We start from the raw sequence: 144179 nt of genomic DNA, 5'->3' as shown, positions 1-144179 counted from the left end.
TAGCTTAGCTTTTGCTTGGGAGTGCCAGAAGACACATTTATTTGACAACTACTCATTAATAAATCTTAAAATACTATATACAGAATAAGGAATATAGATAACAATATCACTATAGCATCAACTTCCTAAGAAGACTATATCTTAATTACTCCCACCTGAACAAAATATCTAAATACATGGCCTTGCAGAGCTGTTATCCCCACATTGGTAACTGTATCACAATATAAGAATATATAAAATCATCATTTAGGATATTCTTAAACTGTATAGTCTATGCAAAATTTATCTTAATGTATTTAAGTATAGAATAACTTTTTGTTATTGCTCTCAGTGTAACACAGCAGTTTTCACGTAAGAGTTTGCTTACTCCTTGCTCTTTGCTCAGGGATCACTCCTGACAGTGCTTAGGGAACCATATGAAGTTTAGGGGATCGAATCTAGGTCTGCCAGATGTAAGTAAAGTACCTTACCTGCTGAACTATCTTCTCTCTGGCCCAAACACAGATTGTTAATGTGAATTTAAATATTATATAAAATTCAATGTTTGAATCTATGAACAAAGGCCGAAAAGTTCTACAGTGCTACTTAGAACTACTGTAACAAAGTTTTCATGTTTTTTAATTAAAACTAACGCTGTGTAAAGATTGTACTCATCTGTGGAATATAAAATATCAGGGTAAAAGAGTAATCCCCAAGAATAGTAGTATACAATACCAGGAGGTTAACTCCATAGCTTGGAACTTGGCCTAACATGCTGGGGGAAAGTCATACCAAATGGAGAAGAGAACACCAAGTAAATTGTGAGTGGAGATCCCACATGGTAAGGGAAATGCGCGCTGAAAGTAGACTAGTGTCCGAAACTGTAGGCCACTCAATACCCCTATTGCAGACCACAACACCCAAAAGGAGAGAGAGAGAACAAATTGAAATTCCCTGCCACAGAGGCGGGGTGGGATAGGGGGGATGGGATTGGTGGGTGGGAGGGATACTGGGTTCATTGGTCATGGAGAATGGACACTGGTGGAGGGATGGGCTCCCAAACACTGCATGAGGGAAAATCAAGCACGAAATGTTTGAATCTGTAACTGTACCCTCACTGTGACTCACTAATTAAAAAATTAAAAAATTTTAAATTTTTTTAAAAAAACTAATACTGTGTGCACTAGTGTGCACTAGTATGCATGCACAGATTCTTGGAAAATGGCATAGATTTACAAGCTCCATGAAAGCCCTTTCACCTGCCATCATCCAGAGACTCAGAAATAAATCTCAAAAGGGATCTACAAGTGGCAGAATTTCTCCCACATCCCTCACAAGGCTGAGTCGACCCAGGGAAACCAGGAAGGGGGGCAATGAGTGAGTCCCCCGAACCCATCCAAATAGAGCACCAGCAGCTGAAAACCTCCACATTCCACAACTGCCACTGTGCTCCCAGCTAGACTCTGCTTTGGTTTGGTGGTATAGTAGTGAGCATAGCTGCCTTCCAGCCAGATTCCGCTGCTCTGATGAGCCTCATCCAGAAATGTCAGCACCTGACATCTCAAACTCTATAACACTGAAAAACCAGAAGAGCACAGCAGATTAGATCGGATGCAATATAGAAGGCACCCAATCTTAATTAACAAAACTTAAACACAGAAGTCTTAATGTATAAGAACATCTTTGTAATCTTTTAGACAAGGACCCAAGGACTCCATGTTGAGATACTTACTTTTAAGGAACATTTTTTGGATCATCCTTTTAGCAAATTATGTATAGCAAGCAATGTAAAAATAATTATTGAGGACCTGCCAAGAGGACAGATCAAGAAGTGGTTCGAAATTCGAAATAATGGTGATGGGAAGTTGCAGTGGTCATAGACTAGTGCTGGAATATTGAATGTCTGTAACTAAACTAATGACTTAATAAAATTACTTTTTTTTATAAAAGGCATCGGTTTTATTTCAAAAAAGCGATGTGATAGTACATAAAGGGGTGTTGAGGCACTTCTCAAATTTTGTTGTACTTTTAATCTTTCACCTATTGATAAATGAAACACTAGCCTGGATATCAATTGACTCTATATAACTACATAATCAGTGGTTTTACAATGAAAACTACTGAATATGCCAATCTTTTTTTCTATAGCCTTAAGTATCAGGCATTCAACTTACACCTGTCACCTTCCTCATGCACCCTTGGGTACAAAAACACCAAACCCCACACTGCCCATTCACCACTGACATTGGATGGGCATTTGCACTTCTCTCTGTTCAACTCCTTACAACTCGTGCATCCATCTAAATTCTCTCTTCTGACCTCCATCAGAGTAAAGCGACTTGTCACTGATTCCTTTTCCTCATCCTGGAGGTGATCTACGTGCAGACTGAAGAGTTAAATAAGGAATAAAATTGACAAGAAGTCATGAATCTTCTGGGTCAGTTGGCCTTGCTTTCTCCAATGCCAAATACCAGTTACAAAGGTAAACCCATTTCAGTGGACTGAAAGGACAAGTAGATGTCACAAGGGAAGGCTTACTTCACTTTTAATGAATAATTGATCATTAGATCTGTTACACACAGGAGAAATCTCTGAGAGTTATGAGTAGAAAGTTAGACTGAAAGGTACAGAGACCTGAGACCTGAGTAAAGAACATTAATAACTTCAGTACACTAAAGTAAGTACCACACATGTATGTAAACATAGCCTCTGTGACTGTCATTAAAACCTTTCAAATACAGAATTCTGAAAGTAAAAGGGAGGGAAAGGTAGGAAAAACATTTATGGAACTACTGGGTAAGGTCTAAAAAAGCTAAAAAAAATCCATCACTTTGGACTGAACATCTTTGTTTAAAATTTCGTCTGGGCAAGAAATTTTACACATGGAAACACCCTAAAATATCCCAATCCCTCTGGCCTATGCAAAAGACAACAATAACAAGCATGGCCCAGAGTGATGATAGTTTTCTTTTCTGGTCAAGTAAATCCCTGGTCAAGTAATACCCAGCCTGAAAGGGTGTGGTCCCCTCCAAATTCAAAAAAGAAGCAAGGGCCAGAGTGATTAAAATTTGCGGAGCAGGAAGGGGTTGGGCCATACCTATCACAACTCAGGGACTAGCTAGGTATAAAATTCTTGCTTTGGTTGCATTTGAAAGAGTAACAGGGGACAAAGGAATAAATAGGTTACTCGTTTTGCTTTTGAGACACCAGCATCCAGGTGAGTTCAAGACTTGATGAAAGTTTCTAAGTCCTAAAGTCTGTGTCTGCTATATTGAGCACTTTCTGTTGGTAGAAAAAAAATTGCTATGAAGGCCAGGAAGACTGCATGGACTAAAACGTGCTTTGTAGGTAGTTTGGCTTGACAGCACCACATAGTCTCCAAAACATTGCTAAGAGCAGCCCCTGAGCACTAAGTTTGGATTAGCCCCTAGACATTGCCAGATGTAGCCCTAGAAAGAAAAAAATTAAAGAGGGTCTGAGATTGCTGAAAGTCATGTTAATTCGACTATGTTCTATAACTACAGAAATAGGCAAACTTTGTATGAATGTGGTTGGAGAAGGGGGATTGCCTCATTACTGGTAATCGCCAACCCCATAGGATGCTGCCAAAAGGGAAAACGACTAAAATCCTTTATGTAAAATGGCGCACCAGTTTGGAAAGGCAATTAACAGCAGATGATTAGATGTAGCTAACATATGACCCAGCGATACCATTAAGATATTTTAACAATTACATATAATCATATATGATTGTATATTAATAATATATATTCAATCCAATTACATAAGGAGGTTCCTAGATTCAAAATTGCCCAAAAAGGATCTATCAACAAAAGAACAGATGCATATATAAGGCATACCCATAAGGAGGAATGCAATATGACAATGACTTGTATCACTTGTCATCCCCTTGATCTTCGATGTGCTTGAGTGGGTGCCAGTAAGGTCTCCATTCATCCTTATCGCATACTAGTGTAGCCCAATGGTATCGGCTTGCTCCAGGAACACGAAGAGCCTCAAACTGTTCATTTAGGGTTTTGAGAAGAAATCTGACCATCTCGTAAGTGGGCGGCCACATGTCTTTTGACATCCCGTGGTATCCAGTCGGTAACAGCTCTAGTCCAGTGGAGCTGGGGATATCCTGTTTGCACTGAATCTCGTAGGTCTTGAGACCTATACCTGGAGATTCTCAAGAGTACCCTGAGATGTTGGGGGTGTTAGGCATCCACCCTAACTTCTCTCCTATCTTCTGACTCTTGTTTTATTATATTATTTATTAAGACTATTAAGATATGTTGTCCCTTTTTGCCCCCTCCTTGTAGCAAGAGCCCTTTTAGGCCCATGAGCTCTGCTTTTGTCTCTAGACTGCCTAACTGCTTTAGCTAGGGGAGAAGCCAAGGGAAAAGTCCTCTGGAGTCCAACCTCTGTTCCTCTCTCCTCCCGGCACAGAGTGGGAAGCTCAAGAGTGGCTTTTAAGTGTTTTATGGTTTCTGTTCCTCCCCAGCTTACTGCATCGAATCAGGCAGCAGCCTGAAGCACTACTCACTATTAGAACTGAGCCTGGTTGGGAAGGTATCAGAGCCTGCTGGCACCATGCCCTTGTGTGAACTTACCCTTTGTTTCCTGGGTGAACCAAGGTCTTGCTTTCTCCTGTCTGAATATGCATGTCCCCTTGGCTTAGAGATATAAACCCTACGTTTTAAAACTCAGCTTGGTCTCCTAAGTCTTTTATTTATTTATCTATTTAAAGATTTTATTATTGAATCACTCTGAGGTAGATCTTTACAAAACTGGTCATAGCCCGCTGCAGCCCCCGCCGTAGTCGCCTCGGAGCCTGGGCCACCACCTCCGAACAGAAGATGCTGTACCTCCCAAGTACGTCGATCTTGGCAAACCTGCCCGACATGTCTTCACCAAGGGCTATGGGTTTGGTTTAGTAAAGCTCGATTTGGAAACAAAATCTGAGAGCGGATTGGAATTTACAAGCTCAGGGTCCACCAGCACAGTGACCACCAAGGTGACAGGCAGCCTCGAAACCAAGTACCGATGGACCAAGTCTGGACTCACATTCACTGAGAAATGGAACACGGACAACACGCTAGGCAACGAGATCACCGTAGAAGACCAGCGCACACGTGGCCTGAAGCTGATCTTTTAGTCAGCCTTCTCTCCAAACACTGGGGAAGAAGAATGCTAAAATCCAGACAGGTTACAAACGGGAGCACATCAACCTGGGCTGTGACATGGATTACGACATCACTGGGCCTTCCATTGGGGCGCCCTCATGCTGGCCAAGGAGGGCTGGCTGGGGGGCTACCAGATGAACTTTGAGACTTCCAAGTCATGTGTGACCCAGAGCAACTTTGCGGTCGACTATAAGACTGATGAGTTCCAGTTTCACACGAACGTAAATGACGGGACAGAGTTTGGTGGCCCCATATACCAGAAGGTGAACAAGTAGTTGGAGATGGCCGTTAATCTCTCTTGGACCGCAGGCAACAGCAACACTCGCTTCGGCATAGCAGCCAAGTATAAGATCGACCCCGAGGCCTGCTTGTCGGCTAAAGTGAACAATTCAGGTCTGATAGGCTCAGGATACACTCAAACCCTAAAGCCAGGTATCAAACTGACACTGTCAGCTCTGCTGGACAGCAAGAATGTCAACGCGGGTGGTCACAAGCTTGGTCTAGGACTGGAATTTCAAGCATAAATGAATACTGTACAATCATTTAATTTTAAACCATTTTACAGCATAGCTACCTTCAGAATTTAGTGTACCTTTTAAATGTGTCTGTCTGGTATGTAACTATTGCTGAATATCATGTTAGACCTCCAGGTTCAAGATGATTCAGCTTTAAAGTGTTACCCTTTCAGAGGTACAGAAAAATCCAATTCCAAAAAAAAAAGTCCTTTTAGCTGTAGACTTGGGGGCAGGAAGGAGGAATTTGACAGCCCCTCTAGAGATGTCAGGTTCCTTTTTGTTTTAATATAGAAATGGCTGCAAGTGGGAGCTGATCATACATAGACACTGTAAATGCTCATTGACAAAATCAATGAAATTGTGATTTCCTGAGAATTAAACCTTGGTTCCCTGGCCTAATCATGGAGAGACTCAATCTGAAGTTCGATGGTGTGTACAGATTCATCTGAAAGGGACATTTTTACACAGATCTTCGTGACCGGAGTCAACCCCAGCCCATTACCTCCTTTACACCAAAGTAGTTGCAGGGTGTGGTAACTGTTTCTTCTGTGCCATTTTGGGGTGGAGAAGGTGGATGTGATGAAGCCAATAATTCAGGATTTATTTTCTTCTGACATAATGGTTTTTTTCACCCTCAAGCCAGACTATGAAACAGCTTCAGAGAGCTCCAGCTGTCTGCTGGGAAGAGCTCTGTGACCAATCACACAGGCGAATCCCGGGATTTCTATTGAACTCTTGGGTTGTATCTGACTCTTGGGTTGTATCTTCGACACTCAGTTTTGGTTTTGGGTTTTTTTTTTAGCATTTCAATGGATACATTTTAGAGTCTTCCATTTTGTGTGAAATTAGATCCTCCCTTCAAATGCTGTAATGAAAATCACTTAAAAATAAAAATTGAATAATATATTGGAAAAAAAAACTTCATAATTTGGTTTCAGTCAAACAGTGTTCCAACGCCCATGCAAATTGTTTCCCACAAATAAGTTCACTGGAAGTAAACTACTGGAAGTAAACTACTTTTCATAAATTTTATCTTGAACAAGATCTCCTATGGGTTTTATGAAACATACTGTCTACTGAAGTCCCTCCCAGGTTTAAGGTCAAAGTCCTAGGCTGCTTTCATATGGCAGCAATCATTTCAGAATATTTATAACAATGCCTTTGGGATGAATCATCACAAACATCAGTTTAAGTTTTCTTTTCCTCCTCTTCATTTTCAAGTTTCCATTTCTATTCCCACTTCCCTTTAATAAGTCAACTAACTACTCAGAAACAGATAAGAAGCAACACAGGATTCACCTTGCCACACCCACACCTTCCATCTCCTTTATATTGTGCCTTGGGCAGTAGATTCAAGCAGACTAGCAAGATTTCCTAAGAAGAAATCAGCCTGAAGCTAGTCTTCCAGAACAAGAGAAGCAATTGCCATCATGAGGTCAGTGAGACAGGAAGGTTCAGTAATCCTGATTTGGGAACACCTTGTAAACAGCTTCTGGGATGCTGTGGAATGTGTTGTCTTATTGATTGTAGAAGAAACGTTCCTTTATCAGTTTGAGTATTTTGTTTCTGTGGCTGTTTGTGATGTGCAGATTCAGGTTTCTAGATTCTTCACAGAGTGGAGCTGGGCATCATGATTTGGAATGGGGGAAGCTTCACGGGAGTAGCCCGTGGTTGCTGATATAGAGTTACATCTAAAAGTACTTTTTTTTTTTTTGCCTTTTTTTTTTTTTTGGTCACACCCAGCGATGCACAGGAGTTACACTTGGCTCTACACTCAGGAATTACTCCTGGTGGTGCTCTGGGGACCATATGGGATGCTGGGATTCGAACTCGGGTTGGCCGCATGCAAGGCAAACGCCCTACCCGCTGTGCTATCACTCCAGCCCTGAGAGTACTCTGTATGGATTTTTCTGTTGTGGTTTTTTTAAACAGACAAAAAAGATGCTTTTTAAAAATTTAAAATTATTAAAAGAAGCATTTCTTTTTATCATGTATTATCAAAGAGGGGATTGGTGCTTTAAATTTAAATCACGTTGAGGGGAGCTTTGCTCTGAAACATTGATCACTTCAAATTGGAAAACAATTTTTATATGTGGATATTTAAAAATTTTTATGTGAAAAATGATCCCATAATTTAGAATATATTTTGATTGCTATGGCAAGAGCTGGTGAGATTCAAATAATACTATATATTCCAAAAGTAATGATTGAATCTCTCTTCTAAGATGAACTGTTTAGTGTCTTGGAATGAGGAGAGTGTGCTTAGGATTGGTTAGGAAGTATACAGGAAAAGCTTTGCAGATAACACTTGGAGTCTATGGTGAGTGATAGTGGGTGATACTTGAATAAATATATTTGTCAAAACTCAGCACTTATAATAAGTGCATTTATTTGTATGTAAAATAAAGCCTTAATAAACCTCAATTTTTAGAATGCATAGAGCCTTGGGAAAAGGAGACCTGAGTGAAAATAATGCCTTACCCAACCAAACATTTCTAGAGACATGTTGAGGGACTAACTGTGTAAAGAAATGGGTCCTAGATTTTCTCTGGGCCTTAGAAAAGTAGTATCATGAATCAAATATTTTCCAGGTTCATAACTGGGAAGGGCTTGAGGGAAGAAATCTGCTGCTGTTTACCTCAGTGTGCCCTTTCCCCTGATTTAGGTTCCTGGACATGAGTGATGTTAGCTGGGTCTGTGTGAATGGGTTGATCAGAGAACAAGACCTTGCCTGTCTAAGACCTTGAAATCCAACTTACCCAAAAGTGTTTGCTGTAGCCTATGTTTTCATGTGTCTGAAGCAATTGGGAATGTCAGAAGAAGGTTTTCTTAACTATGCTGAGACCTGAAATGCATTGAAAGCCATATCAACCCCTTTTACTGGAGGATGTGTGGATAGGAGTGGTTTGAATAATGCCTCTCATGCAGTGATTTTAAAAATATGCCAAATTGAGAGAATGAGGAGGGGAAGGAAGAGGAGGAGGAGGAGGAGGAGATGGAGGAAGAGGAGGAAGAGAAGCAGAAGAAGAAGAAGAAAAAGAAGGAGGAGGAGGAGGAGGAGGAAGAGGAGGAGGAGAAGGAGAAGGAAGAGGAGGAGGAGGAGGAAGAGGAGAAGAAGAAGAAGTATATTGTTTATCTCCTAGGCATTTATTAATTAGATTCTGTTATAAATGGTACTGTTTGCTTATAAGGAAATTTTCTCTTTCTGATAGTTATTAACTCATAGAATGTAGCTTGTTATTTTACTTTAATTTTCTGCCCCACGATTTTACTAAATTTTTTTCTTAAAGCATCCTTACTGGTTTTGGTACCAGCCTGATACTGGTCCAGTAACATGAGTTTGTATGTGTTCCATCCTATACTATTATTTGGAAAAGTTTAAGAAAGAATGTTATTAATTCTTTAATACTTTATAGAGTTCACCACAAAACCTCTGGTCTAGACCTTTTTTTATAATATATGGGGTTTGGCCAATCTCTACCCTAGTAATTGATTTGTCCAGACTTCTTTTTGACTCAGTCTTAGTAGGGTGAATATTTATAACAATGTATCCACTTGTTCTAGTTTGCTCAACTTATTAGGGTATTAGTTTTGTAAAGTTATAAATAAATCTGCTCAGTGTCATTTGTTTAACTTAGCCTTAATGTTTATTTCCTCATGTTGGCTCTCTTACATATTCCTGTATACCTTTGTATAAGGTACATAGAATTACTAGGTTACACCTAGTTAGGAAATCCTAACTGAAGAGATAAAACATTAGCAATGTTGTGGTCTAGCCGAAGGACCAAGAAGAGAATAATAAGAACTTCCAAGACATAAAAAGAAGAAGGACTTAATGATAGTTCTGCTCCTCTCCCTGGCTTTAGGTTCATTCCCTTGTCTCTGAAACTGACACAAAGCATTCATTGAGGGGTGGTGGGTGGGGGCAGGGAAATCGGTTCTCAAGGGACTCAAGAGACATTTCCAGTGATACTAGGCCTACTAGCTAGAAAGTTTGATGTTTGACCTGTGGTACTTGGGATATTCCAGGTAATTCCCATCCCTGGGGGAGGAATCTACTGTTGGAGCCTCGCACATTTCCATTGTTATTATTGCAGCAGTGATAACGATGTTCTTTTCTATAGCTGTGCGCTGTCTCAGGGCTCTCAAATCCACACACTCTGTCTCAGGATCCTCCTAACAATGGCCCTCTCTGGCAGCATAGACCTTGGCAGCTCACTGCACTCTCCCTTTCTCTCTCTCTCCCCCCCCCCCCCCCCGCTCTCTTCTCACTTGCATCTCTGCTTCTAGGCTACTTTGCTCTCTGTTTCTGTTCTCTTTCAGGGGGTGGGACTCGTGGCCACCTTCTCTCTCTTCCTGGCCTCTTTAGGATCATCTTGGTGTCCATGGGGCAGCAGAATCCCTTAGCTCACTGCTTTTCTCTCCCCACTACTTTGCTCCCTCAGGGGTACCTCCTGTTATACAAGTCAGAGCAAAGAATACTTACAGATGTGTGTACGCATGGGATGGGTGCATGTATTAATACTTACAGATATGTGAAGACGAGTATATGTAGACTAGTAGAGGTAGACTTACTTACCTTGAATACTTGTGTGTGCACCTTGCCAAGGCCTAGGCATGCACACAAGCATTCAAGTTCTCACTATTTTGGTCCCATTCCCAAGTTCCCACTCTTTTGCCTAAAACTAAGCCTCTTCATTTTGCATGAGTCAGGAACTCATTCCAGTCCTGGGCTCCCAAAACAGGACATGGAGCACAAGTATGACTGTGCTTAGTGTGGAGAAAATTCTAACACTTCTACTAAAATCCCAGAAAGCCACCAGCCTCATTCATCCACAACCTCACCACCGGCCCCTCCACCCACACAGTGTGAAGGAGCTTCTCTGTGAGTTTCTGCATAGAGCTTATCTCCTGAAAGAGAAAAGAAAAGCATCTTCTCTGTGCTTTGGGAAATGTAGTAGACAGTTTCCTAGAAGAAAAGTACCAATAAGGAGATCATAACTACAATTTATGACTCAATAAGCCTATGTTACAGCACTAGGAAAATCAGAAGACTTAAGAACTGGAGCACTGTGGTTTAAGTTCCAATCTGAGCTGAGAAGAAACTATGTTTCAGCATAAGCAGTCAATAGCACTAATCCAACCTTTTTCTGCTTTTCATTCTACTCAGCCCCTCAACAAATAGCTGATTGCTGTTTTCCTTCTCCCTTTAACCCATTTGGGAACTAAGGGACTAAATTCCCTTTGGGAAAACCCTCAAGATTTTCCCAGAACAAAGGCTTGACTACATATCTGGGCATCCCATGGCCACGCAGAGTTGACACCAAATTAACCTGGAATTTCATCATATGTTGCAGTGCTTAGCAAGTGCGCATCACAGTGACATGTTTATTTTCTTCACAGTGAGGCCAACTGTTTTCTGGAACAAATCCTTCCCCAGCTGAAATGTCATTTCACGTGGAATTTATTTAAGGACAAAGATATACCAGAGGATCTGGAAGACAGAGTGCGTAATCAGATTGAAACTTCAAACTTTGAGTCCAAAGGCACAATGTACAACTTGTTGGCCTACATAAAACACTTAGACGGTCACGACGAAGATGCCCTGGAATGCTTACAGCAAGCTGAAAAGTCAATCCAGAAAGAGTACTCTGACCAGGCAGAAGTCAGGAACCTGGTGACCTGGGGAAACTATGCCTGGGTCAACTATCACCTGGGTAAACTCGATGAAGCTCAGGATTATGTTGACAAGGTGAAACAGGTGTGTGAGAAGTTTTCAAATCCTCTCAGTCTTGAGTGTCCTGAGCTGGACACTGAGGAAGGGTGGGCACGGCTGAAGTGTGGTAACAACCAACTTAAAAGGGCCATAGTGTGCTTTGAGAAGGCTCTGGAAAAACACCCACATGACCCAGAGTTTGCCAGTGGACTGGCCATTGCGAGGCACCGTGCCAGTGAACTGGCCATTGCGAGGCACTGTGACAGTGACTGTCCAGCACCTGTGAATGTCTTGAATCTTCTGCGTGAAGCCGTTGAACTGAATCCTGAGAATATGTATGTTAAATTGCTCCTGGCTCTGACACTTCAGAAGATGAATAATGCCGAAGGAGAGAAGTTAGTTGAAGAATTTTTAAAAGAAGGCCCAGATGAAGCAGGTATGCTTCAACAAGCAGCCAAGTTTTATCGAACTGGAGGAGACCTGGACAAAGCTATAGAGCTGCTTGAAAGGGCTTCAGAAATGTTGCCAAATGATACTCGCATACACTACATTATTGGGACTTGCTATAGAGAAAAAGTCCAGAAAAACATTTGGAGAAATGATAGAATGTGTCAGGAAAGTGAAAACTTATTACAGTACCAAATAGAACAAGGTATAGATCATTTTAAGAAAGCTGATACCAACAGAAATTTCTCACAGGTCAACCTCAGCCTTGCTTTCCTCCATGCAACAGCTGGTGAGTACAATGAAGCAGAACATTACTACCAACGAGAATTCAGCAAAGACCTTAGTCCTTTACAGAAGCAACTCCTCCATTTATATTATGGAAACTTTCAGTTCTTTCACATTAAGTGTGAAGAAAAGGCCATCCACCACTATATGGAGGGTGTAAAAATAAACCATGAATCAAAGGAAAAAGAAAAGATGATGAGCAAATTGTACAAAATTGCCCAAAAAAGGCGTTATGAAAATCGACAGGATTCTCAGACTTTGGAACTTTTGGAATTCCTTCAGCCATACAATGGAAAAATGCAGTTACCAATCACCAGCTCTGAGAATGTTATGGACAATGAAAGCCTTGGTCCGTTAGCATCTTTATCTGAGAAATGATGATCTGGAATGTAGGACAATTGGAAGGAAGTTTAAACTCTTCCAGTCAGTAACATTCAAGTATTTGAGTAATTTGGCAAAGAGATGAAGGAAAGACTCAGATAAAGTACTGGATTTGGATTATGGAGGCACTCTAATGGGCCAAGTATTAGCTTGGCTTTTGCTTCGGAGTGCCAGAAGACACACTTATTTGACAACTACTCATTAATAAATCTTAAAATACTATATACAGAATAAGGAATATAGATAACAATATCACGATAGCATCAACTTCCTAAGAAGACTAGATCTCAATTACTTTCACCTGAACAAAAAATCTAAATACATGCCCTTGCAGAGCTGTTATCCCCACATTGGTAACTATATCACAATATAGGATTATATAAAATCAACATTTAGGATATTCTTAAACTGTATAGTCTATGCAAAATTTATTTTAATGTATTTAAGTATAGAATAACTTTTTTGTTATTGCTCTCGGTGTTAACCCAGCAGTGTTCAGGTAAGAGTTTGCTTACTCCTTGCTCTTTGCACAGGGATCACTCCTGACAGTGCTTAGGGAACCATAGGAAGTTTAGGGGATCGAATCTAGGTCTGCCACATGTAAGTAAAGCACCTTACCTGCTGTACTATCCTCTCTGGCCCAAGCACATATTAAGTATTTGTGTGAATTTAAATATTATATAAAATTCAATGTTTCAATTGATGAACAAAGGCAGAAAAGTTCTACAGTGTTACTTAGAACTACTGTAACAAAGTTTTTATGTGTTTTTAATTAAAACTAACGCTGTTTATGCTTATGATCATCAGTATGCATGCACAGATTCTTGAAAAATGGCATAGATTTGCAAGCGCCATGTAAGCCCTTTCACCAGCCATGGTCCAGAGACTCAGAAATAAATCTCCAAAGGGATCTACAAGTGGCAGAATTTCTCCCACATCCTTCACAAGGCTGAGTCGACCCAGGGCAACCAGGAAGAGGGGCAATGTGTTAGTCCACCGAACCCATTCAAACAGAGCACCAACAGCTAAAATCTCCACCTTCCACAATTGCCACTGTGCTCCCAGCTAGACTCTGCTTTGCGTTGGTGGTTTAATAGTGAGCATAGCTGCCTTCCAGCTAGACTCCGATGCTCCGATGAGCCTCATCCAGAAATGTCGCCACGTGATCTCAAACTCTATAACACTGAAAAACAAGGAGAGCACAGCAGATTAGATGGAATGCAATATAGAAGGCACCCAATCATAATTAACAAAACATAAACACAGAAGTCTTAATGTATAAGAACATCTTTGTAATCTTTTATACAAGGGCCCAAGGGCTCCATGGTGAGATACTTTCTTCTAAGGAACCATTTTTGGATCATCCTTTTAGCAAATTATCTATGACATGCAATGTAAAAAATAATCATTGAGGGTCTGCCATGGGGACAGATCAAGAAGTGGTTGGGAAAATTGGAATAATGCTGATGGGAAGGTGCAATGGTCATAGACTAGTGCTGGAATATTGAATGTCTGTAACTAAACTAATGACAATAAAATTACTTTTTTTTATAAAAGGCATCGGCTTTATTTCAAAAAAGTGATGTGATAGTACATAAAGGGGTGTTGAGGCACTTCTCAAATTTAGTTGTACTTTTAATCTTTCACCTATTGATAAATGAAACAGTAGCCTGGATATCAATTGACTCTATATAATTACATAATCAGTGGTTTTACAATGAAAACTACTGAATATGCCAATCTTTTTTTCTATAGCCTTAAGTATCAGGCATTCAACTTACACCTGTCACCTTCCTCATGCACCCTTGGGTACAAAAACACCAAACCCCACACTGCCCATTCACCACTGACATTGGATGGGCATTTGCACTTCTCTCTGTTCAACTCCTTACAACTCGTGCGTCATCCAAATTCTCTCTTCTGACCTCCATCAGAGAAAAGGGACTTGTCACTGATTCCATTTCCTCATCCTGGAGGTGATCTACATGCAGATTGAAGAGTTAAATAAGGAGTAAAATTGATAAGAAGTCATGAATCTTCTAGATCAGTTGGCATTGCGTTCTCCAATGCCAAATACCAGTTACAAAGGTAAACCCGTTTCAGTGGACTGAAAGGACAAGTACATGTGGCAAGGAAAGGTTTACTTCACTTTGCATGAATAATTGCTCATTTGATATGGTACATACAGGAGAAATCACTGAGAGTTATGAGTAGAAGGTTAGACTGAAAGGTACAGAGACCTGAGTAAAGAACATTCATAACTTCAGTATACTAAAGTAAGCACCACACATGTATGTAAACATATCCTTCTGTGACTGTCATTAAAACCTTCCAAATACAGGATTCTGAAAGTAAAAGGGTGGGAAAGTTAGGAAAGACATTTATGGAACTACTGGGTGAGGTCCCAAAAAGCTAAAAAATATCCATCACTTTGGACTGAACATCTTTGTTTAAAATTTTGTGTGGGGGCAGAAATTTTACACATGGAAACACCGTAAAATATCCCTATCTCTCTGGCCTATGCAAAAGACAACAACAAGAAGCATGGCCCAGAGTGATGATACTTTTCTTTTCTGGTCAAGTAAATCCCTGAGCCTGACTGGGTGTGGTCCACTCTAAATTCAAATAAGAAGCAAGGGCTAGAGTGATTAAAATTTGGGAAGCAGGAAGGGGTTGGGCCATACCTATCACAACTCAGGGACTTACTAGGTGTCAAATTCTTGCTTTGGTTCTATTTGAAAGAATAACAGGGGACAAAGGAATAAATAGGGTTACTGGTTTTGCTTTTGAGACACCAGCATCCAGGTGAGTTCAAGACTTGATGAAAGTTTCTATCATAAGTCCTAAAGTCTGTGTCTGCTATATTGAGCACTATCTGTTGGTAGAAGAAAATTGCTATGAAGGCCAGGAAGACTGCATGGACTAAAACATGCTTTGTAGGTGGGTTGGCTCAACAGCACCACATAGACCCCAAAACATTGCTACGAGCAGCCCCTGAGCACTAAGTTAGGATTAGCCTCTGGACATTTCCAGATGTAGCCCTAGAAAGCAAAAAATTAAAGAGGGTCTGAGATTGCTGAAAGTCATGTTAATTCGACTATGTTCTACAACTTCAGAAAAAGGTAAACTTTGTATGAATGTGGTTGGAGAAGGGGGATTGCCTCATTACTGGTAATCTCCAACCCCATAGGACGCTGCCAAGAGGGAAAATGACTAAAATCCTTTATGTAAAACGGCGCACCTGTTTGGAAAGGCAATCAACAGCAGATGATTAAATGTAGCCAACATATGACCCAGCGATACCATTAGATATTTTAACAATTACATATAATCATATATGATTGTATGTTAATAATATATATTCAATCCAATTACATAAGGAGGTTCTTAGATTCAAAATTGCCCAAAAAGGATCTATCAACAAAAGAACAGATGCATATATAAGGCATACCCATAAGGAGGAATACAATATGACAATGACTTGTATGACTTGTCATCCTGTTGATCTTCGATGTGCTTGAGCGGGCGCCAGTAAGGTCTCCATTCATCCTTATTGCATGCTAGTGTAGCCCAATGGTATCTGCCTGCTCCAGGAACACGAGGAGCCTCAAACTGTTCATTTAGTGTTTTGAGAAGAAATCTGAACATCTCGTAAGTGGGCAGCCACATGGTCTTTTGATGTCCAGTGATATCCAGTCGGTAATAGCTCTAGTCCAGCGGAGCCGGGGATATCCTGTTAGCACTGAATCTCTTGGGCCTTGAGAACTGTACCTGGAGATTCTCAAGAGTACTCTGAGATGTTGGGGATGGTAGGCATCCACCCTAACTGCTCTCCTATCTTCTGGGTCCTGTTTTATTATGTTATTTATTGTAGGATGACAGTACTTTGTCCTCTCCCCCCTTGCCTTGAGTAGCTTGTCCCGGTTTTTCCCGGAGTTTAGGCTTACCCCAGTCTCACCCATCAAGGTGTTCCCAAATCTCTCCCAACCCTTTGTTTAGCTATAATCACTTCTCTATCTTCTCTTCCCCAAAACAGTTAATCCGAGGCTTTCCCTTAATCTGACTCTGCTAATTTGTAAGGTCAGACCTTCCTAGGATACTGAATTTATATTATATAAGTTAATATTGCCTTTCTCCTCTTCTTGTGCCTTTTGAATAATTTACTTTAAAGCAATGTCCTTTTTGTATGGACACGAGAAGACAATATTACGCTTTTGTAACTTGGGATTTAATTGGCCTCGAATATTATTCCCTCCCGGGCATCTGCTTTCTCCACTTAAGCCTCAGTTGCCCTCAGTTCCTAGCACCCCAAAAGCAGGGTCCCGACGTGGGACGGGACAGATCCAGGGCAAGTGGTGAGTTATGTGCTACCCTGGCATCAAGATGGGCCTGGCTAAAGTGCCTAACTCTTAACTATAAGTTAAGAGCTTGATCATAGACAAATGCTGTCATGATCCAAAAGTAATGATGAGACTAGGACCCTGCTAGGGATAGGAAACACTGACCTGGCCTGAGCACTGTAGTCTGAGATTGAGATGGTCCCAGGAGAGCAATTCTATAAGCTTTAATGCATCTCTTATTGTATCCATACAAAATGATTAATATTATGGATTCTTATATGTTTGCTGGCTGAGGAGAAGAGAAACACACTCATGGGACTCCGCCCTTGGGTGGATCCTCCTGCTGAAAGAGAATTAAGTCCTAGGAGAAGCATCCCCTAAGGGAAAGGACCTTGCCCTATTGATTGTGACCATACCTACGTGTACGCCCCAACCCCCTCATGCTGGGGAGATTTAACTAGGCTGTAAGAGTGGGATGGGGGGGCCAGATCCAGAGATCCAGAGAGAGACTGAGAGCCGGGAGAGAAGCAGGGAGAGAGAATGAAATAAACTGATCGAGCAACCAGTCTGGACTTCTTCCTTCCGTCGCCTACCCTTGACCAACAGCACACACAGCGGTTCCGGGGCACCGAACGCGGGAGGTGAGACAGAGCCGCCCGGAGAGCCCGCGAGTGCGTGCACCCCTCGGCGAGCCTTAGTTTTTTACAATTTATTATGGCTGTTAAGACATGTTGTCCTTTCCCCCAACCCCCTCCTTGTAGCCAGAGCCCTTTTAGGCCCATGAGCTCTGCTTTTGTCTCTAGCCTGCCAGACTGCTTTAGCTAGGGGAGAAGCCAAGGGAAAAGTCCTTTGGAGTCCAACCTCTGTTCCTCTCTCCTCCCACCACAGAGTGGGAAGCTCAAGAGTGACTTTTAAGTGTTTTGTGGTTTCTGTTACTCCCCAGATTACTGCATCGAATCAGGCAGCAGCCTGAAGCACTACTCACTATTAGAACTGAGCCTGGTTGGGAAGGCATGCTGGCACCATGCCCTTGTGTGAACTTACCCTTTATTGCCTGGGTGAACCATGGACTTGCTTTCTCCTGTCTGAATATGCATGTCCCCTTGGCTTAGAGATATAAACCCTACATTTTAAAACTCAGCTTGGTCGCCTAATTCTTTTATTTATTTATCTATTTATAGATTTTATTATTGAATCGCTCTGAGGTAGATCTTTACAAAACTGCTCATAGCCCCTGCAGCCCCCGCCGTAGTCGCGGCAGAGCCCGGGCCACCACCTCCGAGCAGAAGATGCTGTGCCTCCCACGTACGTCGATCTTGGCAAACCTGCCCGAGATATCTTCACCAAGGGCTATGGGTTTGGTTTAGTAAAGCTCCATTTGGAAACAAAATCTGAGAGCGGATTGGAATTTACAAGCTCAGGTTCCACCAGCACAGAGACCACCAAGGTGACAGGTAGCCTGAAAACCAAATACCGGTGGACCAAGTCTGGGCTCACGTTCACTGAGAAATGGAACATGGACAACACGCTAGTCACCGAGATCACCGTATAATACCAGTGCACACGTGGCCTGAAGCTGCCCTTTGAGTCATCCTTCTCTCCAAACACTGGGGAAGAAAAATGCTAAAATCCAGACAGGGTACAAACGGGAACACATCAACCTGGGCTGTGACATGGATTACGACATCACTGGGCCTTCCATCCGGGGCGCCCTCATGCTGGCCAAGGAGGGCTGGCTGGGGGGCTACCAGATGAACTTTGAGACTGCCAAGTCATGCGTGACCCAGAGCAACTTTGCGGCCTACTACAAGACTGATGAGTTCCAGTTTCACACGAACGTAAATGACGGGACAGAGTTTGGTGGCCCCATATACCAGAGGTGAACAAGAAATTGGAGATGGCCGTTAATCCCTCTTGGACCACAGGCAACAGCAACACTCACTTCAGCATAGCTGCCAAGTATAAGATCGACCCCTATGCCTGCTTGTCAGCTAAAGTGAACAATTCCAGTCTGATAGGCTCAAGATACACTCAGACCCTAAAGCCAGGTATCAAACTGACACTGTCGGCTCTGTTGGACAGCAAGAATGTCAACGCGGGTGGCCACAAGCTTGGTCTAGGACTGGAATTTCAAGCATAAATGAATACTGTACAGTCATTTAATTTTAAACTATTTTGCAACATAGCTACCTTCAGAATTTAGTGTACCTTTTAAATGTTGTCTGTCTGGGATGCAAGTATTGCTAAATATCATGTTAGACCTCCAGGTTCAAGATGATTCAGCTTAAAAGTGTTACTCTTTCAGAGGTACAGAAAAATCCAATTCCAAAAAAAGAAAAAGTCCTTTTAACTATAGACTTGGGGGCAGGGAGGAGAAAGTTGACAGCCCCTCTAGAGAGGTCAGGTTCCTTTTTTTTTAAATCTAGAAATGGCTGCAAGTGGGAGCTGAGCATACATAGACACTTGAAATGCTCATTGACTAAATGAATGAAATTGCGATTTCCTGAGAATTAAACCTTGGTTCCCTGGCCTAATCATGGAGAGGCTCAATCTGAAGTTCGATGGTGTGTACAGATTCATCTGAAAGGGACATTTTTACACAGATCTTCGTGACCCGCGTCCACCCCAGCCCATCACCTCCTTTACACCAAGGTAGTTGCAGGGTATGGTGACTGTTTCTTCTGTGCCATTTTGTTGTGGAGAAGGTGGATGTGATGAAGCCAGTAATTCAGGACTTATTTTCTTCTGACATTGTGGTTTTTTTCACCCTTGAGCCAGACTATGAAACAGCTTCAGAGAGCTCCAGCTGTCTGCTGGGAAGAGCTCTGTGACCAATCACACAGGGAGAACCCCGGGATTTCAACTGAATTCTTGGGTTGTATCTTTGACACTCGGTTTTGGTTTGGGTTTTTTTTTAGCATTTTAATGGGTACATTTTAGAGTCTTCCATTTTGTGTGGAATTAGATCCTCCCTTCAAATGCTGTAATTAACGTCACTTAAAAATAAAACTTGAATAAAATATTGAAAAAAAACTTCATAATTTGGTTTCAGTCAAACAGTGTTCCAAAGCCCATCCCTCCACCAGTGAACATTTCCCAGCACCAGTGTCCCCAGTTTCCCTCCTATCATGTCTCCTTCACCCTCAGCACCTCGTGGGATCCCTCAATTAATAATAATATAATAATAAACGAAAATAACAACAGAACATCTGTCTACTTAATGAAAATGAGTGGATTTGGTTCTTCCTTACCGTTTTCATTCTGAGTTTCATTTTAAATGTTAAAATCTCCATGACCAGGTTTCTGAGTCGAATTTTCCTCCAGGGCCCTCCTTAGTCATTGGAAATCTGCATATCCTCTGTGTGAAACAGCTATATCAAACTATGGTGGTGGGAAAAAGAAAGGAAAGGGACAAAAGACAGAAGTACAAGAGGAGAAATAGAAATTGAGAAGAGAAAACCAAGGATAACTGTACGTCTTAGAGCAAGAAAGAACACACTTTGTTGAGTTAACCTTCAATAATAGAAGGTTCAAAGAAATCTGCTTCTTTAGGAGTAAGAAATTGGTAATTCAGCATACAAAGATTTAGGTAGAAAATTAAAACATACCCCAAGGGGAGAACCCAGAGTGGTGATTCTTATGGGGGTGGGGGCGGGGAAGAAACATGAGGTACTAGAGGAAAAGGTAATGGATGAAAACAGATGGAATAAACTATAGCATGAAAGTGGTCAGTGGAGGGGTTACAAGTAGATAAAGTACAAGTAGATAAAGGTTCTTTTCCTCAATTCTTGATATAGAATGCACTCCTAATTGACTACTCCAAATATTGGAGATTTTGTTTTTGTTCTTCACTTTTTTAGTTTTTAGGTTAATCACTGTGATTTACTATACTGATGATAGAGGCTCCTTACACAACATTCCAACCCCAGACGCTCCACCAGAAAGTCTGTCTGCTTCCTTCTACCATTGTCTTAAGGGCCCTGCCAACACCCCACCCCCACTCCTGTCTCCCTGTCATGGTAAAATCAGTTCTTTTGGGGGGGCATAGAATCAGACATAGTTTAAGAGGGATCAGAAAAGAACTTAGTCTACAATGGGTTTCTCCAGACTATTTTAATTTTTGTGTTGGGGACCACACTCAGCAATGCTCTGAGGTTCCCCTGGATACTGTATTCACAAAAGATTCATGCCAGGCTCAGGGGACCAGAGAGAATGCCAGCAATTGAACCCCAGTCTGCCACTGCTATCACTTCATCCCTCTCCAGACTATTTTAACGTGACTCCAATTGTTTTTCTTTTGACATTAGAGGTGACTATCCCTGAACACAACAACAACCCCTGAACTCCAAGTGAGTCTCCCTGTTGTTGGAAAAACGACATGACTGTTTTGTTACACAGGATGCCATGACTGCTAAAGGAGTGAAGGAACCCTTTGATTTGCCTGACTAATCAGCGTTAAGATTTTTATGAGTATGATTGAGAGTTTTTGAAAACTGAAGAAAAAATCTGTCAGGGTAAATACCAACCTTTTGAAAAACAAAGCACAGACACCAGAATCTATCAGCTGGCTAGATAGTCATTAAACAACACTACTTGTTGTTCTATGTCCTATTCTAACCCTAGGAAAAATAAATGATCCTGTCAGACTTCAAAGATCTAAATGTGGTGGTTGTCTCCAGGACTTAGCTTTCTGTATTTAGTGTGGGGCAAAAATAGAATTTAAATCACTAAACAAGGAGTCCAAACCCATTCAAATGGGTAACCTTGGCAAGGGCATCTGAACACACAAACTTAGTTCCATTGTTTGGATGCAAATTGTTTCCCACAAATAAGTTCACTGGAAGTAAACTACTTTTCATAAATTTTATCTTGAACAAGATCTCCTATGGGTTTTATGAAACATACTGTTTACTGAAGTCCATCTCAGGTTTAAGGTCAAAGTCCTAGGCTGCTTTCATGTGGCAGCAATCATTTCAGAATATTTATAACAATGTCTTTGGGATGAATCATCACAAACATCAGTCTAAGTTTCCTTTTCTCTTCCTCATTTTCAACTTTCCTTTTCTATTCCCACTTCCCATTCATAAGTCAACTAACTCAGCAACAGATAAGAAGCAACACAGGATTCCCTTGCCACACCCACACCTTCCATTCCCCTTATATTGCCCCTTGGGCAGTAGATTCAAGCAGACTAGCAAGATTTCCGAAGAAGAAATCAGCCTGAAGCTAGTCTTCCAGAACAAGAGAAGCAATCCCCATCATGAGGTCAGTGAGACAGGAAGGTTCAGTAATCCTGATTTGGGAACACATTGTAAACAGCTCCTGGGGTGCAGTGAGATGTGTTGTCCTAGAGATGAAACATTTCTTTCTGAGGTTGGGCATTTTGTTTCTGTGGCTGTTTGTGGTGTGCAGATTCAGTTTTCTAGATTCTTCAGAGAGCGGAGCTGGGCACCAGGATCTGAGATGGGGGAGGCTTCACAGGAGTAGCCCGTGGGTGCTGATATACACCCAAGAGTAGTCTTTAAGGACTTTTCTGTTGTGGTCTTACTTAAACAGACAAGGAAGATGCTTTTTAAAAATTTATAATTCTTAAAGGAAACATTTCTTTATGTTTCTATAAAGCATGTATTATCAAAGATGGGATTGGTGCTCTAAATTTAATTCACGTTGAGGGGGTTATCTTCACCGTGCAATGTTTGATCACTTCAAATTGAAGAATAGCATGTATACATGGATAATTACTAGTTCTTATGTGAAAAATAAGCCTAAGTTCAGAATTTATTTTGATTGCTGTGGTAAGCTTCAGGAAAAAAAGACCTGAGTAAAAATAACGCATTACCTTGTGAACACCGCTAAAGACATGTTGAGGGACTGACATGGGTAGAGTGGGTCCTCGAAATTCTCCAGGCCTTAGGAAAGTAAGATCATGACTCAAGTATTTTGCAGGTTCATAACTGGGGAGAGCTTAAGGGAAGGAATCCATCTGCTCTTCTCCCTGGCCTTAGGTTCATTCCCTTGTCTCTGAAACGGACACAAAGCATTGAGGGGTGGTGGGTGGGGGCAGGGGAATCAGTTCTCAAGGGACATTTCCAATGATACTAGGCCTATTAGCTAGAAACTTTGATGTTTGATTTGCGGTACTTTGAATATTCCTAGGCTAGTCCCAACCCTGTGGGAATAATCTACTGTTGGAGCCTCGCACATTTTCATTATTATTATAGCAGTAATAACGATGTTCTTTCCTATAGTGGTGCACTGTCTCAGGGCTCTCTACTTCACACACTCTGTCTCAGGATCCTCCTAACAATAGCCCTCTCTGGCCAAATGGACCTTGCCGCTCACTGCACTCTCCCTTTCTCTCTCTCTCTCTCCTCCCTCTCTCTTAGTTGCGCTACTGCTCTGCTGCTTTGCTCTCTGCTCCCGCTCTCTCTCAGACGTTGGGCCCGTGGCCACCTACTCTCCCTCTCTGGCACTGGTAGCACTGATCCAACCTTTCTCTGCCTTTGATTCTACTCAACCCCTCAACAAATACCTGATAGCTGCTTTCCTTGCTCTCTTTAGTCTATGGATGAATTCTCTTCCCTTTGGAAAACCCTCTGATTTACCCAGAACAAAGGCTTGACTAGATATCTGGGCATCCCATGGCCATGCAGAGTTGACACTAACTTAACCTGGAATTTCATCATATGTTGCAAGCTTGGCAAGCACGTATCACAGTGACCATTTTTATTTTCTTCTAGTGAGGCCAACGGCTCTCTGGAACAAATCCTTCAACAGCTAAAATGTAATTTCACATGGAATTTACTTAAGGAAAAAGATATCCGAGAGGATCTGGAAGACAGAGTGTATGAGCAGATTGAATCTTCAAACTTCGAGTCCAAAGGCACAATGTACAACTTGTTGGCCTACATAAAACATTTACGTGGTCAGAACGAGGCTGCCCTGGAATGCTTACAGCAAGCTGAAGAGTCATTCCAGAAAGAGTACTCTGACCAAGCAGATGTCAGGAACCTGGTGACCTGGGGAAACTATGCCTGGGTCAATTATCACCTGGGCAAACTCGAAGAAGCTCAGGCTTATGCTGACAAGGTGAAACGGGTATGTGAGAAGTTTTCAAATCCTTTCAGTCTTGAGTGTCCTGAGCTGGACACTGAGGAAGGGTGGGCTCGGCTAAAGTGTGGCAACAGCCAGTTTGAAAGGGCCATAGTGTGCTTTGAGAAGGCTCTGGAAAGACACCCAGATGACCCGGAATTTGCCAGTGGACTGGCCATTGCGAGGCACCGTGCCAGTGACTGTCCAGCACCTGTGAATGTCTTGGATCTTCTGACCGAAGCCGTAGAACTGAATCCTAATAACAGGTATCTTAAATTGCTCCTGGCCCTGACACTTCAGAAGAAGAATAAAGCTGAAGGAGAGAACTTAGTTGAAGAATTTTTGGAGGAAGGCCCACATGAATCAGGTATGCTTCAACTAGCAGCCACATTTTATCAATATAGAGGAAAACTAGATAAAGCTATAAAGCTGTTTGAAAGAGCTTCAGAAATGTTGCCAAATAGTACTCGCCTACACAACATTATTGGGACTTGCTATAAAAATAAAGTCTTTCAAAGAGTTAAGAGAAATAATAAAATGTGTCAAGAAAGTAAAAGATCATTAAAGGACGAAGTAAAACAAGGTATATATCATTATAAGAAAGCTGATAACAACAGAAATCTCTCACATGTCAACATATGTATTGCTATGCTCCATGCAATAGCAGATGAGTACGATGAAGCAGAACATTACTTCCAACGAGAATTCAGCAAAAACCTTACTCCTTTACAGAAGCAACACCTCCATTTACGTTATGGCAACTTTCAGTCCTTTCAAATGAAGTGTGAAGAAAAGGCCATCCACCACTATATGGAGGGTGTAAAAATAAACCGTGAATCAAAGGAAAAAGAAAAGATGAAAAGCAAACTGCATAAAATTGCCCTATATCGGTGTAAGGAAAGTAGAATGGATTCTCAGACTTTGGAACTTTTGGAATTCCTTCAGCTATAGAATGGACAAATGCAGTTACCAATCACCAGCTCTGAGAATGTTATGGACAATGAAAGCCTTGGTCCATTAGCATCTTTATCTGAGAAATGATGATCTGGAATGCAGTATCTATGGGACAGTTGGAAGGAAGCTTAAACTCTTACTGTCAGTGGCATTCAAGTATTTGAGTAATTTGGCAAAGAGATGAACGAGAGACCCAGAGAAAGGAATGAAAGACTCAGATAAACTACTGGATTTGGATTATGGAGCCACTAATGGGCCAAGTATAAGCTTGGCTTTTGTTTGGGAGTGCTATAAGACACATTTTTTTGACAACTACACATTAATAAATCTTATAAAACTATATACAGATTAAGGAATATAGATAACAATATCTCTATAGCATCAACTTGTTAAGAAGACTAGATCTTAATTACTCCCACCTGTAAAAAAAAATCTAAATACATGCCCTTGCAAAGCTGTTATCACCACGTTGATAACTGTATCACAATATAGAAATATATAAAATCAACATTTAGGATATTCTTAAACTGTATAGTCTATGCAAAATTTATTTTAATGTATTTAAGTATAGGATAACTTTTTTGTTATTGCTTTCGGTGTTAACTCAGCAGTATTCAGGTAAGAGCTTGCTTATTCTTGGCTCTTTGCTCAGGGATCACTCTTTACAGTGCTTAGGGAACCATATGAAGTTTAGGGGATCAAATCTAGGTCTGCCACATATAAATAAAGCACCTTACCTGCTGTACTATCTTCTCTCTGGCCCAAGCAAAGATTAATTGTTTATGTGAATTTAAATATTATATAAAATTCAATATTAAAATCGATAAACAATGGCAGAACTTTCCTACAATGATACTTAGAACTACTGTAACAAAGTTTTCATGTTTTTTAATTAAAACTAACGCTGTGTAAAGATTGCACTCATCTGTGGAATATAAAATATCAGGGTAAAAGACTAATCCCCAAGAATAGTAGTATACAATAACAGGAGGTTGACTCCATAGCTTGGAACTTGGCCTGACATGCTGGGGGAAAGTCATACCAAAGGGAGAAGGGAACACCAAGTAAATTGTGAGTGGAGATCCCACGTGGTAAGTGAAATGCACTCTCAAAGTGGACTAGTGTCCGAACATGTAGGCCACTCACTACCCCTATTGCATACCACAACACCCAAAAGGAGAGAGAGAGAACAAATTGAAATTCCCTGCCACAGAGGCGGGGTGGGATGGGGGGATGGGAATGGTGGGTGGGAGGGATACTGGGTTCATTGGTCATGGAGAATGGACACTGGTGGAGGGATGGGCTCCCAAACACTGCATAAGGGAAAAACAAGCATGAAATGTTTGAATCTGTAACTGTACCCTCACTGTGACTCACTAATTAAAAAATTTAAAAAATTTAAAATTTTTTTTAAAAACTAACGCTGTGTGCACTTGTGATCATCAGTATGCATGCACAGATTCTTGGAAAATGGCATAGATTTGCAAGCTCCATGAAAGCCCTTTCACCTGCCATCATCCAGAGACTCAGAAATAAATCTCAAAAGGGATCTACAAGTGGCAGAATTTCTCCCACATCCCTCACAAGGCTGAGTCGACCCAGGGAAACCAGGAAGGGGGACAATGAGTGAGTCCCCCGAACCCATCCAAATAGAGCACCAGCAGCTGAAAACCTCCACATTCCACAACTGCCACTGTGCTCCCAGCTAGACTCTGCTTTGGTTTGGTGGTATAGTAGTGAGCATAGCTGCCTTCCAGCTAGATTCTGCTGCTCTGATGAGCCTCCTCCAGAAATGTCACCACGTGATCTCTCAAACTCTGTAACACAAAAAAACCAGAGAGCACAGCACATTAGATGGGATGCAATATAGAAGGCACCCAATCTTAATAAACAAAACTTAAACACAGAAGTCTTAATGTATAAGAACATCTTTGTAATCTTTTAGACAAGGACCCAAGGACTCCATGGTGAGATACTTACTTTTAAGGAACCATTTTTGGATCATCCTTTTAGCAAATTATCTATAACAAGCAATGTAAAATAATCATTGAGGGTCTGCCATGGGGACAGCTCAAGAAGTGGTTCAAAAATGGGAAATAATGGTGATGGGAAGTTGCAGTGGTCATAGACTAGTGTTGGAATATTGAATGTCTGTAACTAAACTAATGACTTAATAAAATTACTTTTTTTAAAAAAGGCATCGGTTTTATTTTAAAAAGTGATGTGATAGTACACAAAGGGGTGTTGAGGCACTTCTCAAATTTTGTTGTACTTTTAGTGTTATCAATGTTACACTTATTGATAAATGTAACATTAGCCTGGATATCAATTGACTCCATATAACTACATAGTCAGTGGTCAAACAATGCATTTCTCAAATTTTGTTGTACTTTTAGTCTTTCACTTATTGATAAATGTAACAATTGCCTGGATATCAATTGACTCCATATAACTACATAATCAGTGGTCTAACAATGAAAACTACTGAATATGCCAATCTTTTTTTCTACAGCCTTAAGCATTCAGGCATTCAACTTATACCTGTCACCTTCATCATGCACCCTTGGGTACATAAACACCAAACCCCACACTGCACATTGACAACTCACACTGGATGGGCATTTGCCCTTCTCTCTGTTCAATTCCTTACAACTTGTGCACCCATCCACATCCTGTCTTCTGACCTCCATCAGAGAAAAGGGACTTGTCACTGATTCCTTTTCCTCATCCTGGAGGTGATCTACATGCAGACTGAAGAGTTAAATAAGGAGTAACATTGACAAGAAGTCATGAATCTTCTGGGTCAGTTGGCCTTGCTTTCTCCAATGCCAACTACCAGTTACAAAGGTAAACCCGTTTCAGTGGACTGAAAGGACAAGTACATGTGGCAAGGGAAGGCTTACTTCACTTTGCATGAATAATTGATCATTAGATCTGTTACACACATGAGAAATCTCTGAGAGTTATGAGTCAAGGTTAGACTGAAAGGTACAGAGACCTGAGACCTGAGTAAAGAACATTAATAACTTCAGTACACTAAAGTAAGTACCACACATGTATGTAAATATATCCTTCTGTGGCTGTCATTAAAACCTTCCAAATACAGGAACCTGAAAGAAAAAGGGTGGGAAAGGTAGAAAACACATTTATGGAACTACTGGGTGAGGTCTCAAAAAACTAAAAAAAAAATCACTTTGGACTGAACATCTTTGTTTAAAATTTCGTCGGGGCAAGAAATTTTACACATGGAAACACCCTAAAATATCCGAATCCCTCTGGCCTATGCAAAACACAACAACAAGAAACATTGCCCAGAGTGATGATAGTTTTCTTTTCTGGTCAAGTGAATCCCTGGTCAAGTAATACCCAACCTGACTAGGTGTGGTCCCCTCCAAATTCGAAAAAGAAGGAAGGGCCAGAGTGATTAAAATTTGAGGAGCAGGAAGGAGTTGGGCCATACCTATCACAACTCAGAGACTAGCTAGTTATAAAATTCTTGCTTTGGTTGCATTTGAAAGAATAACAGGGGACAAAGGAATAAATAGGGTTACTCGTTTTGCTTTTGAGACACCAGCATCCAGGTGAGTTCAAGACTTGAAAGTTTCTATCATAAGTCCTAAAGTCTGTGTCTGCTGTATTGAGCACTATCTGTTGGTAGAACAAAAATTGCTATGAAGGCCAGGAAGACTCCATGCACTAAAAAAAGCTTTGTAGGTAGTTTGGCTCGACAGCACCACATGGTCCCCAAAACATTGCTACGAGCAGCCCCTGAGCACTAAGTTAGGATTAGCCTCTGGACATTGCAGATGTAGCCCTAGAAAGCAAAAAATTAAAGAGGGTCTGAGATTGCTGAAAGTCATGTTAATTCGACTATGTTCTACAACTTCAGAAAAAGGTAAACTTTGTATGAATGTGATTGGGAAGGGGGATTGCCTCATTACTGGTAATCTCCAACCCCATAGGACGCTGCCAAGAGGGAAAATGACTAAAATCCTTTATGTAAAACGGCGCACCTGTTTGGAAAGGCAATCAACAGCAGATGATTAAATGTAGCCAACATATGACCCAGCGATACCATTAGATATTTTAACAATTACATATAATCATATATGATTGTATGTTAATAATATATATTCAATCCAATTACATAAGGAGGTTCCTAGATTCAAAATTGCCCAAAAAGGATCTATCAACAAAAGAACAGATGCATATATAAGGCATACCCATAAGGAGGAATACAATATGACAATGACTTGTATCACTTGTCATCCCCTTGATCTTCAATGTGCTTGAGTGGGTTCCAGTAAGGTCTGCATTCATCCTTATCGCATATTAGTGTAGCCCAATGGTATCGGCTTGCTCCAGGAACACGAAGAGCCTCAAACTGTTCATTTAGTGTTTTGAGAAGAAATCTGACCATCTCATAAGTGGGCGGCCACATGTCTTTTGACATCCCGTGGTATCCAGTCGGTAACAGCTCTAGTCCAGCGGAGCTGGGGATATCCTGTTTGCACTGAATCTCGTAGGTCTTGAGACCTATACATGGAGATTCTCAAGAGTACCCTGAGATGTTGGGGGTGTTAGGCATCCACCCTAACTGCTCTCCTATCTTCTGACTCTTGTTTTATTATTTACTCTTGTTTTATTAACATAAGTTATTTATTATGACTGTTAAGAAATGTTGTCGCTTTTTGCCCCCTCCTTGTAGCAAGAGCCCTTTTAGGCCCATGAGCTCTGCTTTTTTCTCTAGACTGCCTAACTGCTTTAGCTAGGGGAGAAGCCAAGGGAAAAGTCCTCTGGAGTCCAACCTCTGTTCCTCTCTCCTCCCGCCACAGAGTGGGAAGCTCAAGAGTGACTTTTAAGTGTTTTATGGTTTCTGTTCCTCCCCAGCTTACTACATTTACTACATCGAATCAGGCAGCAGCCTGAAGCACTACTCACTATTAGAACTGAGCCTGGTTGGGAAGGTATAAGAGCCTGCTGGCACCATGCCCTTGTGTGAACTTACCCTTTGTTGCCTGGGTGAACCATGGTCTTGCTTTCTCCTGTCTGAATATGCATGTCCCCTTGGCTTAGAGATATAAACCCTACGTTTTAAAACTCAGCTTGGTCTCCTAAGTCTTTTATTTATTTATCTATTTAAAGATTTTATTATTGAACCGCTCTGAGGTAGATCTTCACAAAACTGTTCATAGCCCGCTGCAGCCCCCGCCGTAGTCGCGGCAGAGCCCGGGCCACCACCTCGGAGCAGAAGATGCTGTGCCTCCCACGTACGTCGATCTTGGCAAACCTGCCCGAGATTTCTTCACCAAGGGCTATGGGTTTGGTTTAATAAAGCTCCATTTGGAAACAAAATCTGAGAGCGGATTGGAATTTGCAAGCTCAGGTTCCACCAGCACAGAGACCACCAAGGTGACAGGCAGCCTGGAAACCAAGTACCGATGGACCAAGTCTGGGCTCACGTTCACTGAGAAATGGAACACGGACAACACGCTAGGCACCGAGATCACCGTAGAAGACCAGCGCACACGTGGCCTGAAGCTGCCCTTTGAGTCATCCTTCTCTCCAAACACTGGGGAAGAAAAATGCTAAAATCCAGACAGGGTACAAACGGGAACACATCAACCTGGGCTGTGACATGGATTATGACATCACTGGGCCTTCCATCCGGGGAGCCCTCATGCTGGCCAAGGAGGGCTGGCTGGGGGGCTACCAGATGAACTTTGAGACTGCCAAGTCATGCATGACCCAGAGCAACTTTGCGGTTGGCTACAAGACTGATGAGTTCCAGTTTCACACGAACGTAAATGACGGGACAGAGTTTGGTGGCCCCATATACCAGAAGGTGAACAAGAAGTTGGAGATGGCCGTTAATCTCGCTTGGACTGCAGGCAACAGCAACACTCACTTCAGCATAGCTGCCAAGTATAAGATCGACCCCGATGCCTGCTTGTCAGCTAAAGTGAACAATTCCAGTCTGATACGCTCAAGATACACTCAGACCCTAAAGCCAGGTATCAAACTGACACTGTCAGCTCTGCTGGACAGCAAGAATGTCAATGCGGGTGGCCACAAGCTTGGTCTAGGACTGGAATTTCAAGCATAAATGAATACTGTACAATCATTTAATTTTAAACTATTTTGCAACATAGCTACCTTCAGAATTTAGTGTACCTTTTAAATGTTGTCTGTCTGGGATGCAAGTATTGCTAAATATCATGTTAGACCTCCAGGTTCAAGATGATTCAGCTTACAAGTGTTACTCTTTCAGAGGTACAGAAAAATCCAATTCCAAAAAAAAAAAAAAAGTCCTTTTAACTGTAGACTTGGGGGCAGGGAGGAGAAAGTTGAAAGCCCCTCTAGAGATGTCAGGTTCCTTTTTTTTTAAATCTAGAAATGGCTGCAAGTGGGAGCTGAGCATACATAGACACTTGAAATGCTCATTGACTAAATGAATGAAATTGCGATTTCCTGAGAATTAAACCTTGGTTCCCTGGCCTAATCATGGAGAGGCTCAATCTGAAGTTCGATGGTGTGTACAGATTCATCTGAAAGGGACATTTTTACACAGATCTTCGTGACCCGCGTCCACCCCAGCCCATCACCTCCTTTACACCAAGGTAGTTGCAGGGTGTGGTGACTGTTTCTTCTGTGCCATTTTGGGATGGAGAAGGTAGATGTGATGAAGCCAATAATTCAGGACTTATTTTCTTCTGACATTGTGGTTTTTTTCACCCTTGAGCCAGACTATGAAACAGCTTCAGAGAGCTCCAGCTGTCTGCTGGGAAGAGCTCTGTGACCAATCACACAGGGAGAACCCCGGGATTTCAACTGAATTCTTGGGTTGTATCTTTGACACTCGGTTTTGGTTTGGGTTTTTTTTAGCATTTTAATGGGTACATTTTAGAGTCTTCCATTTTGTGTGGAATTAGATCCTCCCTTCAAATGCTGTAATTAAAATCACTTAAAAATAAAACTTGAATAAAATATTGGAAAAAAAAACTTCATAATTTGGTTTCAGTCAAACCGTGTTCCATCGCCCATGCAAATTGTTTCCCACAAATAAGTTCACTGGAAGTAAACTACTGGAAGTAAACGACTTTTCATAAATTTTATCTTGAACAAGATCTCCTATGGGTCTTATGAAACATATTGTTTGCTGAAGTCCATCCCAGGTTTAAGGTCAAAGTCCTAGGCTGCTTTCATGTGGCAGCAATCATTTCAGAATATTTATAACAATGTCTTTGGGATGAATCATCACAAATATCAGTCTAAGTTTCCTTTTCCTCCTCTTCATTTTCAAGTTTCATTTTCTATTCCTACTTCCCTTTCATAAGTGAACTAACTACTCAGAAACAGATAAGAAGCAACACTGGATTCACCTTGCCACACCCACACCTTCCATCTCCTTTATATTGCCCTTTGGGCAGTAGATTCAAGCAGACTAGCAAGATTTCCGAAGAAGAAATCAGCCTGAAACTAGTCTTCCAGAACAAGAGAAGCAATTGCCATCATGAGGTCAGTGAGACAGGAAGGTTCAGTAATCCTGATTTGGGAACACATTGTAAATAGCTTCTGGGATGCAGTGGAATGTGTTGTCTTATTGTTTGTAGAAGAAACGTTCCTTTATCAGTTCGAGTGTTTTGTTTCTGTGGCTGTTTGTGATGTGCAGATTCAGGTTTCTAGATTCTTCACAGAGTGGAGCTGGGCATCAGGATTTGAATGGGGGAAGCTTCACAGGAGTAGCCTGTGGTTGCTGATATAGAGTTACATCTAAAAGTACTCTTTTTTTGCCTTTTTTTTTTGGTCACACCCGACGATGCACAGGAGTTACACTTGGCTCTGCACTCAGGAATTACCCCTGGTGGTGCTCTGGAGACCATATGGGATGCTGGGATTCGAACTCGGGTTGGCCGCATGCAAGGCAAACGCCCTACCCGCTGTGCTATCACTCCAGCCCTGAGAGTACTCTGTATGGATTTTTCTGTTGTGGTTTTTTTTTAAACAGACAAAAAAGATGCTTTTAAAAAATTTAAAATTATTAAAAGAAGCCTTTCTTTTTAGCATGTATTATCAAACAGGGGATTGGTGCTTTAAATTTAAATCACGTTGAGGGGAGCTTTGCTCTGAAATATTGATCACTTCAAATTGGAAAACAGTTTTTATATGTGGATATTTAAAATTTTTTTATGTGAAAAATAATTGAATATATTTTGATTGCTATGGCAAGAGCTGGTGAGAATCAGATAATTCTATATATTCCAAAAGTAATGATTCAATCTCTCTTCTACGATGAACTGTCTAGTGTCTTGGAATGAGGAGAGTGTGCTTAGGATTGGTTAGGAAGTATACAGGAAAAGCTTTGCAGATAACACTTGGAGTCTATGGTGAGTGATAGTGGGTGGTACTTGAATAAATATATTTGTCAAAACTCAGCACTTATAATAAGTGCATTTATTTGTATGTAAAATAAAGCCTTAATAAACCTCAATTTTTAGAATGCATAGATACATGCTAAAAGTCAGCACCAGATAGAGCCTTGGGAAAAGGAGACCTGAGTGAAAATAATGCCTTACCCAACCAAACATTTCTAGAGACATGTTGAGGGACTAACTGTGTAAAGAAACGTGTCCTAGATTTTCTCTGGGCCTTAGAAAAGTAGTATCATGAATCAAATTTTTTCCAGGTTAATAACTGGGAAGGGCTTGAGGGAAGAAATCTGCTGCTGTTTACCTCAGGGTGCCCTTTTCCCTGATTTAGGTTCCTGGACATGAGTGATGTTAGCTGGGTCTGTGTGAATGGGTTGATCAGAGAACAAGACCTTGCCTGTCTAAGACCTTGAAATCCAACTTACCCAAAAGTGTTTGCTGTAGCCTATGTTTTCATGTGTCTGGAGCAATTGGGAATGTCAGAAGAAGGTTTTCTTAACTATGCTGAGACCTGAAATGCATTGAAAGCCATATCAACCCCTTTTACTGGAGGATGTGTGGATAGGAGTGGTTTGAATAATGCCTCTCATGCAGTGATTTTAAAAATATGCCAAATTAAGAGAGAATGAGTAGGGGAAGGAAGAGGAGGAGAAGGAGGAGTGGAGGAGGAGAAGGAGGAAGAGGAGTAGGAGGAGGAGGAAAAAAGGAGGAGAAGGAGGAGGAAGAGGAGGAGGAGGAGGAGGAGGAAAAAAGGGGGAGAAGGAGGAGGAAGAGGAGGAGGAGGAAGGGGAGGAGGAGAAGAAGGAGAAGGAGGAGGAGGAGAAGGAGAAGGAAGAGGAGGAGGAGGAGGAAGAGGAGAAGAAGAAGTATATTGTTTAACTCCTAGGCATTTATTAATTAGATTCTGTTATAAATGGTACTGTTTGCTTATAAGGAAATTTTCTCTTTCTGATACTTATTAACTCAAAGAACGTAGCTTGTTATTTTACTTTAATTCTCTGCCCCACGATTTTACTAAATTTTTTTCTTAAAGCGTCCTTACTGGTTTTGGTACCAGCCTGATACTGGCCCAGTAAAATGAGTTTGTATGTGTTCCATCCTATACTGTTATTTGGAAAACTTTAAGAAAGAATGTTATTAATTCTTTAATACTTTCTAGAGTTCACCACAAAACCTCTGGTCTAGACTTTTTTTTATAATATATGGGGTTTGGCCAATCTCTACCCTAGTAATTGATTTGTCCAGACTTCTTTTTGACTCAGTCTTAGTAGGGTGAATATTTATAACAATGTATCCACTTGTTCTAGTTTGCTCAACTTATTAGGGTATTAGTTTTGTAAAGTTATAAATAAATCTGCTCAGTGTCATTTGTTTAACTTAGCCTTAATGTTTATTTCCTCATGTTGGCTCTCTTACGTATACCTGTATACCTTTGTATAAGGTACATAGAATTACTAGGTTACACCTAGTTAGGAAATCCTAACTGAAGAGATAAAACATTAGCAATGTTGTGGTCTAGCCGAAGGACCAAGAAGAGAATAATAAGAACTTCCAAGACATAAAAAGAAGAAGGACTTAATGATAGTTCTGCTCCTCTCCCTGGCTTTAGGTTCATTCCCTTGTCTCTGAAACTGACACAAAGCATTCATTGAGGGGTGGTGGGTGGGGGCAGGGAAATCGGTTCTCAAGGGACTCAAGAGACATTTCCAGTGATACTAGGCCTACTAGCTAGAAAGTTTGATGTTTGACCTGTGGTACTTGGGATATTCCAGGTAATTCCCATCCCTGGGGGAGGAATCTACTGTTGGAGCCTCGCACATTTCCATTGTTATTATTGCAGCAATGATAACGATGTTCTTTTCTATAGCTGTGCGCTGTCTCAGGGCTCTCAAATCCACACACTCTGTCTCAGGATCCTCCTAACAAGGGCCCTCTCTGGCAGCCTAGACCTTGGCAGCTCACTGCACTCTCCCTTTCTCTCTCTCTCTCCCCCCTCTCTTTCTCACTTGCATCTCTGCTTCTCAGCTACTTTGCTTTCTGCTCCTGCTCTAGACGGTGGGACTCATGGCCACCTTCTCTCTCTTCCTGGCCTCTTTAGGATCATCTTGGTGTCCATGGGGCAGCAGAATCCCTTAGCTCACTGCTTTTCTCTCCCCACTACTTTGCTCCCTCTGGGGTACCTCCTGTTATACAAGTCAGAGCAAAGAATACTTACAGATGTGTGTACGCATGGGATGGGTGCATGTATTAATACTTACAGATATGTGAAGACGAGTATATGTAGACTAGTAGAGGTAGACTAACTTACCTTGAACACTTGTGTGTGCACCTTGCCAAGGCCTAGGCATGCACACAAGCATTCAAGTTCTCACTACTTTGGTCCCATTCCCAAGTTCCCACTATTTTGCCTAAAACGAAGCCTCTTCATTTTGCATGAGTCAGGAACTCACTCCAGTCCTGGGCTCCCCAAACAGGAAATTGAGCACAGGTATGACTGTGTTTAGTGTGGAGAAAATTCTAACACTTCTACCGAAATCCCAGAAAGCCACCAGCCTCATTCATCCACAACCTCACCACCGGCCCCTCCACCCACACAGTGTGAAGGAGCTTCTCTGTGAGTTTCTGTGCAGAGCATATCTCCTGAAAGAGAAAAGAAAAGCATCTTCTCTGTGCTTTTGGGAAATGTAGGTGAGTAGTAGGCAGTTTCCTAGAAGAAAAGTACCAATAAGGAGATCATAACTACAATTTATGACTCAATAATCCTGTGTTACAGCACTAGGAAAGTCAGAAGACTTAAGAACTGGAGCACTGTGGTTTAACTTCCAATCTGAGCTGAGAAGAAACTATGTTTCAGCATAAGCAGCCAAGTAGCACTGATCCAACCTTTCTCTGCTTTTCATTCTACTCAGCCCCTCAACAAATAGCTGATTGCTGTTTTCCTTCTCCCTTTAACCCATTTGGGAACTAAGGGACTAAATTCCCTTTGGAAAAACCCTCAAGATTTTCCCAGAACAAATGCTTGACTAGATATCTTGGCATCCCATGGCCACGCAGAGTTGACACCAAATTAACCTGGAATTTCATCATATGTTGCAGTGCTTGGCAAGCGAGCATCATAGTGACCATGTTTATTTTCTTCACAGTGAGGCCAACAGTTGTCTGGAACAAATCCTTCCCCAGCTGAAATGTCATTTCACGTGGAATTTATTTAAGGACGAAGATATACCAGAGGATCTGGAAGACAGAGTGTGTGAGCAGATTGAATCTTTAAACCCTGAGTCCAAAGGCACAATGTACAACTTGTTGGCCTACATAAAACATTTACATGGTCAGAACGAGGCTGCCCTGGAATGCTTACAGCAAGCTGAAAAGTCAATCCAGAAAGAGCACTCTGACCAGGCAGAAGTCAGGAACCTGGTGACCTGGGGAAACTATGCCTGGGTCAACTATCACCTGGGCAAACTCGATGAAGCTCAGGATTACGTTGACAAGGTGAAACAGGTGTGTGAGAAGTTTTCAAATCCTCTCAGTCTTGAGTGTCCTGAGCTGGACACTGAGGAAGGGTGGGCACGGCTGAAGTGTGGTAACAACCAACTTAAAAGGGCCATAGTGTGCTTTGAGAAGGCTCTGGAAAAACACCCACATGACCCAGAGTTTGCCAGTGGACTGGCCTTTTCGAGGCACCATGCCAGTGAACTGGCCATTGAGACGCACTGTGACAGTGACTGTCCAGCACCTGTGAATGTCTTTAATCTTCTGCGTGAAGCCGTTGAACTGAATCCTAAGAATATGTATGTTAAATTGCTCCTGGCTCTGACACTTCAGAAGATGAATAATGCCGAAGGAGAGAAGTTAGTTGAAGAAATTTTAAAAGAAGGCCCAGATGAAGCAGGTGTTCTTCAACAAGCAGCCAAGTTTTATCGAACTGGAGGAGACCTGGACAAAGCTATAAAGCTGCTTAAAAGGGCTTCAGAAATGTTGCCAAATAGTACTCGCATACACTACATTATTGGGACTTGCTATAGAGAAAAAATCCAGAAAATCTTTGGGGGACATAATAGAATGTGTCAGGAAAGTGAATACTTATTACAGCACCAAATAGAACAAGGTATAGACCATTTTAAGAAAGCTGATAACAACAGAAATCTCTCACAGGTCAATCTCAGTCTTGCTTTCCTCCATGCAATAGCTGGTGAGTACAATGAAGCAGAACATTACTACCAACGAGAATTCAGCAAAGACCTTAGTCCTTTACAGAAGCAACAACTCCATTTATATTATGGCAACTTTCAGTCCTTTCAAATGAAGTGTGAAGAAAAGGCCATCCACCACTATATGGAGGGTGTAAAAATAAACCATGCATCAAAGGAAAAAGAAAAGATGATAGGCAAATTGTACACAATTGCCAAAAAAAGGCATTTTGAAAATCGACAGGATTCTCAGACTTTGGAACTTTTGGAATTCCTTCAGCTATAGAATGGAAAAATGCAGTTACCAATCACCAGCTCTGAGAATGTTATGGACAATGAAAGCCTTGGTCCGTTAGCATCTTTATCTGAGAAATGATGATCTGGAATGTAGGACAATTGGAAGGAAGTTTAAACTCTTCCAGTCAGTAACATTCAAGTATTTGAGTAATTTGGCAAAGAGATGAAGGAAAGACTCAGATAAAGTACTGGATTTGGATTATGGAGGCACTCTAATGGGCCAAGTATTAGCTTGGCTTTTGCTTCGGAGTGCCAGAAGACACACTTATTTGACAACTACTCACTAATAAATCTTAAAATACTATATACAGAATAAGGAATATAGATAACAATATCACTATAGCATCAACTTCCTAAGAAGACTAGATCTCAATTACTTTCACCTGAACAAAAAATCTAAATACATGCCCTTGCAGAGCTGTTATCCCCACATTGGTAACTATATCACAATATAGGATTATATAAAATCAACATTTAGGATATTCTTAAACTGTATAGTCTATGCAAAATTTATTTTAATGTATTTAAGTATAGAATAACTTTTTTGTTATTGCTCTCAATGTAACACAGCAGTTTTCAGGTAAGAGTTTGCTTACTCCTGGCTCTTTGCTCAGGTAACACGCCTGACAGTGCTTAGGGAACCATATGAAGTTTAGGGGATCGAATCTAGCTCTGCCACATGTAAGTAAAGCACCTTACCTGCTGTACTATCCTCTCTGGCCCAAGCACATATTAAGTATTTGTGTGAATTTAAATATTATATAAAATTCAATGTTTCAATCGATGAACAAAGGCAGAAAAGTTCTACAGTGCTACTTAGAACTACTGTAACAAAGTTTTTATGTGTTTTTAATTAAAACTAACGCTGTTTATGCTTATGATCCTCAGTATGCATGCACAGATTCTTGAAAAATGGCATAGATTTGCAAGCGCCATGTAAGCCCTTTCACCAGCCATGGTCCAGAGACTCAGAAATAAATCCCAAAAGGGATCTACAAGTGGCAGAATTTCTCCCACATCCTTCACAAGGCTGAGTCGACCCAGGGCAACCAGGAAGAGGGGCAATGTGTCAGTCCCCCGAACCCATTCAAACAGAGCACCAGCAGCTGAAAATCTCCACCTTCCACAATTGCCACTGTGCTCCCAGCAAGACTCTGCTTTGCGTTGGTGGTTTAATAGTGAGCATAGCTGCCTTCCAGCTAGACTCTGTTGCTCCGATGAGCCTCATCTGAAAATGTCGCCACGTGATCTCAAACTCTATAACACAAAAAAACCAGAGAGCACAGCAGATTAGATGGGATGCAATATAGAAGGCACCCAATCTTAATAAACAAAACATAAACTCAGAAGTCTTAATGTATAAGAACATCTTTGTAATCTTTTATACAAGGGCCCAAGGGCTCCATGGTGAGAGACTTTCTTCTAAGGAACCATTATTGGATCATCCTTTTAGCAAATTATCTATGACATGCAATGGAAAAAATAATCATTGAGGGTCTGCCATGGGGACAGATCAAGAAGTGGTTGGGAAAATTGGAATAATGGTGATGGGAAGGTGCAATGGTCATAGACTAGTGTTGGAATATTGAATGTCTGTAACTAAACTAATGACAATAAAATTACTTTTTTTTATAAAAGTCATCGGTTTTATTTCAAAAAAACGATGTGATAGTACATAAAGGGGTGTTGAGGCCCTTCTCAAATTTAGTTGTACTTTTAATCTTTCACCTATTGATAAATGAAACGCTAGCCTGGATATCAATTGACTCTATATAATTACATAATCAGTGGTTTTACAATGAAAACTACTGAATATGCCAATCTTTTTTTCTATAGCCTTAAGTATCAGGCATTCAACTTACACCTGTCACCTTCCTCATGCACCCTTGGGTACAAAAACACCAAACCCCACACTGCCCATTGACCACTGACATTGGATGGGCATTTGCACTTCTCTCTGTTCAACTCCTTACAACTTGTGCGTCCATCCAAATTCTCTCTTCTGACCTCCATCAGAGAAAAGTGACTTGTCACTGATTCCATTTCCTCATCCTGGAGGTGATCTACATGCAGATTGAAGAGTTAAATAAGGAGTAAAATTGGCAAGAAGTCATGAATCTTCTAGATCAGTTGGCCTTGCTTTCTCCAATGCCAAATACCAGTTACAAAGGTAAACCCGTTTCAGTGGACTGAAAGGACAAGTACTGAAAGGCAAGGGAAGGCTTACTTCACTTTGCATGAATAATTGATCATTAGATCTGTTACACACATGAGAAATCTCTGAGAGTTATGAGTCGAAGGTTAGACTGAAAGGTACAGAGACCCGAGTAAAGAACATTCATAACTTCAGTATACTAAAGTAAGCACCACACATGTATGTAAACATATCCTTCTGTGACTGTCATTAAAACCTTCCAAATACAGGATTCTGAAAGTAAAAGGGTGGGAAAGTTAGGAAAGACATTTATGGAACTACTGGGTGAGGTCCCAAAAAGCTAAAAAATATCCATCACTTTGGACTGAACATCTTTGTTTAAAATTTTGTGTGGGGTCCCCCTCCCACCGCCGAGATGTGATCCCGGGGGCCGCACGCATGTGCGGCCTCTCCGCAGCTGTACAATCGTGAATCCAGACCCAGCAAAACCTCTTTCGGTGTGAGCAACTCCTCGAAGAATGTCTCCAGCCTGAGAACTAAGCCTCGGCCCCGTGCCCGCCCGGGAGGGGAAAGGTATTTCTCTCTCTCGCCTCTTTCTCTCTGGGGATGAAGGGTGCGGTGGCCGCCATATTAAGACGGCCACAGATTGTGTTTTCAAGCCTGCAATTATCTAATATCTGGAAGAAATCTCCCTGGACTTCTTGTTAAAGTACAGAAATTCAAAACCGCGCGGCCGCGCGACCTTATTTGTCCTTCACAGTAGGTCTGAATCTAGTGGGGTACTCCTAACAACAATAGTGAGGTTTGTGTTGAAATATTGAATGTAACCAAAGTAAACAGAATGTAAAATGAAACTTATCAGTTACCAGGTAGGGGGTGGGGGGGCGGGATGGGAGGTGTACTGTGTGGGTTTTTTTTTTTTTTTGGTGGTGGTATATGGGCACTGGTGAAGGGATGGTTGTTTCAGCATTGTATAACTGAGACCTAAGCCCGAAAGCATTGTAATCTTCCACACGCTGATTTAATAAAATAAAATTAAATTTAAAAAATAAATAAATAAAAAAAATAATAAAATTTTGTGTGAGGGCAGAAATTTTACACATGGAAACACCCTAAAATATCCCAATCCCTCTGGCCTATGCAAAAGACAACAACAAGAAGCATGGCCCAGAGTGATGATAGTTTTCTTTTCTGCTCAAGTAAATCCCTGAGCCTGACTGGGTGTGGTCCACTCTAAATTCAAATAAGAAGCAAGGGCTAGAGTGATTAAAATTTGGGAAGCAGGAAGGGGTTGGGCCACACCTATCACAACTCAGGGACTTACTAGGTGTCAAATTCTTGCTTTGGTTCTATTTGAATGAATAACAGGGGACAAAGGAATAAATAGGGTTACTGGTTTTGCTTTTGAGACACCAGCATCCAGGTGAGTTCAAGACTTGATGAAAGTTTCTATCATAAGTCCTAAAGTCTGTGTCTGCTATATTGAGCACTATCTGTTGGTAGAAGAAAATTGCTATGAAGGCCAGGAAGACTCCATGGACTAAAACATGCTTTGTAGGTGGGTTGGCTCAATATCAACACATAGACCCCAAAACATTGCTATGAGCAGCCCCTGAGCACTAAGTTAGGATTATCCTCTGGACATTGCCAGATTTAGTCCTAGAAAGCAAAAAAATAAAGAGGGTCTGAGATTGCTGAAAGTCATGTTAATTCAACTATGTTCTACAACTCAGAAAAAGGTAAACTTTGTATGAATGTGGTTGGGAAGGGGGATTGCCTCATTACTGGTAATCTCCAACCCCATAGGACGCTGCCAAGAGGGAAAATGACTAAAATCCTTTATGTAAAACGGCGCACCAGTTTGGAAAGGCAATCAACAGCAGATGATTAAATGTAGCGAACATATGACCCAGCGATACCATTAGATATTTTAACAATTACATATAATCATATATGATTGTATGTTAATAATATATATTCAATCCAATTACATAAGGAGGTTCCTAGATTCAAAATAGCCCAAAAAGGATCTATCAACAAAAGAACAGATGCATATATAAGGCATACCCATAAGGAGGAATACAATATGACAATGACTTGTATGACTTGTCATCCTGTTGATCTTCGATGTGCTTCAGCGGGCGCCAGTAAGGTCTCCATTCATCCTTATTGCATGCTAGTGTAGTCCAATGGTATCTGCCTGCTCCAGGAACACGAAGAGCCTCAAACTGTTCTTTCAGGGTTTTGAGAAGAAATCTGAACATCTCGTAAGTGGGCGGCCACATGGTCTTTTGATGTCCAGTGGTATCCAGTCGGTAATAGCTCTAGTCCAGCGGAGCCGGGGATATCCTGTTTGCACTGAATCTCTTGGGCCTTGAGAACTGTACCTGGAGATTCTCAAGAGTACTCTGAGATGTTCGGGATGGTAGGCATCCACCCTAACTGCTCTCCTATCTTCTGGGTCCTGTTTTATTATGTTATTTATTGTAGGATGACAGTACTTTGTCCTCTCCCCCCTTGCCTTGAGTAGCTTGTCCCGGTTTTTCCCGGAGTTTAGGCTTACCCCAGTCTCACCCATCAAGGTGTTCCCAAATCTCTCCCAACCCTTTGTTTAGCTATAATCACTTCTCTATCCTCTCTTCCCCAAAACAGTTAATCCGAGGCTTTCCCTTAATCTGACTCTGCTAATTTGTAAGGTCAGACCTTCCTAGGATACTGATTTTATATTATATAAGTTAATATTGCCTTTCTCCTCTTCTTGTGCCTTTTGAATAATTTACTTTAAAGCAATGTCCTTTTTGTATGGACACAAGAAGACAATATTACGCTTTTGTAACTTGGGATTTAATTGGCCCCGAATATTATTCCCTCCCGGGTATCTGCTTTCTCCACTTAAGCCTCAGTTGCCCTCAGTTCCTAGCACCCCAAAAGCAGGGTCCCGACGTGGGACGGGACAGATCCAGGGCAAGTGGTGAGTTATGTGCTACCCTGGCATCAAGATGGGCCTGGCTAAAGTGCCTAACTCTTAACTATAAGTTAAGAGCTTGATCATAGACAAATGCTGTCATGATCCAAAAGTAATGATGAGACTAGGACCCTGCTAGGGATAGGAAACACTGACCTGGCCTGAGCACTGTAGTCTGAGATTGAGATGGTCCCAGGAGAGCAATTCTATAAGCTTTAATGCATCTCTTATTGTATCCATACAAAATGATTAATATTATGGATTCTTATATGTTTGCTGGCTGAGGAGAAGAGAAACACACTCATGGGACTCCGCCCTTGGGTGGATCCTCCTGCTGAAAGAGAATTAAGTCCTAGGAGAAGCATCCCCTAAGGGAAAGGACCTTGCCCTATTGATTGTGACCATACCTACGTGTACGCCCCAACCCCCTCATGCTGGGGAGATTTAACTAGGCTGTAAGAGTGGGATGGGGGGGCCAGATCCAGAGATCCAGAGAGAGACTGAGAGCCGGGAGAGAAGCAGGGAGAGAGAATGAAATAAACTGATCGAGCAACCAGTCTGGACTTCTTCCTTCCGTCGCCTACCCTTGACCAACAGCACACACAGCGGTTCCGGGGTACCGAACGCGGGCGGTGAGACAGAGCCGCCCCGAGAGCCCGCGAGTGCGTTCACCCCTTGGCGAGCCTTAGTTTTTTACAATTTATTATGGCTGTTAAGACATGTTGTCCTTTCCCCCAACCCCCTCCTTGTAGCCAGAGCCCTTTTAGGCCCATGAGCTCTGCTTTTGTCTCTAGCCACTAGACTGCTTTAGCTAGGGGAGAAGCCAAGGGAAAAGTCCTTTGGAGTCCAACCTCTGTTCCTCTCTCCTCCCACCACAGAGTGGGAAGCTCAAGAGTGACTTTTAAGTGTTTTATGGTTTCTGTTCCTCCCCACCTTACTGCATCGAATCAGGCAGCAGCCTGAAGCACTACTCACTATTAGAACTAAGCCTGGTTGGAAAGGCATAAGAGCCTGCTGGCACCATGCCCTTGTGTGAACTTACCCTTTGTTGCCTGGGTAAACCATGGTCTTGCTTTCTCCTGTCTGAATATGCATGTCCCCTTGGCTTAGAGATATAAACCCTACATTTTAAAACTCAGCTTGGTCGCCTAATTGTTTTATTTATTTATCTATTTAAAGATTTTATTATTGAAGAGAATTTTTTTGTTTAAATATTGAATGTAATCAAAGTAAAGTGAAAGTAAAGTGAAATTTACCAGTTACACATGCGGGGTGGGGGGCTGGGGAGGTGGGGGAAGGGGGGAGATATATCGTGATTCTTGGTGGTGGAATGTGTGCACTGGTGAAGGGATGGGTGTTTGAGCATTGTATAGCTGAGATTTTAACCTGAACGTTTTGTAACTTTCCGCATGGTGAATTAATAAAAGAATTTAAAAATAAAAGATTTTATTATTGAATCGCTCTGAGGTAGATCTTTACAAAACTGTTCATAGCCCACTACAGCCCCAGCTGTAGCCGCCTCGGAGCCCGGGCCAGCACCTCCGAGCAGAAGATGCTGTGCCTCCCACATACGTTGATCTAGGCAAACCTGCCCGAGATATCTTCAACAAGGGCTATGGGTTTGGTTTAGTAAAGCTCCATTTGGAAACAAAATCTGAGAGCGGATTGGAATTTACAAGCTCAGGTTCCGCCAGCACAGAGACCACCAAGGTGACAGGCAGCCTGGAAACCAAGTACCGGTGGACCAAGTCTGGACTCACGTTCACTGAGAAATGGAACACGGACAACACGCTAGGCAACGAGATCACCGTAGAAGACCAGCGCACACGTGGCCTGAAGCTGCCCTTTGAGTCATCCTTCTCTCCAAACACTGGGGAAGAAAAATGCTAAAATCCAGACAGGGTACAAACGGGAACACATCAACCTGGGCTGCGACGTGGATTACGTCATCACTGGGCCTTCCATCCGGGGCGCCCTCGAGCTGGCCAAGGAGGGCTGGCTGGGGGGCTACCAGATGAACTTTGAGACTGCAAAGTCATGAGTGACCCAGAGCAACTTTGCGGTCGACTACAAGACTGATGAGTTCCAGTTTCACACGAACGTAAATGACGGGACAGAGTTTGGTGGCCCCATATACCAGAAGGCGAACAAGAAGTTGGAGATGACCGGTAATCTCGCTTGGACCGCAGGCAACAGCAACACTCACTTCAGCATAGCTGCCAAGTATAAGATCGACCCCGATGCCTGCTTGTCGGCTAAAGTGAACAATTCCAGTCTGATAGGCTCAGGATACACTCAGACCCTAAAGCCAGGTATCAAACTGACACTGTCAGCTCTGCTGGACAGCAAGAATGTCAACGCGGGTGGCCACAAGCTTGGTCTAGGACTGGAATTTCAAGCATAAATGAATACTGTACAATCATTTAATTTTAAACTATTTTACAACATAGCTACCTTCAGAATTTAGTGTACCTTTTAAATGTTGTCTGTCTGTGATGTAAGTATTGCTGAATATCATGTTAGACCTCCAGGTTCAAGATGATTCAGCTTAAAAGTGTTACCCTTTCAGAGGTACAGAAAAATCCAATTCAAAAAAAAAAAGTCATTTTAGCTGTAGACTTGGGGGCAGGAAGGAGGAATTTGACAGCCCCTCTAGAGATGTCAGGTTCCTTTTTTTTTTTAATCTAGAAATGTCTGCAAGTGGGAACTGATCATTCATAGACACTGTAAATGCTCATTGACTAAATGAATGAAATTGTGATTTCCTGAGAATTAAACCTTGGTTCCCTGGCCTAATCATGGAGAGGCTCAATCTGAAGTTCGATGGTGTGTACAGATTCATCTGAAAGAGACATTTTTACACAGATCTTCGTGACCCGCATCCACCCAGCCCATCACCTCCTTTACACCAAAGTAGTTGCACCACGGTGTGGTAACTGTTTCTTCTGTGCCACTTTGGGGTGGCGAGGGTGGATATGATGAAGCCAATAATTCAGGACTTATTTTCTTCTGACGTTGTGGTTTTTTTCACTCTGGAGCCAGACTATGAAACAGCTTCAGAGAGCTCCAGCTGTCTGCTGGGAAGAGCTCTGTGACCAATCACACAGGGAGAACCCCGGGATTTCAATTGAACTCTTGGGTTGTATCTTCGACACTAGGTTTTGGTTTGGGTTTTTTTTAGCATTTTAATGGGTACATTTTAGAGTCTTCCATTTTGTGTGAAATTAGATCCTCCCTTCAAATGCTATAATTAACATCATTTAAAAATAAAACTTGAATAAAATATTGAAAAAAAGACTTCATAATTTGGTTTCAGTCAAACAGTGTTCCAAAGCCCGACCCTCCACTAGTGAACATTTCCCAGCACCAGTGTCCCCAGTTTCCCTCCCATCATGTCTCCTTCACCCTCAGCACCTCGTGGGATCCCTCAATTAATAATAATATAATAATAAAAAATAATAACAAGAGAACATCTGTCCACCTAAAGAAAATGAGTGGATTTGATTCTTCCCTACCGTTTTCATTCTGAGTTTCATTTTAAATGTTAAAATCTCCATGACAAGGTTTCTGAGTCAAATTTTCCTCCAGGACTCTCCTTAGTCATTGGAAATCTGCATATCCTCTTTGTGAAACAGCTATATCAAACTATGGTGGTGGGAAAAAGAAAGGAAAGGGACAGGGACAAAAGAAAGAAGTACAAGAGGAGAAATAGAAATTGAGAAGAGAAAACCAAGGATAATTGTACATCTTAGAGCAAGAAAGAACACACTTTGTTGAGTTAACCTTCAATAATAGAAGGTTCAAAGAAATCTGCTTCTTTAGGAGTAAGAAATTGGTAATTCAGCATACAAAGATTTAGGTAGAAAATTAAAACATTCCCCAAGGGGAGAACCCAGAGTGGTGATTCTTATTGGGGGGGCGCGAGGAAGAAACATGAGGTACTAGAGGAAAAGGTAAGAGATGAAAACAGATGGAATAAACTACAGCATGAAAGTGGTCAGTGGAGGGGTTACAAGTAGATAAAGTACAAGTAGATAAAGGTTCTTTTCCTCAATTCTTGATATAGAATGCACTCCTAATTGACTACTCCAAATATTGGAGATTTTGTTTTTTTTCTTCACTTTTTTAGTTTTTAGTTTAATCACTGTGATTTACTATACTAATGATGGAGGCTCCTTATACAACATTCCAACCCCAGATGCTCCACCAGAAGGTCTGTCTGCTTCCTTCTATCATTGTTTTAGGGGCCTTGCTAAAACCCCACCCCCACTCCTGTCTCCCTGCCATGGTAAAATCAGTTTTTTTGGGGGGCACAGAATCAGACATAGTTTAAGAGGGATCAGAAAAGAACTTAGTCTACAATGGGTTTCTCCAGACTATTTTAATTTTTGCGTTGGGGACCACACTTGGCAATGCTCTGAGGTTCCCCTTGATACTGTATACACAAATGATTCATGCCAGGCTCAGGGGACCAGAGAGAATGCCAGCAACTGATCCCCAGTCTGCCACTGTACTATCACTTCATCCTTCTCCAGACTATTTTAACACGACTCCAATTGTTTTTCTTTTGACATTACAGGTTTCTTTCCCTGAACACAACAACAACCCCTGAACTCCAAGTGAGTCTCCCTGTTGTTGGAAAAACAACATGACTGTTTTTTTACACAGGATGCTATGACTGCTAAAGGAATGAAGGAACCCTTTGACCTGTCTGATTAATCAGCGTTAAGATTTTTATGAATATGATTGAGAGTTTTTGAAAACTGAAGAGAAAATCTGTCAGGGTAAATATCAACCTTTTGAAAAACAAAGCACAAACACCAGAATCTATCATCTAGCTAGATAGTCATTAAACAACACTACTTGTTGTTCTATGTCCTATTCTACCCCTAGGAAAAATAAATGATCCTGTCAGACTTCAAAGATCTAAATGTGGTGGTTTTCTCCAGGACTTAGCTTTCTGTATTTAGTGTGGGGAAAAAGTAGAATTTAAATCACTAAACAAGGACTCCAAACCCATTCAAATGGGTAACCATGGCAAGGGCATCTGAACACACAAACTTAGTTCCATTTTTTGGATGCAAATTGTTTCCCACAAATAAGTTCACTGGAAGTAAACTACTTTTCAAAAATTTTATCTTGAACAAGATCTCCTATGGGTTTTATGAAACATACTGTCTACTGAAGTCCATCCCAGGTTTAAGGTCAAAGTCCTAGGCTGCTTTCATGTGGCAGCAATCATTTCAGAATATTTATAACAATGTCTTTGGGATGAATCATCACAAACATCAGTCTAAGTTTTCTTTTCCTCCTCTTCATTTTCAAGTTTCCATTTCTATTCCCACTTCCTTTTCATAAGTCAACTAACTACTCAGCAACAGATAAGAAGCAACACTGGATTCACCTTGCCACATCCACACCTTCCATCTCCTTTATATTGTGCCTTGGGAAGTAGATTCAAGCAGACTAGCAAGATTTCCAAAGAAGAAATCAGCTTGAAGCTAGTCTTCCAGAACAAGTGAAGCAATTGCCATCATGAGGTCAGTGAGACAGGAAGGTTCAGTAATCCTGATTTGGGAACACGTTGTAAACAGTTTCTGGGATGCAGTGGAATGTGTTGTCTTATTGTTTGTAGAAGAAACGTTCCTTTATCACTTTGGGAATTTTGTTTCTGTGGCTGTTTGTGATGTGAAGATTCAGGTTTCTAGATTCTTCACAGAGTGGAGCTGGGCATCATGATTTGGAATGGGGGAAGCTTCACAGGAGTAGCCCGTGGTTGCTGATATAGAGTTACACGTGAGAGTACTCTTTTTTTTTTTTGCCTTTTTTTTTTTTGGTCACACCCGGCGATGCACAGGAGTTACACTTGGCTCTACACTCAGGAATTACTCCTGGTGGTGCTCTGGGGACCATATGGGATGCTGGGATTCGAACTCGGGTTGGCCGCATGCAAGGCAAACGCCCTACCCGCTGTGCTATCACTCCAGCCCTGAGAGTACTCTGTATGGATTTTTCTGTTGTGGTTTTTTTTAAACAGACAAAAAAGATGCTTTTTAAAAATTTAAAATTATTAAAAGAAGCATTTCTTTTGAGCATGTATTATCAAGGAGGGGATTGGTGCTTTAAATTTAAATCACGTTGAGGGGAGCTTTGCTCTGAAATATTGATCACTTCAAATTGGAAAACAATTTTTATATATGGATGTTTACAAATTCTTATGTGAAAAATAATCTCAAAATTTAGAATTTATTTTGATTGCTATGGTAAGAGCTGCTGAGAATCAGATAATACTATATATTCCAAAAGTAATGATTGAATCTCTCTTCTAAGATGAACTGTCTAGTGTCTTGGAACGAGGAGAGTGTGTTTAGGATTGATTAGGAAGTATAGAGGAAAAGCTTTGCAGATAACACTTGGAGTCTATGGTGAGTGATACTGGGTGGTACTTGAATAAATATATTTGTCAAAACTCAACACTTATAATAAGTGCATTTATTTGTATGTAAAATAAAGCCTTAATAAACCTCAATTTTTAGAATGCATAGATACATGCTAAAAGTCAGCACCAGATAGAGCCTTGGGAAAAGGAGACCTGAGTGAAAATAATGCCTTACCCAACCAAACATTTCTAGAGACATGCTGAGGGAATAACTGTGTAAAGTAATGGGTCCTAGATTTTCTCTGGGCCTTAGAAAAGTAGTATCGTGAATCAAATATTTTCCAGGTTCATAACTTGGAAGGGTTTGAGGGAAGAAATCTGCTGCTGTTTACCTCAGGGTGCCCTTTCCCCTGATTTAGGTTCCTGGACATGAGTGATGTTAGCTGGGTCTGTGTGAATGGGTTGATCAGAGAACAAGACCTTGCCTGTCTAAGACCTTGAAATCAACTTACCCAAAAGTGTTTGCTGTAGCCTATGTTTTCATGTGTCTGGAGCAATTGGGAATGTCAGAAGAAGGTTTTCTTAACTATGCTGAGACCTGAAATGCATTGAAAGCCATATCAACCTCTGTTACTGGAGGATGTGTGGATAGGAGTGGTTTGAATAATGCCTGTCATGCAGTGATTTTAAAAACATGCCAAATTGAGAGAATGAGGAGGGGAAGGAAGAGGAGGAGGAGGAGGAGGAGGAGGAGGAGGAGGCGTGGAGGAGGAGAAGGAGGAAGAGGAGTAGGAGGAGGAGGAAAAGAAGGAGGAGAAGGAGGAGGAGAAGAAGGAGGAAGAGGAGGAGAAGGAGGAGGAGAAGGAGAAGGAGGAGAAGGAGGAGGAGGAGAAGGAGGAGGAGGAGGAGGAGGAGAAGAAGAAGAAGAAGAAGAAGAAGAAGAAGAAGAAGAAGAAGAAGAAGAAGAAGAAGAAGAAGAAGAAGAAGAAGAAGAAGAAGAAGAAGAAGAAGAAGAAGAAGAAGAAGAAGAAGAAGAAGAAGAAGAAAAAGAAGAAGAAGAAGAAGATGAAGAAGAAGAAGAAGAAGAAGAAGAAGAAGAAGAAGAAGAAGAAGAAGAAGAAGAAGAAGAAGAAGAAGAAGAAGAAGAAGAAGAAGAAGAAGATGGGCACTGGTGGAGGGATGGGTATTGGAATACTGTATGACTGAAATCCAATCATAAACAGATTTGTAGGGACCTATCTCACATTGATTCAATAAAAATGTTTTAAAAAATAAAAATATGCCAAATTTACAAAAATATTTACTGAGAATGAGTCAAATAGTTCACTCCTAAAATACTGTCATAAGAATTTTATGGTTTGAAGTCCATTTTGAGTTGATTTTGTGTTTGTCCTAAGGCAATGTTCATTCTGCAATTCTCCCAATGTATCTATTGAAAAGAGTTTCTTCTTCTTTTAGTAAAATTCTGGCTCCATAAATTTAAGAAATATCTATCTAGCTATGTACGTATGTATGTGTGTGCATGCATTTCTGGAATTCCTACACTGCTTCACAGGATTATGCTTCTGTTTTTATACAAAGATCATACCATTTTGACAACAATGACTTTTTAAAAAATTAGTTTCAAAACAGAAATATTATGTCCTCAGCTTTGGTTTCTATCTAATATTTCTTGGTATATTCAGAGTCTTTTGTGGTTGTTATAAAAATTATAGAATTGTTCTTCTATTTCCTTTTTCACACGATCACAAAATCCCATTAATCATCAATTTCTCGAGTGGGCTCAGTAACCTCTCAATTAGTCCTTTCCCTGAGATCTTAGAAGTCTCTCTTGACTCTGCCCTCCCAATGATGTCGCACTGGAGGCTCTTTCAGGGTCAGGGGAATGAGATCCAGCTTGTTACTGGATTTAGCATATGAATACACCATGGAAAGCTTTCAAGGCTGTCCCATGTGGGCAGGAAACTCTCAGAAGATTGCCAGTTTCTCCCAGAGGGAGGACTAGGCTACAAGATATCGCATGGCTGAAAGTGGCTGCGTCGTTCTGGGAGCTTGCTTTTAAATCTCTGGATATTGGCTGTTGATGGAATTACACACACCTGGGTTCCTCTGCTGGTACCTTCATGCGTGAAGCCTGTCCAAACGTGTGGAGAGGGGCCTCAGGCATGGCTGTGGCTAGGTTCCAGTGGTCTTCGGCCGCCAGGAGCTCTGCTCGGGGTGGGGAGGGAAGCTGGAGCCCATCCCCTTTGAGGGGCCCTGGGGAAGACAGCCAGGAGTGTGGGCAAGAGACTCTCTGCATCAGAAACAAAAAATTTCCTTTTTATTTCCCAATAAAAACTATTGGGAATTTGAGAGGGACTTCATTAAATATGTAGATTGCGTTGGGTGTAATGACCATTTAAACAACAGTAATTCTTCTCATTTATTGATATGACTATCTTTCCATTTTTGGGATTTTCTTCTGCTTCTAAGAGGTTCCCAAGTTTATTTGACCTGCTACCCCCATCTGAGAAAAAATTAAACTCAGCAAACGTTGGAAATCTACCTTTTTTTAAGTGAGCAAATAGAAAGCATTCCTTGATTGCACTTGAGGCTACAACAACCCTCTGATCATTCCATTGCCTTGTAGAGAATAGTGCTTCTCATTCTCAGAAAGAGAAATATCTAGTAGCTTTTAATGTATGTATCTTTCACCAACTTGGTTAGATTTATTCCTAGACATTTATTAATTAGATTCTGTTATAAATGGTACTATTTGCTTATGAGGAAATTTTCTCTTTCTGATAGTTATTAACTCAAAGAATGTAGCTTGTTATTAAACTTTAATTTTCTGCCCCACGATTTTACTAAATTTTTTTCTTAAAGCATCCTTACTGGTTTTGGTACCAGCCTGATACTGGCCCAGTAAAATGAGTTTGTATGTGTTCCATCCTATACTATTATTTGGAAAAGTTTAAGAAGGAATGTTATTAATTCTTTAATACTTTATAGAGTTCACCATAAAACCTCTGGTTCTAGACTTTTTTTTTTTTATAATATACAGGGTTTGGCCAATCTCTACCCTCGTAATTGATTTGTCCAGACTTCTTTTTGACTCAGTCTTAGTAGGGTGAATGTTTATTACAATGTATCCACTTGTTCTAGTTTGCTCAACTTATTAGGGTATTAGTTTTGTAAAGTTATAAATAAATCTGCTCAGTGTCATTTGTTTAGCTTAGCTTTAATGTTTATTTCCTCATGTAGGCTCTCTTACATATACCTGTATCCCTTTGTATAAGGCACATAGAATTACTAGGTTAAACCTAGTTAGGAAATCCTAACTGAAGAGATCAAATATTAGCAATGTTGTGGTCTAGCCAAAGGACCAAGAAGAGAATAATATGAACTTCCAAGACATAAAAAAAAGAAGAACCTTAATGCTACTTTGGCTCCTCTCCCTGGCTTTAGGTTCATTCCCTTGTCTCTGAAACTGACACAAAGCATTCATTGAGGGGTGGTGGGTGGGGGCAGGGAAATCGGTTCTCAAGGGACCCAAGAGACTTTCCAGTGATACTAGGCCTACTAGCTAGAAAGTTTGATGTTTCACCTGTGGTACTTGGGATATTCCAGGTAATTCCCATCCCTGGGGGAGGAATCTACTGTTGGAGCCTCGCACATTTCCATTGTTATTATTGCAGCAATGATAACGATGTTCTTTTCTATAGCTGTGCGCTGTCTCAGGGCTCTCAAATCCACACACTCTGTCTCAGGATCCTCCTAACAAGGGCCCTCTCTGGCAGCCTAGACCTTGGCAGCTCACTGCACTCTCCCTTTCTCTCTCTCTCTCCCCCCTCTCTTTCTCACTTGCATCTCTGCTTCTCAGCTACTTTGCTTTCTGCTCCTGCTCTAGACGGTGGGACTCGTGGCCACCTTCTCTCTCTTCCTGGCCTCTTAAGGATCATCTTGGTGTCCATGGGGCAGCAGAATCCCTTAGCTCACTGCTTTTCTCTCCCCACTACTTTGCTCCCTCTGGGGTACCTCCTGTTATACAAGTCAGAGCAAAGAATACTTACAGATGTGTGTACGCATGGGATGGGTGTATGTATTAATACTTACAGATGTGTGGAGACGAGTATATGTAGACTAGTAGAGGTAGACTTACTTACCTTGAACACTTGTGTGTGCACCTTGCCAAGGCCTAGGCATGCACACAAGCATTCAAGTTCTCACTACTTTGGTCCCATTCCCAAGTTCCCACTATTTTGCCTAAAACGAAGCCTCTTCATTTTGCATGAGTCAGGAACTCATTCCAGTCCTGGGCTCCCAAAACAGGACATTGAGCACAGGTATGACTGTGCTTAGTGTGGAGAAAAGTCTAACACTTCTACCGAAATACCAGAAAGCCACCAGCCTCATTCATCTACCACCTCACCATCTGACCCTCCACCCACACAGTGTGAAGGAGCTTCTCTGTGAGTTTCTGTGCAGAGCATATCTCCTGAAAGAGAAAAGAAAAGCATCTTCTCTGTGCTTTTGGGAAATGTAGGTGAGTAGTAGGCAGTTTTCTAGAAGAAAAGTACTAATAAGGAGATCATAACTACAATTTATGACTCAATAATCCTGTGTTACAGCACTAGGAAAGTCAGAAGACTTGAGAACTGGAGCACTGTGGTTTAAGTTCCAATTTGGGCTGAGAAGAAACTATGTTTCAGCATAAGCAGCCAAGTAGCACTGATCCAACCTTTCTCTGCCTTTGATTCTACTCAGCCCCTCAACAAATAGCTGATAGCTTCTTTCCTTGCTCTCTTTAGTCTATGGATGAATGCTCTTCCATTTGGAAAACCCTATCATTTGCCCAGAACAAATGCTTGACTAGATATCTGGGCATCCCATGGCCCCACAGTGTTGACACTAAATTAACCTGGAATTTTATAATGTGTTGCAGTGCTTGGAAAGCATGTATCACAGTGACCATATTTATTTTCTTCCAGTGAGGCCAATGGTTCTCTGGAACAAATCCTTCCCCAGCTGAAATGTCATTTCACATGGAATTTACTTAAGGAAAAAAATATCCCAGAGGATCTGGAAGACAGAGTGTGTGAGCAGATTGAATCTTTAAACCCTGAGTCCAAAGGCACAATGTACAACTTGTTGGCCTATATAAAACATTTAGATGGTCAAGAAGAGGCTGCTCTGGAATGCTTACAGCAAGCTGAAAAGTCAATCCAGAAAGAGCACTCTGACCAGGCAGAAGTCAGGAACCTGGTGACCTGGGGAAACTATGCCTGGGTCAACTATCACCTGGGCAAACTCGATGAAGCTCAGGATTATGTTGACAAGGTGAAACAGGTGTGTGAGAAGTTTTCAAATCCTTTCAGTCTTGAGTGTCCTGAGCTGGACACTGAGGAAGGGTGGGCATGGCTGAAGTGTGGTAACAACCAACTTAAAAGGGCCATAGTGTGCTTTGAGAAGGCTCTGGAAAAACACCCACATGACCCAGAATTTGCCAGTGGACTGGCCATTGTGAGGCACCATGCCAGTGACTGTCCAGCACCTGTGAATGTCATGAATCTTCTGCGTGAAGCCATTGAACTGAATCCTGATAACAAGTATCTTAAATTACTCCTGGCTCTGAAACTTCAGAAGAAGAATAAAGCTGAAGGAGAGAAGTTAGTTGAAGAATTTTTGGGGGAAGGCCCAGATGAAGCAGGTGTGCTTCAACAAGCAGCCAAGTTTTATCGAACTGGAGGAGACCTGGACAAAGCTATAGAGCTGCTTGAAAGGGCTTCAGAAATGTTGCCAAATAATACTAGCATACACTACATTATTGGGACTTTTTATAGAGAAAAAGTCCAGAAAGACGTTTGGGGACGTAATAGAATGTGTCAGGAAAGTGAAAACTTATTACAGTACCAAATAGAACAAGGTATAGATCGTTTTAAGAAAGCTGATAACAGAAATACCTCAGACGTCAACCTCAATCTTGCTTTGCTCCACGCAATTGCTGGTGAGTACAATGAAGCAGAACATTACTACCAACGAGAATTCAGCAAAGACCTTACTCCTTTAGCTGAGCAAAACCTCCATTTACAATATGGCAACTTTCAGTTATATCAAATGCACTGTGAAGATGATGCCATCCATTACTACATGGAGGGCATAAAAATAAACATTAAATCAAAGCAAAGAAAAGAGATGAAGAGGAAATTGCATGCTATTGCCCAAAAAAGGATTTCTAAAAATAGAACAGATTCTAAGACTTTGGACCTTTTGAAATTCCTTCTGCAGCAAAATAAACAAATATAGTCAGTAAGTAAAATCTCTGAGAAATTTGGACCTTTAGTATCTTTAGTTGAGAAAGCAATATGTGGGATATGGTATCTCTAGAATAGCTAGAAGAGAACTGAACACCACCCCCTCTATTTGATACTTGAGATCTAATAAAAAATTTAGTGAAGACATAGACTAAGATCCTGGCCACAGTCTTGCTAGAAGATTATTTGTTATTTCCTAAAAACAAATAATGATAATTATATTAAATTATAGACAAATCATATTATAATATATAAATATATGAAGCCAACATATTATATACCTTAAGTTTAAAAAATTGCTATGTATGAACTATAGTTCAATTCACTTTACTGTGTAAAAACCTTTGGCTATATAAATAAAACATTATATAATTATTTCGTTTTTTAAATTATTTAATTATAGGTTCTATAAAATAAGTTTTGCTATTTTTCTGCATTAAGAACTTATGCACCTGGTGCTGTGCAATAGTACAATGGGTAGGGCATTTGCCTTGCACACGGCTGACCTGGGTTTGATTCCCAGCATTCCATATTAGCCCCCCAAGCACTGCCATATGGTGCAATTCCTGAGTGCAAAACCGGGAGTAACCCTTGTGCATTGCCAGGTGTGACCCAAAAAGCAAAAAAATAAATAAAAATAAAAGAAATTATGCACCTAAGATAAACTGTAATCATGTCTAGATATCTCAAACAAGTCAAAGAATTCTACAATAAATAACTACAATGCCATGGAACATAGGGGAGTGATCTTCTTTTGTTGACACTTTTCTATACCATAAATCTTTCAGATTCTCAGAATTTTCTGAAACCTTTAGCACCCAACCATTGATATCTGTATGGTAAATCTGTATACAAGTGCGTACCTTGTCCTTGCATGTTCTGTTTCCCAAAACTTTCCTGGAATGGGGTCCTGGAAAGAAAAAGGTGGAAAGGACAGGGGGAGATATGTATGCAGATCCTTGAAGCTTTCTACCCTTGCTCTCTTTTCTCACTGTAGTCTTTGAGTCTGCTTATATGATGCAATTGTTGTAGCATCCTTTTAAAAGGGAACAAGTTTGAATCTTCTTATATTTGAGTTGTCACAAGGATGACACCTGGCCATCAGGGCATCACCACAACATTACCAGATGTTCTTAGTAGGTGAGAAGCCCTTAATTCTTGTGCATGATCAGCAAAAATATGAGGATCACATATACAACTTTGGTAGCAACGAAGCAAGTGAGCTTCAAGCACTCCGAAAGAGTGGGAGTGTGTTGACAGTGTGAATTATAACCACCCCTGCTATGCTTAAAGAGTTATGCCTTTATACTGTAACTTTAGGGTGAAATAGGTGACTATGGGGAAGAATTTTAGGTGGAATTGAGGTTAATGTCTGACAGGTGCATGTTACATAACCAAATTGTTTATGTGCATGTTATTACCCATAATGCATATATAAAAGCCCACTATGAAGGTAAAACTGAAATGAGCAGTTAATGAGATGGGTAAACTGAAGACATTAGTTGGTTTTGATGCACATACTTGGGGTCACAGAGACTTTATTGATCTTAGTATCCATTCCTATAAGGGGTTCCCCAGACTCAACTCCACTCCCACTGGACTCTAAATACACTCCTAACTCCTTGATGTTGTCTACATGTCACTTTTCCATCTCACTGTCAGTACCAAAATTAGCCCCTAACTATTGTGATGAAATCACTGCCAACTGAGTTGGATGAGTAAAGATATTTAAAAGTAAAGAACAAGCCCCAACTATATGCTCTAACAAGAAACTCGCTTAAGTTATAAGGACAATTATACAGTAAAAGTAAAGATACTGGGGAAAGGTACTACAAGTCAATAAGAAAAATTTTAAAAAACTATATTTACATGAGATAAAAATAGACTTTCAGACTTCCAAACTTCCAGTTTATGTAATAATATACAAAAATAAGCATTGCATATGTATATGTAAAAACATTAATGCATTAAGCTAACATAACTACCATTAATGTATACATGGCCAGTATGGGAGCATAAAATAAATAAAATTAATATTAACAGACATAAAGAGAGGAATTAATGGCAACTGAGTAATTGGAGAAGTTCTAAAACCCCACTTACATCATTAGACAGATCATAAAGACAGAAAATTATCGAAGACACAATGGAATTAAATGGCAAATTAGATTAGATGAACTTGTTAGGTATTACATAGATCTTTCCAACTCATAACACTACAACGCACATTCTTCTCAGATACACTAAAAGTATTCTCGTAGATAGACCTTACATTGGTTCACAAAACAAAGATCAGTAATTTTTGAAAACTGAAGTCATGTCAAGTATCTTTTCAGATCAAATGGTATGAAGCTGGAAATAAAAAAAAAAGAGGGATAAAACACAAATGTATCAAACTAAAGACATGCATTGAAAAACAATTAGGACAACTTCAACATGATGCATAATGGAACTAGAAAAAGAAAGAAAATCAAAAGATAAAGGCAGTTGGAAGACAGTAACAACAAAACAGACTAGAAATAAACAAAACCAACCTCAAAAGAAAAGGTGGGAAGTGGGATGAACAATAAATACAGATGAACATTGTTTTCCGTTTCATATACAAAAACTAAACTTCAAACTTTGGGCTTTGTTTTAATTCCTATTATAAGAACTAATGACCCTCCCCACCTGGGTTAGGTAGTCTTGGGCCACTCCCCCAGCCAGGGTAACCCGTGCCATGGGCAGACGAAGGAGGAAACAGGGGTCAAGCCGGTTCATTAATCAGTTGCCGTTTATTCCATTCTCCCCAGTCTCTCTGAGCTCCCCATTTTAGTCTCATGCTGCCCCTTATTCCCATCTCCTCCTGTCTCTCCTGCTCATCAGTTCGCACTCCGTCTTGCTCCCCCCCTTTCTCTTCACTCCAAGTCTCTCGTCTCTCCATCCCCAGAACTGTGGGCTGATGCTACACCCAGTCCCATAACAAAATCAACATAAGAAAGCCCTTCCTGACTGCCCCTCAGGGGCTCAAAGGCGGAAATACCACCTAAGGGTGTTCCTCTTCTCCTTAGTCCAATAACTTAATTAACATTTTAATTAACATCTTAACATTAGTTATTTTTGTATGGACACAGTAAGAGATACATTGAGGCTTATACAGCGGCTCTCCTGGAAACGTCTTGCCACAGACTCAGACTACAGTGCTCAGGCCAGATTACTCTTTCCTAACCCTAGCAAGGGTCCGAATCTAGTTATTACTTTTTGGATCATGACAGAATTTGTCCATGACCATGCTCTTAACTTATAGTTAAGCATTATGGCACTTTGGCCAGGCCCATTTCAATGCCAGGGTAGCACATAGCTCACCACTTGCTCTGGGTCCATCCAGTCCCTCATTGGGGCCCCGCTTTTGGGGTTCTGGAATATAAGGGCAACTGAGGCTTAAGTTGAGAGAACAGATATTCAGGAGGAAAATATTATTCAGAGGCAATTAATTCCCAAGTTACAAAAGCATAGCATTAACTGTCTTCTTGTTCAAAAAGGGTATTTCTCTGAATTAACTATGCAAAGGACTTAAAGAGAAGAGAAAAGCAATATGTATAAGTCAACAGAGCACAGAGAAAGAAGTTACAAATAAGCACAAAAGAATAGGAGCACTGTGATGAGAGTAACCCAATAAACCTAAGCTCCCTGTGGCAAAGCGAAAAGGACAAACCATGTTATCCTACACTTTGAAGATGATACAAAGAGTCTAGAAGTTTTATGTATATATATATATACATACACACACACATATATATACATATGTATATAATATTGTAGATAAGTGAGGAGTAGGAGGGGGCCACCTCCCAACATGCCACCCGCATGGCAGAGCCTGGCAAGCTACACGTGGCATATTTGATATGTCAAAAACAGTAACAAAAATGGGACTCATTCTCCTGACCCTGGAGCCCTCAATACAGCAGCATTGAGAAGGACAAGCAAGGAGAGGCTGCTAAAATCTCAGGGCCAAAATAGGCTGCCAATGAAGAAGGACTAAAATGACTTTCTGCACTTTTAATGCACATACACTAGCATCGGAAGCATCCATGATGGTGCAAGCATAGAAGATCAAGTACCACATCATTGGATTGACTGAGACGAGAGGGCATTGATCACATCATGCTGTTTTCGACACTGAAGAACTGTTCCTCGGAACATGCAACAGTACAGGCGTCAGTGGTGTCAGTGTCCTCATCAACAGAAACTTGGCCACGAGCATTGATTCGTTCGAATGCCTAACAACCCGAATTGGATGCTTACATTTGAATAGATGTGGCTCATTACCGGCAGTTTCTATCTTTGTTGTCTATGCACCAACATCCAACTATGATGGAGAAGAAATTGAGAAGTTCTACATGGATGTGGAGAAGTTCTGTAAAGAAGACCACATCTTCTACAAGGTCATTATCGGTGGTTTTAATGCCAAGATAGGACCTAGAAGGTCACCCGAAGAACTCCACATTGGGACCCACGGCCTAGAATAGAACGAATAGGGTGAGAGACTGAGTTCATCATTTTGACCAAGACCATCCATGGTAACCCGCAGTTCCAGAAGGTCAAATCTAAACGTTGGACATGGGAGTCTCCTGGTGGACAGTTCCACAACAAAATTGACCACATCATATTCAATCAACGGTTTCACCTGACCAATGCCGCTGCTAAACCAAAATTCCAGATGGGATCAGACCACCATCTCTGTACGATATCATTGGTTTGTCCTTTCTCCCTTGCCACAAAGAGTTTAGGCATATCTGGTTATAATCTCTAAACAATTCTAGACAACATTGGTATGTCCTGTTCCCCTTGCCACAAGGAGCTTAGGTATATCGGCCACACCCATCAAGGTGCTCCCGAGTCACTCCCATTCCTTTGTCTATTCGTAACCACTTCTATGCTTCCTTCCCCAACCAGTTAATCAGCTTTTCCCCTAATCAGACTCTATTAATTTGTAAGGTCAGAACTTTCTAGGACAATGAACTTGTATTGTAAGTTAATATTGCCTGTAAGTTAATATTGCCTTGCTCCTCTCCTTGTGTCTTTTGAATAGTTTACTTTAAAACAATGTCCTTTTTGTATGAACAAAGAAAGACAGTTGTTAATATGCTTTGGTAACATGGGGTTTAATTGGCTTCGAATATTATTCACTCCCGGGCATCTGCTCTCTCGACTTAAGCCTCAGTTGTCCTTAGTTCCTAGCACCCCGAAGGCAGGACGGGATGAACCCAGGGCAAGCAGTGAGTTATGTGCTACCCTGGCATTGAAATGGGCCTGGCCAAAGTGCCTAATGCTTAACTATAAGTTAAGAGCTTGATCATGGACATGCCATGTCATGATCCAAAAGTAACGACAAGACTAGGACCCTGCTAGGGATAGAAAAGACTAATCCAGCCTGAGCACTGTAGTCTGAGATTGAGATGACCCCAGGAGAGCAATTTTATAAGCTTAATGCATCTCTTGCTATGTCCATACAAAATGATTAATATTATGAATGCTTATATGTTAGTTGGACAAGGAGAGGAGAAACACACCCATGGGATTCCGCCCTTGGGTGGGTCATCCTACTGAAAGAGAACCTGTCCTGGAAGAAGCATCCCCTGAGGGAAAGAACTTTACCCCTATTGATTGTGACCAGACCTATGTGTAAGCCCCAACCCCTCATTCTTAGGGATTTAACTAGGCTGAAAGAGTGGGCTGGGGGCCAGTCCCAGAGCCAGATCTGGAGAAGCCAGATTGAGATCCAGATCCAGAGCGAGAAGGAGAATGAAATAGCATGGAGGGGGTGGGGGGGAAGAAGCAGGAGGAGAATCAGAGGAGAATGGGGATGGGAATGGAATAAACTGCAACTGAGACCAACCAGCCTGACCCTCGTTTTTTTCTTCGCCTGCCTGTCATCGCCATCAACCTCCCCGGGGTGGGGGAAGTGGCCGGAGACTACCAAACACAGGCGGCGGGAGAGATAGAGCACCGCTGCCCCATGCCCCGTGCAGTGTGTCTCCCTCATTTTTTGTGTGTTTACACACATCTCCTTCGTGCGAAATTCTACTTCACAGAGCGGGGAGAAAGAACTCCCAGAACAACCACCAACGGGGAGCTCTTTGGCACTATTGCAGCAATATGGGAAGATGCCATCGTTGACAACATCGACATGGAATACGATCAACTGGTTCAGCACCTCCATGATTGTGCGAGGAATGCCGAGAGAGAGAAAGTCACAAAAAGACGCCTGTCTTCAGAAACTCTCAAGCTCATTCATTAACGTGATCAGGTGCGAGCCTCGGGCAATCACAAGCTAACATCCGAGCTCGCAAAGCTGTGCAGAGAAGCGATAAAGGAAGACCTCAAAGCAAGAAGAGCAGCAGTGTTGGTTGATGCAGAAGAAGCCGGGAAAAGTATTCTTAACACCTGCCTGACCCTTACCAACCATAAGACCAAGATGACTGCCCTCCAACGTCCTGATGGATCTATCATCTTCCAGAAGGGCAACAGAAAAGGTTATCCACGACTTCTACTCAGATCTCTTCGATAGCCACGTCCACCTGCCCAATTACCAAATTCCGTGGGATGGATATGTCATTCTCAGCGTTCTGCCTTCCGAAATCTGACATGCCATTTCATGGGTAAAGAAGCGTGCAGCATGCAGTCTAGACAAGGTCAGACCCAAACACCTGAAGAATCTGCCGCAGTACTCATCAATACACTGGCTCGGTTCTTCACACACTACCTGTCTGAATGCAAGGTTCTGTTTCAATGGAAAACCAGGAAAACTGTCCTGTTGTATAAGAAGGGAGACAACCACGATATCAGCATTGAGAGGTCACCTTTTCCTATAGAACAGACAAGAGTAATGTTAATTGTGTATATTTGACTTCAGAAAGTCAAGCCCGGCTCAGCCCAGATCTTGGTGGTCGGTCTTTTTAACAGATTTTACTAGGGAGATAGCTTAGTTTACCTTCTTTATCATTATGGTAATAATGCCTCTGTGCTCAGCCTATGGCAGTGCTCCCCTCATTAGCACAATAGCCCCAGAAAAGAGAAGCTATCACTTACCAGCTTTGTTTTCTAGGTAAACAAAATGAAGATCAGAAGGGCAAACTACTTGGCAAGAGGCCTCTGAAAGAGCATGTGTCAGAGCAGGGTCCTCTAAGGGTCTCATCATCCTTAGTTTACCTCCAGACAATGGCTATGGAGATACCCCAACCTGTGCTTGTGTGTCTCCATAGTCACTGTAGAGGAAGATGAGGGAAGGCTTTCTGGCACATACTCAATTCATGCTCAGGTATTGTTTCCAAGAGGCTAGCGGGACAGAGGCAGCTCTGACGGCTAAGGGACTGAACTCAAGTACAGACAATCTTCTGTCCATGCACAAATGCCCCAAAGACAAAATTTTGTCATTTTTTTTTGCCTTTTGGGTCACACCTGGCGATGCACAGGGGTTACTCCTGGCTCATGCACTTAGGAATCACTCCTGGAAGTGCTCAGGGGACCATATGGGATGCTGGGAATCGAACCCGGGTCGACCGCATGCAAGCCCTACCCACTGTGCTATCGCTCCAGCCCCTTCTGTCATGCTTTTAACACCTCACTTCAGAGAGGAAGAACAAGGCTTGGCAGGAACAGGTTCTCAAGGTCTCAGCTGGAGTGAGAACTTCTCTGATGGCTGCCCACTCCTTACAGTACTCCAAGTCACATCTTAGATGAAAGTTGATCTGGATCTATCCAGAGGGAAGATACATTAATTCGGACACATTTCTTGTACATTAGAAGAAAAGGAAAAGAAAAGTGATTTCAGGCCATTTTTTAAAATTTATTGTTTTTTTAATTAGTGAATTACCATGAGGGTACAGTTACAATTTACATATTTTCATGCTTGTGTTTGGTAAGAAAATTAGTCTCAGTCATGTGATTCAAAAAGCCCAAATTAGGTCAACAAAAGAATCAGAATCCTGGGATCCTGAGATTATTTTCCTCTGTTCCAGCTTGTGTGGCTAAATATTTAGTAGAGCTTACTATTTAGAGTACTTCTAGGGGAATGAGAGAAGCGCTTTTCTTTAAAAAATATCATTTATATTTTATTCCCCTCTTTTTTCACTATGGTTGTGACAACCAGGGGTCACACACACTTGGTTGTGATACTAACAGGGGTCTCGGTATTGGGCAGTGCCAAGGACCTCAGAAGGCAGTGCCACCAGAGTCATAGTAACTGAGAGTGGTGCCAGGGATTAAACTTGCAGTTTTAGACATTTTTGCCACTGATCTATTTAGGACCCTTGGGGAAATGCTGAACAAGGTTATCTCCAGAACAGTGCCTTTCAAAGTACATAAAGGGACACCTACAATACAATTTAGATAGTGCTGTACAAATCAGCTGTACAAATGCTGATGCTTGAGCCCATTGCTAAATGAGCTGCACCAGAATCTCTGGAAGCAGGTCTGGGATCTGTGTCTACTTACCATTTCTCAACCACAGTGCTCAGTGGAACATGACTGCCAGTGGAGGGGAGGGGAGCCTCTCTCACTTTCGGTTTCTATTTCCCTTCATTTGGAAAATTGCTATTGCATAAGAAGCTTTGGTTTCCTTCCCCCGTTGATAAAAACACAGACATAAGAGAACAGCCAGCATCCCAGATGCAAGCTCTTCAGTACTTTCTCGGGATCCACAAGCCCAAGGTGAAATCAGCCTGAACATCAGCTTTCAGAGTTGCAGAGAAGTAGTCACCATGAGGTAAAAGTTTCCTGCTTCTCTATTAGAGTCTGATTTTCTGATAAAACAATCGAATTTTATTTGTGCATACAATTTCCTGAATTAGGCTGATTCTGAGTATGCTTATAAATTGACCTATATTTATCTAATCCGATCAGACTGTTTTACTAATCCATGTAATTTTTTTCCACCTTCCCTTCCCTTCCCTCTGTTGATGCTGTTGTGTTACCGAAGGTCTCACACTTTTGATTGTGGTGCTAGCACATATGGTTGTGGTTCTCACTGGAGTTTTGTGATTTTGTGGTTTCTTTTTAGTTGTGGTGCTCACATATATACTGTCTGGAAGCTTTCATGCCTGACTGTGGTGCTAGAATATCTTTTTACTGTGGTGCTTCCCCAGAGTCTCACCCTTCAGTTATGATGCTCACACACACCAGGCTGCAATGCAGTTATAAATAATTGCAGCACCAGTATCTTGTAGCTGTAGCTGCCAGGATCATGCTTGGCACATGGAGGTTGTGTCAGGGATCAAACTTGTGGCTTTACACTTGCAAGGTAGAAACTATTAGCCACCAAGTCATCCTGCTGCCCTCAAATCATGTACATGAATTCCTGTGACTTTCTCATTTTTTTTAAATAAAGATTTTATTTTATTGAATCACCATGTGGAAAATTACAATGCTTTCAGGTTTAAGTCTCAGTTATACAATGCTGAAACAACCATCCCTTCACCAATGCCCATATTCCACCACCAAAAAACAAAACAAAGCCCAGTATACCTCCAATCCCTCACCCCTTCCCCTCGCGCCCCCCCAACTGATAAATTTCACTTTACTTTCTCTTTACTTTGGTTACATTCAATATTTCAACAAAAACCTCACTATTATTGTTAGGAGTTCCCCACTAGAGTCAGATCTGTTGTGAAGAGATATGAGGTTTTGGATTTCTGTACTTTAGCAACTAAGTCCAGGGAGATTTCTTCCAGATATTGGATCATTGCAAGCTTGTAACTCTCATCTGTGGTCGTCATAATATGGCGGTCACCACGCCCTTCACCCCCGGCAAGGAAGATGCAAGAGAGAGAAATACCTTTCTCCTCCTGGGCAGGCATGGGGCCGAGGCTTAGTTCTCAGTCTGGAGACATTCTGCAAGGAGCTGCCCATACCAAGAGTAGTTTAGCTGGCCTCTGGAGTCATGCTCGTGCAGCTTCGGAGGGGCCACACATGTGCGGCCCCCTGGGATCACATCTCAGGGGCAATCTAGCTTTCTCATTTTGAATGCAATGAGGCAGCCACAGAGGGCAGAACTCCCAGCAGAACAGGAGGGTGACAGCTGGGAAAGAGAGGAGCTTATTGACAGCCCAGAGGGAAGGCATGCTCAAGTTCTTGCAGGCAAAATCTGGCCAATGAGATCTAGGGTTTGGAAGAAAGAAACCAAAAATCTGCTTCTTTTGTCTCGTACATTTGAAAAGTTTAAATCAGAGATTTGTGACTCTTATTGTGATGGTTGTGGTCATTTTAAAAACATGTGCGCTTTTAAATTTAACTTAACTTAGGTCTTATTGAATCACTGTGAATGACAAAGATACCAAGTTATTCATGATGGCATTTCAGGTATACAAAGTTCAAATATCACACCCTTCACCAGTGTTCACTTCCCTCCCCAACATCCCCAGCTTCCCTCCTGCTCCCTATCCTACCTCTGTGGTAAGCACTTCAAACCTTTCAGCATTCTGATCTCCAGAGTGACCACCTACCTGTACTAATAATGTCATATTGTTCCCTTCCCTGACCTTCCCCCTCCACCTCCAACCTCGACCAGTGGCAAACTTTCTATTGAAATCTTCTTCCTTGCAATTTGCTTTAAGATTTGGAAGGTGTATTTATTTGGGGCCTCATATTGACCTGCTACATTTTCCTGTGAAGTGCATGTGGGGAAAAGAGTGTCAGAGTCTCACAAACTGTGTGCCAAATGCCCTGTAGCACACCCAACCTGTGTGCTCTGTACAAATAACTAGATGCTGAATTCTGGTCAGAATTGAACAGATCAGAGATAAACTCTAGGAAAAAAATATTTTACAATAAACACACGTACTTCCTAGACACACCAAAATCTTCCTGCATGGTTGTGTGTAAAATGAGTGAATAAAATTTGAATTGAGTGGAGAAATGGATAGGTAGGAAGGCTGTTGACATAAAGTGAAGCTTGTTTATTTGCAGGATACTTTGGGGACAAGAAAGTGGCTATTTGGAAATTACTGGCCCCAAATGAAGTCTTCTTGGAGACTTGCTCTTCAAGCAATGTCCCTGAGTGACTGTTAGGCAGTACCTCAGACCAGAAAGATAGTCCATTCCTTGGGCCAGAGGGCTAGTGCAAAACTTAAAGTACTTATTTTGCATACTGCCAATTCTGTCTGAGCCTCAGCACTGCATAAAGTCCCCAAGCACCACCAAAAGTGATCCCTGAACATAGTCAGGAGTAAGTTCTGAGTTCAGCTGGTTGTGACCCTTGTCTCCTACCATTTCTCCCAAATGAAAGGCAGTATCCCAAACCTGTCATTTTTCTTCTTAAACCTTTATTAAAACAGTATTGCCTTACAATATCTTGTAAGTTTCAGATGTGCACCTTTATAAATCAACATGTGTATATAACGGATTATCTTCAAGTCTGCATTTAATAAGACGTCCCAGTGATTAGTGCACTATGCGGATTAGAGTGTAATAAGCACTGAACTGCAGAGTTCCTGGGCAGGTTCATTTTCTAAAGCAATGAACTCCTTGGGTGCTATCTACTCTGATCAATGAACCGAGCCTGAGATCAGCCAGGCCCTTCACAAAAGCAACTGGGGCATAACCAGAGAGCACCTGTGGTACCCAAAGACTTTCCTGAAAATGTTTCTTGCCTCTTGCAGAGGATCTTTTGAAAACCACAAGATTCAATTCTTGTCATTGCTTTGACTAAGTTAGCGGTGTGGTACCTGTCCAGGTGTTTATGTCATTAGGGTCACACATGGAGGTGCTTGGAGCTGGGGAAGAGGCATACCATGCTGGGGACTTAACTCGGAACCCGACGGATCCTCCAGTCCTTTGAACTATTCCTTGGCATTTGTAATAAAAATGTAAAGAGGTTTCAGTTTAAAAAAAAATTAAAAGAAATGTAAGCACCGGCCCTGCTCGCTGCCGAGATGTGATCCCAGGGGCCACACATGTGAGGCCTCTCTGCAGCTGCATGAGCATGACTCCAGAGGCCAGCTAAACTACTTTTGGTACCGGCAACTCCTTGCAAAATGTCTCCAGACTGAGAACTAAGCCACAGCCCCATGCCTGCCCAGGAGGGGAAAGGTTTTTCTCTCTCTAGCCTTTTCCTTGCCAGGGGTTGGGGAGTGGGGGTGAGGGGGTGGGGAAGGGCGTGGCGACCCCCATATTATGAGAACCACAGATGATAGTTACGAACTGCAGCAATGGGATGCGAGGGTGATCTCGGGAAGGTGGGCAGCACTGGCCCTGCTCTCCACCGAGATGTGACCCCGGGGGCCGCATGTGTGCGGTCTCTTTGCAGCTGCACGAGCATGATTCCAGAGGCCAGCTAAACTACTTTTGATATCGGCAGCTCCTTGCAGAATGTCTCCAGACTGAGAACTAAGCCATGGCCCCATGCCTGCCCAGGAGGGGAAAGGTTTTTCTCTCTCTCGCCTTTTCCTTATGGGGGCGGGGGGAGGGGGCGGCGGGGGGTGGGGGGGAGGTGGAGAAGGACAGAAGGGGGTGGCAATCGCCATATTATGATGACCCCAGATGAGAGTTACAAGTTTGCAATGATCCAATATCTGGAAAAAATTTCCCTGAACTTAGTTGCTAAAATACAGAAATCCAAAATCGCACGGCTGCGTCTTCACAACAGGTCTGACTCTAGTGGGGAACTCCTAACAATAATAGTGAGGTTTTTGTTGAAATATTGAATGTAACCAAAGTAAGGAGAAAGTAAAGTGAAATTTATCGGTTACAGGGGGTGGGGGTGGGATGGGAGGTATACTGGGTTGTTTTGTTTTGTTTATTGGTGGTGGAATATGGGTACCGGTGAAGGGATAGTTGTTTCAGCATTGTATAACTGAGACTTAAGCCTGAAAGCATTGTAATTTTCCACATGGTGATTCAATAAAATAAAAAAAAAATAAATGCAAAAAAAAAAAAAGAAAAGAAAAGAAATGTAAGCAAGAGGGGCCGGAGCAGTAGCACAGCGGGTAGGGCATTTGCCTTGCACGTGGCTGACCCAGGTTCAATCCCCAGCACTCCATATGGTCCCCCAGGCATCACCAGGAGTAATTTCTGAGTGCAGAGCCAGGAGTAACCCTTGAGCATCGCTGGGTGTGACCCAAAAAAGCAAAAAAAAAAACCAGTAAGCAAGAGTCTAAATATCTTATATAAAGAAAGCAATAGTCTAAATGTCTTATATAAATTACTTTATATAAAATAACTTTAGGTGTGAAATTTACATTTGATATGTTTTTAGACAGTTTTCTTTTACAAAGATATGCTTTAATACACATGAAGATAATTTTAATGAAAAAATTAAGATTTAATAGGGGAAAAATAGAGCATTTCATGCACCTAAAGAAATAAAAGAAAAAATGATAAATTAGTAAGGTAAGATACATTACTTTTATCTTAATATAATCAAGTTACCTATACAATTATTTTAATTTCAGATTTATCATGATATTTGCCATAAAACTGTAAGATATCTAAAATATGCTTCTGGTAATTTTACATACATACATTCTATGACTTTTAGGTATTTGTTTGTTTGTTTGTTTTTGGGTCACACCTGGCAATGCCCAGGGGTTACTCTTGGCTCTGATTTCAGGGATCACTCCTGGTGGTGCTCAGGAAACCATATGGGATGCCAAACATCAAACCCAGGTTGACTAGATGCAAGGCGAATCCTCCCAGCTGTCTTAGCTCTCCAGCCCTCATATATACATTCTAAATATATTCCTTTCTCTTTGGGCAATTAACACATCCATCACATAACATATGCACACATGTGTGTATTTTCATGAAAACATTTAAGTTCTATTCTTAAAAAGTCCAAGCAAGACATTGTCCCTATGGGGTTAATCTTGATTCCTGAAGCAGTATATTCTGATTTTCCAAGTCAGAGCCTCAGTAATACAAACTGTTTCCAAATTATCTATTATAGACAGAAAAGCTTTCTTCCTAGATTTATGCAGACAAGTAGATTACTGTGAAGCATAAAAGAATTTACTAAAGTTGCCAGAAAGAGGAAAAAACAAACATTTAAATTTGACTTACAATTAGATGTAGAATACCAGGTTGCTATATGAAGGTCACAACTCATACAGGAAATATTTTTTAAATCTGACAAAAAGTAAAATCAACAGTTTTACAAAACAAACAAAAATAACTTAATAATCTTTATTGTCAATAATTAATTTAATTTCGTGTAGAAAATATTAGTCTCCTGCTGTTTGAGGAACCAAATTTTTATCTTCAGTTCCATGACAAATCTTATTTTTCAAACCTTTCCTGTACTCTTCACTGGGAAAACACATTAGAGCAATTCTGTAAATGGCAAAAGGCATAGGACATTCAAAAAGATTTTATTATAACAAAATTGGTAAAGTGATGTTCTCAACTTTTTGACATATAAATACCTAGGATAATACCCTGAATTGATGAGACCATGTTTGATTTTCAGGAGTTTCACATAATTTTTTTCTTTTTCATTCTTTTTGTGTCACACCCAGCGATGCACAGGGGTTACTCCTGGCTCTGCACTCAGGAATCACCTGTGGCAGACCATATGGGATGCTGGGAATCGAACCTGGGTCAGCCACGTGCAAGGCAAATGCCTTACCCGCTGTGCTATCACTCCAGCCCCTTCACATAATATTATTATCCACATATTTGTTTAAGAAGGTTAAACATGTCTCATAATGTGTTCACAAAGCACCATTATACCTAATCCATGTGTGCGAGTAAAGTGCATGACGAGTTTGGTGGACGAGCGCCACCTACCAGGCCACTCCAGCAGAGGAACAGAGACAGGGGAGGAGATCATCAAAATGTCCTGTTTATTATCTCCAACCAAATAGTCTATATTGACAATCTGAGGGGGTTCAAGGTACTGGACTGCCCATAGATATTTTTAATCATTTACAGAGGTAAAGCGGAGGCTATTCTTTTGTGAGGATTAACTCAAGGAGACATTCTGAGACTATACTGAGAAATTTGCACAGAGTGACAAGCATCTATATTGCTTTTCTCTTTCCCTTACCATAAGTCCCATTTTACCTCTTCTTACCCCATGGGATCCTGTCTCTTAGGTCATCATAGCTTGTATCAAGACCATGTTTTATGCTTTCTAGATTGTTCCATCGATGCTGGGGTTGCTTTGCTGCTTGCTCTGGGTCGATCCAGAAGTCCTTCAACAGGCCCCAGCTTTTTTTTTTTATTAGTTTATTTTTAATTAGAGAGTCAACGTGAGGGTACAGTTACAGATTTATACATTTTTGTGCTCATGTTTCCCCCATACAAAGTTCGATAACCCATCCCTTCACCAGTGCCCATTCTCCACCACCAGTAAACCCAACATCCCTCCCACCCTCCCCAGTCCCGTCTCCCCCCACCCCACACTGCCACTATGGCAGGGTATTCCCTTTTGTTCTCTCTCTCTGATTAGGTGTTGTGGTTTGCAATACAGGTGTTGAGTGGCCATTGTGTTCAGTCTCTAGTCTATATTCGGCCCACATCACCCTTCCCCCACATGACCTCCGACCACATTTTACTTGGTGGTCCCTTCCCTGAGTTACCCAGAATGAGAGACCAGCCTCCAAGCCATGGAGACAACCTCCTGGTACTTATTTCTACTATTCTTGGGCGTTAGTCTTATAGTCTATTATTCTATATTCCACAGATGAGTGCAATCTTTCTATGTCTGTCTCTCTCTTTCTGACTCATTTCACTTAGCATGATACTTTCCATGCTGATCCACTTATATGCAAATGTCATGACCTTATTTTTTCTAACAGCTGCATAGTATTCCATTGTATAGATGTACCAGAGTTTCTTCAACCAGTCATCTGTTCTAGGGCACTCAGGTTTTTTCCAGATTCTGGCTATTGTAAACAGTGCTGCGGTGAACATATAAGTGCATATGTCACTTCGACTATACTTTTTGGCTTTTCTGGGATATATTCCCAGCAGTGGTATTGCTGGGTCAAATGGGAGCTCAACCTCTAGTTTTTTGAGAATCATCCATATTGTTTTCCAAAAGGAACAGGCCCCAGCTTTTTGGAGGTGCTAAGAACTATGGCAACTAAAACCAGAGTCAAGTAATTATGACAGATTCCCAGAAGGGAATATATTTCAGAGTCAATTTACTCCCAAATATTAGGAGCATAGCGTTAATATTCTTTCTGCATTTAGGCAAAGAACATCGCTGTAAGTAAAATGTAAAATGGCTAGAAGGGAAAGAGAAAAAGCAAGTAATTCACTAATACTAAATCCAGAGTCACCACAAGGTTTAACTTTATAAGTAACCAAGCCTAACTTGGGGAATTTAGTAGCTAACAATGAGAGGAAAAGCACAAAGGAAAGGTTAAAGATAAACTCAGGGGATTAGGAGTGCTCATAAGAGCACTGTAAGGTTCTCTGGGGGGAGTAAGAGGGGCAATTCACTGATGAAGCCTAAAACACTGAGGGTTTTTAATCCAATACATGTGTATTTCACTTTCCACGTGAGAAAAATAAAATTGTCAATACCTTAAGAGCCCTTTAAGATCTCCATATTATTTTCATCTTAATCAATTAAGATTTTATCCCTGAGACCAAATAGGTAGTACTGGGAGTGAGGAACTTGCTTTGCATGCAAATAATGTTGAGGTCCTGGTTCCCAGCACCACATATGGTCTACTAAGCACAGAGCCAGGAGTAGGCCCTGAGCACCATTAGTTATGACCCCAAATCAAAATGAAACAAAAAAGGGTTGGACTCTTCATAACATTTTTATTTTCAGGAAGTTTATCTCACAGGTATTAAAGACATCAGATATAAGACTGGAGTGATAGTCAGCGGGTAGGGTATTTGCCTCCAATGTGCCCTACCTGGATTTGATCCCCAGCAACACATATAGTCCCCCTAGTATGGCCAGGAGTAATTCCTGAGTGCAGAGCCAGCAGTAACCCTGAGCATCATCAGGTGAGACACCCTCCTCAAAAAAGGCTTTAAATAGTACACATCACCATGAAAAAATATTTGTCATTTAGCCCCATTACAAAAGATTGCTAAACTACAAATAAAACTTAGCTCCTTTGAAGTCAAGATTAGGCTTACTCTGAAAAATAATTTGCATGTCCCAAACTAAATTATAAATTCCAAGTTAATTTTCCATATACTAAAAGCATCTGGGTTAGGTAAATCATCATAAGTTGTATCATTTGCTTGTTTGTTTCTGGGCCACACCCAGTTGTGCTCAGGGATCACTCCAGGAAGGGCTTGGAGGACCATATGGGATGCCAGGGATTGAACCCAGTTTGGCCAAGTGCAAATCAAGCTCCTGATCCATTGTACTATTTCTCCAGCCCAGTAGAATCAATTTTAATAATGTCATCCAGAGCATCCAGAGGCCAAAATAAAATAAAAGGAGAGTCATTCAGACATAAAGAGATTCTTTTAATTCACTAAACTTTAGGTATATGTATTAGCTTTTCAGAAATTTCTGAACCATAAACATTTATAAAGATATAAGAATTACCATTTATTTAAGATAATTTTTAATTTTGCCCTTCAAGGGATGGTTCTTTTATCACATGCCACATCTTATTCCCTACTTTAAGAGTTTCCCTGGAAAATAGAAGACACAGAAAAGTCCACACATGGATGAATTGGTTCACAGTTTTCAGACAAAAGTCCTACAACTATAACCATTCCAAGAGAACACTCAGATTCTGGACATGTGAGACATACTGTTCCGTGTTTCATAGGGGAAAGTGAGCCCCAAGAAGGGCAAGAGAATTCCCAGACATGAACCCCATGGCAACCCTTGATCAACACATGACACACAACACGAATGAAAGACATTGAAAAACAAGAAGATAAATCACAAAGGAAGAACTGAATGAAGAGCAAATCATTACATAAGGTGTGACCTTTCTCCTGAGAACCACATAGATCCATCTCCCTGACTGACTGCTCCAAGATTCCTTCGTGTATGAGACACACACACACACACACACACACACACACGGCGCTCTGAGCCAGAGAGGCTGCTGCAAAGCCCAGATGGGCACACATGAGTCCCCAAGTGCTGGCCCAGGAGCCACAGCATGGTAATGGCAGTGAAAGATAAAGCTGCAACTGACAACTTACTTATATGCTGGGGTGCAAACAGACTGCTTGCAGAAAGCATCTTAGAGCTTGGCACTAACCCATAATAAGTGAGGAGAAGGGGTTGCCCCAATCTGGACCCAGGCTCTTATCTCTCTCACCTGAGCAAGGCAAGAGGTTGCAAGTTTGATCCCTGACACCACTCACATGCTGAGTGCAGCCCAGCAGTAATACTGGTGTCACAGCAAAAGTATGTGGTATCTAGCACACTGCAATGAACTGGTCATCACAGCAACAACAGAAACAACGGAGGAAAAAAGAAGTGGGGAAAATAAAAAGTTGTATGCCTATGTTACTGGTAAGAGGTGTCTATGTGAAAAAAGTGATAGTACATTAAATTATTAAGTTTTAAAAATAAAATAAGCCTCACCTATCCTACCTGCTGAAATTATTAATAAGCTTTAGCTCAGGATTTTTTTTGTCATTCTGCTCTCTGTGCTAATGACATGAATACAGGAGGCACCTAAGAGGCACCAGATAATAAAGGGAGGGAGCACTGAAATCAGTGGGGTGAAATATATGATTATTCAGTGATGCTTCCATCTCATTGGACTAAGCCCTCCTTTAAAAATTCTAATTTTTGTCTGTTTCTACAGTGATAAACCTAACGAGACTCTCATCAAAGAGTGCCTGCTCCAGCTGAGATGCCACTTTACGTGGGGCTTGCAAATTGACAACACTGAAATGCTTGATTTAGAAAACAGGGTCTTTGATCAGATTGAGTTCCTGGATGTCCAATGCAATACGAGAATGTACAACCTGCTGGCCTACGTGAAACACCTGGCAGGTCAGAATCAAGAAGCCCTGGAGAGTTTGAAAGAAGCCGAAGACTTTCTGCTGCAAGAATTCGCTGACCAATCAGACGTGAGAGGTCTGGTCACCTGGGGCAACTATGCCTGGCTGTACCACCACATGGGCAGGCTGGGAGAAGCCCAGACTTACCTGGACAAGGTAGAGAAGACGTGCAAGAAGTTGGCAAGTCCCTTTAGCCACAGGATGGAGTGTCCAGAGCTCGACTGTGAGGAAGGATGGGCCTTGCTGAAATGTGGAAGAAATAATTATGAACGAGCCAAGGTTTGCTTTGAAAAGGCTTTGGAAGTAGATCCTACAAACCCTGAATTTAGTGTTGGGTATGCAATCGTCACCTATCGCCTGAACAACATTAAGAGAACAGAACAGGTAAAGAGTCTGGACCCCCTAAAACAGGCCATCAGATTGAATCCAGAAAATGAATATGTTAAAGTTCTCCTAGCACTGTGTCTTCAGGACTTAGGACAAGAAGATGAAGGAGAAAAGTACATTGAAGAAGCACTGGCCAGCAAGACCTCGCACACTTACGTCCTTCGGTATGCAGCCAAGTTTCACCGAAGAAAGGGCTCTCTGGATAAAGCTCTTCAACTCTTACACAAGGCCCTCAAGGACACACCCTGCTCTGCCTTAGTGCATCACCAGATAGGGCTTTGCTACAAAGCACAAATCATTCAAAATAAAAAGGTCACACACTGGCAACCCAGAGGGCAGGATAGAGAAAATATTGGAAGACTGGCAAGATTAGTTATAGACCATTTGGAGTGTGCTGTGAAACACAAGCCTACTTTTGTGATTGCTTACATAGACTTGGCAGAAATTTACATAGAAATAGGTGACTACTGCAAAGCTGAGGACACCTACCAAAAAGTGTTAAGCATGAAATCACTCTCAGAAGAAGACCTGCAACAGTTGCATCTCCACTATGGCAAATTTCAGGAATTTCAGAGGAAATCTGAAGTAAATGCAATTATTAATTATTTAAAAGCAGTGAAAATTGAGAAGGCATCTTTTTCGAGAGATAAAAGTATCAGTGCTTTGGAGAAATGCGCCTTAAAGAAACTTCGGAAAAATGAATTTGACGTGGAAGGCTTGAGCCTCCTTGGGTTCGTGCAGAAGCAGAAAGGAGAAATCACGAAGGCCCTGGAGAGCTATGAGCAAGCCCTGAAGCTGGCTGCCGGCCAGGAGAAATCTCTGGGACATAAACTCAAAGTTCCAAAGCCATGATGCTTATTTGGCATTTCACAGTCTATTTCATTTTAGAATAACTGTACTAATCCAATCCAAGGTATGGCTTTTGAAACGTGTAATTGTGTAGCTACTTGTGACTCTCAAATACTATTATGTAATTCCCTGAAATGGTGTACATTTAAATAATAGTTCAAACCTGATATATAACAGCAATATGTAGAAAACAATGAAACAGAACGGCCATGTCTCTGTGTCAGAAGAGAGAGGAATTATTTCTTTGTGAAGTCTCTCTAGAAATTGCAATTTGTTGAGTAGATTTGTAGCAAAGAAAATACTGAACTTACATAAAATAAAATGCTTAATTAATTCATTTTAATCAACAAAGAGTTTTCAATGTTCAATCCCCACAATATGATGGTGACATAGGGAAGAAAAAAATTAAGTTTTCCTCCTTCCGCCGTACATTTGGGATTGAAGTGTCCTGGACTCCACTGAGGGACACTATAAATAAAAACTGACCCCCCAAAAAAAGTTAACATGACAGACATTTATTAAGACATGCATCACACACATACATAGCCCCACACGTGGAGTATTACCATGAAACAGCTAGTTTCTGAGTGTTGGGCCCTTGAGTTATATGTCTAAAATTAGCATGTTATGGAAACTATGGACTTTTCCGTCCAAGCCACTTAATAATCACACTATTCATTTATGTCACGTGCCAGACAATAACACTCCAAAGCATTCAATACTTCGAATTTCATGATCCCTCTTTTTTTTTAATCCTAATTTAATTTCAGGGCTAAAGTTAATATCAGTCTTTTGTATTCCACAGCTTAAAAAAACAAAAGCTAGGTAAGTTTGGTCAATCTGTCCAAGATCAAAGTACAATGACGTGTCAGAGACCAAGTCTCAGCCTCCTGGCTCCAAAGCCTGTGCTCGGAACAGAAATGAATAAGCAGCCTTCTCATCTTTGAAAAACTAAACCTAGCAAAGGAATAAAAATTAGAAAAATAGCTTTCTCTGCGGAATCACCATGGCGGCCGGGACCCTGTACACATACCCTGAAAACTGGAGGGCCTTCAAAGCCCTCATCGCAGCGCAGTACAGCGGCGCTCAGGTCCGCGTGCTCTCCGCACCGCCTCATTTCCATTTTGGCCAAACCAACCGCACCCCCGAGTTCCTGCGCAAATTTCCGGCCGGCAAGGTCCCAGCCTTCGAGGGCGATGACGGCTTCTGTGTGTTCGAGAGCAACGCCATTGCCTACTACGTGAGCAATGAGGAGCTGCGGGGCAGCACCCCCGAGGCTGCAGCCCAGGTGGTGCAGTGGGTGAGCTTTGCCGACAGCGACATCGTGCCCCCAGCCAGTACCTGGGTGTTCCCCACCTTGGGCATCATGCACCACAACAAGCAGGCCACAGAGAATGCCAAGGAGGAGGTGAAGCGGATTCTGGGGCTGCTGGACGCGCACCTGAAGACGAGGACTTTCCTGGTGGGCGAGCGCGTGACCCTGGCCGACATCACAGTTGTCTGCACCCTGTTGTGGCTCTACAAACAGGTTCTGGAGCCTTCTTTCCGCCAGTCCTTCCCCAATACCAACCGCTGGTTCCTCACCTGCATCAACCAGCCCCAGTTCCGGACGGTCCTGGGGGAGGTGAAGCTCTGTGAGAAGATGGCCCAGTTCGACGCCAAGAAGTTTGCCGAGAGCCAGCCCAAGAAGGAGACTCCACGGAAGGAGAAGGGTTCCCGGGAGGAGAAGCAGAAGCCCCAGGCCGAGCGGAAGGAGGAGAAGAAGGCCGCCGCCCCTGCTCCTGAGGACGAGATGGACGAGTGTGAGCAGGCCCTGGCTGCAGAGCCGAAGGCCAAGGACCCTTTTGCTCACCTGCCCAAGAGTACCTTCGTGCTGGACGAATTCAAACGCAAGTACTCCAACGAGGACACGCTGTCGGTGGCGCTGCCGTACTTCTGGGAGCACTTCGACAAGGACGGCTGGTCCCTGTGGTTCTCTGAGTACCGCTTCCCCGAGGAGCTCACCCAGACCTTCATGAGCTGCAACCTCATCACAGGGATGTTCCAGCGACTGGACAAGCTGAGGAAGAACGCCTTCGCCAGTGTCATCCTCTTTGGAACCAACAACAGCAGCTCCATTTCTGGCATCTGGGTCTTTCGCGGCCAGGAGCTGGCCTTTCCGCTGAGCCCGGACTGGCAGGTGGACTACGAGTCATACACATGGCGGAAGCTGGACCCCGGCAGCCAGGAGACCCAGACGCTGGTCCGAGAGTACTTTTCCTGGGAGGGGGCCTTCCAGCACGTGGGCAAAGCCTTCAATCAGGGCAAGATCTTCAAGTGACCATCGCCTGCCGTCGCCGCGCCGCCTGCACCTGCCCTCCGGGGAGATGGGGGTCATTAAAGGAAACTGAACATTGAAAAAAAAAATTAGAAAAATATTTCACAAATGGCTTAATAATAAAATAAAATAAAATAAAATTAGCACATTAAATTAGAATTAGTATGCAAACTAATATGCCCATTAAACTGACCCTGGCCCTCTGTGCACATTAACCTCTAATATCTGAGTTCATTAGTGATGGAGTGTAGTTTCTCAATGGTTTAAATATGGTGCCCCTACATTCAAATTGCCAGTGTTTAAAATACCCTTCAAAAATCCCTGCCCTTCAGGAACTTGCAGTCTATACTGAGAGGTCAAAACCACCATGAACTCTAAACAGTGGAAAGAAATTTCAAGGGCTAGATAGAGTGTACATTGATTAGTGCCTTGAAGCTGACCGGTTCGACCCTTAGCCTCCCAAATAGTCCTTTGAGCCCTGCTAGGAATAATTCCTTAGCACAGAGCCAGGAGTAAGTCTTGAGCATTGATGATGTGGACCATTCCCTACCCCACAGCAAACAAGCAAACAAAAAGTCCCAGCTCGTTCCCTATAAGCTAGCCTGATAATAAATTAGGGGGGCATCGAGGTAATACAGTGCATGGGGAACTTACCTATAGGCTGACCTGGGTTTGATCTCCAACATCCTACACAGTCCCCTAGGTCTTGCCATGAGTAATCCTTGAGCACAGAGCCAAGAATAAGCCCTGAACACCACTGAGTATGACCTACAAAAAAAGAAAAGGAAAGAAAAAGAGCAAATCATATATTTTAAATTGAGTGATAATATAGCAGGTAGGGCATTTGCCTTACACGCAGTCAACTCAGGTTCAATTGCCAGCATCCCAGGTGGTCTCCCAATGACCACCAGGAGTAATTCCTGAGTGCAGAACCTGGAGTAACCCATGAGTATCACTGGGTGTGACCCAAAAGCCCAAAAAGAAAAGGAAATAGACTGTGCTACAAGGAGCACTACAAGGGAGCACTGAGCCGCCAGGTGAGGCTGCACTGAAGTGATGTTTATAGTTCCAAGAGCATGGCAAGAGGAGTCTGACCACCATAGGTCTGGGACATTTGGTCTAGAGAAGGCCCACAGAGCCGAGACATGAGGCTGATGGATTTGGAATGGGCTAGCAAGGAGGCCAGTGTGACTTTAGGGAGTCTGAGAGGAGAGGACAGAGGGAGAGGGGCAGGCCAGGCCAGACTTGGGCCAGGAGACTGCTGGAATATTTGTGTCCACTGGTATATTCCAAGCTCTCACTTCAGCGACAAACCTTTGTTGCTTCACTTTCTGTGCTCCAGAAATCAAGCAGGACTCTACTGGGTGCTGGTGCTCTGGTTCCTCAGAAGGCCGGTGCCGAGGAGGAGGGTGCTGTATTCAGAAGGTGGGGTTTGCGCTCAGGGTCTAAATCCATACCAGGACATTGGTAAATTGCCTTGGCACAGAAAGCCTGAGCTCTTTTTGTCTGTAGATCTCACTCAGGGTGACACAAGATACAACTAAGAGACTTTTTCTTCAATTAAATGTAATGCACAGGGCTGGAAGGATAGTACAGAGTTAAAGCACTTGCCTTGCATACAGCCAACTCAGGCATGATCCCCAGCACTGCTAGAAGTCACTCTTGAGCACAGAACCAGGAGCAAGCCCAGAGCACAGATTAGTGTGTCTAAAATCCAAAATCACCACAGCAACAGGTATAGGACTTGATAGTATAAGAGTTAAGATGCTTTCCTTGCACATGGCCAACCCAGGTCCTGTTCCGGGCACCACTTATGAGCCCTCAAGCACCACCAGGCATCCTGAGCACAGAGTCAGGAGTAAGCCCTGAGCACTGCAGGACCTGGCCCAAGATAAATAAACAAATACATGTTATATTGTTATTACCCAGTGAATGAATTATAAAGCACTTTGTATAAATGACATATATTATTTATTATTACTGGTATTTGGGCTGGAGCGATAGCGCAGCAGGTAGGGCATTCATTCACCTTGCAAGCGGCTAACCCAGGTTCGATTCATTTGTTCCTCTCAAAGAGCCCAGCAAGCTACCGAGAGTATCTCGCCCGCACAGCAGAGTCTGGCAAGCTACCTGTGGCGTATTCAATATGCCAAAAACAGTAACAAGTCTCACCATGGAGACGTTACTGGTGCCCGCTTGAGCAAATCTATGAGCAATGGAATGACAGTGATACAGTGATTACTTATATTTAACAAAATAATAATTAAAATATATAATAAGAACTGGTTCTTTCACCAAGAAGTGATTGCTCATGGCAAGTGGTTTGTCTTCCCAGTTCCTTCCTTTTAAAAGAAGTGGGGGGCCAGAGAGGTAGTACAGCAGGTAGGGTGTTTGCCTTGCATGCAGCAGACCCAGGTTTGATCCCTGGCATCCCATATGGTTCCCTGAGCACCGCCAGGAGTAATTCCTGAATGCAAACACAGGAGCATCCCCTGAGCATTGTCACGTATGACCCAAAAAGCCAAAAAATATAATAAATAAAAATAAATGCAGTGGGGCTCTAGAAGTCAGTGCATAGGTTGGAGGAGCTGTGCTCTTCTGTGAACCAATATTCACACAGGTGGATATTTTATCTCCTTGTGCATTCTTTTTTAAAAAATTTATTGAATCACCACGAGACAGTTACAAGCTTTCATGTTTGGGTTACAATCACACAATGATCAAACATCCAGCCCTCCACCAGTGCACATTCCCCACCACCAATATCCCCAGTTTTCCCCCCCTTTCCCACCCTCCCCCTGCCTCCATGGCAGACAATATTCCCCATACTCTCTCTCTACTTTAGGGCATTATGGCTTGCAACACAATCACTGAGAGGTAATCATGTTTGGTCCATTACCTACTTTCAGCACATATCTCCCATACTAACTAATTCCCCCAGCCATCATTTTTCTAGTGATCCCTTCTCTAGTTCATCTGCCTTCTCCCCTCCATTCACGAAGCAGGCTTCCAGCTATGGGACAATCCTCCTGGTCCTTGTATCTACTGTCCTTGGGTGTCAGCCTCATGTGATGTTATTCTATACTCCACAAATGAGTGCAGTCCTTCTATGTCTGTCCCTCTCTGACTCATTTCACTTAGAATGATACTCTCCATGTTTATCCATTTATAAGCAAATTTCATGACTTCATCTCTCCTAACAGCTGCATAGTATTCCATTGTTTAGATGTACCAGTTTCTTTAACCAGTCATCTGTTCTAGGGCACTTGAGTTGTTTCCATATTTTGGCTATTATGAACAGTGCTACAATGAACATATAAGTACAGGTGTCATTTCTACTGTGCTTTTTTGCATCCTCGGGATATATTCCCAGAAGAGCTATTGCAGGGTCATATAGAAGCTCAATTTCCAGTTTTTGAAGGACTGACCATATTGTTATTCTTAGTGGCCACATAGCATAATTTACTCTCAGCAATAACCAATGGGATTAGTTTGCCATTTTTCACTGGCATAATTGTTCTGAAAGATACTTCCATATGGATCCATACTGTTTTAGAACTGATGCCTATCAGTGGAGTTCCTGAAGTTCTACATAAAGATGCTATTAGTAATGGCTGCAGTTTCTAGTGTCTGTGGTTCCATTGTCAAATTTAAATGCATTGGGATAAAAGAGACACTGAGAAGATTGACATGGGAGGGTTTGAAAAATGAAAAGCCAATAATTGATGCCATCAGCACACCTGGGAGTGACTCATGATCAAGGAAAGAAAAGTGTCCGTAAGCCCTAGCAGGCCCACCTTTACCACATTTCTTGTCCCATGATCTGGACCATATTTCATTACTCCTGATACATGATACACCCAGGCCCCAGTGAAAGTCCATAACTCTGCTTCTGAGCAAAGCATCCAGGCCCTGACCAGGACAGAAGAAGGACAGTCAAACCATTCCTGCTCCAAGTCCAGAGTCCACTTCTCTCCACAGAAAAGCTCTTATGTGGGCAGACTGACCCAGCAAAGGCTTAACTTTGACTGTGTTCATGCACGAAAAGTTCTCAATTAAAACCACAGGACTCACTTGTGCTCTGATGCACAGAAGAGGCCTTTATGTAGTATAACAGGGATTCACAGAAGCTGTAGGAATGTCGAGATCTCAAGTCTGGGGAGATGGAGCTGAGCCTGGTCTGAAGCCACCCCTCAGACTCCTCCATCAGTGACCCTCTACCCCCAAGCACAAGGGTTTCCAGACTAATCAAGCATATGGAGAAATAATATGCCACTTTTCTTTGTGACTAAACAATTGCCCATTATTTGAAAAGAATTTTTTGAGTTTAGTTATTCATCTGTTCATGGATAACTGGGTTGTTTGCACCTTATGGCTAAAGGTAAATAATGTTGATATGCTATTTATATTCAAGCATTTGTTTGAACACTTCTATGCAATTCTTGGTTATGTACCATGGAATAGAATAACTGAACCAGGAACTTCATGCTTAACTATTTATGAATTGTCAAATTGCCTTGCACCTTTTTTTATATTATTGTCCATTTCTCCCAATAATGAGACTTACAATTCATTTATTTGCAAGTAGCTGCAATTCTACCCTTTTCACAATGAAAGGCATCTCAGCATGGTTTTAATTTACATTTCTCTAATATCTAATGTTACTTTGTCATTCATTTGACTATTTTTGTGGTCCATTTGACTATCTTCTATTGAAAAATGCCTGCCCAGTGCTTTTTTCCCCCTTGGCTTATTTATTCCTTCATTTGCTGCATTGTAACGCTATGCATTCCAAGTAAAGACCCTTCTAATACATATAACTTATAAATATTTTCAAGATTTTCTGGCTTGTCTCTATAGTCTACTTTGAGTATTCTTAGATGCACAATTTTTTTTCATTTTGATGACGTCCAATGTATTGATTTTTTTTGTTTATTTTGATGTTAATTTAAAGAAATAGATACAAAATCCAAGGTCATGAATATATGCTATTAATTTTTTAATTAATCTTATCATTTGTACTATGAGATTTAGATCTTTAATTCATTTGGGTTAATTTTACATGCTATTAAGTCTACCTTCACTCATCTGTTTATGATTTTATCTGCATGTGTAGTGGGAGACTAATGCCAGTGAGTAATTGCCTTAATTTGTTACATAGATTTGAAATAAATTGAACAATAAAAGCAAATAAATATTCTTTAAATATGTAAGTTCACACACACACACGCACACACATTGCGCGCGCGCACGCACTGCCCTCTGGTGACCACATGAGAAATGGCAAGAGTGTCCTATGTACCAAGGTTTTAACCCAGAATAATTCAAACGAAAATATTTTTAGAGTTGCTAGTGGATCTAAACAAATTCTGTGAGATTAAATGCTCTATTTTGTCATAAGATGGAAGTCATATTATCAGCTCATGCTATTAAAAAGTGAGATTGGGCACGTTCAGGGTGGTATGGCCATAGGCAGTCTCTTGCCCCTGTGCCTGGCTGTCTTCACTGGGATCTCTTGAAGGGGGGCGGGTTGAGTTACCCTCCCTGCCCTGAGCAGAGCCCCGGCAGCCAAAGGCCTCTGGAACCCAGCAACAGCCATACTCAAGGCCACTCTCTACATGTTCAGATGAGCCTCACGCATAAAGGAACTGGCAGAGGAACCCAGGTATGCGGGACCTAGGGCTGAGATCTCCAAGCCTGCACTGATAGGGACTGGGCCTCCTCCTCCCAGATCCCCCATTTTCCAGTAGCTTGGCAGCCACACCCACAAACTGCCCCTGGCACCGTGTAAACCTATAAACGGCCAAGATCCAGAGTCTATAAACAAAGCTCCTGGAAGACGTTACTGGTGCCCGCTTGGGCAAACTGGTGATCAACGGGATGATAGTGATACAGTGATACAGCGATACTATTAAAAAAGACAGTGCAGCAATTCATACCAAGTGTGGAATTTGGGTGACTACCTGAGTCAGTATCGATTCTACAGCAGAAAATGGGAACAAGGTCTGCATCCTCCCCATGCTACAGGGAGTAGGGGAGGAAAGTGATAGTTGCCATCACAATTGTGTATTTCTGGTTGAAGAAAATAGTATCTAAAATCAAAGCACATTCATGGAATCTTTATTTAAGTAATAAAAACTTTTAGAAAATTGGAAAATAAGCATACGTGCAGAATTACATGGAATCATTCTATTTTTCTAGCTACTTTTTTCAATTTTTTGAGTAATTGTCCAAGACAATAAATGGCTTGAAATATCATCTATGATTTCTTTAATTCCTTAATATATCCAATTCACCAATACTTGAGTTTCAATTGCAACATAGAAATATATTGCCAAAAAATATTTTATTTTAATCCTCTTCTTGCCTTTTAAATTTATCTTTATAAGAATCTCTCTGCAGATCTAAAAATTATGACAATTTAGTGTTTAGCGTGCAAGTCCTGCCTGTCATTTACTTCTAAGGACTTTGATTTTAATTTTCACTAGATTTAGTATGAAACTTTCAGAATAAATATGATTTCCATTTATTAAGCTCTAACTTATAAGTATTAATGTATTTTGCCGCATTCAAAACTTTTGGTCTACTAATTCCTCATTATAGCTTTCTAGTATGTTTTGAAGGGAGTGGTTTATCATTTCATATTTAAAGAACTCATATTCCTTAGTTTTTAAAACTGCATTTATTTATTGGTTTTTGGATCATACTGGGTTGACTGTTCTCAGGAGTCACTTCTGGCAGGACCACATGGAGTGCTAGAAATTAAGTCTGGATCAGTTGCATGTCGGGCAAATACTCTACTCACTGTATTACTTCTCTATTTTTTATAGATGGAATAGAAGTAATTTAAGAAGTAATTATCTATTACTTCTTGGGAACTGTACTAGCTCCCAAGACTGTCTAACTTTTTGAAGTATATTGATGTGACAATAATGTTTGGAGGCTCAAATGCTGAATACATACTGTGCATGCTTCAAGAAGCTGGGTACAATCTGGGATTCTGACCTTCTGCATGGTCCCTGAGCATCACCAAAAGTGAACTTTGATCTCAAAGTTGGGAGTACGCCCTGAGCATCACTCTGCCTTGAGGGGGCTAATCTGGTGAACATCTGGTCCAGAGTCTGCTAACAGAAAGATGTGGAGACACACAGGAAGGTGTGGATAAAGGAGGAACCACTGCTGGGGAAACAGGCACCAGATGTCAGACTGTTTTCTGTCTTGGACAGACCTGATGATATAGGAATGATTCCCACACATTTGGACTACATTTTGGTTTTTTAAATTTTAATCTCTATCTAAAACAGCATGTTTCTGAACAGGAAGATGAAAGTTGAAGGCTGAACTCAAATCAAACCTCAAGCCCTCAGTGACCGATGACAAGATTTGGAGCATGAACACCCTCGGCAGGTAAAAGGCCACTGAAAAGGAGGTTGAAAAAATAAACATGGTACAGTGGTCACTCAAAGACCAGCTGTGACTTGTAGGAAGCCAGCCCACCTTTCTGTGGCTAAGTTTCCTCCTCTAAACAGTGAGCTGAAAGGTGGAGTCTTTCATGGAAAGTTCTTTTTGGGAATCTGGCTATCTGCAAAAGTCTGGGAGCAGGCGGGGGGGGGGGGGGTCCGTGCTAATGACCTTAGTCCTCTTCCTCTTGACACAGCTTCTCCTCACTCTCCTTGACCCTGAGCCACTTTCCCATTGGAAAGGGGGTTTGAGATTCTTATTGGGAATCCCTGTTCTGGAAGAAGCCAGAGCCAGGCATCCTTGGTGTACACATGTGTGTGAGTATGTAAATGTGTGTATGTGTGCATGTATAAGAGGGGTAGGAGGATACCATACACTCAGGTCATCCTGATTACTGTGATAGTCTAGAGAGATCTTATACTGAAAGTCCCACTAGGCACAGAAACTTCTAGAAACCGAGTTTAATCCAGTGCACAGAGCCAACAATCCTGCCCTTGAGGGCTTCCATCTCCTCAGGAGTCAGTTATTCACAAGAGGCAGCAAGCAGAATAGACAGTGTCCACAGGCCTTGTAACCCCCCTAGATACAGTCAACCCCCAATAGGATTGGGACTGATAAGCTGACTGAAATACATAAGCAGACTTTGATTCAACCCATGGGGTCTCTTTTCAAAGAACTGAGTGGGGATGTGTAGGTCTATGCTTGGGGCAAGGCTGGCAGACCCATAGCTTATGTCTTACATTGTCCAAGGTCTGAGGGCTATTTCTTTAAGAAAGAGCTGTAAGGTGCAGTGGATGATGTAGGGAGCTTATGGTCAGAGGTCAGAGATAGACCTCTGAGAATCCATTCCCATCTCTTGCCCATCTATCCCCTTCCCCTCCTCCAACCTGAAACCTAGAACAGGATGTGGGGGAGCATTACACTGACTCAGTGGGAACAACCTTGCAGTGGTTGCTCCCTGCCAAGACCTCCAAAGAGTAGGAGGAAGGAGGCCTCATGATAAATGTTAAGGCAGAGCCCCAGAGTAGAGATCAGAAGGCACCAAAGAAAAGAGTGGCCATAAACTGTGATGGTGATCCAATGACTGGGGCACTGCCTCATTGTAGGAATTGTCATAATCTTTCCAACAAAGTCTCTATCCAAAACAAAAATCCTCTCCAGAGAAAGTCTTCAACACACACCACCCATTCCTCCTTTGGCCACATGCCATTCCTGGGAGACTGAGAGTCTGTCCACCTCTTTAGCAAGAGACAGGGTTGTGGACTGGATATCTCAGGGAATCCACAGCATCTTTTGACTGCTTTAGCAAACATGCAGCATTGCTGCTATATGATCTAGTATTTGTCCCGTAGAGCAGAAGATACATCAGGCGCTTCTCAGAAGACGCAGAAAGAGCAGCTCTCCTACCACAACCAGCCATGCACACACAGTGCAGATACGGGTTTAGCCCATCATTGTACAAATGGAAACAAATGCCTACCTGCCTCTAGAGAAGGTGTGTCAGAGGAAGAGTGGAACTTGGAGAGGAGACAAAGACAAAGGGACAAGAAAGATGAAATTGGGGGTTATCTCTGCCATTAGACAACATCATCCAGTCTCTGAAGACAAGACTAGGTCCCAACAAGGTGGGGAGGTACCAGGATCACGGGGACAGGGGGAATTCAAGGTTCCTAGGGTTCTGACTCTGTGGTAGCCATTCCCAGGGCAATTGGAAGTCAGGACCTGAAGTTTTAAGTCCATGGTTTTAAGCAGGAGCAGCAGGGTTGGGGCCTAATACCCACCCATGGTGGAAGATTTGGAACCTAACTCAATGGGTTCTGTCTCTTGGTTTTTTGTTTGTTTGCTAGCTTGTTTAATTTTTGTTTGGGGGCCATTCCCAGCAGCCTGCTCAGGGTTAACTCCTGGGTCTTTGCTCAGGGAATCATTCCTGGCTCTGTGCTCAGGGAACCACTCCTAGCAGTGCTTGGGGGACTGTGTGGGGTGCTGGGGATCAAAACCAGGTTGGTTTCATAAAAGGTAAAAACCTTACCCACTGTATAATCGCTCTGGCACAGGGTTCTGCCTCTTAATTGGATTATGTTACTGATGTTGAATATGCTCAGAAGTGCCCTGTACCAGGGCCTATGATTCCCAGCATCCACTTGTTCTTGTCCACTTCTCCATTTCCTTGCTACTCTTCAAGACAAATGTCTCCCAGTGACAGGATGCCGCTGGCGCCACCCCTGGTAATCTTGCTGTCTTCTAGTTTTGGCATGTTTGAAACAAGGTTTGGTGTGCAGAACGCAATGGAGACAGCAAGCTCTTCCGGGTTAAGAAAGCACAAGGTCATAGAGTATGGATTGGCAAAGCATAGTTTCAATATTCCTAGCCTCATGATCCCCTTTAAAAACTTGTTATACCATCTGATTAAGGATGACAGAGATAAATGTTGGAGTTGCCACTACTTTCCCAGGGATAGAGCAGGAATAGCGGTGTTCCGTGCTACGTCGATGTGCCCCGCCCTTGGAGCTGGTTGTGTGCTCTAAACAAGAGAAGGCAGTAGAGCCCAGATGGAACACAGAAAGCTCCAGCTGTCTTAGTGAATGACCAAGAACCAGAGGAGTGATTCCCGGTTCTGTTCCGTAAGACCAGTAGAGGGGCCTAGTGTCTGCGCGGTGCTCGGGGAAGATGCCGGGATTCCAAGTATTGCTACTTAGTTTTGTCGGCCAAGAAAGGGTGCTAGCTAGATTCACTGTCGCAACAGATTCAGTGTGGGGGGGGGCGGGGCGGGGTCCCAGGACTGCCTAGTTGGAATGTCAGGTTTGCTTTGCAGCGGGCCGGATGATTAAAGGATAGTCGTTTTCCTGCGCTAGTTCTCGGCCCATGCTGAACTTGCCTTTGGGCTTTGCCTCCAAACCATCCCCGCCCCGGAACCCTTTGCCTGCCTCTGTGTTTCCGGTCGGCGCGAGGAGTCTACGCACGGAACGGGCACTTCCGCTTCCGGTGGCGTCCATGCGGGCCGGAGGAGCAGCGGTTGTGGACCCGGTAACGGCCATGGGCGGGGGCGGTCACAGCGAAGGGGTGGCGGGGTCCGGGACTCTGCACGCCTCGTGAGTGGAGCGTGTGGTCGGGACCGCCGTCGGGTCCTCCCGGACGGGCTTCTCTTCCCAGGGGTCCCGGAGGCGTTGGGGTGGGGGGTGGGGTATCCTGCCCGGGTCGCCCCGCCGGGTGACTTAGACCTGCGCCCCCCGGACTGGCTGCAGGCTATGCCCGGGAGGAGAAAGACTCGATCTGCCCCGCGGGCAGCTCGGTTTGTCGCCCAGACCACAGGGCTCTCATTGGTTTCAGAGTCCTCCCTCCAAGAACCCACAGTTCCTGGCCGTCTACGGGTGTAGACGAGCTGCCCCTTTCACTTGGCGTGTGTGTCAGCGGGCACTTGACTCCTTCGGCCTCGCCACCTGGCACAGGAGTTTGGATTTCCCTCTCCGGGCAGTGCAGAAGTTCATTCAGTACCTTTATTAAATAAAGTGTGGTGACAGCGTCTCCGTCCCCCTCCCCATCCCTCTTTTCGGTTGAAGGTTACTGGGTTCGAGGGTTTTGTGCACCCCGATGTCCTTTAGAAACCTGCCAGTTCCGTGGTTCCCAGCCTACGGACCATGGATTCCATGCCCCCCCCCCCAGAAATCACTTGTAAGGTTTCATTCAAGTCCATGTTCTCACAACTTTGACCAGAATGGATCCCAGTTCACATACTGGTCGTCTGACTGGCTTTCAGATATTTACAGAGAATGCTATTAAAAGGTTTTACAGTCAGCCACACTGGAAATAACACTGAGTTATGAACGTTAACATTTTTAGTATCTTTATCTTGAAAATAGTTTGTTTATGAACAGCTTCCTTAGTCTAATTGCCTCTCCAGTCTTATCCTGTTTGATAGCCACTAGTAACATATGGCTATTTCAGTTTGAATTAACATTTAAAATTTAGTTATTCCATGCCCACTAGGTACATTTTTATGTTTCATTAGCTACATGTGGCTCTGCCTACTACGTTGAAAAGCATAGAATGGTTGCATTTTGACATAAAAAGACAGTACCAGGGTAGACACTTACAATGAATAAAAAGAAACCTAAGCAGAGATAGATAATGGCATAATAGAGCAAAGTGATTTTTGCGATAGTACTAGTATTTACCCTTATTGGGTATGCATATGTTTATGTATAAATATATTAATGTGTGTATATTATACCATGCTTTTCTCACCCCACCCTTCTCCATTCAGTGTAAATTAACATTGCTTGTGAATTGGTAAAAAAGACACAATGGAGACTAAGGACCAGAAGAAACACAGAAAGAAAAATAGCGGGCCCAAAGCGGAGAAGAAAAAGAAACGACACCTACAAGATCTGCAGCTTGGAGATGAGGAGGATGCCCGGAAAAGAAACCCCAAAGCTTTTGCAGTACAATCTGCTGTGCGGATGGCTCGCTCCTTTCACAGGTATGCTTGTTCTGAACCGTTTGTTCTTTTTAAACAGATAACATTTGGGTTCATGATTCCAGTCTAGCTCTCAAGGAACTCTGCCATATTTGTCTACTAAAATCAAAAACTTTTCTTGTTAGCTACTTAGACACCAGCATCTGCACAGCAATTTGCCTTTCTAGCCCAGGAGAAGAGCTTGACTTTTTCTTTATAGAATTTGTTTGTAAGGGGTACAAGAGAGATTCAGTGGTTTGAGAGCATGCTTTACATGCAGGAGGCCCAGGGTTGGTCCCCAGCACCCTGTGGTCCTCTAAGCCAATCACAGAGCTGGGAGTAGAATCTGAGCATTGTCAGGTGTGACCCAACCTCCTCCCCCCCCCCAGTATTTAAAAACTGGAAATTTTAAATATATATTAATGGTACTAGGTGGATTTTTTTCTGGGCAGTTTTATGTAATTATATCTAATATGAAATGGCTTTTCTAAATTGTTAGATGCATGTTCTTTATTGATGAATTTTTTGTTTTTCTTTTTTGGATCACACCTGGTGATGCACAGGGGTTATTCCTGGCTCTGCACTCAGGAATTTCTCCTGGCGGTGCTCAGGGGACCAGATGGGATGCTGGGAATCAAACCCGGGTCGGCCACATGCAAGGCAGACGCCCTACATGCTGTGCCCTACCTGAGTCACTCCAGCCCCTGAGTTTTTTAATGTATTTTGTGAACACCTCCCAAGAAGTGCTGAGAGTGAGCAGAGCCACTTACGGCCAACCAGGAAGCTGGATAATTCAATGTTTGAGCCCGATTAGTCAGTGAACTGCTATTTAGGCACATTGGTGCCTGGGAATCATTCAGTGACAGGAATTATTCTAAGGATCTCGTGCATGCCAAGCTTGCATTCCAGCCCTTTGAGCTAGTCCCCAGCTCCTATATGTAGTGTACTTTATTGTTTGTATGTGTATGTTTGTGTGAAACAAGGTCGTTTTTACCAAAACAAGTTCTTTAAGTTTTTAATTGAAAAAATTATTGAACTTTATAGGTTTATCAAACAAAGCTGTGCATGTGGCAGATCTGGGTTCAATGTTCAGCACCTCATAGAGTGCCCTGAACCTGCCAGGAGTGATCATTTTAAGTAAAGAAGTAGGAGTGAGTAAGCCCTGGCAAAAACAAGCCCAAAAAAGTGAGTGGAGGAGAAGGAAGGGAATATGTGTTCAAAAGAGAGCATAAGCTTGAAAGTGCAGACAAGCAAAGAGACATAGTAAGATACTTGTTCAAGGGAGAACATGAGCTTGAAGAACAAATCAACCATGGTTAAATTGCATTCTTCCAGAAAAAGGATCAAGTTTAACCCCAGAGCTTCTGCTCGTACTCACTGTGGTATACTGCCTCAATGTTTACTTTTTGTTTTCTTTTTCAAACTATTGTATTCAACAGATGAAATCGCATTTAAGGTGTGTTTAGTTTTTAGCACTCTATTGTTAGTCTGTTGTCCATTTACCTTAATGCAGATGTTTGCATTCGCCCTCGTTAGCATTCCATCCACATGTACTTTCTGCTCTTTTTAAAGGCATGATGCCTTTTGTATTTTGAAAATGATTTTTTTTTTATTTAAACAACTAGGACCCAGGATTTAAAGACCAAAAAGCATCATATTCCAGTGGTCGATCGAACCCCTCTAGAGCCCCCACCGATAGTGGTGGTGGTGATGGGGCCTCCAAAAGTTGGAAAGAGTACTTTGATCCGGTGCCTCATACGGAACTTCACCAGGCAGAAGCTGACAGAGATCAGAGGTCCTGTAACCATTGTGTCAGGTAGGAGGATCTTCCGTGACAAATTTTACTACTAAGTTTAAACAAATCCTGTCACTTCGTGTTAGCCTCTTTTGCTGAATTGACTATCATTTCAGAAAAGGACAAATTCCCTGAGTTGCCTGTCATGTGGATAATGTACCCTATTCTGACCACTGTGCATCTGCCATGTAGCTGGTTTATGCTAATCCTCACCACTTACCACTTAGTATCTGCTTGCCCTCATGAAGTGCATTTCTGTGTGAGGGAATTTGTCACTCTCTTTATGAGAGCTCTGGAAATCTTTCTCAGACTGAGGGGGAAATGGAGCAGATTTCCAAAAACAGCAGTGCTGAGATCTCTTGTAGCAATAATATGGTTGGATTGAAGCTTTCCTTAAAGGCATTCCTGTCATCCCAGTAGATTCTGTGCAGCTTCATTTTGAAGTAATAACTGTTGAGTGAACACTTGTTAAATTAGATGTGAGGATGTTTTTAGCAGTAGTGGTAGCCTGGGAATCTTTTTAGGGTTAGAAGCATTGTGTTGCTGATGAACCAGGATCACAGTCAAAATGTATCTCTTTGTCTACCTGTTCTGGTAGGACTTTTGTCTTTGAGGACATTTTATTCACATGGATAGATTTTTCTGTTATTTAAAATTAGAAAATATATGTAAAAAACCAAGATGGAATTTATTTTATTTGATTCAGTTTTCTTCTTCAAAAATGAACTTTTGTACTCCTGTAGGTCTGTGTTCGGTGCTCTACTAGATGCAGTTTAAAATAATAATTATAATTAATGAATCCATTGTTTGAAGATTGTTTTAAAATAAAATTAACATTTTTTTCACTTCATAGGTAAAAAACGCAGACTAACCATTATTGAATGTGATTGTGACATAAACATGATGATTGATCTGGCTAAAGTAGCTGATTTGGTAAGTCAAAGGGTAGCATGATTTCTAATGGGGATTTAGAGCACCATTATATATTATTCCATGTTGAAAATAAGGAAAGTTTTTGTTATGGAGGAGCCATTGAGTATGGTAATTATTCATGTTATTATAATGGAAGGTGCACCGTGAAACGTGCTCTCAAATCTAAAAGCAAACTATGAACAGAAAACCTGTAGTGAATACAGCCAACTAGAACTCACTAAACTGGCTGTCTATACAATATAGTGCGATGAGTCGCTATTGACAATACATGGATGAGTTAACATGGCTGTGTTTATATAAAACTTTATTTACCAAAAATGTGTTTGGCCCAATGTTTGCTGATAGTCTCTTATCGGTGGCTTCCTTCATATCTTCTCTTTTAGGTTTTGATGCTCATAGATGCCAGTTTTGGATTTGAAATGGAAACATTTGAATTTCTAAACATCTGCCAAGTACATGGCTTTCCTAAAATTATGGGCATTCTCACTCATCTTGATTCCTTCAAATATAATAAACAACTGAAGAAGACGAAAAAGCGATTAAAACACAGGTTTTGGACAGAAGTCTACCCAGTAAGGAAGAGAATACATTTTTAATAATAATATTGTCTTTAAAAATAGAATGAGTAGGAGAGGTGACACATTTCTTTAGGGCTCTCCTCCTGAGTGCCCTTTGTGTATCTGTTCATAGTCACTGGAATATTGCCTTAAGAGAATCTCTTTCAGACATCTCAGCATCTCAGTTGGCTCTGTACCTCTGGGTATCATGCACTGTCTGATTTAAGTGGTTATGATTTAAAGTTATGCTGAAGTTTTTAGAGAACAGTAATAGTTGTGTACAAACACTGTCTCACTCCTCTTTCCTCCTCCAGACCACTATGGCTCTTGAGGCACAGATTTTATTTGGTTTCCAGAAATTTCACTGACAAACTCATATTAATTCCAGATAGGTGTTGTTGCCTGACCAGAGATCATTATTAAAATGAAATGTACTTTCAGTTCTGCTTCTGTGCAGCCCTTGCTAATGAGTGTTGAAAGAAGCTAGAGAATTTCTGACACATGGGCTCATTGGTTTGCTGGAAGTCTCATTTCTTAGAATTATTTGGACATAATATTAACAAAGACTTAATTGAAATGTATTAATTTATTACTGTTAGGGTGCCAAGCTGTTCTACCTCTCTGGAATGGTACATGGAGAATACCAAAACCAAGAAATTCACAACTTGGGACGTTTTATTACAGTTATGAAGTTTAGGCCTCTTACATGGCAAACCTCTCATCCTTACATCCTGGCGGACAGGTAAAAAGTGAATGTAAACTTTTTTTTTTTATCTCCTATGTATTTCAAGGCTGAAAAGGTTAAGAAAAACTTTTTTTTAAAATTTATTTTATTGAATCACCATGTGGAAAGTTACAAAGTTCTCAGGCTTATGTCTCAGTTATACAATACTCAAACACCCATCCCTTCACCCGTGCTCACACTCCACCACCAAAGACCCCAGTCTACCTCCCAACACCCGCCCCCCACCCCCATCCCCTCCTGTGTAATTGATAAATTTCACTTCATTTTCTCTTTACCTTGATTACTTTCCATAGTTCAACACAAAACTCACTATTGTTGGAGTCTTCCCCCAAGAAAGACAGCCCTGCTGCCAATGAAGCATTTGATAATTAGTTTTCCATAGCTGAAACTGGAGAGATATGAAGTCCCACTGTTTCAAGTACATAGAATTTTTCCCCCTCCTTCCCGCGCCACCAAGTTCATGCCTGCTTAATAAATAGTCCTCATATTATAGTTGACACCACACCGCCCGACAAGAAAAAGAGATATTTCCCGTCCTTGGCTGGCATGGGGTTATGGCTTAGTTCACAGTCTAGAGACATGGCTGCAAGCAGTTTCTGGAACCAAAAGTAGTTCCTCAGGATTCTGGTTGATCTGCAGCAACGCGGCTGCACAAAAGTGTGGTCATCCGGGTTGAATCTCAGCGGAGCATGCGCTGGTATTGGCCCGAGACTCCCCAAGTGTCCCGCTGTTCCAAGTACATAATTTTTTTTTCCCCTCCCCTTCCTGCGCCTCTAAGTTCGTGCCTGCTTAATAGACCTCATAATATGGTGGACGCCACACCACGTTTCTCCCAGAAAAGGGAAAAGAACCGAGAAAGGATATTTCCTCTTGTCAGCCGGCGTGGGGCTATAGCTTAGTTTACAGTCCAGAGAAATGGCTGCTACTTTGATTACCTTCAATATTTCAGTAAAAAACTCAGTATTATTGTTTGGGATTTCCCCCCACAGTCAGACTTGCTTAGGTCGCGCTGCCGCAGTAGCGGCCGTGCGGTTTTGGATTTCTGTATGAAGTCCAGGGAAAATTCTGCCAGAAATTACATCACTGCAATCTTTTACTCCCCTTTTGTGGTGCTCATAAGATGGAAAAGCCTAGAGAGACCCTTTCCTGTTGTTGCAGCCTGGGGTAAACTTTCAGTTCACGGTCTGGGGGTATTTCAGTGGGCTGCTGATGTCCAAAGTAGTTCATTTGAGCCCCAAGATCTTGCTCGAGCGGCAGCAGCGGCGGAAAGGATGCCCACGTGGGCCCGCTGGACTTAAATATCGGCAGGGAGCGGAGCCGGTTCCCCCAGGCGCACCCCCCCATCTCCCTTGCATCCCGCAGCAGCTGGCCTGGTATCTCCATTTTGTGCTCAAAAAGCGGCAACCACTATGTCGTGCCCAGGAGGGAAAGGTTGAGAGAGAGAGGAAAAAAAGAGAAATACCCTACCCCGCTGTCACAGCCTGGGGTAAACTTTCAGTTCACGGTCTTGGGGTATTTGAGTGGGCTGCTGGTGTCCAAAGTAGTTTCTTTGGGCCCCGCGATTTTGCTCGAGCGGCAGCAACGGCAGAAAGGACCAGGAAAAAACTTTAATAGAGTTTTTATGTTTTTTCAACAGTGGGGAACAAATATCTTCTTTATGTATAATTAGGATATTGTAGTGACTTCAGGAGTAAATCAACTATAAGGTACTTATAAAAATATAAGGATTTTGAACCATTTCGCCTTGCAGGATGTGGGTCTAGCTCCTTTTTCAAGAATCCAGGCTAATCTAAAAACCCCAGATCAAAGCTAAATGGTCTTCCACAAGGGTTTTGTTGTTGTTTTTTGTGTTTTATTTTGTTTTGTTTTGATGTTTACTCTTTCGCAGCTCCAGGTCTATGTTAGTTCCTGTCTTTGGTGTCTTAGCTGTGGAGTATATCACTTTGGGCCTAAGAATAATATCATTTGGGGGACTTATGGCTCTTTTTTTTGTAGATGGTAAACTGCTTATTTATTTCTGAATTTCCTAAACAGCATGTTCAGTGAATTAAGGTGAAAGCAAATGGATCATTTACCCATGGCATGGGATTTATAGAAAATTAAGAATTCAGTGTTTACTTCTGCCCTGTGATTGATTTTTATTTTGTAGGATGGAAGATTTGACAAACCCAGAAGATATTCGAACAAATAACAAATGTGACCGGAAGGTATCTCTTTATGGTTATTTAAGAGGAGCACACTTGAAAAATAAAAGCCAAATTCACATGCCAGGTATTCAATTTTGTTGTTGTTGAATTGTTGTTCTATATATGTAGAATTCTTGTTATGACTTTCATTTTTTAAGGAAACTGAGAAGTGGGGGCTAGAGAGATGGCTCAAGGGGCTGAGTGCATGCTTTGATTGTAGGAGGCCCAGGTTCAGTCCCCAGCAACATTCTGTTACCTGCGCAGAGCTGGGAGGGCTCTCTCCCACCCCCTTGCCCAGGGCTCAGGGGATGGCAGTGGGATGGCAGGTATCAACCCCAGATTTGTCTCGTGCAAGGTAAGCACCTGAGTTGTGTGTTGTCATTCCACCCACTTGTTAGAGGTTTTCAAGAATAAAACCGGCCAGCTCAGTTGACCCAGCACCCTCTCTTCTCAGCATGGTCCAGCAAAAGAGACAGTGTTTGTGTTGATTGATACCTTAGTTACTTGTTGAAGCCTTCAAATTATGGGTCATTTCTGCCTGTTTTCTGCTGACACTTGGTAAACTTGTCATTTCTGCTGATGGTTGATAAACATTCTATATGTGATCCACTTCCAGGTGTAGGGGATTTTGCTGTAAGTGACGTTAGTTTCCTTCCCGACCCCTGTGCACTTCCTGAACAACAAAAGAAGCGCTCTTTGAATGAGAAGGAGAAGTTGGTGTATGCCCCTCTCTCGGGAGTTGGTGGTGTGCTGTATGACAAAGATGCTGTCTATGTCGACCTCGGTGGCAGCCATGGCTTCCAGGAATCGGTAGGAGGAAAATCACGGAGTCATTGCGTCAGCCATTATCCACTGAAGCTTTGCATCTTTATTCATATATGTGGCAAAGGCCCCAATGTGTATTATAAATCCGCTAATTACTTAGTTGTCCAGCTAGAAATTAAGTCCTGTCAGTTGTCTAGCTAGACTTTAAGTCCTGTCTGCCGTAACTCCATGCACCATGTTGCACAAGGGAACCCAAGTCTCTCAGTGTAAGCATTGCAGATGGTTTTCGCTTTATGCCAAATGACTGAACTTTAGCTTTCTTCAGTGTTTTCCTTTTCCTCTAAACATACACACATTATCTGGTGCATAATGCAAATTACATATGAATACATATATGTGGCATATTCTGGGTCAGAATTAATGTTTTTCCAGCTCTTGGGGGTACTTGAAAGGTGTGATGATTCTGTTGTTATCTGCTAATATTTATGGAGACAGCTGTCCTGTCATTGCAGAGTTGTGTAGCATCTCTGTACGGCTGCACCTAGTTTACTGAGCCAACCCTAGGAGCATCACGAGGCTCACTTCCCCTGACCTAAGCATTGCTGTAGTGAGCACCCTTATACTTAGAATTTTATTTACTGTGAGCAATCTATTTTATAAATTTGGGATCAAAGCATAGCAGTTTTTTTAACTGATTCCATATTTTCATTTGAAAGTTTTGAAACAGGATTTCAAATAAATTGGTACCTAAGGTCTTTCTAGATATGTTTAGCTTATCAGGTCCATGTACTCCAAAAGTGTTAAAATACTGATAACAGTTATAGGGTTTGTTTTGTGTAGGAGGCCACCCCCACAGTGCTCAGGCCTTACTCCTGCCTCTCTGTGATGGAATCATTCCTGGAGAGGCTCAGGGGACCTTGTGGGATGCAGGGAAGCAAACCTGGGTCAGCTGTGTGCAAGGCAAGCGCCCTGCCCACTGTACTATTTCTGTAGGGTTTTGTTTTGTTTTGTTAATTAAAATTTTTTTGAAGCAGTTAAAAGTATTCCCAGAAAGTATGTTTAGAATAATTTTGAGAAACTGGTCAAAAACAATAAGTCTTGTTTTTCTTCAGAATCCTCGTGTGTTCTTCACTCGCCCTTCCTTGGTGTTCTTTACAGGATGAGGTGAGGCCCACCCATGAACTGGTCCAGAATCTTATTTCCACCCATGCCACCATTGATGCTAAAATGGCTTCAAGTAGAGTGACACTTTTTTCTGATTCCAAACCACTGGGGTCAGAGGATATAGATAATCAAGGGTAAGTTGGCTGTTTTTCTATTAAATCAGAAATGATTATATCACAGTTACTACACAGTTCAGTGGAATTTACTCCAAGTTCTTTTGTTTTATTTTGCTTTTTATGTACATTCATTTCTGAGGTTTCATGTAATATTACATGGGAGAAATATGTAGAAATCAATATTTGATAAACCTCAGATACTCCTCAGATTTCATAAAGCATTTACTATTGCTTACTTTTTAAAAATTTCCTTAAGGGACCTGAGACCACTTGACAGTATCCAAAATGCAGAGAACAAGCAGAGTCAGGAAGCTTATTCAGGGAGGGGGTGGGGGTGGCTGTTCAAATTGCACATATCTTATCTCTGAAAGTTTTAGTTATATTGTAGAATCTATAGTGGGTTGATGTCCGTTAATTGTCTGACTCGTGAATTTCAATCTGGGCTGGAATTTTGTATTTCATGTATAAAGGGGTACATTGGTTTTATTGTGTTTTATGATTCCTAATATGAATCTAAAACTGATTGTAGTTAGGTAGTTTATAATTGTGTTAAATATGTAGAGATTGAGGACATTTTAGTGTGTGGGAGGGGGCGGTTGGGATCATCCTGCCCTCTAGTGGATGGTATGGCTTGATAGTTGAGTATAAGAGACTTGCTAACTACTTTGGGAAAACAGTCTCCATAATATCTCAGCAATGTGAGAAAGTGAGTACTGACTATTAAAAATATAATAGTGCACATATACTGCTTAGTTAACCTGGAAGATAATAACAACTATTATCTTCAAGATCCCCACTATTACAGGTTATGTTAGAATTTTTTATTTTTGAAAATATGCAATAGTCATTCTTCTTGGATATTCTTTCTACCATAGTTATGGTCATAGTTCATACAAAGTGTTTGTAGTCATGTTGTGAACATTTCCTTTTTTATAGTCATCATTTTGCTCTTGATATATTCTAACTTAGCTATTCTCTTTTAGTACAGTTTTTAATATTTTCCTGATCTCCCCTTCACCCTGTTTCGTATATCTTGTTACATTAAATAGCTTTGTAGTGATTTTTTTTTCAGCCTTTGATTTTGGATCTTGATTTATTTTGTTGTTGTTGTTAATCAAATATTTATCTCAGTATTTGGGGAGAATAGCTCCCAGGACCCAATGGATTCTCAAATCCTTGGATGCTCAAGTAATTGCTTGTAATCTACACACATCCTCATGTGTGTTTTAAATTATTTGTAGGGTGCTTATAATATCTAAATAGAATTGAATAGGGAATGATGGTAAGACACTCTGTACATGTTCGATATAGCTGGAACCATCCATCATAGGCATAACTTCTTAATGCGTATTTTCAATCTGAGCTTGGTTAAATCCACAGTATGGAAACCACTGAGTGACAGAGAGCTGATCCACTGTATTGCATTATGTTTTCAATAATTCTTGATGTTTTTCCAACATTTGTTAGAATTTTTTTAAGCAAAACTTTTACTTCTACTTTTTTAGTGGCCTCACAGTTGACTATTAAACTTTTTTTAAAATTCCATTTACTGTTACTTCCCCTATCACTGATCTTTCCAGTCACTATATTGTGTCTTCATTCTGTGTCCTCCCTCCTTTTGGCACATCCCTGCTGGCCCTTGAGCACTTACTTGCCTACTTTCTGACTCAAGTGCTCAGCTTTTCCAGCCTCATGTATTTTTTTCTCTGCCTTTGGACCTGAAGTTAGTCGTTTCTCTAAGAATCGTCCACTTCAAGCTTCAATCTTCTAAATATTTTATTAAACACTCACTTCCCTCCCAAGTGGCCAGCAAGGCCTTCAGTACCAGGATTGACCTGGGCCACCCTAGAGGTGCTGGGACCTTCAGGGCCACACCAAACTGCTTGGTAGCCTCTGGGACTCTGCCAAACAATGCTGAGGACTGTGTGGTGTCAGGAATTGAACCTGCCTTGGACATGTACTGCTATACTTCTGGCTTTCACTTGCCTTTTAAACATTTCCCCACTAGGGTTTAATTTTTCATTGAAGGGTTTTTCTGTTTGTGGGGCTGGAGTGATAGCACAGCAGGTAAGGCGTTTGCCTTGCAAGCAGCCCACCCGGGTTCGAATCCCAGCATCCCATATGGTCCCCTGAGCACCGCCAGGGGTGATTCCTGAGTGCATGAGCCAGGAGTGACCCCTGTGCATCGCCGGGTGTGACCCAAAAAGAAAAAAAAGGGGGGGGTTTCTGGTTTTTTTTTTCCCTTTCAAAATTTAAATCATTCTTTTTGATTAAAACCACTCCTTGGGGCTGGAGAGACAGCTCAGGTGTTAACTCCTTGCGTCTCACTACCCTGTACCACATATGCTACTCACAGTACAGCTAAGAGTGACCCCTGAGCTCTGCTAGGTATGGTCTAAAATCCTCTCCCTCTTTCGCATCTCTTTGAAAGATGCGAGCTGAAAGTAGACCATCGACCGAATATGAAGGCCATTCAATACCTCTGTTGCAAACTACAACACCCCAAAAGAGTGAGAACAAAAGGGAATGCCCTGCTGCAGAGGCAGGGTGAGGTGATGGAGATGGGGTGTAGTGGTGAGAGGGATCGTTGGTGGAGGAGAATGGGCACGGGTGGAGGGATGTGTAAAGAATCACTGTATGAGTGAAATGCAAACACAAAAGTTAGTAAGTTTGTAACTGTACATTACTGTGATTCACTAATAAATTTTTTTTAAAAATCCCCTCCCTTAAATAATAATAAGGAAGTAAAATCACTTCTCCTTGTTTTATTTGCATATTTATGGCTTCCTTTTAGTAGATAAGCCAATTATTGTAGAAATTAACTTATTTTGTTTTTACTTGGCAATATAGGCTGTTGATGCCAAAAGAGGAAAAACATGTGGATTTGAAAACTGGACGAGTGCGTCGGAAAGCTATTTTTGGAGATGAAGAAGATGAGTCTGGTGATAGTGATAATGAAGATGATGAAGAAATGTCTGAAGATGACAGATTGGAAAATAGCTCAAGTGATGATGAAACAGAAGAGGAAGATGCAGAAATGCCTGATAAAGACTGTGTGACCAGGAAACGTGTCAAACGGCAGAGACTTGAAGAGATGGAAGAAGATGCTGAGGTGGATTTGCCAGCATTTGCTGATAGCGATGATGACCTTGAGAGGGGCTCGGAGGATGGAGAAGCAGAGGAAGCTGATGAAAGCAGTGATGAGGATTCCCCTGTAGGAAAGACGGGTATTTTAGAGCCTAAGGCTCTCCGAGAAGGTGATAAGGTGGGACAGTTACAGACTAGTGGTTTGAGGGACAATTTGAATCAGGAGAAGTCTTCGACATTGCGAAAAGCAACCATCACCATTTCAGATTCAGGTCATTGCACAGCCGAAGAGGCATTTGCATCTGAAGATGAATCTGAAGAAAGTTCCTCTCTGAGTGCAGAGGAAGAGGATTCAGAAAATGAAGAAGATAATGGGGAAAAGTTTCCTAAGCCACCTCAAGTAATCATCGGTCAGAAACTGAGTTCAGAGAACTTAACTGATGAGACCAGTGATATAGAAGATTTACTCAAAGAGGAAGACGATTACAAGGAAGAAAACAACTATTCTCTAGAAACTTCAGGTATGATTTATTGTAGCTGCCTTTAAAAACTTTGCATTTAAAGTGTTTTTACAAATAGAACATCTGGATTTGGATATCAGCTCTTTCGGAGATGTGTTTACTGTTTGAATTCTGTATTGAATTATAGGATTTCAGGATGAGTGAGCTGGAAGCCGAGGACAGATAAACAGACATAACCTGTGTTGGCCTTGGTCTTTTTCAGGAGCCCTCAAGTGGAAGGAAGATCTTTCCAGGAAAGCAGCGGAAGCCTTTCTAAGGCAGCAGCAGACAACTCCAAACCTCCGAAAGCTCATTTATGGAACAGGTAAAAAAAAGAGTTCTGGTTTAGATCTAGAAACATTTTGGTTCATTTTCTGAAATGGAGTTTGAGAAAATTGGTTAGAGGATTTGGGTATTGCTTTTGTTAGCTACAAACTATTCCCAGCTGTCAGTTTTTATTTGGCAGGTTTTTTTGTATCAGTAGCCCATGGATAACATAAAATAGTCATGTAAAATAGAATTATGGATTTGCTGTAAAACTTTATTAGAATATTGCCTGTTCTGTCATTTTTGTAGCTCCCATACAAAATCCTTAAGAAATTTTTTTTTGTATATTTTAGTACCCCCAAAATATTGGTTCATTAAAGATGTTTTGCATAAATTGTGATTTTATATTGTGGTCCCCAATTACCACATGATTGTAATGTCAGATATATAAGCTGGAAGAGTAGAGTCAGGGATTGATGTGTTCTAATTTCCAGCCAGGTTTTGCCTAATTGTTTTTAGTTACTTAACATTAAGCTCTCTTGGAGGAATATTCTGTGATAATTGGGAGCTCCCCCAACTTCTAATATTCTGCCTTCTCAGTAAATTCTTTGCTACAGAACACGCTGTACTCGGATGTCCTGGCCTTTCTGCTTGTGTCTGTTGTCTCCGGGACAGTCAGTTCTGAGTTCTCTGGGGTAGACTTATTCTTACTTTTCTATCATGGTGGTCTTTTTAGTGACAGAAGATAACGAAGAAGATGGTGATGATGGGGAAGAGCTTGGAGGGTTGTTTCGTGTCAGCCAGCCTGCCAGAGAGTGTAAGCACAAGGCTGATTCTTTGGACTGCTCCAGATTTCATGTGGAGGCCCCCCATGATTGGGATTTAGAGGAGGTAAGGCTAAGTGTAAATAGTGTGTTAGCCCTTGTGAGAATTCAGGAGTTGTTGTAGTAGGAGATTTTGTTATTTCAGTATTGTCTACCTGTTGTTAGTTTCTCATTTTTATAACAGGAGTTTTCCCCAGATAGAGCAAAATTTGCATCCTAAACTATCAACATGTTTAAAGTATAGTCAGATTTTAAGGGGTCAGAGAGATAGTACAATGGGAAAGGTGCTTCCTTATGCAAATGACCCAGGTTTGATCCCTGACATCACATAGGATCCCCTAAGCCTCACCAGGATCCCTGAGCACAGAGCCAGGAGTGAGTCCTGCCAAGAGTGATCCCTGAGCACTGCTTGGTGTGGCCCCCAAACCAAAAATAATTGCAGTGTATTTGGGTTCCGTTTTCTTCACATCCTCACAATACTTAATTGTTTTAATTATACGTATCCTCGAGATTTGAAGTAGTATCTTCACTGCAGTTCTTATTTTCCTTTCCCTGCTGCTAATTTATCAAGCATGTTTTCATGTGGTCATTTAAAGAAATGTCTGTCCTACTAAATCCATCGAGCTGTGCTTGCCCAATCTCAAGCCCTTGTTCTCCCTTGAGTACACAGCTCTCCTGCTGGTCTCTCTGTCTCTACGCTTCAAGCTCATGTTCTCTCTCGTGAACACGCTTTTCTTTTCCTTTCCCCGACTCGTATCTTTCTCAAGTAGATGCCTCTTACTTCAATTTCCTGCGTTATTCCCTAGAACTTCTAGTACAGTGATTTTTGGCCTTTCTTTTCCCACAGACTGGTGAAAATAGAAGAAATCTTAATGATGTTTTTAATACCCACAAGATTTTGGAGCCACACCTGACAGTGCTCAGGGGCTACTCTAGTCTGTACTAGGGGAGGGGAGGGTTTCTCCTAATGGCATTTCAGGAACCATGTGATGCACTGGGCTTCCACATTGAAAGCATATTGTCAGACCCTTGAGCTGTTTATCTCGCCTGCCTAGGAGGTTTTATCATTTTTATTTCTTTTTAAATAATCTCCTAATTAAGTTGAGGAGGTACCCTACTGTTTTTTAGTTTGTTGATTGTTATTATCATGCAGGACCTGATTTCTTTAGTTTGTTTTCTCTTTGGTCCCTGTTTGTCAGTTTTTATGCTTCCTGAAAGCCAATGCTTTCTTAGAACAACATCCTGGTGATGCTGAGGGACCACATCGGATGCCAGGGATCAACCCGGCTTAGCCATGTGCAGTGCTAACACCATACCTACTGTATTGCGGCTTCAGTCTGACTCTTTTTGCATTAGTGCATTATTGTGTTCATGCAAGACACTTTGTCTTTATCAAAATATTGTCACTGGTCAAAGGAATTAAGGTTTTAAACAACCTTGATAAGCTTGAATTAACAATTAGTAGAATCAACTTTCTAAAACTCCTAACTGCATTGCCATAGGAACACTAGTAAACATTTAAAATTGGTTGATTTAGTAAATATCTGTTGACACTGGAGGTGAGTGACTAGGGCTAAAGAAATGGTCTAGTGGGCCTTGCATATATCCAACCCCAGTTCAACCTCTGGCAGTACGTATGGTACCTTGAGCACCTCCAGGAGTGACACCTGAGCACTGCTGAGAGTGGCAAAAAAAAAAAATAAGGTCAGTGGACTAATAGTACTTTCACTACCTCCTGCTTTATGTTATAACATTTATCTCTGGTTATACTGTCAAAGGTGAAGTTTTCTCAGAAACCCATTTGGAATCTGTAGAGGTCTCTTGGAAAGTACTATTGGGCCCAGTATTGATCTACTGTTTTTTAAATTGAGGTATAATTGACTTTTTCGCTTCATGTGTGCAGTAAGATATTTTCATACAATACAAAATGATCACAGTGAGTCAGTCAGTAACATCTCTTGCTCTGCTTAATTACAGAAAAATTTGTTTCTTGGTAACAACTTATGAGTCTCTTAGCAACTTTCAAACAGCACCATGTTTTAGCTATAGACAGACATCCATGCTGTACATTGCATCCCTGTGACTTATTTGTACCAGAAAGTTGTTCTTTTGACCCCCTTCTCTAATCTCTCCCTCCGTCCCTTTTTATCTCTTTCCTCTCATTCCCTTCTCTTTATTTTCTTTCTTCCCTTACTATCACCCCCGTTCTCTCTCTCTCTTTTCCTCTCTCTCTCTCTCTCTCTCTCTCTCTCTGTGTTACACACACACACACACACACACACACACACACACACACACACACACACACACACATACCCTGTCTCATACCCGGTGGGGAAAGTATATTCAACACCCAGATAATTTCTTTATTCATCCATAGAAAGAAGTAGACTTGCTAGATCATGTGGTTAATCTGTTTTGAATTTTAAATCCACAGTATTTTACAGTATTTTTCATAATGGCTGGGCCTATTTCCATTCCCACCAGCAGTACATAAAAATTGTATCTTGTGAATTTTTTTTCCTGAATAGCCATTCTAATAGGTGTAAGGTAATAATCTGATTATAGCTCTTATTTGCATTTCCTTGAATGTTAATGATGTTGAGCATCTCTTCACGTATCTGTTGGACTATCCATATGTCTACTGTTTCTTAGTAGCACTTATTTTGATGACTGACTAAAATATATCAGCTCATTGTTGTCTTTTCTCTGTAAGGTTATGAACAGTATCAGAGATTGCTTTGTGACTGGGAAGTGGGAAGAGGATAAAGATGCAGCCAAGATCTTAGCAGAAGATGGTAAGTAAAACCTTAGTAGAAGACTTTCTTTCTTTTTGCCCTCTCTTAACTCTTTTGTGGTCAAGTTGAAAATAGCTGTGAAATTCTCTTTGGGTTCTCTTACAAGGGTTATGGGTAAAATTTTGTTTCCTGCTTTTGTGGTCATCTTATTTTCTTTCCCTGGTTAACTGACTTATTAGATGTGAATCTTAAAAGCTTTTTATAAATCATGTCCTCTGTTTTCTTAAAATGGGTTTTTCATGTGTGAAAAATGTACTAAAAAAATTTTTTTTTTGGTGATATAGAGTAGTGTGCATTTTTGTAAAAAAATTACTAAAAAGTACATCATACCATAGCTTCCATTGTCCCTAAAAATAATGTTACCCTACTGAGGTATTTGTGGTCATTTAAAAAATATTATATATGTGCTTTTCTAGTTAAAATCATACCTTATAAATTGTGTCATTAATTTTTTTTAATGTAATGTTTATGATTTAGGTATTCTATCATTCTAATTCAGTTTACAGCTCTATTGTTTGATACAGAATTTTGTCCATATTATAAATAACTACACGGGTCTACCTTGAAATAACTTTTGAATCACATTTGTAAGATATTGTGAAATATAGAATTGATGAGACACTTTGGATTTAGAATTTCAGGATCACAGTTATCAAAAGATTTTTCAGGAAATTTTCTTATATACTGTGACGTAGTGTATCTAGCGGATACTTAAGCTACAGAGGTTTCAACTGCATAGATTCATATCCTCAATTTCCTTCTAACTGCAGATTCCAAGATAGAGGTTGATTGAATCCATGCATGCAGAATTATACATGGATTTTCAGCTGCCAGGGTTTGGATCAGCCCCACTTCATTCAAGGATCAGCTACACTTAGTGTACAGTGTTCACTCAATATTGATTAATACTCATGAGAAAAATTTTTGTTAGTTTGCTAGATATAAATAGTTTTTAATATTATAACTGACATTTAGTAATGAGAATATGTAAAGTATTTTGTTTTATTTTGTTTTCTTTTGCTGGGAGGGGTTGTCTCCTAAATTGCGCTCAGGAGACCTTGGGGCCACTCCTGGCAGTACTTGGCCAGCCAGTGGGAGGTTCAGTGCTAGGGCCCAAGGATGCGGTGCTGCTCGGGCCCTGTCATGCCAGGGACCACCACAGCCACCCCAGCAGTGCTCACAGACTTGCACAACTACACTGGCCATCTTGGGAGGCCATGTGGTGCTGGGGACCAAACCTAGGTCAGGCTCATATTCCCTGATCCGTGAACTGTCTCTTCAGCCTTTAAGGCATTTTGACTACAATAGTGAATTCCTTGTTTGTATTCTTTGACCATTTGGGGGAAGAGTGTAGGGGTCACTCTCAGCAAACTCAGCACTGGGCTGGTCGGGTCAGCTGCTTAGAAGCCACCTTGCCACTATAGCAGTCAGTGCTGAGGGAAGGAGGTGACAGGTGGTGCAGAACAAACGCTCCTTCCCTTTCACCTGTCTTCCCAGCCCCATTTACCCATTATTTAAACAAGATGTTAATGTGAGATTTGGGGGATTTTTTGGTTAGGTTTTGGTTTGGGGTCCACACCCAGCATTGCTAAGAGCTTACTCCTAATTCTTAACTCTTGGCAGTTCTTGGGGACCATATGGGATGCTGGGGATCAAATTTAGGTCAGTCACATGCAAGGCAAGTGCCCTACCTGCTTATCTCTCTGGCTCTACTGGGGGATTTATGCTGATTTTAAAAATGGCTCTAAAAGATATTTATCCTTCCCTTGTTACAAATGTTTTTCTTATTTCGTTGTAAAGTTTTGTTTACCTGAGCATTAAATAACTATTTTTAAATAGTGTGTAGTTAGATCTGTCAATCATATGTTCAATGGGAAGGTTCCTTTCATTTTTATCTGTAGTCTTCCTTGCACAGCACTAATTAGGGCAAGTTTATTGATTTCCATTATTAAAATAGATACGCATGACCCAAATTGATATTGCTTGCACATCTAGTTTTTTGCTGGTAAAGGATGCACTATTTCGTCATCAGTGCTGGCTGCCACACAGTCCAGGTCTCAGAGGCCAGGAGCCACTCCAGCCATCCTCCCTCTGCGAGCCTGCCGCTGTGTCTGGCATTGAACTCCAGGAATCTGGGCGCCTACTCTTACTGGGAGTCTTACATTGTGCTAGTCTCAGAGGGATACTCACATAACCTGCTTTAGGAGCTGAGCTGTCTCATCTCCTCAGTCTCATTGTTATCAATAAACTGTGATCAATGAAGCTCCTGAAGCAAATCATCCCCAAACTCTTTGAACCCAAGGTTGCAAAGCAATTGATCATATGCTGACCAAGTGTTGACTCGTATGCACTGACCAAGGATCCTTACCTTGAGAGAGCTCTTAGAAATGGCGCAAGGAGCCAGAGCGATAGTACAATGGGTAGGGTGCTTGTTTTGTTGCAAGCTGACCCTGCTTCCGTCTCCAGTAGCACCTCTAGTCTCCATAGCTGCCAGGAGTGACCAGGAGTGACCCCTGATCTCAGAGCCAGGAGTAAACCCTGAACACTGCCAGATGTGGCCCAAACCGCCCCCTGCAAAATAAGTAAATGGCTCAAGGCCTTCATAGTGAACCCTCACAGCACAATTTCTGAAGCTCTTAATTCCTCTTTAACTAGCATGAGAGTCACTTTTTATAGTTTTGTTTGATACATTTAACTTGATCCAATCTGGAATTTTGGTAAAGATCAAACCTCTTTTGGTTTTTTGTTTTTGGGGGGACCACACCAAGCAGTCCACGGGACTGCCCCTTGAAGGTGCTCAGGGATGACTCCCAGTGGTGCTGGGGACCATGTGGTTTGTCATATGGTCGAACCGGGTGCTCTCGCATGCAGACTATACACTCCTTCCCTTTAAGCTGTTCTCTGGCCCAAGGAGAACAACTCTCCTTCTTGTTGCAACTCAACAACTCAACTCCCCTTTCCCCAAATATTTTTCCCCCCCAAGTTTTATTGAGGCACCAGGATTTACAATACTGTTAATTATGTTTCATGCATCAGTGTTCTACTACCACTGGAGAGTCAGGCTTCAGCTTCCCTCTACCACGGATCTCTTCTATCCCCCCTCCCCTTTGGTAAATTCACATCTGTAGGAAATTCTCCAGCCTCCTGCCTTTGGCCATTTGTTATCACCTTACTAAGTTTCTTTATATCCTACAGATGAGAGAAATCATTTTATATATATCCACCTCCTATCTTCACTATCCTATCTTCACTAGTCCCATCCACATAGTGGCAAATTGTATGATTTTAACAGATCATAGTTTTCTATCATTGTTGATTGAGTAATGTTGGTTTATAAAGCAGACCCTGAGTTGGCCTGCAGAATTGAGTTGGACAGAGGGGGTTGGGGGGAGGGGGAACTCGAGACATTAGAGAAATGCAGGCCCAGGTGTGGTGGGTGGGTGTGGTGATTAAACACTGTGTGCCTGAAACTCTGTTATTACAAATCACAGCACCTTGATTAAACTGGGGGGATAAGGGTTAATGTCAGTTTATGATCTATTCATGTGTGTGTGGTGTGCATGTACATATATCTATACACACATATCAAATCTTAGTTATAAGGCTATCTCTGTACTATTTGGTATCTACTCTTCCTCTATCCTACTAATTTCTCAAACATATTATTCCCTATGGAGTCTAAGGCAGTTCACCTCTTTTTCTGTTATCTATTTAATCTCTTTCACCTTCACACCTAGGTTAGATTAACCTCTGCTTAATTTCTGCATTTCTGTATAGATGAAAATAGCAATAATATTTTCAGATTGTTCCAAAGCAAAAATGTACAACAAAGAAAGTAGAATTTGGAACATGAAAGTGCTGAGTTGTCCCTCCAAGCTTATGAATTGTGTTTTCAGTCAAGAGTGTGAAACCCTATTTTCATTAGAACAAAAAATGCCACTATCCTTACATGTTCTGCAATAGATTTGTCACTCAAATAAGTGTTGACATCCTTCTGGGTCACATATTTGGAGCAACCTCATTCTTTTTAGTAACTGTATATTACATTGACTTGATGTTGCTTTTTCACCCACTGATTGCCATTCCATTTTTGTTCACTTTTCGGCCTTACACACATTTACTTAGTTGGATTTCGCCCCAAAATCCAATAATAAATGAATAAAAGTTGGGGGGGGGGCGATGCAGAGCTCCCTGGTGCCTGGAGGTCCATAGTGCCATATGCAACCTTGTTCACACTCATTGGGTTGTTCTTCCCTAGAGGAGCTCTATGGTGACTTTGAAGACCTGGAAACGGGGGATGTACACAAAGGAAAATCCAACACGGATTCTCAGGTATCATTCCCATGCCACTCAGCCACTGCCCTCAAGCCACTGCCCTTTGATATGTGGTCAGTTTGTTCTGAGAGAGGTCTATATTAAAAAACATGAATCTTCTCATTGATGTATTCCCTTCCAAAAATATAGAGGGAGAGTAGAAATCAAATAACCTTTTGGATGACGCCTGCTACCTCTTGTCATGATTCTTCAGTCATTGAAATTTTAACTCTGGGCATTGTCTTCCTCTCCACCATTCTTTTTCTTATTCTCCTTTTATTATTTGGTTTTACATGGGTTGAGGAACTCCCAAGTGGTTTTCAGGTCACCTGGAACCCTTCTTGCTAATTCTCTGCCAACCAGGCCAGTGATTCAATGTGAAGCCCAAGGATGTGGTGCTGTCTGGCCCTATAAAGTGCTAGGGATGACCCAGGGCTCCCCCGCAATGCCCAGAGCTGCACCCAGTGATACTCTCAGGAAACTATGACCCAGGGATTGGGCCTGAGTCATCTGAAGGCAGCACTTTAACACCTGTACTATCTCTCCAGCCCCTTTTCTCCTTTTGTCAGATTTAAGTGCCTTTAAAAAAAAAAAAAATCCGTTTTTTTTTTCCAGTATTTTTCTAGAATGGTGCTTGGGAGTAGCTGAGTTGGGGGTATTTGTTATTTTTATTTGTGTTTGCCCTTCTCAGCCAGATTAAACAATGACAATTAATGGTAATGCTAGCTAAATTCCTCTTGAATTTATACCAAAGGCTGGAATATATACCAAAGGCTGGATTGTGTTTTCAGTCCTCTGTAATATTTAAAGAAAAGAGTTCTGCAAACCCTTTTTTTTCTTCTGGAAAATATTTTTTCTTCTGGAAATTTAAGAGTGAAGATGAGGAGGAAGAAGTCAAGGAAAAAATTGACCCCAGTGAAGAAGAAAGCGCCAAGAAAAAACATTTGGAGAAGAAGAGAAAATTGAAGGAGTTGTTTGATGCAGAATATGATGAAGGAGAGAGCACATACTTTGATGATCTAAAAGGAGAAATGCATAAGCAAGCACAGGTAAGAAAACTTCGTGCCCGTTCACTTTATCTCAAGGCTGTTGTAGTGAATATGTATCTTTGCTTAGGTTTCTGCTCCCTGAACTGCTTCTGTGTCTCTCTTTGGGACCCCTAGAGCAAGATACAGACTGTCTAACATCATCTAATTATTTCTTCAGTCAGAAATCCACCAGAGAAATCAGGGCATATTTTTATGCCAAAAATTTAGTGCTGAGGAAGCAGAAATGATTGAGACAACAGCAGCCACTTGGAGGAGCTCTCAGTGTAGTGATGGAGGCAGCATTGCCTTAGCATCTGGTTACTGTTTCCTGGAACCATCATTAAATCACAGGAGTGATTAAATGACGCTTGCCCCTCTGTTGCTTGTGTCCCCACCACTGCTCTCTGGGGAAAGGGATTCTGAAATTGGGCAGAATTTAGAGGATACTTGGAGTGTACAGGCAGGTGTGGACATAGAGGTAATCCACTGCTCCTGCTTAGAATACTGAGCAGGCTGTTTTGGGCTAAACAGTGTAGGACTGTAATAACAGAGTCATGTGGTAGTAAACCTCGGTAGAGGTTCTCTGAGACTCATGTTTGAGTAGATTAGGAATCGGTCAACAGCTGAGAAAGAGGATGAAAAGGAAATAGTGTTTGAAGAATGAAACAGTTGGAAAGAAAACTTTGTGAAAGTGAGGGAATTTGAGAAGGTTTCTGACCAACATCAAGGGCTCTTTACATAGTTCTTTACAGTTCATGTATCTTGAAGCAACAGAGAATCTTGGGACATATCCTGAACAGACTAAAGAGAAGGACTGTTACTTTCAAAATCTAAAGAAATCTCTGGTTCCTTTATTTAAAAAGTATTCAATATGTCAATCTGACATTTATAAAAAGTAACAGTAGTTGTAGGTCTTTATACTGTTTGTCTATTTTTCACCCCTTCACATATATAGCTTAACCGAGCAGAATTTGAAGATCAAGATGATGATGCCAGAGTTCAGTATGAGGGTTTTCGACCTGGGATGTACGTCCGAATTGAGATAGAAAATGTTCCCTGTGAATTTGTGCTCAACTTTGACCCACATTACCCAATTATTTTGGGTGGTTTGGGCAATAGTGAAGGCAATGTTGGATATGTGCAGGTAAGATCCTATGCAACCTGCTTGTCAGTTAAGAGTCTTTGAACCTATCTCCAATAATCTTACTGAAATATTTTCTCCATTCAGATGCGTCTGAAGAAACATCGCTGGTATAAAAAGATCCTCAAGTCGCGAGATCCGATCATTTTTTCTGTAGGGTGGAGGAGATTTCAGACCATCCCACTGTATTATATCGAAGACCACAATGGAAGACAGAGGCTCTTGAAATACACCCCGCAGCACATGCATTGTGGAGCGACATTTTGGGGTAAATAGGATTCAGATGTTTCTAGATTAAACCGTTTGAGTTTAAGCATTATAATTTTGCTTTTTTCTGTGATAAAGTTTAGTTCTTTTTTTTTTTTTTTTGGTCTTTTGTTTTTACACTAAATGTTTAAAACAATCCAAAATATTTTATCTTATATAGTTTTTCCCTCTGTTTTCTTTAAGGTCCCATCACTCCACAGGGAACAGGGTTCTTGGCAATACAATCTGTCAGTGGCACAATGGTAAATATTTCAGATGTCTTCATTGTATACAATATGTGGAATTTTACTGGAAACTTTACATAGAAAATTATTGATTTTAGAATACATAGTACATTTCTCTCAATTTTATTTTTCATTTTGCATTTGGGGGCTTCTTTTAGAAGATCTTAGTAGTACTCAGCTAAACACCAATACAAACCTCTGAGTATACATTTGATACCAGCCAAATATGAGCAGCCCCTCATAATGCTAATTTTATGTTCACAGTCTTTATTCCATCAACCAGAATAGGTTTTATTAACCCCATTTAACAGAAAATAGCAGATATAATCCACCCTAGAAGCCTAAAGTTTAATTTCTTAAACATTATAACCAGATTTTCATCTTTCTTTTCATGCTGAAAAGGTCATTATGAAATTGTTGCTATGAAATCACCAATGAAAATACTCAAGATGTTATTACTAGTTTTATTTTTGTGTTATATGTATTATAATTTAAGTACTAATGCTTGTAACAAATAGTTTCACATGTTTAGATGGTTTTTCTTTGATAATTGTAATTAAAATGCACTTTGTTCATTTGTTGCATGAAAGAGAATTATTTTTGTTTGGCTGATATTCTTATAATTTGGGGTTTCTTTTTAGCCAGATTTCCGGATAGCTGCCACAGGAGTTGTCCTCGATCTGGATAAATCTATAAAAATTGTGAAAAAATTAAAGCTCACTGGTTTTCCATTTAAAATTTTCAAAAATACTTCATTCATTAAGGTTTGTATATCTGTATATTGTATTTATAACTCTTGTTAAGGGAGGAAAAACTATACTTCTAAAAAAAGCTCTGAAGTATTTAAAACCTTTTAGAAAGCTAGTCTTGAATATTTTTGGTTCACTTCCTTGTATCATACTTGAAAAGTATACTCAGAAATCTTAAGGTAAGGAAAAATATTTAGCAGTTGAGGCTATTATGTATTCCTTATGAAACTATCAAAGAGCAATATATGTGGGAAATTTTGTTAGTGGAGGTGCTTCTGTTAAAATAGTTAAGATAATCATTAAGCATTCTTAAAATATAGAGTAAAACCACTAGTATTTATCTAGCTCTCTTTCTATTTTCTGACAGTGTCACCTGATTTAGCTTGCAGTAGAGCTTTGTAAAATGACAACTAAGACTGTCTGTGCCTATTATATTTAACAGTTATCCTTTCTTTCTCAAAGATGTCTATTAACTAATAATAGGCCCATTAGAGTCTTGATTAATACTAATTAGGGAAAATGCAATAGAGTTTCATCCTTTTTGAGATAGTAATTCTACTTGGGTAAGTTAGAATTTTTTTTCTTTTAAACCTTTCAGTGAAGTTTTTTTTGTTTGTTTTTCTGGTGAGACAGGTGGGTTTTATTGGTGTTTTTTTGTTTGTTTGGTTGATTGATTGGTTTTTGGGTCACACCCAGGGTACTCAGGTTTTACTCCTGGCTCTAGCAGTGCTCAGGGGACAGAGATGTAATCTGAACTGGCCATGTACAAAAGCAAGAGCGTTAACCCCTGCTCTATGTCTGGCTTTCAATTAATATTAAATGTTAACTGAGCTTGGTTGGGTGTCTGAACTAAGAAATAAGGTATCTAATTTTATGTGTGTGTTTTTTTTCTTGTACCTGTAGGGAATGTTTAATTCTGCCTTAGAAGTGGCAAAATTTGAAGGTGCTGTCATTCGAACTGTCAGTGGAATAAGGGGACAGATCAAGAAAGCCCTCCGGGCTCCAGAAGGAGCTTTCCGGGCCAGCTTTGAGGATAAGTTACTGATGAGCGGTAAATATCCTTTGTGGTATATTCATAATAGCTTGTTAACCTTCCATTATTGATTTCTAGCTAGTGGGATTAGAGGTTGTAATTTAGGTCTTTAAAAAATCAGTCAGATTGAACAGAGAAGAGGCCAGGCAGTCTGGTGAGCAACGCGGCCGGAGAAATGCTCCGGACTGGAATCTGGGCCAACAACACCAGGGATCCAGACGGAGGAGGTACAGCTGGGACGCCTTCTCCAAATGGAGCCCTGGCGACACTGAGCAGCAACTAACACGGCTCCGGGTTGCGGGACTGGAACACATTCGAACCGCGCGGCCGCTAGCGCCGCCGTGCAACCTTTTCTAAAAACTGAAAACACAATCTTTTAATGGAAAATCAATTATCAAATGCTTCCTTAGTAAGGCTGTCTTTCTTGGGGGGAAACTCCAACAACAATAGTGAGTTTTGTTTTGCGATATGGAACGTAATCAAGGTAAAGAGAAAATGAAGTGAAATTCATCAGTTATACAGTGGGGGGTGGGGAGCGGGGGGTATACTGGGGATTCTGGTGGTGGAATATGGGCACTGGTGAAGGGATGGTGTTTGAATATTGTATAACTGAGACATAAACCTGAAAACTGTGTATCTTTCCACATGGTGATATAATAAAAATTTAAAAAATCAGTGAGCTCTAGCTCTTCCCATTTGGATTATGCATTGTGCAGAGTTTTACTATGTCTGAGGCTATTTGGTTCATAACAAGTCAGTGTTTTTGTGGTATATATAAATACTTCATTGGATGAAGTTCTGCTATAAAAACTGTGCAGCCTGCTAGAGAAATCTAGGGTGAATGATTTGTATTTTGGCAAGTTAACATGGGTATTCTTTTGGAAATATTAAAGAAAATTTCCTCTCTTTGCAGATATCGTCTTCATGAGAACTTGGTATCCTGTTTCCATCCCAGCCTTCTATAATCCAGTCACATCTTTATTGAAACCTGTTGGTGAAAAAGACACCTGGTCAGGAATGCGGACTACTGGCCAGCTACGGCTGGCTCATGGTATCAAACTAAAGCCCAACAAGGATTCTCTCTATAAGGTACAGTTACGTGTAAACTCTGGAAACCAGTGGTCCAGATGCTTTCTGTGTTTTGAATGTTCAAATAGAAAGTCTGACAGTAAACTTAATTGAACATATTCTGTATTCATGGACTATTTTGAAAGGAAGATAGGAAAGTGAGACTAATGATTTTCTGTGCATTGAACCAATTTTTCCACCTTACGCATTGCTTTTAAAAGTAATGTATTTTTTGTTCGTTCGTTTTTATTTTTGTTTTGTTTGGGGGTGGAGGAGGACACAGCTGGCAATGCTCAGGTGATATTCCTGGCTCTTCACTCAGGAATCACTCCTGGTAAGGCTCAGGAACCATTTGAGATGCCAGGGATTGAACCCGGGTCAGCCTCATGCAAGGCAAACACTTTACCTGTTAAATTGTCTCTCCAGCCCCAAACAGTATATTTTTATTAAATATTGTGGATTTGGAAGAAAGTTACAGGAGTTATTGAATAGTTAACATGGTCACAGGAAAGTTTACAAGACTTAAGTATACCTACCACTCAGTTTCAAACTCACCCAGGTCACCACCACTTGAACCAAACAGTAGAATTGACAGTCTAACAGATGTTCTTACTTGGGGTGTTGTCCTCCTAGTCACGCCCCCACCTGTACCTCAAAGGTAGCCACTATCTTATCTGCTAATATAAATGAATTCTTCCTAGTTTAGGGTTTTGTATATACTATCTTAGCTGGCATCTTTAAGTTTTATAAGACTCATTCGTGAGTTCTTTAGACATTCATTGGTTATCATTGTTAAGTAGATTTTCATGATAGTGTTACATTCTTTATTGATGGACAGTTGTCAGGAGATCTGTTTGGTGTTCAAGTATATGCATTTCTTCTACACAGATTGCCAAGGATGAGATTGCCAGATTGCAGGATACTCCTGTGTTCAGCTTCAATGTATAGTGCCTATGGCATTCTGAAGTCCATACTGAGTAATGTCCCACCAGCAGCCTATCAGAGTTCTAGTTATTTCACATCTTCACCATTAGTTTGTTTTCTTAATTTTTTTATGTTCTCAGTGACTGTCTGGATTCTCATTTTCATTTAGATTATGATTTCTAAGACCTTATTTGTTGTTATATGTAAGATACCCAATGTTTCATAATAAGTGGGTAGTTCAGGGTTTGGTCCGCCAAAGAAGCAAGTATCTCAGTTACTATTTTCTCAGTAAAAGATATCTAAAATTTTGAGTCATCTTTTTTGAATTCCTATTAATATACATTTGGAGACATAGTCCAGCCTGTTGAAATTTTTCATTTTGAAAAGGATGGTACTTTGATATCTTATTTAAAAAAAATATTGACATGGATAATATCTTTGATATTATATTTAAGGAGGTAGCAGAAGTAGTTTCTGTATAATTGACTTGGCCTTAGTAATGGTCTAAGGCAAAACTTTCGGTTCATCATTAACTCTCTCAGAGGCAGAATTTTGCAGTAAAAAGTAAGAATTTTGTGCGTCTCAATTTTGGCATAGAACTTAGACTACCTGAAAAATATTCTGTAGCAGATAGAGATGTACTTCAGTGCCTGCCTTGCATGTACAAGGCTCTGAGTTCAATCCCTAGCACTGCACAAAAAGAGAGTTAAATGCTGAGAATGTTTTGCCTCCATCTGTTATTTAGATCTGACTTTTTTTTTTCAACTGGACTTTTCATTAGGAACAATAAAATCTGGGACATAGTATTGAGGAATTAAAATGGTAGGATTACTTTTGGCTGTTGTTAGGAGGAAGAACATTGAGATAGACTAATAGAACTGGGGGGGGAAATGAAAGTATTCTTATTTAGCCTAGAAAAAAATGCTGCCATGCTGTAGGACAAACTTAATTTTCCTTTAAAAGAACATTTTGGTGCTGGAGAGAGAGTGCAGGGGATAAGACAATTGAGTTGTGTGATCCCTGGCACTACATACGGTCCCTGGAGCCAGGAGTAAACCCTTAGCAGCCAGGTGTGACTCCAAAACCAAAAAAACACAAAACTTCAGATATATTCACCTACTCTGTTGAGATAAGTCATATTATATAGTAGAAATGAGCACAGTTAATTTCTTGGAAAGAAATACAAATAAATTCTGTTGGTTCCCCTCTTTTGCCCAGAAATACATATCTGTTGAGACAGTCCACGCTTGACTATTATTTCTTGTGGCTAGCAGGTATTGGTGTTACTCATTTTGTGGAAAATTCAAATTGTTGCAAATTTTAAATGCACATAGATTATGATTTAATTAATGTCACTCTTTTTCTTTTCAGCCAATCATGAGGCAAAAGAAGCATTTTAATTCTCTGCATATTCCAAAAGCCTTGCAGAAGGCCTTGCCATTTAAGAGCAAGCCTAAGACTCAAGCAAAGGCAGGCAAGACGCCGAAGGACAGGATAAGACCAGCTGTCATACGGGAGCCTCATGAAAGGAAGGTACTGTCAAGGGATAGCTTCTTGCTGGCTGCATTTGCATGTGAAAATTAGGTTTTTGGTGACACAGTTGGCATCTCTGTTGTATTCTTGTTTTTCATCTGGGGAAGAAAAAGGGCCAGTCTATTTCCTGTTTTGGTTTTCTCATGCTCAACTATACACATTTTAGAGGGGAAGAATAATATACATCTCATATCTGGGCTGTACATAGTATCCACAGAGAGACTTAACAGAGCTAGTGTGATGAAGGCCATTATTTAAATATCAAGTAAATGTGCTCCTACTTTATCGTCATGCCTATGTGATTTCCTAGTTCTGAGTATGTTTACTCTAGGTTGATATTTATTTGGATTATAAATTGACTTGTTTTGATACAGCTAGTCTGATGTGTTTAGGCTACCTGAAACTTAGAAGTACACATGCTGTAGCTGTAAGAATATTCTGACGCTCTCCGTTTCTGTCTGTGTCAGATCCTCGCACTGCTTGATGCTCTGAGTACAGTGCACAGTCAGAAGATGAAGAAGGCCAAGGAGCAGCGGCACCAGCACAATAAAGAACACTTCAAAATGAAGCAGAAAGAGGAAGAAGAAAAACTGAAACGACAAAAGGATCTCAGGAAGAAGCTATTCCGAATTCAAGGCCAGAAAGAAAAAAGAAATCAGAAGTCCAGCCTAAAGGGACCAGCTGAGCAACCTAAGTAAGCCCAGATGGATTGCCCTTTGCACCCGCAGAGGTGGGTGTTTCCGGTGTTACTGTGTTTGTAAAGAACAAGGAAGACCTTTTATTGGATATACCGCGCAGACTGTGCCTTTAAAAGGAGAAATGAAAACTGCTGATAGGACACCTGTTCATTCCTAGTGCCTGGGTTATGCCAAAATTGAAAATGATTTAATTTATGGTTTTATAGTTTCCCTCACATTCCTTTTATCTGACTCAGTTTGTTTGTACCACTCAAAAAAAAAATTCATTAAATATTTTCCTGTTAACTCCTTAATAGTTTTTATTAAGGATAAGAATGAATGTTTGATGATTGTCGATAAGCTCCTTGCTTTTTCTGTCACTTCTATGATGAGTCTTCCAAAAGGGAAAACAATAGTAAATTGAAACCTCAGCTTTAATGTGATATTTTAGAGAAGGGTATAATTTGGCTCTTGTCTGCTATATGTTATGTTCTTTGATTATGGCCCTAATATAAATTTTATCTTATTTTACACATTTTATATGGTAGTCTAGTCGATAGAGAAGGAATAGAAAACACTATCAGCTCAGGGAATTGCTATCTCAGCTACATAGGGACCCAAAGGAAAATGTATATTCATCAGTAGGTTTCATTCACTTTCCAGTTTGGATTTTTATTGATCTCATCTTATGCAGTCCATATGATTACATGTTGATATGATTGTGTGTGGTATAATCATAGAGTCACACACTGTAGTACTATTGCACTGTCGTCCCATTGTTCTTTGATTTGCTCCAGTGGGCACCAGTAATGTCTCCATTGTGAGAGTTGTTACTGTTTTTTGGTATATTGCATACACCATGGGTAGCTTGCCAAGCTCTGCTGTGCAGGCGGGATATTCTCAGTAGCTTGCCGGGCTCTCCAAAGGAGACGGAGGAACCGAACCAGGTCAGCCGCATGCAAGGCAAACGCCCTACCCACTATGCTATCACTCCAGTCCAGATTTATAGAGTTTTACAAATTCCCCTTCTTACCTCCAGTTGTAATATTTTGTACAAATATAATACAACATGGTAATCAGGACCTTGACATTGATAGTTTTTATATTATTTAGCATTTCCATTTTATTTATATTCATATGTGTCAGAGGGGTGGAAAATATGAAACACTTCACAAAATTGCCGATTATCTCCTAGAGCCCAGACTTTGGGGATGACACAAAAGGAACTGTTTATAGATCCCAGAAAAGGTGAAAATTCCTGAGAATTTCAGAAGGCAGAGCCCAACAGGCTCCATAGTGGGAGGCAGGAGAAATTCCAACGGGCATAGCTGCTTTAACCGATGAAGCAGCGTAAAGATCGCCTGACCTCCCTCCACTGGCCTGGAGCAGTGGACAGTCTCGTCTTTTCTCAGGGATGGTGCCCCATCCTCCCAGGCTCTAGGCAGTGCCACAGCAGTCTGAGACCTGCCTGGTGAGTGGGCAGATGAGCTGGCCGTCCCAGGGCACCTCTCCACCCATAGGAAGAGTCCATGACCTTGCAGGTTGGCAGTCCCTGGGTGGCACTGGGGTTGAAGAACAGGTAGCTGACCTTCCCTGAGAACATGAGGAGCAGGGGTGGGCAGTGGGCATCAGATGTGAGAAAAGGGAGAGAGCATGAGCTGAACAACAGAAGCCGCAGATAAATCCACCAAACATGAAAATCATTTACATATGCACAATAAAAATCCTCAGGAGGATATTGGAAATGTGAAGCTAGATGCAGGCAGAGATGAAAAAGAACCAGCTGGGGATATTGGGTCTGAACAATGTAAATGCCAGAACAATGAATTCATGGGGAGGCCGAAGAGCAGAAGAACCTCTCCAGGCAGGAGATTGGTTGGAGGCTCTTAGAAGAGAAGGGGAAGGGGTCAGTGAGATGGCAGATTAAAGAGGGATCCGAGTGAGAGAGAAGCAGCCAAATGTATCTAATTACGAGTCTCAGAAGGAGCGGGAAAAGCAACAGATAAGAGGAAATAGAAATTATATGCATCAGGCAGGAAAGAAAGGCATTTGCATTTCCCTCTTTCCTTTGCTGTTGTTGCTTCAGTTCCGTGGACTGGGGGTTCGCACCCTGTGCTCAGGGCTGCCAGGGTCACACTCAGCGTGTGGAGGTTTGTTAGGGGATTGTGTGGCCCCTGTCTTGGTTCAAAGCCAGATTTCTACCACTAGGCTCTCCTGGCTCCAGCTCCTGCACTCTCTCAGTGAAAATTTTGTGTATTGTTTGAACATTTGTCTATTTTAAGTCAAGATTCTGAAAACCTCCAAAGAGAATAAAAATAATACAGAGAAGCAGGAGTCATTCTGCCACAGAAATGACAGATGAAAGGAAGAGAAGGGCAGTGGCAACATGCGAAAGGAAGCGGTGTCCTGCACTGATATGGGAGGGTGGAATGAGGCACTGTCAAGTGCTGTGAGACCTCTAAAACTCCAAAACACCAATGCACCCCTTACAGGATAACATATTTGAGCAGGAAACCCAGGGCGATGCCTCCAGCTTTGGGTGACTTAGGATTGCGTGTTGATATTGAAGAAAGCAACCGTTCGACAAGAGTTGTTAAGCAGAGTGACAGATGGCCCAGGGAGTGGGGTTGGGCTGAGGACACTACTTTGACTGGGTGAGTGCTGAAGCTCTCCCTGCCCTGTTGGAGGGAAGTCACAGACATCTCCCAGGGACAACAAAACTCACAAAGGCAGCTGATCCAGTTAAGGAGTCTACTTCCAGAGACTGAATGTGGGAGTATTATTTACAAACCATTGAAAGGAAATTTGCTTTTTTTCCCCCAGTGGAAAATAGGAAAGAGAAAAGAGGAAGGTGTCTCTGTGTGTGTCTGTGTCTGTGTGTCTGTGTGTCTGTGTGTGTGTGTATGTGTGTGTGTGTGTGTGTGTGTGTGTGTGTGTGTGAGAGAGAGACAGAGAGAGAGAGAGAGAGAGAGAGAGAGAGAGAGAGAGAGAGAGAGCTTTTCTACACAATAGGAAAAAGAATAGGGTGTATGTGGGGGTGGGGGTGGGGGGCGAATGTAGGAGCTTTTCTGCACTGATATCTTTTCCTCCCAAACCAAACTGCTTTTCTATGTTTTAGTACCATTTGGCGTAGCTGGTATTTAATACTGGCATGGAAACTTCTCTTCGTTTTTTAGATTTTTCTTTCTAATGTCTTTATTTTAGATGCACTTTTTGTTTTGTTTTAGACCATGCCCTAGTAGCACTCAGGGTTCACTCTTGGCTCTGTAATCAGAGATCATTCCTGCCAGTGCCCCTCAGGGGGCCCTCTGGGGTGCCAGGAATTGAACCCAGGTTGGTTGTGTGCAAAGCAAGCATTCTACCTGTGCTGTCCAGTCCTGTTACCGGTCTTAGCAGCGTTGGAATCGTGGTGAGCCTCGCTGCCTTCTGTTATCTTTCTTAGATTCAAGTATACGCCTGTGTACTTTGGCTATAAACTTTCCTGAATAATTTCTCTGGACATATCCCATAAGTAATGAAGGGTCATGATCTTAACCAGGGTCTCTTTCTAAAGAGCTTTTTATTTTTATCTTCTTTTTTCTTAAGCCAGTATGAGTTGCCCTCAGCTTTTTTCTTTGCCCTTTTTATCCTGTTAATGGAAAATTTACTTGAGAATGTAGTTTTCCCTCTAAATTCCAATTTTTCTGAATTCTGTCCTCTTATATGAATACACTAATATTGTCTTTGCTCTCCAAACATTTGTTTCCACTTCCAAAGGGGAAATTTTGCTTCCAAAGTACACTTTAAAAAAAAAAATTATTTATTAAATCACCATTTGAGCAGTTACAAAGCTTTTGGGTTTAAGTCTCGGTCATACAATGATGAAACACCCGTCCCTTCACCAGTGCACATTTTCCACCACCAAAAACCCCAGTAAACCCCCCTATCCCACACCCTCCCCCTACCTGTGTGGCAGATGGTTTCCACATTACTCTCTCTCTACTTTGATTACATTCAATATTTCAACACCAGACCTACCATTATTATTTGGGATTTTACCCCAGCACTCAGATCTGCCAAAAAGGCAACATTAAACAATTTGTATTCCATTGCTGATAATGAATAGCATATGATTTTGGAATTCTGAAATTTTAATAATTAAATCTGGAGGGATTTCTGCCCAAAGACGCTGGGTTCCAAGATTTGTTTCTGAGTCTCCCGGATCATGGCTTAAGCCTCTTGATCAGTAGCCAGAGGGCCCGGTCGTGTGCAGCAACTGGGGTCTCCTTGGGGTTGTGGGGGGAGGGAGGGAGAAAAGGGCCAGCTCCACCCCATCCTGTGAGGCCCCATGTCTCATCACTGCATACCCATACCCAGTTGTCCATTGGCCTCTCGAAAATGGCCGCCATCAAGCCACCGGGGCAACTGGCGGAGGGACAGCACCATTTCCCACCTGGGGTGACCAGGGGCCAGTAACCTAACGTGAAGTCTGGATGCATTTCTGCCAAAAGCCGCTGGGTTCCAAGGTTTGTTTCTGAGTCTCTAGGATCATGACTTAACCTGCTTGATCCCAAAGTGACATTATCTTCTTTCTAATTTTACTGCCTGAAGGGAAAAAAGAGACTTTTCTCACATTCCATTAGTGAGAAGCTTTGTGCTGCGGTGTTTCCCGAGTCTCTGTGAGTCTGAGACCAGGCACTGCCTGTCGAGCCTGGGTTCTGACCTTCCTGGAACAAGAAGGATGAGCAGACGTGTGCTCAGACAGTAGAGACATACCTTGCCTGTCCAAAGTCCTGACTTCAATCTCAGGTACCGAGTGGCCTGCCAGTTTTCTGTTTGTTTATTTTGAGAGGGTCTCCCAAGCAGTGCTCAGGGCTCCCTGTAGCTGTCAGTTCAGCACAGGGTCTGAGGGTGCTTGCTGCCCAGGCCCTGCAGTGCTGGAGACACTCAGGCCCCCCTATTAAGTGCTCCAGGGGTCTCCAGGGCTACACCCAGTGATGCTTAGGGGATCACGTGGTGCTGTAAGTCAAACCCGGGTGGGCCACCTGCCAAGCCTGCACCCTCACCACTGTACTATCTCCCAGGCCTGGGAAGCCAGTTTTCCATTCTGTTACATTATTGAGTCCTGGAGGCCAGAGAGATAGTACACTGGGCAAGGCACCTGCCTGGCATGTAGCCTACCCTGGTTCAGTCTCCAGCATGCCATATGGTCCCCTGAGCCCTTCCAGGAGTGATCCTGGAGAGCAGGTGAGATGGCTAGGTTTGGCTAAAAAACAAAATTGTTGCATCTTTAGGATACAACTGCTGAGCCTCCATCCTCACCTGTGACCTGGCTTTGGGATGGAGCTGCCTGCAGTGTGGTAGCTGATGCCACCAGGGAATGCAGGAAGGGACCAGACACATGAGCTCCCTTCACCCACCTTCTTCCCACAGACTCTGCTCTTCCCTAGTCTCAGCAACCACAACCCTGCGACCTGACACCCACTGGTCCTTGACATTCAGAAACAATCTTGCTTTTATGCAGAGAAACTGCCATGGCCAGCCCAGATCCCTCCTCCCATCTCTTCTGACTCTACATCTGATTCTTAGCCACATGTGGCAGTGCTCATGACTGACTCCTGGCTCTGTGCTCAGGGATCACTCGTGGTGGCACTTGGGGATCATATGGGAGGCCAGGGATCAAATCCCATGGCCACGTTCAAGGCAAGCACCTGACCTTCTGTACTATTGCTGCAGGCTTGCATCTGATTCTGGAGATGGCTGTTCCCCACACTGGGTGCTCAGGGCCTGGACAGCTTCCTTTGCAGGGCTGGAACCAGTCTGCAGGGCCCCCAGGGACCGTGCTGCCCCTGCCAATCTGCCCGGCTCTGCTCTACTGGTGCAGCCGTTTGGGGTCTGGAACTGACTGTGCTGGTCCTTTTTCTTGCCATCCTAACTCCTCGTCCCTGGGCTGTGTCAGTCAGTGCTGGGGAGCAGGACAGAGGACGTCTTCTTTCAGGGCCTTAGTTCCCCCATCTGTACCGTAACCCAACAGGACAGACCTAACTGGTGTCCTGGGTCTTTGTGCAGTCAGTGGTGATAAATCAGGGGTACATCTACCAGTCGCCCCCCTCCCTAGGTAATGTGCTCACATGATGGGGGCTGTCCCAGCTCCAGCTCGGCAGGAGATTGTCTTCCTCCTGGAGCTCTGTATGGAGGAGGCAAACCTGTCTATAAGTGGGTTTGAGGTAGGAGGTGTCTGGTGAAGGCCCCTCCATGTCCAACTCCCCTGCGTGTGGTCCCTCATCTGCGGCAGTAGACAGAGGCCAGCAGGGGGCGCCATAGACAAGCAAATCTGTGACTCCCACCTGCTCCCTCCCTGGCCACCACGGGGATGACCATCATGGAAAGCATCAAGAACTTCCCACTTCTGAGCTGAGGCATTATCAGGTGCCCCAGGACTGGGATTTGCTCTGTCTGTGGACGGGATGCACAGCTGCAGCTGCCTGCTGTGTACTGATGAGACACTGGAGCTCGCAGAGGGGAAGCAGCAAGAGTCCAGCATCTTTGCGACAGCCTCTCTGTTTGCCAGCAGACCTTCTGTGGGTACCCACCAGCCATGCCCTGGTACCAGGTTCCATCAGAAACTTCCACTCAGGACCTGGGGGCTCCCTCGAACCCTCAGTCTCGGCTTTCCCAGCTTTTGGGTTTGTCTGTGTGACCTGCTACCTGGGTTGGGTGGGGACCGCAAGATGGTGACACCAGGGAGCCATAGTTGCCAGGGGTTAACGCTAACGCATTGGCTCTGGCTCGGAGGGGCCTGCAGAGCGCTCAGGGTTCCCCCACCATGTGTGACAGGCACACTAGTCCCCCCACACCCTATGTCTGTGCCTCCATGACTCCCACCTTTAAAGCCTTAGCCCAAGCCCCCTCACTGTGATTTGTCTCAGAGGGAGCTTGGACCCTCCCTTCACCTTAGAACCAGCAGCGCTCTGCTCAGTCACCCGCTTTCATGGACACAGACTCCACACCAGGCCCTGTGTGTCTGCGGCAGTTCCTGGGCAGGTCCTACGTAGGATTCAGTGACCCTTGTGGGGGAGACTTGGGATTTGGGGGGATGGCAACACCATGGCACGAGATGCTGCCTCTGCGTCTGAGCCCTCCCTGCCATACATCCCCTCCCAGCCCTCGGGTAAGTGACCTGGACCCTGCTCCAGACCTTTGAAGCCTGCTGGAAGTGGGGGTGGGGGTGGGAGTAGGAGTGGGGGGCAACAGGCGAGTCCGGGGCCAGGCTGGACCCAGTGACAGGTTGCATGGGTCTGCACAGCGGGTGAGGGCTGACAGCGCTGTCTGTGCTGTCAGAGGGGTAACTGGGCAGCTCTGCTGGGGGCGTCTGGCAGCTGTCCTGCACTCATTTACTGAACCCAGGCCAAGGAACCATCATTCCACGGTCAGGATCTAGAAGTACAGAGTCAACAGACCAGGGCCCTTTAGGCAAAACATCCCTGGAGGAGCCGTGGGCCTATCCCTCAGTCTCCTGTGCTTGGGTTCATAATTGGGTACCCAGGGAGCCGACACTGAGATTGCGCCCATTTCACAGAGCAGAGCTGCACCTCGGCAGGCCTCTGTAGGTTGCCTTGGTCTTATAGGCAGATAAGCCCCATGGCCTGTGACCTGCTCTGTAGCAGCACCCACGGCCACACACGGTGAGGGGTCTGGGCCTCGTGCTTTTAAGGGTTCCCATGGCAATGTGTTTGGTTTTTGCTTGGGGGTCACTTTCAGCTCTGTGCAGGGGGTTGGGGAACCTACTCCCAGTTCTGTGCCGAGGCCCCCATGAGGTGCCAGGGATTGGCCCCTGGCCTTCCGCCTGCAGACGAGGGATGAACCCTTTGAGTGATCTCCTGGCCCCAGCCCACAGCACCCCGATGGCAGCTCGGTGCAGAGGGCCGGGGGCTAAGACCGCAGAGCTGGAGCAAGAAGTTTTCTCTGCTCCGTCCTCCTGAGTCTGTGCTCATGCCCCTGAGCAGAGACCCCGGGGTGAAGCAAAAGTGGGGGGCTCTGATCTGCTCCTCCTCTGTCGCAGGCACTCCTTGGCACCCTGCTCTTACCTGGGACACGGGCTTGCAGGGCAGGTGATATCCTGCCTGTGCCAGGGCCATGCATGGGGCATGCTCTCTGTCCCTGTGCTCCCCAGGAGTCCAGTTGGGGTGACCCCACTGACTGCCCTGAGTGCCCGGCATGGGTTGCCTCCGCCTCCCCCTCGGCACGTGGGCAGTAGCCCCTTTGCAGGCCGCATCTCCCAGGAGATTTGATTATATCCTGGTGGTGCCACCTCGGTAATGCAATCAGGAAGCTTCCTCAGGACTTCAGCTGCTTTGTTGGCAGTCGAGCATGGCTCCCGGGACCACCACGCTGACCCCGGCTCACAGCTTTTATCCAGGACGGAAACACAGCTCCGAGACCCCCCACCAACCAGAGGGCGCTCGGAGGAAAAGCAGACAGCACCGGGTGGGCGGGGCCTCATCAGGCTCCCACTCACCGTCCTCGCTCCTCCTGAGGGAGGGCTCTGGCTCAGCTCTCCTTCTGAATCGTCAAGGGTCTTCAACTGTTTAGCAAAGAAAGCACTCAGTGATGAGGAAGCAGCACTTTAGAGAATATTCCAGAAAATGGCCATTTTCCATCAAGGTTTAAACTCTTAATTGAAAATCTGAGAGAGAGAGAGAGGAAATTTGGGGAGTGTCCAGAAATTTTCTCCATTATGGTAATAAACTGCAATCAGAACCGCAGGGTCGTGTTAATTCTGTGGGTGCTCCCCCAGGATTGCCCAGAGTGTCTCAGCAGACACTCATGTATCAGGATGTGGTGGGGGGGGAGATAGTGGCAAATATTCCCAGAAATAGAGGGAGGGCCATTTCAAGGGGGGCTGGAGGGGGGGGCCAGGCACCAAGCCCCTGAAGTTTTATCATGCCCCTTCTGTGTCCATAGAGTCCTTGTCTCTGCCCAGGAGGGGCCTCAGAGGCACCTCAGCCTTGTACTGTTGAGAATGTGGATCAAGATTTATAGCCAGAGGCAGTAGGCAGGGGACGGGGATGCTGGTCAGTGGGTCAGGGGCTGCGGCAAGAGGGAGGGTCACCCAGCATGGTCCTCAGGTGGCAGGTGAGGTGGGCAGAAGGCTTTGAAGTGGCAGGCGAATTGGGGCAGGAGCCCTGAGGTGGCAAGTGAGGCTGAGGCAGGGGGCCCTGAGGGCGCGGGTGAGGTGAGACAAGAGGCCGTGAGGTGGCAGGTGAAGGGGGCAGGAGACCCTGAAGTAGCAGATGAGGTTGGGACAGGAGACGCTAAGGTGGCAGGTGAGGTGGGACAGGAGGTCCTGAGGTGGTAGGTGAGGCGGGACAGGAGGCTGTGAGGTGGCAGGTGAGGCTGAGGCAGGGGGTCCTAGGTGGCAAGTGAGACAGAGCAAGTGGCCCTCAGGTGGCAGGTGAGGCGGGAACAAGAGGCCATGAGGTGGAAGGTGAGGGGGCAGGAGGCCATGAGGTGGAATGTGAGGGGGGCAGGAGACTCTGAGGTGACAGTTGAGGTGGGGCAGGAGGCCCTGAAGGGGCAGGTGAGGCAGGGCAGGAGCAGCTTCCAAGGTGCCAGTGGTGAGTCCCAGGTTTCCACACTCCCTCAAGGCATGACTCCAGAGCACACAAGGCCACATCCAACCCTCGTGGGTCTACCTGCTACTGTGTCCCCTCCACACGTTGGGGGCAAGTGCAAGCCCCAACCCCAGCCAGCTGCAGAGACACCTGAGGGGAGGGGGTGCAGGCCTGGCCTTCTGGCTCCTTGTACTCTGCAATCACACTGTGGTTTCTGGGGGACTTCTTCAAGTCTGGATTCCAGACCTGGATTTGACTCTGGGTTGAGACCTCCTAGCAGATCTCAAGCACTTCAGAATCTTCCACAAACCCTCCCCACCATCCCACCACTGGCTGCTCTGTGGTGCTGGTCCAAGGAAGCTCAGGTCTGCCGGGGCCGTGGACATGGTAGAGAAAGGAGTGTGGCCAGTGACTATGATGACAAAGTGACCCATCAGTGCTCACTTCCCTACTGGCCTGCCTCTCCTGCCGCAGTCCCCATTCCCAGCTCTCCCTGCCCCCTCCCTGCAAGCTCTGTCCTTTGTACGTGTAGCCCCTGACTGCCCAGGGCTTGAAGTGAGAGCTGTGTGGTTGTGCTCCCACAAAGTCACCCTGGAAATCAGAGATAACACAGGCACCACAAGCCGCACTGACAAGGTGCTGGAGTGTTCTGTGTTACTGTGTCCCTGATTCAGCCTTGTAGCTCTCGCCCCCATACACTCCCAGGGACACTGAATGGGGCTGCAGCTCCCACCCTCTCTCAGGGAGTTGTGGAGACCGGGATGAACTCTGGTGGGGGCGTGCATCCTCCTGCATGAGGAAAGCTTGTGGTGAGATCCCCCTCACTCCTACTCTCCAGGTACTTCAAACTGTGGTTTCAGAGACGAGGACTCCTGAACCTATTGCCAACGCTGTGTCATAGGACCCAGGATGGGTCTGCATTTGTGACAAGATTCATTACAGAGTTACGGCAGAGCCGGCAGCAGCCTTCTGCTGTGCCAGGGCTGAGATCAGGTCCTGGGAAGAGGACAGTGGTCCACAGCAGCCAGGATGCCAGGGGAGAGCTGGCTGGGTGGGTGGGCGGGGGGCAGGCTGGGGATCGGGGCAGATCCTGGTCTGGACCCTGAGGACCTTCCAGTGAGCAAATACACAGCATCAGGCCCCTTTTGCAGAACCATTTGGGTAACATTAGTCTTTCTTAACTGTGATTACAGCTTCTTGTCCTGGGTATGGAGAGCTATAATGCAGCCTCTCTTCCTCCTCTTTGTTTTAGCTTTTGAGTCACAGCCAGCTATGTTTTTGAGTCACTCTTGGTTCTGAGCTCAGGAATCACTCTTGTAGGTGCTCCAGGAACTGTGTGTTGTGCTGGGTTTCTGGGTGGGCAGTGTGCACGGCCGGCATCTTAACCCCTGCACTATCTCTCCAACCTTACCCCTCTATTTACTTTGGTCATTTTGCAGTGCCAGGAGTCACACACTTGTTGCAGTGCTGGGGAATTGTACTCAGCAACAGGAGACTGAGCTAGGGTTGAACCCACATGTATGAACTCACACATGCAGCCATGTTCTCGACTACTGAGTTTACTACTGGGGCCCTGTGAGTGCCTAAAAGCTTTTCTCCTCTCTTAAATCACTTTCCAGTGTGGAAATCGTGTCCCTGAACACCAGCATCGGATGGTAGGTGCCGTGTGTCAAGGAACCAGGCCGCTGGTCTTGTAACACTTGTTTCTGCATCCCGAACTTGTCACTGCTAGCTTTGGCATGAAGATATTAACTTGCTGTAAATCTGTGTGCTGTCACTGAGTCCATGCCCCTGTCCTTTGTGGTAGCTGTTATGCTTTTGTTTGGGGTATTTTTCTTTTTGCATTTTATTTTCATGCAAAATAGATTTTATTTATTTTTTTTATTCTCTATCAGCTCCTCCCTGTCATACCTTTGTCCATCAAAAATATAGGCACTCCCATGGTCTCTTCTTTCCAGACTGCAGAGGATTCTGTGTGACATAGACGGGAAGGGCTGGTGTCCCAGACACTGAGGAAGACCCACTCTGAAGCACCCACACACACACTTGCCATAATCAGGATCACCTCAGCCTCCTGCCTGCCGTGCCCTCTTAGGGTACCTTTGTCACCTGTCAGTCATCCGTCCATTCACCACCATGCCCTCTTGCCGGAGCTTTCCCTTGTTGGCTGATGCCAGCAATCCTCAGACTACCCTGTGTAGCACTTCCTGGGAGTGCATCCCGGAGGACTACCCAGCAGAGATGTCCCCACCAGCCCAAGCTGTGTACTGAGCCCGCAGAAGGACACCATGGGCAGCAGCTACCAGACACAAAGGTGGTTGGACCCCAGCGCTGGCGCAGGAGTAGGATTCTTTCCGGCCCCTCAGAGAGCCTCTCAAATCCCCCTTCGTGTGTGAGTGTGCAGTTTTGGGGGGAGGGGGCTTCCTTCCGGCCTCATCTTGGGGCTGGGCACAGCTCAGGAAGGCAGCCAGCCGCCGCCGTCCCCTTGTCTCCGGCCTCCTTTGTGTGTGAGTCACCATCTGGAAGTCGCCTTCATTTGTTTTAATTTAACAGGACTGGCTCGTCCTGGGAGCTGTGCAACGGCTTGTCCTTCTTCTACTGCAGCTTTGTGCTCCGAAGAGCCGTGGGGGCGGGGTGCAGAGTGCTTTGCAATAAAGCACTTTCCCCTCGTCGCCTTTAAAAAAATTTTCTTAGCAGAAGCAATGGGGGAAATTTACTGGCCTGTCAGAGAAGCCATTGCTCATCAGGCTGGAGAAAGGAAAAGCAGAGGTCATCAATCCCTGGGCAGTGTCTCAGGAAGGGATTAAATCATTTAGCAACATGTCCTTAAGAAATCATTGAAGCTTCACACGCCACTTGCTCTGCCTCGAGCTTCCCATCAAATGCACTTTCCAAACGCAGAGGAAGTCCATTGCGGATGGTCGTCTTCCCTCGGCTCCTCGGCTGTGTCTTCTCCATCCGAGAGAGGACTAGGCAGGCCGGCCTGTGCCAGCAGACAGGCATTTGTATTATACGATTCCCTGAGCGCACACCCAGCCATTGTCTCAGCGTGATGAGTCCGGCTATGCTGTGGTTATGTTGTTTGCTGGGGCAAGTTGACTAAGATCAGACTCCCAAACTTATTTGGCCCAGCACTCCCGTTGCAGAAAAGAAAAGAAAATTTTACTCAGGACTGTTGCAGAAAAAAAAAATAATAATTCCTCCTGGGAATCTACATTCTTTATGCAAACAAATTGCCCCCAAGATCCCGCTGCCCCCTCTCCATCATTCCAATGCCCCCCAGGGGGCAGTATCGCCCACTTAGGGAAACACTGACTCAGATAAATCAAAGGAAGAAAATATATTGCTTAGCCACAGGATTCTAGAAGGCTCCCCTGGGAACATATCACCTCTGCTGCATATGGAGTTCTGCAGTGCCTGGCAGGGTGTTGCTGAGGACCCAGCGAAAGCTGGGGACACCCACCCCCAGCCCCGCTGCCTTGTCCTGAGACGGGTGCGCCAGGGGCAGAGCTGGACCCAGGTATCAGCCACATTGGGTGTGCGCTGCAGCTGAGCCCTCGGCTCCGTCTTCCCTGTCTTCTCTGCTACGCCTGGCTCTGCAATGGGGGTTTTGGGGTCTCCTGGTGGAGAATGTGCCCAAACTTCCAGCGGGCAGTTTCAGTCATGTAGAACACTCAAGCAGGCCGGGGGCAGGGTGCACAGTGAGTGAAGAACTGGTTCCTTTCATATGGCAACTACACTGTGTGGATATCCAGACTTGGGGCATCCAGACAAGACATTTTTTGTCTGGGCACATCTGTCAGGGGGGTTCCAGCAGGGCTGAGTCAGGTGGACTGAGCACCCTACAGTGGGCGGGCCCCCGCTGAGGAGAACAAAGTAGATGGAGAGTCTACTCCTTCCTGCCTGCCCACGGGGGCCGGGCTGGTTCTTCTCCCCCAAATGGGGCTTTCACCCGGGCTCCCCTGGAGCTCTCCGCTTCTCAGATGAGAGTTAGGGCTCAGCTCTCCGGAGGGTCTGTGGACAGCAGGTGGAGGGAGACCAGTCCTCCGTGACCAGTTCTTCACTTCATACATCCTCCAGGGTATGTGTCTCCAGAGAACATGGACTATAGAGATGGAAAGGGGTCTACCACCACCCCCTCCAATCATGACAACAGACCACCAGATGGAACTCCCCCTCTCTCTTTTTCTCTCTCTGTTTTGGCAAGAGCATGGGCAATTCGAAGTCCTGGTGAGTCCCCTAGGCCAGCATGGCACCTAGGGAGGAGCCCCTGCCCCCACCCCCACCCCCAGCTAGTTCCATGGGCAGAGAAGGCTTCAGAAGAGGAGAGAGCAGGCAGGCTAGAAGGCAGAGCTCAGCCCTGGTTTGCAGAGACCCCCTAAGGCCCCCTGGGGACTGTTGAGTCACACAAGGTCCCACTCTAGGGCAGTGTAGATCACTGTGCTTCAGAAGAATCTGGAAAAGATGCAGGGCTGGGTCTCAGGGCTCCAGACAATCCCTCAAAGGCTCTTCTGATGCAATGAGGACAAGAGGCTTGGAAGAGGCAAGGGCAGGGCTAGGTGTCCTGGACAGTGGAGGCACCTCTCATTCATGCTTGTAGTAGCCTTGCCTGGCGGAACTGAAGTGTCAGGGACTCAAATGGACTTGGCAAGATGTGCTATGCCCAGTGAGTTGGTTGATGAAGGTCTAGAGCCACCTCCCCGGCACGCCCCGCGCCCCACCACCCCCCGCTTCTGCCCCGCCCCACCCAGGAAAGATCAAACCTGGGAGAGCTGAGTTTGAGGGTTGCTGAGGTCAAGGTGTGGGGAGAGTGATGTGGCCTCAGGGCTATGAAGTGGCAGAAGCCAGGACAGGATGTCCTTCAGCTTGCTAGCTTTCTGCTTCATGAGACCACTGTGAACCAGCAAGGATGTTATGTGGCTTTGGTCCCCAAATAAATGCCTTGGGACTCAAGGTTGTTACAGGGGCAATAACGCAGAGATCCATTAAGCCTGGGAATGCCAATGGCCTGTTCACTGAGTGTCCCCACACACTGGCCGCCCAGAGCTGCCAGTGGTGAAGTAGCTGTGCTCTGGGCACAGACAGAGAGGGTGACAAGACTCTGCTGAGAGATTGGCACCAATGGGGAGATGAGAAAGTGCTGGAATCAAAGCAGAATGTGTGGCAGGAGGGTTGATGTTGAGGAGAGTTTGGAAGTTACACATTGGCAGTGTTGGAGGAAGGAGTGGGCACTAACCTGCTGAGGCCATGGGGGCTTGTGGGTGGGAGGGGAACAGCTTTGTGGGGAGGTGCCCTTGGGCTGTAGGTGGCATCTCTTTGCCTCTATTGTGGTGCTAGTTTGTGAAAATGGTGGCTCAGGATGACCTGTCCCGGAGCCTCTCCTATATTAGATGGTACATATGGGAACTTTTATTTATTTATTTATTTACTTATAATTGAATCACAGTGAAAATACAGTTACAAAGTTATTCATTTCTTCTATATCTGTCTTTCTGTCTCTCTATCTTTGTTTCTGTCTCTCTCTCTTCCTCTCTCTCCATCTCTGTCTCTCTCTCCCTCTCTCTCTCTCTCTCTCACCCCCCCCCGCCCCTCTTATTTTGGGCCTTATGGTTTGCAATACAGATACTGAAAATACAGATAACGATCACTTTACCTACTTTCAATACTCAGTTCCTGTTCAAAATGATCATTTCCAACTATTATTTTTATACTAGTCCCTTCTCTATCCTACCTACTCTTTGCCCTCATTTGGGGACTTTTAAATTGAAGAGACTAACATGAGATTTGGGACTTAGACTTGACTGATAATGTATAGTTGAGAAGTGTTTCTCAAGTGGGGGCCCTATGACATCCCTGATGGTCCCTAGGATATTGCAAGGAGGTCACTTGTTAAAATCTTGTATATGGAGATTCAAAGCACAAAAGTAGAGGATGACCAACATGACAGGGAGGTCACAGGAAGAAATAAGGTCAGAAAAAAGGCCATGGTCAGAAAAATGTTAAAAAATAGTAATCTAGAAGACCTTGAATTGGAGTGAATTTTGCATGTAGGATGCAAGTGTCTCTTTGTGGGCAGAGGGAATGGTGGGAGGTAGACTAATGGTCCCCACAGCAATCTACATATGAACCTGAGAACCTGTGGATGCATAATGTTAAATGAATTAAGATGTCATTCTGTCAAACTTGAGAAGGGATATTGTTCTGGATTCTCTAGGAGCACCCTATGTAACCACAGAGATCTTTATAAATGGAAAGAGAAGGCAAGAGAGTGAGAACAAATGAGAGAATGGGTGGGGCACAAAAAGAATAAATCAAAGTGATGGAAGTTTAAGGACTCTGCTGGATGTTGTTGGTTTTCAGGATGGAGGAAGGGGCCGCCAGCCAAGAAATGTGGATGGACTACAGCTTTGGAAAAAGCATGGAAAGGATTTCCTCCTAGAACTTCTGGAAGAAATGCAGTTATGCTGACACCTTGATTTTAGATAAGGGAAACCAATGCCACTTTTGGATGTCCAGAACTGAAAGGCAAAACTGGAAGGTCAGAATACTCTGATTGTCTCTTGCATCATTTTCAGAATTTGTAGTTGTATGTAGAGGGGAGGACTAAGAAGAATGAGCCCAGGCTATCTGGTTCTGACTAGAATTTTCCATCTTATTTTCATTCATTCAGAATTATTACTGTTGTAATAACGTCATTTTGTTCAATATTGGCAAGACTGCTTTTTCTCATCCAGACTGTAGAGAAGTGACATTGAGCAAAATGACATCACTCGAGGACACGATTTCCTTGTCATTTAGTTTAAAGTCAGTTCCCAAAAACCTAATCCACATCAAATGAAGGTTTGAAGTAATTAGCTAAGTTTTTATAAAAATGTCCAATCCCGATTGTGTTTTCTATATTAAGACTTCTTGTGTCTTACTTCTACTTTTCTTTTATTTCACTGTACATGTTGGGTTTCTGGGCTACACCTGGGCTTGCAGTGGACTCCATGCTCAGGGGTCACTCCTGGAGGGTCTCCAGTGGCCATAAGTGTTGACAGGGATGTAACCCGGATTTATCATGTAATCGTGTAATCATGTAAGGTAAGGCAAGGCAAATGCCTTACCTGCTGTAATACCTCTTTAGCCCTGCATATTATTTCCTTTCTCCTGCAATAACAGCAGCCTATTATTAGTAGCAAGGGCAAACTCTGGCAATTTTGGTTTTAAAAATGTTTTCCCTTACCTTTCCTCTTCAATATTATCTTCCATGCTATAATTTCTACATTTCCACTGGTTTTTCTTATTACTCAGAAAACATCATCCCACCATACTCTGTTCTCTCTTATTACAGTTGATCCATTTTCTATACATGAATCACCTTCTCTGGTAGATGATCTATTGTTTCTATTTTGGACTTTTCTCTTAGTGTAGATAGAAGCTAGATCTAGACATCCCTGGGAGAGACTAAGGATTGTCTCCATTATACTCTATGTTTTCGTAATAGACACTTCTAAAGATTAGGTGCTGTACTAATGCCTGGCTAAGACTGCCGGCTAGAGGGCTCCCTACTTTTTCCTCTATGCAGGTGATGTGATCATGTGTCTAAGTTTTACCTGAAGCAGTGAAATCAGAAGTTATGTGTGCGATTCCAGGTCATATTCTTAAAGAGAACCTATTTGTGGGTTTCTCCCAAGTACCCCCTTTCCTGTTGCCTGAAACTGCCTAGTGTGACCCCGCCACATACACTGCTACCGGGTAGGTTGGAGACACTGAGAGGGCACAGTGATGAGACCAAAGGGATCTGCAAACATTCATCCTGTACCTTTAACCAGTGTTGACTCTAATAACAGAGAGACCCAGACTTCTTTATGCTTGAATCACTGTTACTCAGGCCTTTGACAAAGTAGCCAGGTCAATATCCTAACATTGAGCAATCAGCATTGCTATAGACATTAGGTATTAATCACTTCAAATATTTCTCCTGGAAGACACACACACACACACACACACACACACACACACACACACAGTGGCTCACATTTAAACTTTTATAATAGAATCTAAAAATGATTCATTGTTTTCTAATTTACTTTTTTAGTGTTATATACTAGAAGTTATTCTATTTAGAAATGTTGATGTGCTTATTCCTTTTAATAGCTGCATACTTATGGATTGTAATTTATTTTAATATTATCTGTAAACTAATATTTAGGTTTTGAAAACATTATCCAATGTAATAATAAAATGAATTTCTTGTGTACTTGTTCTTGTGTATTTAATTTGCAGAATCTCCTGCCCCCGCACCAGACTGTCTTCACCGGGGCCCCCTCGGAGGGAAGCCGGTTGAGTTTCCCTCCTAGTCCCAAGCAGAGCCCCAGCAGCCAGAAACCTCCAGAACCCAGCCGCAGCCATGCTCAAGGCCACTCTCCACATGCTTGAACAAACCTCACCGATGAAGAAACTGACAGAGGAACCCAGGTATCCGGGACCCATGGCTGAGATCTCCAAGCCTGCTAGTATCAGGACTGGGCCTCCTCCACCCAAATCCCTTGTTTTTCAGTAACTTGGCAGTCACACCCACAAACTGCCCCCAGCGTCATGTAATTTCATCAATGGCCAAGATCCAGAGACTATAAAACAAAGCTCCCGGAAGAGAGTGATGCAGAATCTCGCACAGCAGAGCCTGGCAAGCTACCTGTGGCGTATTCAATATACCAAAAACAGTAACAATTATGGGCCTCATTCCCCTGACCCTGAACGTGACAGGGACAAATGAAAACCCTACTGGTGCCCACTCGAGCAAATCAATGAGCAACGGGATGACGGTGATACAGTGATACAATGATATTTGTTCTTGAACTTATTGATTATTTATATAAGGCATATATCTAGAAATAATATCATCTGGCAAAAGGTAGGCATGTTTAAAAATTTATTAAGTTAATACATCCAAATGAACTCTCCACAGAAAATGCATTAGCATATATTTCTCCTTACCTACCTTATCAATACTTGATATTATCAATATGATGTCTGGAGAACACTGTCAGATTTCTAATTTTATAATAACTTATGACATTACTTTATCAATAACTCATAAACCACTTGTATTTTGGTACTATTTTTCTAATCAATTCCTTTGCTTGTTTTTCTACCAAAATGTGCCCTTTGTGCTTGTTAACTTGTGGGACATCTTAAGTATTAGAACCATGAAACTTTTCCACATATGTGGCAAATATTGTCTCCAGTTCTATTGTTTTTCTCATTATTATTATTGAAATATGTAACATCATTTAATTATTCAGAAGTCTCATCCTTTTAGGAGCAGAAGCCGTTCCTTCCTTCTGACTTCCTTTAGGAATTTTTATTGATTTTTCTAAATCAGTGTCAAAAGGGATTGAGGATAGTTTTCTGTAATGAGCCAGAGAACGTATACTTCAGGTTGTGTTTCAGTTCATTCTTATGTACAGAAACAGACTGTGGGAAGAACCCAGCCTGACAGATGTAGCTTACAGGTACCCTGGTCTAAGGCCAGCACCATGTGCAGTGCTGTGCCACTGCTGATGTGCACAAGGACCCAGGGAACATTCAGGCAGTGCTACAGGTTTCCTCGCTGTGACCAGCTTTGGACAGAATCACGTGGTGATGTGGGATGGGGGTTGGTGAGCGCATCCTGGTGCCTTCTGTTTTCTTTAATGGAGCCCTGTTGTTCTCTCTTGGGGCCCCTGCAGAACACCCTATCCATTTATCTGCTGCCTCCCCAACACTTGCTCTTCCCTCACGGCCCCCTCGCCTTCCCCTTCTGTCACTGGAGCACACCTTTCCTGGCTCCCAGATTCCTGCTGAGCCCCTGGGCGCTTCCTGCCATGTGAAAAATGGGTCGGGGGGCACTCGGCAGAGTGGGGAAGCTGCTGGAATGGTTGAGAGGGGTGACTGAAGGAGAGCGAGAACTCTGTGTGGGCTGTGGTGGGCTTGCCCAAGCTTCTGTGCTACCATGTGTGACTGTTGTCTTCAGTTGATTTGTTAACAGTGACTTCTCTCTGTGGCTAATCTCTCTCCATGTATCTTATGAAGCAAGGCAGGCCCACGCTGTTCATGTTCTGTCTGGAGATGGGCTGACCATCTCTGTAACCCCGTCAGGAATTCCTTGGTGTTTGAACTCATACTTGCCTTTTATGGCTCCTGAAAAGATTGAGGTGAACACTGACTGTTGGTGTCTCCAGTAAGGTAAGAAGGAGGTCTCTGCAATGCTGCCTTATCAACACAACCAAGAAGCACATATCTTTGTCTCCCACGAGATGGCCATGGGTCCTTCCTGTCAGAGCTTGGTTCTAAGTCGAGTTTCAGACTTGCTGTTTCAGACCCCACTGCCATGTGATGGTCATTCTAAAACTGGACAGAAATCGACTATTTCAATTATATGGGCTGAGAGCTAGAATACGACTTAGCTTAGCAGCTTTTACACGCCTCTTCCTGGCAAAGGTTGCAATCGGCCAGCAGCTGAGATGACCAGAAGGGCCGAGCAAGCTGCTCTGCTCATGTGGTTTTTCTCATCTGCAGTGAGGATACCCTGGACAGCCTGGGGCTCCCTCACGGCATGGCCATCTTGGACCCCTGAACCCTCAGCTAGCTTGGAACGAGAAGAGAGGAAGCTGAAGCTAATAATTATCGAAAGGCCTGCTTTGGGCAATTCTGATGCCGTTTCCATTTTCCAGACAAGTCCCAAAGCCTGCTCGGATTCAAACGAGTAAAGCAAAACGTATCCTGCCCACTGTGGGTGGGTCTTGTCTAATCATCCCAAGGCCTGAATGTCATAAAAGACCGAGTAAGAAATTATTCCTTCTCTGCCTGTGTTTAAGCCTGAATATCATTCTCCTCCTGCATTTAAGCTTGAATTAGGACTATTGGTTTCTGTGTCAGGAATCATTTCATCCATACTTGTGTGGGCCTTATGGTAAATCCTCTATTTCACATCATTTCTCACATTATCTATACCATAGTGATTTTACCTAATTCAGTCAGAGGAATAAATTTAAAGAACCCCCAAGCTAGGTCTGATGTTATATCATCTTACTTTAGAGAGGTTTGGTCAAAACAGAGAGTTGAAGAATATGTCATTCATGTCAGGAATAAAGAAAACATCTCTTGGTAATGTGTATTTTATTTTTCGCTGGTTTGTGCCAGCATGGGTGGAAGGTGTCTGAAGGTTGCTGCTTAGAACTAGTGAGAGCTCACAGGGAAGGGTCCTGTATTTCACAGGCTTTTTCTGGCTGGGAATAAAAAACAAGGACAGAGGTGGTGGATCAGCCAGTGGGTAACCAGTTGTTGAATTATAGTTCTAAGCCTTTTCAATTTAACATTGGTCCATCCTTTCTCCTCATCCTTTCTCCCTTGCTGCAGGGAGCTTGGGTTTACTGAGTTATACCCATCACAGTGCTCCTGAGGCACTCCCATTTCTATGTGTTTATCTTTAACTTCTCCTTTGTGCTCTGCTTCCCTTATCTGTTAATCATATCCCCAAATCAGACCCTGTGACTTGTAAAGTCAGATTCTTCAAGGACTCTGGATTTTGCATATGCAGGTGAAATATTGCTTTTCTCTTTCCATTATGTTCTTTGCATAGTTTTAGAGTGATGTCCTTTCTGTACAGACACAGAGAGTTATGCTTTTGTAACTTGGGAGTTCATTGACCTCAAATAATATTTACTCCTGAGCATCTGTCATATTTACTCAACTTAAGCCTCAGTTGCCCTTAGTTCCTAGCACTCCAAAAGGAGAGTCCTAAAGAAGGGATTGAATGGACCCAGGGCAAGCTCTGAGTTACTCTGGCATAAAAAAGGGACAGGCCAAGCACCATAAAACTTATTATAAGTGAAGAGCATGGTCATGGACAGACTGTCATGACCCAAAAAGAACTAACTGGATAAGGTCCCTGCTGGGGTTAGGAAGGACTAATCTGGCCTGAGGACTGTAGACTGGGATATATTATTAGATATCCCCAGGAGAGCTACCCTATAAGTTTAATATATCTCTTACTGTGTCCATACAAAATGACTAGAAAGATGAGATCTTTGTTTTAGGAGGAGCTTACCGGGAAGGAAGGGCTTTTCATATGTCAATTGTGCTACCTCACCTGGGTGTAGTTGCTACCCCCAACCCTTGGTGATTGTTCTCTATTGTGAGACTGGAGATGGGGGAGACTAGCATGAGGGATAGTAGGAGACTGGAATAAGAGGCAGAGTGAGCCTGGAATGGGGCACTGAGATGGGAATAAATGACAACTGATCACCAACAGCGCAGAGGCCCTATTCCCTCCTTTGTGCATCTGTTGGCAGCAGCAGCTATAGCCAGTTAGGGTGGGAAGTGGCTCATGGCCACCGACACCGAACGCACACAGCATGCCCCCACATTTTTTGAATACACACCCAGTCATCAGGAGTTCCACTTGTCCCAGCTAGTGGGCAAGATCTTGCAATATTCAACTTCCCTCCCATCCCATATCTCTTCCTATGGATTCAAAAAACCATTTTCTCAGAAAGGTGTTGACTAACCTTAAAATGGGGCTACTCCACAAAGGAGGTGTGAGAAACTGCCTTAGAGCTGCCATGGTACTGGTTGCCAACTCTCCATCCGGGACACGGAGAACTCTTAGAACTCTGAGTATTGGAGTCATGGTAATTTTGGGTTGAGGCGGATGTGGTTGACTTTAAGTCAAGGAAGGCCCGAATCTGTTTCTCAGGTTCTTTATTCCCTCTCCATCATTACAATAATACAGTGAGGCAAAAATCTTTAATTTTGCCCACCAACCAGGCAGAAGAAAGCAGACTTCTCCTTATTTATTTATTTATTTATTTATTTATTTATTTATTTATTTATTTATTTATTTTGTGTCACATCCGGCGATGCACAGGGGTCACTCCTGGCTCTGCACTCAGAAATTACCCCTGGCGGTGCTCAGGGGACCATCTGGGATGCTGGGACTCGAACCTGGGTGGGCCGCGTGCAAGGCAAATGCCCTACCCACTGTTCTATCTCTCCAGCCCCACTCTCCTTGTTTATTTTGGAAAAAAGAACTAGGACTATGTTTGGAAGGAGCAAGAATATATTTTCCCTCGGTTTGGGGAGAAGAACTAGAATTAGATTTGGAAGAAGCAAGAGTTTTTCCAAACAGGCTATAGGACCAGGTCAGGTGTCCCATTGTCCAGTCCATCCCTCCAAATCAAGCGCCCCTTCCTGCCTCTCAAGCTCGGAGAGTGGCTTTGGCAAAGAGTGTGTGATCTTCGGCAGTGGAGAGAAGGCGGTGTTTATTTTTGTTGTTGTTCTTATTGTTTTGGTTTGGGTTTTTGGTTTGGGGGCCATATGAATCGCAGTCAAGGCATACTCCTGGCTCTGTAGTCAGGTCTCACTCCTACAGTTGCTCAGGAGACCATGTGGGATGGAACCCCAGGCCAGCTGTATGAAAGGTAAATGCCATACCCATTATACTATTGCTCTAGTACCAAGAAGACTGTTTTTTTTATAATAGGGGTCAAATTAGGCAGAGTTCAGGGGTCCGAGGTCAGACCTAATATCAGATCACCAGGCAGTGCCACTGGAGTCAAACCCTGTGGTTCTGGGGAGCAGAGAGAGGAAGACGATTTCTTCCAGCAGTGAATAATGACAGTAGAAGATAAAGTCAAGGCATCTGGATCAGAGTCAATGTTCTGGGCACTAGATGGGGGTCCTTAGAGCTGCATGTGGTGAGGCAGGAAGGAGCTTGTCCCACAGCAATTCAGCACCAGGTTGAGAATTCCCAGAACCCCTGTCCCTCACTCCTTCCTGCCATCCTCCTCCCAAGTCACAGCTGCTGAGCACAAAGAAGGTGTCTCTGGGAGCTGGCTCCAGAAATATCTGTGCCCTCTTCTTTTGGGTGACCCCTTTCACTGGGGGCTAGGGGTAAGATAGTAACTTAGGATTCCTGAGAGTTTGGGGGAGGACAGGCAGCCTTAATTGTTTTCAAAGGAGAAAACTTCATGCCTCTTGAAGTAGAGGGGCACTGCTAAATAATGGAAAGACTTAAACATGAACCAGTGCTGATGCCAAGTAGTTAAGTGAATACAGCCATCCAACTCTCAAAGCCTGGCAGATAGGAGCACAGCTGGGTTAGGAAGTGAATATGGCCACAGTGATGACATATGCAAACCACAAGTTGAATAAAAAGGCAGAACTGGAATAAAGGCGTGTGTGTGTGTGTGTGTGTGTTTGTGTGTGTGTGTGTGTGTGTGTGTGAGAGAGAGAGAGAGAAGATTAGGTAGGAAAAAGGAAGAGTGATGAGAAAAATTCTAATTTCTTTGTGATTGACCTCATTGACTCTCTTTGGCCATTTATATGTAGGACTCTTACACATGAGTGAATGTGTGGATATGCGCGTGGGTTTTGTTTGTTTGTTTGATTTGGTTTGATTTGGTGGCCATCTCCAGATGTACTCAAGACTTACTCCTAGTTCTGTGCTCAGTGATCATTCCAGGTGATGCTTGGAGGGACCATATGGGGTAGAGTAATCTAATCAGTATTAACCTCTTGCAAGGCAAGCACCTTACCACTATACTATCTTTCTGGCCTACAGTTGTTTCTTTGTTTTTTAAATTTGTTTTTTTTGGGACTTTGGGGAGGGAGGATTGTTTTATTGGGTCACATCCAGCTGTGATCAAAACTTAGTCCTGGCTAACCGGGGTTCTAAGGTTAGGACTAGTACTCCTGGTGTTTGGGAGGGGTTAGAGGAGAGAATCGTATGCTATACCTGGGGTCAAAATGGGGTTGACAGTGAAAGGCAAGTGATTTATCCCCTGTACTATCCCGCTAGCCTCTGTGTGAATTATTTTGGTCAGGCAGGGTTCAGGTTGTCAGGCCAGATCTGCTACTTACCCATATCTACCTCCAAAAAAATAAGCAGAGAATAAGTTAGTCATATGTCTTGACGGGTAAAGCAAAGGGGAGTCAGACACTCTAGAATGCTATCAGCTAAACTAAAAAGATATAGACCCCAGTTGCTTTCTAACTATTGTATTATCTCCTAGTGCCAGCTTCCTATATTTTATACTTTAACTTATTTAATTTGGGATTTCAATTTTTTCATATATAATAAATCAACCCTTTGAAAAGTCTAAAATATTAACTGTCTTTCTAGTAATGACCCATTTATGGCCTCTAGTTTCTCTTATGTTTTGTTTAAATAATTGTATTTTTTTAATTTTTGCAGTGACTTTATCTTTGCTTTTGTTAATCTTTTCCATTGTTGTGCTTAATTGATATCTGCCCTGATAATTATTATTTTCTCTCTTGTTTCTTTGACTTTGTGTGCTTTTTCCAGTCTCTTAAGATGAATGGTTTGCTTGTTTATACTTTATAATGCTTTTGTAAAAATGCATGTAAAGCTATAATTTTATCTCTCAAAGATTTTTTGACAAATAGCAATTATTATTTATCTTTTGGTATTCCTCAATTTTCTTTTTAACTAAGATCTATTTGGTAATATATAATTTTATTTTTATAATATGGGGTTTAAAAACCTTATGTTGATTTTAGTTTGTATTATATTTAGGAAACTTTTTGTGTGTGTGATACCAGGGATAGAATCCAGGGTCTCACACATATGAAGCATGTACTCTTCCAGTGAGCCATATCCCCGTCCAGAAAACACATTCTGTGTGAAAATTATCTTTCGGTGTTTATGGGGACTATCTCTGTGTCCTAATGCATGATCAGGACATAGATCATGACTATACATGTTTCATATTTTCCACATGTGTTGTGATTCAATTTACTGGGTTTAGAGTAGTTGGATAGCTATTGATTTATATTTACCTACTGTATTCAGATCTTAACACATTTGCTTTTTTTGGTATGTTAACCTGTTTCTAAAATGGTATATTAAGA

At 42.6% G+C, this 144179-nt stretch overlaps 8 protein-coding genes and 3 pseudogenes across 8 annotated transcripts; all 11 read left to right on the top strand.

Moving 5' to 3' along the window:
* Positions 1-2403: 2403 nt before the first annotated feature.
* LOC129399306 (voltage-dependent anion-selective channel protein 1-like) lies at positions 2404-5689 on the top strand (annotated as a pseudogene).
* A 5416-nt stretch (positions 5690-11105) lies between these two features.
* On the top strand, positions 11106-12506 carry LOC129399305 (interferon-induced protein with tetratricopeptide repeats 2-like). Its single transcript, XM_055118676.1, has one exon. The coding sequence runs from the start codon at positions 11232-11234 to the stop codon at positions 12504-12506; it is 1275 nt and encodes a 424-aa protein (XP_054974651.1). The 5' UTR covers positions 11106-11231.
* Positions 12507-14539: 2033 nt separating this feature from the next.
* On the top strand, positions 14540-19190 carry LOC129399304 (voltage-dependent anion-selective channel protein 1-like; annotated as a pseudogene).
* A 4418-nt stretch (positions 19191-23608) lies between these two features.
* LOC101549182 (interferon-induced protein with tetratricopeptide repeats 2-like) lies at positions 23609-24892 on the top strand. Its single transcript, XM_012932487.1, has one exon. The coding sequence runs from the start codon at positions 23738-23740 to the stop codon at positions 24890-24892; it is 1155 nt and encodes a 384-aa protein (XP_012787941.1). The 5' UTR covers positions 23609-23737.
* A 3861-nt stretch (positions 24893-28753) lies between these two features.
* LOC101548916 (voltage-dependent anion-selective channel protein 1-like) lies at positions 28754-31204 on the top strand. Its single transcript, XM_055118673.1, is given in 4 exon segments — positions 28754-28790; positions 29786-29862; positions 30113-30469; positions 30471-31204. Coding segments are annotated over 4 exon segments (1002 nt in total). The 3' UTR covers positions 31002-31204.
* Positions 31205-36411: 5207 nt separating this feature from the next.
* Positions 36412-37800, top strand: LOC101548657 (interferon-induced protein with tetratricopeptide repeats 2-like). Its single transcript, XM_012932486.2, has one exon. It carries the CDS (start codon positions 36412-36414, stop codon positions 37798-37800), a length of 1389 nt encoding a protein of 462 aa, XP_012787940.2.
* Positions 37801-38875: 1075 nt separating this feature from the next.
* Positions 38876-45478, top strand: LOC129399303 (voltage-dependent anion-selective channel protein 1-like; annotated as a pseudogene).
* Positions 45479-54299: 8821 nt separating this feature from the next.
* Positions 54300-55595, top strand: LOC101548389 (interferon-induced protein with tetratricopeptide repeats 2-like). Its single transcript, XM_012932485.2, has one exon. It carries the CDS (start codon positions 54429-54431, stop codon positions 55593-55595), a length of 1167 nt encoding a protein of 388 aa, XP_012787939.2. The 5' UTR covers positions 54300-54428.
* Positions 55596-64211: 8616 nt separating this feature from the next.
* On the top strand, positions 64212-76111 carry LOC101548120 (interferon-induced protein with tetratricopeptide repeats 1-like). The gene is made up of 2 exons (XM_004607614.3): positions 64212-64349; positions 74329-76111. The coding sequence occupies exons 1-2, from the start codon at positions 64345-64347 to the stop codon at positions 75764-75766; spliced, it is 1443 nt and encodes a 480-aa protein (XP_004607671.2). The 5' UTR covers positions 64212-64344; the 3' UTR covers positions 75767-76111.
* A 644-nt stretch (positions 76112-76755) lies between these two features.
* LOC129399335 (elongation factor 1-gamma) lies at positions 76756-78164 on the top strand. The gene has a single exon (XM_055118988.1). The coding sequence runs from the start codon at positions 76770-76772 to the stop codon at positions 78081-78083; it is 1314 nt and encodes a 437-aa protein (XP_054974963.1). The 5' UTR covers positions 76756-76769; the 3' UTR covers positions 78084-78164.
* A 10354-nt stretch (positions 78165-88518) lies between these two features.
* BMS1 (BMS1 ribosome biogenesis factor) lies at positions 88519-121562 on the top strand. The gene is made up of 23 exons (XM_055119573.1): positions 88519-88565; positions 89803-90018; positions 91620-91810; positions 92643-92722; positions 93106-93294; positions 93879-94021; positions 96174-96295; positions 96827-97020; positions 98134-98273; positions 101106-101863; positions 102066-102167; positions 102846-103000; positions 105650-105731; positions 109990-110063; positions 110918-111094; positions 112029-112217; positions 112302-112482; positions 112665-112723; positions 113347-113469; positions 114358-114505; positions 115401-115576; positions 117851-118012; positions 118480-121562. The coding sequence occupies exons 2-23, from the start codon at positions 89843-89845 to the stop codon at positions 118708-118710; spliced, it is 3852 nt and encodes a 1283-aa protein (XP_054975548.1). The 5' UTR covers positions 88519-88565; positions 89803-89842; the 3' UTR covers positions 118711-121562.
* The last annotated feature ends 22617 nt before the right edge of the window (positions 121563-144179 follow it).

The sequence above is a fragment of the Sorex araneus genome, chromosome 11 (assembly GCF_027595985.1).
Source record: "Sorex araneus isolate mSorAra2 chromosome 11, mSorAra2.pri, whole genome shotgun sequence".
In the NCBI taxonomy this organism is placed as follows: Eukaryota; Metazoa; Chordata; class Mammalia; order Eulipotyphla; family Soricidae; genus Sorex; species Sorex araneus.
This window is presented reverse-complemented; position numbering and strand designations above follow the sequence as displayed.

Bases quoted from the DNA above. Each gene is read 5' to 3' on its own strand.
- LOC129399305 (XM_055118676.1), top strand. From the start codon at position 11,232: ATGTACAACTTGTTGGCCTACATAAAACACTTAGACGGTCACGACGAA.
- LOC101549182 (XM_012932487.1), top strand. From the start codon at position 23,738: ATGTACAACTTGTTGGCCTACATAAAACATTTACGTGGTCAGAACGAG.
- LOC101548657 (XM_012932486.2), top strand. From the start codon at position 36,412: ATGTTGCAGTGCTTGGCAAGCGAGCATCATAGTGACCATGTTTATTTT.
- LOC101548389 (XM_012932485.2), top strand. From the start codon at position 54,429: ATGTACAACTTGTTGGCCTATATAAAACATTTAGATGGTCAAGAAGAG.
- LOC129399335 (XM_055118988.1), top strand. From the start codon at position 76,770: ATGGCGGCCGGGACCCTGTACACATACCCTGAAAACTGGAGGGCCTTC.
- BMS1 (XM_055119573.1), top strand. From the start codon at position 89,843: ATGGAGACTAAGGACCAGAAGAAACACAGAAAGAAAAATAGCGGGCCC. The intron at 110,064-110,917 runs GTATCATTCCCA...TGGAAATTTAAG, and splicing joins AATCCAACACGGATTCTCAG to AGTGAAGATGAGGAGGAAGA. The intron at 112,218-112,301 runs GTAAGATCCTAT...TTCTCCATTCAG, and splicing joins GCAATGTTGGATATGTGCAG to ATGCGTCTGAAGAAACATCG.